The 142,416-nt window shown below is 47.2% G+C and overlaps 5 protein-coding genes across 9 annotated transcripts in view; 3 read left to right on the forward strand and 2 right to left on the reverse strand.

The window, feature by feature from the left end:
• Positions 1-5,440: 5,440 nt before the first annotated feature.
• On the reverse strand, positions 5,441-86,551 carry AP2B1 (adaptor related protein complex 2 subunit beta 1). The gene is made up of 22 exons (XM_082493038.1): positions 86,517-86,551; positions 82,322-82,379; positions 80,092-80,197; positions 78,683-78,818; positions 76,647-76,892; positions 63,554-63,744; positions 61,139-61,360; positions 60,122-60,242; positions 57,834-57,929; positions 52,999-53,114; positions 51,716-51,881; positions 51,102-51,200; positions 47,784-48,043; positions 43,236-43,428; positions 33,065-33,106; positions 31,032-31,178; positions 29,592-29,737; positions 26,963-27,092; positions 18,228-18,312; positions 17,404-17,490; positions 8,870-9,024; positions 5,441-7,786 (listed from the first exon to the last, which is right to left on the reverse strand). Exons 2-22 carry the CDS (start codon positions 82,356-82,358, stop codon positions 7,712-7,714), a joined length of 2,856 nt encoding a protein of 951 aa, XP_082349164.1. The 5' UTR covers positions 82,359-82,379; positions 86,517-86,551; the 3' UTR covers positions 5,441-7,711.
• Positions 86,552-86,863: 312 nt separating this feature from the next.
• On the forward strand, positions 86,864-88,951 carry PEX12 (peroxisomal biogenesis factor 12; the record flags this gene model as incomplete). The annotated part of the gene is made up of 3 exons (XM_082493079.1): positions 86,864-86,989; positions 87,331-87,875; positions 88,552-88,951. 3 exons carry the CDS (start codon positions 86,864-86,866, stop codon positions 88,949-88,951), a joined length of 1,071 nt encoding a protein of 356 aa, XP_082349205.1.
• Positions 88,952-94,530: 5,579 nt separating this feature from the next.
• Positions 94,531-107,463, reverse strand: UNC45B (unc-45 myosin chaperone B). 3 transcript variants are annotated; one of them, XM_082493005.1, is made up of 20 exons: positions 107,142-107,463; positions 106,837-107,006; positions 106,031-106,067; positions 105,520-105,695; positions 104,583-104,672; positions 103,916-104,083; positions 102,601-102,769; positions 102,141-102,311; positions 101,149-101,320; positions 100,496-100,796; positions 99,989-100,083; positions 99,185-99,326; positions 98,595-98,735; positions 98,275-98,402; positions 97,761-97,827; positions 97,274-97,387; positions 97,050-97,165; positions 96,528-96,645; positions 96,258-96,413; positions 94,531-95,353 (listed from the first exon to the last, which is right to left on the reverse strand). In XM_082493005.1, the coding sequence occupies exons 2-20, from the start codon at positions 106,996-106,998 to the stop codon at positions 95,087-95,089; spliced, it is 2,790 nt and encodes a 929-aa protein (XP_082349131.1). In that variant the 5' UTR covers positions 106,999-107,006; positions 107,142-107,463; the 3' UTR covers positions 94,531-95,086. The 3 variants fall into 3 exon arrangements, with proteins under 3 accessions (XP_082349131.1, XP_082349132.1, XP_082349133.1); XM_082493006.1 differs by having other exon boundaries at positions 95,211-95,468; XM_082493007.1 differs by having other exon boundaries at positions 95,211-95,509.
• Positions 107,464-109,578: 2,115 nt separating this feature from the next.
• On the forward strand, positions 109,579-118,035 carry RAD51D (RAD51 paralog D; the record flags this gene model as incomplete). Of its 3 annotated transcripts, XR_014269836.1 has the most annotated exons (11): positions 109,579-110,039; positions 111,085-111,146; positions 111,301-111,419; positions 112,191-112,272; positions 112,382-112,516; positions 112,935-113,030; positions 113,218-113,308; positions 114,169-114,239; positions 115,421-115,588; positions 116,261-116,395; positions 117,871-118,035. XR_014269836.1 is itself a non-coding variant. In XM_082492870.1 (10 exons), the coding sequence occupies exons 1-10, from the start codon at positions 109,958-109,960 to the stop codon at positions 116,342-116,344; spliced, it is 990 nt and encodes a 329-aa protein (XP_082348996.1). In that variant the 5' UTR covers positions 109,579-109,957. The 3 variants fall into 3 exon arrangements, 2 of the variants coding, with proteins under 2 accessions (XP_082348996.1, XP_082348995.1); XM_082492870.1 differs by lacking the exon at positions 117,871-118,035 and having other exon boundaries at positions 116,261-117,846; XM_082492869.1 differs by lacking the exons at positions 116,261-116,395; positions 117,871-118,035 and having other exon boundaries at positions 115,421-115,684.
• Positions 118,036-124,090: 6,055 nt separating this feature from the next.
• RFFL (ring finger and FYVE like domain containing E3 ubiquitin protein ligase) overlaps positions 124,091-142,416 on the forward strand; it is a 26,174-nt gene continuing 7,848 nt past the window's right edge. Inside the window, exons 1-2 of the mRNA XM_082493080.1 lie at positions 124,091-124,151; positions 141,049-141,239. Coding sequence (XP_082349206.1) covers positions 141,054-141,239 — 186 coding nt within the window. The 5' untranslated portion in view covers positions 124,091-124,151; positions 141,049-141,053. The remainder of the gene's footprint in view (positions 124,152-141,048; positions 141,240-142,416) is intronic.

The raw sequence follows: 142,416 nt of genomic DNA on the forward strand, positions 1-142,416 counted from the left end.
ATAGCACCCGCGGGGACTGTCACTGGCTGCTCCATCCCAGTGCTGCCCCAAGCCGAGGAATCCATCTTCCCTCCGCTTGGACAGCCAGAATTGCCTTTTCCTGGGGCGAGGTGGAGCAGGGGGGGGGATTGCTCTGTGCCTGAGAGCGACAGCTTTAATGTTTAATTTCAGGCTTTGAGCGGCTTGGCAATTAACTTGATGGAGGCTAATTTCCGAGCCAGCTGATGGGGTGAGCCCACAAGCCGCTGGCACGCGTGGTGAGGCCAGAGGGGCCCTGGGGCAGGGCAACGCGTGCAGGGGGGATACAGGGTGATAAACCCCACACGAGGATGCGGGAGCTGAGTCCGAGGACCCCAAACATCCCCTGGCACAGGGTTCCCGACTGGGAGCTGTGATGGAGACAGCAAGGGTGGTGGGCTGGGTCCCACCTCTGCTTGCTCCCGCTCCTAGGAAGCGGCTTGTGCTTTGTCCCAAAGCGCGGATGCTTTTACCAGTTTGTGATGCTCTGGTCCGTTTTCCCTGAAAGTCATCCCCGAAGCACAGGGCAGCCTTCCTGAGCTGGCAGAAAGCGGCAGGTTCAAACCACCCTGTCCTGCCTGTTTTGGCAGGGGTTATTTGCCCCGAGGAGAGCTCAGCCATGGAGGTCCCTGCTGCTGGGTGATGGGAAGGCTGCGTCTCCCACGGTCTCCCACACTGGCCCATGGCTCACAGCATCCTCACCATCCCCATCCTCCTCACACCAGGGCTGGGGGCCTTCAGCAGGGCCCTATCCAGCCCCGAGCGGGCAGCAGGGCTGGTTTGTGCCCAGGGCTAGGGGACATGGCACACTGTGCCGCTGGGACTGTCCCTTGGGGTGCTGACTGCCTTTGGGGACCCACTCGCCCCAGCCCCAGCAGCGGGACCATATCCATATGCTACATATAGGGAAATGGGGGAACTGGAGGACCCCCCACCCCCCGTCCTGCCGGGGCCTTTCTCCGCCAGCAGCAAGCACTGTCATCGCAAGTCCTGGGGGTCACTCTGCTGCAGGGACAACCCCGTCCCCGCAAACCCTTCCTCCTCGCGGAAGCAACCCCAGCTCGTTTGTGGGGCCGGAGGGTGATGGAGCCACACAGCCGGAGCCCCAGAGCCCACAGGGCTGCCCTGAACAGCGGAGCAGGCTGAGCCCTGCCGTGTCACCCCAAAAAGCCCCGTCCCCCTCCGTGCTGGCACACAGGGACCATGCATGGGGGAAGCCGGCTCACGGGCCCCGGAAAGCAGGCTGACACCCTGAAGCATCAGAGGCCAACCTGGCGGCTCCCGGCCCCACCAGCACCTCACGCCAGCGTGCCACCGTGGGAAACTGAGGCGCGGAGTGGGGACGCAGCCAGGGTGGCCCCACGGTGGGGTGACAGAGTGGGGACCAGCCTCGGGGGGAAGGGGGGGGGAGCTCAGCACAAGGCCGAGCTCAGGGCCGGGCGGAGGCTCGCAGGCTGCTCCCGGGAATGATGTCCCGGTCCCCGGTGCGACCTTGGCCACCCCGCGACACCGGGGGCAGCCGGAGGAGCGAGCCCCGAGCCCCGACCCCCCGCGGCAGCATCCCACATCCCGCACCCCACACCCCGCCCCGACCCTCCTGGGGGGATGCTCTCCCCGCAGCATCCCCCGGCACCGGCCCGCGGTGGGGGGGGGTCCTGGGGCTGGGGGAGGTTCGGGGGTGCCGGGGGTGGGGGGAACACACTCACCCCCCCCATGCTAGCGGGGCGAAGGTGGGAACGGGGAGCACCGGAGCTTAACTTTCACTAGGGACCCCCCCCAGCCCCGCTGCCCCGGTCCCCCCACCCCGGCCCTGCCCAGCGGCAACTTTGCCCCCCCCCCTCGTCCGTCCGTCCGTCCCCCCACCCCCGGTTCCCCGCCGGGGTACCCCTACCTTGCAACGGCGGCCCGGGCCGGCGGCGCCCCGGCGGGCGGCGGAGCCATGCGGCGAGCCCGGTGCGGGGCGGGCGGCCCCGCTGCAGAGCCCCGGTCCGGCCCGGCCCGGCCCCCGCCCGGCGCGGCGCTACCGAGGGGTCGGAGCGGCGGCGGCGGGGGGGGGAGGGAGCGGCCGGCGCTGGGTCGCCAAGCCCGGCTGGGGTACGGGGAGGGGGGGACAGGCGGTGGCCGGGGATGGAGGCAGGCAGGCAGCGCTCAGGCAGGGCGGCAGGCAGCGCCCCGGGGAGGAGGGGGGGAATGGAGGCAGTGCCCGGGGAGGGATGCGGGGAATGCCCAGGCGGGGAGGCAGGCAGTGCCTGGGAGGGGAGGGGGGGGGGGGGGGGGGAAGGCAGGGAATGCTCAGGCGGGGATGCAGGCAGTGGTGCCCGGGAATGATGCAGGCAGTGCCCGGGGAGGGAAGGAGGCTCTGCCCGGGCGGGGAGGCAATGGGATGCCCGGGGAGGGATGCAGGCAGTACCCGGGGAGGGATGCAAGCAGCGCCTTGGGAAAGGAGGTAGGGAATGCCCAGACCGAGTCGCAGGCAGCCAGGAGGGACGCCAGCTTTTCCCGGGGTTTTGGGGAGGTGCTGATGGGAAAAGACCCTCCCTGCAGTGTGCTGGGTGCAACACCGTCACCCCTTCCTTCCCCGGCGCCCAGCAGGATCTGTGCCCTCATGCCCACCCTGTGGGAGCCCCCTGGGGCCAGACCCCTTTGGGGGAGGAGGGTAGGACCCCCGCCAGGGAGCCTTTCCCTCCTCCGACACTGCTGTTGCTGTGCTCTTGGGCACATCCCTTGGCCTCCGTGCTGGGTGAGGCTGTGGTCCCGCTGGCAAGGTTGGAGGTTCCTCTGTGCCTACTGTCACCGGGGGGTGCTCTCAGTTTGGGGTGGTGCCAGGCCCTACCAAGGGAGAGACGTTTCTGTTGCAGCACCTGCATTTTTGGGACACCCAATACCGAGCGTTTACCTGCGTGCTGGACAGCAAGGAAGATGCTGGTCGCACCTCCAGGGACCGTGGTCCAGGCTCCTGGGACACACTGCTGATGGACTCCCTGTGCCTCTCTGCTCCTCAAAACAACCCCGAGCTCCACTCCAGCTCACCGTGACACCAGCGAGCACCGAGGTGTCCCCGTGGGGCTGGCAGTGATCATACAGGCTTTGCTGACCCCAAACACTTGGCCACAGCATGGCTGGGCTCCCCACAGCCTCGGCACCTTTTGCTGGGAAAAGCATCATCTCCAGGGGCTCCTCTCTAGGGTGAGAAGTGGGTACAAGTGGAAACACATTGCTGTATCCTTCCAGGAGGAAAAGGGGATGGTAGACAAGCCCCAAGCCTCGGGGGGGGGGGGGGGGGGGGGGGGCGGACAAGGGCAGCTGGCAAAATGCTGCACCAAGGCTGGGGCTGAGATCGGTGCCAGGCGAAGGGAGTCAGAGCCCCTTTTCCCTGTCTCACATCACACCCAGGCTTTCAGAGATTTGGGGCTTATTTTCCAGCAGAGCTGCATGACGCTCACAGCTAGGGAAATATTTAGGTGCCCCTGGGGGTTATTGCCAGCCCTAGATGCTGCTCATCCTCCAGAGCCCCCCCACCTCCCCTTCCCCGCAGCGCCATAAACCAGCCCCGAGCCCTGAAATATTTCTGGGAGAGGGCAGGGATCGCGGCTGCACATGAACTCGCCTGCACAATTCAGGCTCCAGCCTCGGCGCTATTTTTAGCAGTTCCCTCCGAGATGCTCTTCACTTGCAGTTTTATTTGTGAAATTTAATATACGGGGGGGGGGGGGGGGAGGGGAAGAGGAGCGGGGCTGGATCCTGGCACGTCCCCACTGGCTGGGAGGTTTATCCCAGCCTCAGCGACAGGCGACTGACACAAACCTAAAATCATCCATCAAAGAGCTCCCGTGTCCTGGCACGCAGGCAGCAGCAGGGGACAGACAGAGCTGATGCCTCGGGGGGCTGCGGGCAGCCCCCGCCTCCGCCACAGCCTCCAAAGCCCTTAGGTGAGTCCCTGCCTCTCCCCATGCTGCCATCGTGGGCTCAGGGACCCTCTGTCACCCCTTAGGACAGACACTGACATGGAGCAGGATGTGTGCGAGGCCGGCAGGAGCAGCACGGATTTTGGGGACCCAGCCCCATCTCCAGCCAGAGCAGCAAGGAGCAACCCGGGAGGTCCCTGTGCACAGCGTGAGCCTCGGGAAGGGGGAAGGCTGTGGGGACCACCCACCCCCGTGGCAGCTGCCAACCCCGGGAGCATCACCTGCAGCCCCTGAGCTCCCAGCACCGGAGGCTAACGATGCTAATGAAACAAACCCAGTTTGCAAAGTACAGCATGGCCCAGGGCTGGCGTGTCCCCGTTTATGGGGCACCAGTGTGCCTGCAAATCCAGAGCAGCAGGAAAGACCAATTTCTCCCCAGGGAGCCCCCAGCAGAACAGTGAGGGAGGGAGAAACCGTCCCCTTTGCCACTGGATGTGACAGGGACAGCAGCTGACATGGCAGAGCCCTGAGCATCTTGCAGCAGCTTTTGCTCCTGGTGTTCAAGCCCCCCAAGTTCAGCCCCAGCACCACCGCAGGAGCAGACCCACAGCAGGGAAGAACCAAACCGAACCAAACCATCCCATCCCCAGCTGGCCACGCAGCCCACCCCAGGGATGCATGAAGGGACACGGCAGCACGATCAGTGACCCCAAACCAGCCTGTCACTGTTGCTACCACACACATACACCAGCGTCTAACCCAAAACCACCCCTGTACAGTGCACCACAGGCCGATTCGGTACCTGCCACCTCAGGTCCTCGGAGGGTGCCGCCACGCCAAGGCTGGGCAGGGGCGAGGGAAGGAGTTGCTCTGCGGGAGCGCAGCACTCCCCATACCCGCTTCTTGGGTTGGTGCATTTCTGGCCACTTCGAGGGCAGAGTCTGGGGCTGCCTGAGCTTGGCTCTGGCCTGGTACAGAGGTTTTGCAGCCCAACGCACCCTGCCTGAGATGGGACCAGTGATGGTAAAACTCTCTGGAAGATCCCAGCGCTGGCCCAGAGCAATCCAACTGTGTCACTGACTCACACAATTTTATCATTTCCTTGCAGGGAAAAGCAGGTCACGTTTCACAAAGCTCACCTGGGGCCCAGAAAGGGCTAAATGGGTACATCCATCTTCCTCCTGCTACTCACCAGAGGCTGTTGGTGCCAGGGTGCCAGCGCCCCCTGCGAGCCAGAGCCCTTTTCCCATTGCCCTGCGAGATGAGAACAGAGCAGCAGCTGGAGGCAGAGGACAGAGGATGCTTGCCACCTCCTCACGGTGCAAGCCACTATTTTGGGGGGTCTCCACTGTAGAAAAGTAGCTGGTGAAAAGAGAAGGACAAATGGCTCCCGGTGAGCAAACCACCTCCATCCCACCAAATCCAGCCTTGAGCCTTGCCTGCTCTGGCAGACAGGGCCAAAGCAGGGGAATGGGATGCTCTCCTCAACCCCACAGAGCCACACCACACAGCCAGAGCATCATGGAAATGAGTTTATTGACACGGACGGCAGGTAAAGCCTGAAGAGCAACACAACTACGCGGCGAACACTCGAACGAGCGGCGCGGCAGGAGAGGAGGGCAAAACACCACCGACTGAGCCCAGGCTCTGTCCCGCAGCGCAGAGACACCCTCGCACCCAAAGAGCTGGGAAGAAATGTGGTAAGAGAAGGGGGTGCTCAGCATCCCCTCCCTGCATCAAAGCCACACCGGCTGTTTAGTGGAGGAGGCTTAACTGTTCCTGACCCTCTACCATCTCCTCCCTACCCCCACACAGCATCATGCTCAGTGCCACTGGTGCTTCCTTAATTGCTCTGTTAATGATTTTTGCAGTGCCCCCACAGCGCTAGGAGCAAATCACCTCCCAGCACATGCGGGCAGGGCTCAAGGGCTGGATGGCTCCAGCTCTGCCCCATTTTTTCCCCCCAGCCAGAGCACAGGGGTTCCTACCCAGGGACACCACCTTCCTCGGGGTCCTGCAGCTCCTGTGCCCTGCCAGAGTCTCTTCCAGGGCACTGTGACCTTTTCCCAGCACTGGCTTCTGGGTTGCAGACAGTGCCAAAGCCCTGATGAACCATCTCCCACCGTAAAACATTTATTGACTTTAAATGTGGCATCTAAAAAGACAACATGGGGATTGCTAAGCATAAGAGCTTCGCTTGCTGGGGAGGAGATGGCGTCAAAGCATGCTTGCGAGGGTGAAGCCGTTCTGGTTAGTGGCTTGGTTTAAGCAGGACAAGCTATGGATGGAGCAAGGACATGCAAGAGGCTTTGCTTTCACTGCTGTTGCCGCAGCACTTAGTGGTTGCAATGTGGCAAGTCCACAGCCACGGACTGGAAAGGGAAGCAGACCTGTCCCTAAGGACAGGTTGGAAAAGAGGGGCCAGGGCATGGGGCTGCTCGGGACAAGGGGGTGAGGGCAGGAACACGACTGGCACTTGTTACCGTGTGCCTCTGGGCACACAGAGCCAAGCCGCAAATGGAAGAAACGCTTCCACAATCTGCTCAACTCCAGCCCAGCCGGGACCTGAAGCCCTCAGGCAGGCAGGGCACAGACACCACCAAGCCCAAACCATCTCCCATCACACCACAGCCTGGGTTTTGGGGGACAGCGCGGGAACATGGAGAGCTGCTCCACTCCCCGTGGCACCCCAGGACACTGCCAGCAGCAGCCCCTCTCCGCAGGGGCACGGCTGGTGCCTGCAGCCCCGGTAGGGAAGCAGCACTGCCACATTTGGATTTACCACGGGGAGCCTCGGGGATTGCTGGGGTTAGTGCAGCGCTGGGTGAAGGTGGCACAGCTCAGGGGATGGCTGAGAAGGCAGTTTGGCCATAGCAGGCACAGAAAGTAGAAGAAGAGGGGCTGTGGATGGGTGAGGATGCAGAGACCGTACCTGGAGCTCTGGCAAAAGCCTTTCGCTCCAAGAGCAGGCTCGTTTCCTTCATTTCATTCACCACTGTCCTGTTATCAATCTGGGTCTGCAGCTCCTCCCCACACAGAAGCAGCCTCACTTCTCAAATCAGCAGCTAATGAGCCAGGGAGATGGCTGGAGTGAAAACACACCATCAAAAGCAGCGCTGAGTCTGCCAGCACAAGTGTAATAAAAAACACCCCTCTTTAGGGCTCCATCCGCCTCCACGGACCGAACTGATGGCTCTGTTCCTAGTTCCCCGAGGCTGCGCTCACCCTGCTAGAGCCCGACGTCCCTGCAGGGCTCCCAATACTTCCTTGGAATCGCCTTCCCTTTAAGCCAATTACAATAGAAAAACTCAAAAAAAAGTATAAAAATATAAAATAAAGTGCAGTGTTATGTTTTCGACACTTTTGCCTTGTTTTAATGAGCCGACGTGTGGTTTTTGCGTGTTTTTTTTTTTTTTCCAATGAGCCGTATTTTACAAAATCGTAACTACACCTAAAGCCATTTAGAAAACACTGAACATTGGCACAAAATGGAGAAGCCCACGAGAACGGACAACGAGTGAGGGGCGAGGGGGGACGTGGGAGTAGTCAAAGCAGTGGTTACAAACTCCATGGACGCTAAAAATATCAAAGGGGTTTGTTCCCTATCATCATTAGCACGTGGATACTAATTGCTACCTTGTTTAATCAGTGCCTTTGACTGAAATCCTACACATGAACACAGCTGCTTCCAGTTAAGAGTGCTTTTCCCCGTGCCAGTGGTGAAGGAGTATCTGGGGACCCCTTTCTCCCCCCTCCTTCCGCAGGGTGAGGCACAGGCTGAGCTCCTGTTAGTTTTTCAAGATGGCATCGTAGGCCTGGTAGATGTACTGGGACACTTCAGGAGCTCGGCATTTCAGGGAGAGCTGCAGAGAGGAGAGGAGAGGTTAGCGGTGCTGCAAAGGAAGGCAGGAGCTTTCTGCCATCTCCACGAAGGCAACTGAAAATATCTGTCCTACAGCGTGGGTTGGACAGATCACGGATGTCGCTGATGACAGTCACCCAGAATATTTCTCCTGGGTACTGCTTTCTTTGTCACCAACATGGAACTGCCTTTTCAGAGCTTGCTGCAAGGAGGAGGAGAAGAAAGCAATCTCCCACCATGGGGTTCCCCCATTCCTTAACAAACGTAGGTGCCTCTGCAGGCACTAAGGAAGGGGACACTGCCCCAAACCCCGAGACAAGGGACTTGCTTGCCCTCGTGTGGTAAACCACAGCACTAAGCCTGGGGGCTTCTAATGATTTGCTGCTCAGTCCTGACGGACACAAACTTGGCTGTTACCCCTTTCTAAAGCAAGGGTCAGACTGGGGCCAGGCTTGCAGCATCGATCCTTGTGCAAACATTTTAAATCACCTTCCAACGCTCACTTTCACCCCACAGGTCCCCAGACCACAGATTTCTCTTGAAACTCCTGGAACAGCTTCCAACAGGAGAGAAATCCTCCAATATCGGGATGCTCAGACACACAGGTCCTCAGAAGGGAAACAAAGGCAAAGGGAATAGCTATACGGGTGCACGATGCAGGACGCACCTTCCCACCAACCACAGGCTGATGCCAGCACAAGGCCAAAGAGGCTCTGACATCCAGACAGCCAGTCTCCGCTGCAGGAACGCAGCGGGGCATAAATTTGTCCTTGTTTATGAGAGGGGGAAGGGCATTCTGGCAGTGCTTTCTCACTAATGTCTCTTGGCTTTATCTCTGGGTAACCTTGGCAAGTAACTGCTCATTGCTGAGCGGGCATTATCCCAGCTCACTGGTGACAGAGCACTCTAATTCTTTTGTTTCTCACTTTTTTCCAGTTCAGTGGGCGTTCCTAACCCCTCAGATTAACAGGATCTCCCCCAAATCAAGCACATTAGGCAAAGCATGGAGAAATGGCTCCACAGGCAAGGGGAGTTAGAAGGATCCCAGCCCACGCCATGTGCCCTCTGCAGTCCGACGCCTCACCGTGTAGTTCGGGTTCCCCGGCTGAATGCGAAGCTCCGCCAAGATCCAGATACCGTTGGTGAGTTTCAGAGACTGGTAGAGCATGTCCTGGCCCTCCACGTTCCTCTTGGCAATGGTGTAGACATTGTTGTTCTGCAGTTTGCTGGAGACGGTGTCTTCAGAGAGAAGGAAGAAAAACACATCTGTTAATTCAGATTCATCATCTGCAGAGACGGGAGAGCCCAGAGGAGCATTCTCAAATTGCAAACGCACATGGAAATGCTGACTTCTGTCCCAGAGCTTTCCCTGGGGACAGAAGCAGACATGACACAAGGAGAAAAAAAAAATAATTCCAATTTGCTTCCATGGACCCACCTCATTCTTTTCAGGCTCTGATCCCTTGTGAAGCATTCGCCCACCTTGCAGGGCTTTCACTTACTGCTCACTGCTCTGGGTCACTCAGGGCTTACTGCCTTTATTAAGGTGAGAGTCTGCAGCTCAGAGGGTAAGAGGATTCTGCTCTATCTACAACTCCCAACAAGCCCCAGGCAGGCTAACCTGGAGGCAGCCAAAACTCAAAAGATGACAGCAAAGAACAAAGATCCCTGCCTGAGGCTCACTCAGGCCCTGGTTCTGAAGTCCCGTCCCAATCACGACAACTCCCTCCTGCTTCGTCCCCCTCTCATGAACAGACACTTCTGGACACACCAGTGTCCTACAAGGTAGCAAAAATACTTCTCTCTTTTTTTTTTCCTTAAGCAATCACTTGAAAGGGTAAAAGCCCACACACATCTGTCTGTAGACATCATAGGGCTGTGATACAGATTTAACACACTGTATGACCTCAGCACTCACAGAAGATGTGTGGTTTCACCTGGAGACCTGTACAGATGTAACTGTGACACTTCTTATTTCTAAGGGACCTTTCAAAGAAACAAGAACAGAGGGAAATATGCAGAACACACAGACCCAAACCAGCGGCCTTTGGATGCCAAGGGGTTTCTCAGCACAGCGCAGAGCTGGGCAAACCTCAGTCTTCAGATGGCAGTAAAAGGGATACATTCACACTGTGAGTGGAAGGCTCAGGAAGGAGGTCTCCACACCTCATAAGCATCACTGGCAAATTCCCATTCCTGGTGCCCAACAGGAGAAATTTAACTCCTTCAAGCTCCCTGCTGGGACAGGGTGGAACACCCCCATCTATGCTGGGCCATTATCAGCAGGTTGGGCACTTTCGACAGAAAGCAAGGGAGAGAAGTGGCCGCATACCAATTTGCGCTGAAAGCCAAGAGACTGGGAACATGAGATCCATTTCAAGGAGCGTGAGGAGCAGGACAGCAGCAGGGAAGCAGCACAAAGTGACAGTGCAGCTCTAATCCATCCCTGCACCTCCAAACACCGAGATCTGCCGGCATCAGTGTGAATGGATGCAAGTCTGTGCTGGTGCACGGAGGGACCAGAGAGGGGACAGCAGAGTCTTTTCATGCACCAGGGAATGGTAGAAGCAGGAAGCAAAGAGCCCCACAAATCCACACAGTGATGCGGAGACCTGGATCCGCTGCCTCTCCCCGGGGCAGTGTTGATAACCAGAGCTGCGGAGCAGCTCCGCGGGCAGCCCAGAGCCTTCGCCTGAGGCTGGGCTGAACCCCTTCGCTCCCCAGGCTTCACAGCGGCTGCGTGCAGGTTGAGGAGGGTTCAGGCATCCAGCTACCCAGGCACACTGCGATTTAGGTTTCCTCTCTTCCCCAGTTACTATGGAAACTGGCAGATATAAGTAACTAATGAGATCCTTTGCTTAAAAACCCTCTGTCTGCTCCTCCCACCTCTATTCCTCCTCTATACAACAAACTCATCCAGATGAGGGAGAGGGGCAATGCAGAGCAGTCCCCTGCTCGCAGGGAGCGCAGCTGGCAAAAACTCGCACTGGGGAGACATCACCCACTAGTGATGAAGCCCAAACTCCTGTCTCCAATGCCCCTCCAGCCAGCGAGAGCAGCCTCTGGGGCTTCACGAAGGCACGGTGTTCAACACAAGTGCCAGCTCAGAGAGCGCATCCTTGTTTGCAAGTGACATTGGTATTAAATGTGATTTTGTTTGTCCAATTTTAACAGGCTGGTTAAACCTCACCAGTCTGAAGCCCCTCTGGACATGTATCCTGGAAGTGGAATTGCTGGCAAGGGTTCAAGACTTGCTCCAGCAAGTCTTTACTCCTGCGGGGAGCAGTCTCACCCCTCCGCCAGGGGATGCTGTCAGAGCAAAGGCATTCCCCCAGGGAGGGTCGGAAGCAAGGCTGCAAGCGGGAAGCTGTAATTTTGGCAGCTGCTGCCCCATCACGTGGTGTGACGGCAGAGGAGGGGAGCGCTCCTGCCGCCTGGGGAGCTGCGCTCCGGGACACAGCGGGCGAGATGGAGCCGCACAGCAGCTGCTCTTACGCCAAAGCCTTCAACCGTGGGATGGCACCTCTTGCAACTTAAACAGCCGCTGCCTCTGCTGGGGGGCAGATTTCCACGCAGGGATGTGCTCATAGCAGGGTACAAGGAGGGAAACTGAGACAGAGCAAACTCCTAGGAAAACCCGTTTTCCACCTCCCTGACCTCAGTTACCCCCTGAGGAGCAAAAAAAGCCCTGCAAAACATACTCTGTCTCAGCCAGACCCCTGGAGATTGCAAGCGGGCTGGAGTGCTGATGCTCGGCGTGCCCAACTCCTCCTGCCTCCTCCCTCTGCACGATTTGGGGACTGGTGAGAGCCTACCCCCTCTCCCCCCAAGTGGCAGCTCCTGTCCCTCTTGTGCTCCCAAGGGTCAGGATTTTTGGATTTTGGAGATCGGGCAGAGTTGCTAAGCAACAGTGCCAGACTGAAGGCAGGACTGCTAATGCCATGTGACAGCACAGCCTTTTTAAAAAAAAATAAATTAAAAAAGGCAGGTATTTGCTGGGAGCAGAGAGCTGAGCCCAGCTCTGAACAGGGCTGCTGGTTTCCCAGCAAGAGCGCAGCACCCACCGGAGCCCTGGTTAGTGCCTGGCACGGGCAGGAGGAGGGCTCTAAGCCACACTGCCTGGGGACCCACCTCCCTGCACACACGGGTTCTGGTGACACCGCAAACCAGAGCCACAAAGTCGTTCTGCAAGATGGCACAGCCTACATCTGACCTCGCTAAGCAACTTTCCACAGGGCTGCTTCTTTTGGCTCAGTGCTTATTCTCAAAACCCTCTTGAAGCACAACCTAAGGATACAGAAAGATTTCCCCATCACCAACACCAGGGAAGCCTTCAACATCAGTCCATCTTTCAGGGGTATTTTGTTTGTTTCCCTGTCTTTCTTTTTAAAAAAAAAAAAAGAAAAAAAAAAGAATTCTTTATTCTACCTCAGTCCAACAACTAAATAGCACACGTGGAAAGACCAGCATGCAGTGTAGAACAGCTGGACAAGGTCTCCTCCCTTGCACCGAAGTAATTAAATTCTTTTCAACATCACTTTCCCTCTAGGTAAAGCAAAGGACATGCTTAAATCTTCTGCCCACACAGGTTACGAATTTCACTTCCAAACTCAAACAGACGAGACGAACCAATTGGCAACAACAGGAGTTTTCACAAAGGACACGCACAACTTGGAATTAACACCAACAACATACCTTTTTTGAACTCGCACCTTCGTGGCATTTTGCAACGAGCACTGGATATCAGTAAAAAAGTAAAATTGAATCCCCACGTTTTGTGCTGCGGTAGCTGAAAACATCCCCAAACCGTTTCTAGTAACGCCTGAATGGTTCTGAGCATCCAGCCAAGAACTGCATTCAAATACCAAACGCATCTGCAGACTTGGATCCAGTGGGGAGGCACTTTAGTCAATATTATGACAGTACATTCATTTCCAAGATATGTAATATCCACAGGTTCTATAATTTATTAAATGACCAGGATACTAGATTTGCACATACAGAAAAAAAAAAAAAGCAAACCATACCAGGGAAGTTTGCATATGACTGTGTCCCAGGTTGTTCCAGCAAGGAAAACCAATTTCTCTTTGTTTTAACATTAGCAAATTACTTGGGGGGGGGGGGAGGGCACGGCACAAAACAAAGTGGCCACTGCATACCAATAAAGCCATATTCAACTCCAAATGCTAAAGCTGTTGTTTCACACCAAATTGTGGACCAGCAATAAGCAAGCAAAACCAAAGTTCCTAGAATTGCTGAACAGCACAGCAGCTAATTGCCTCCTGTTTAATGGCATTCAATCTCCATGTGCAAGTCAGCTTGTCCTCTTTCACTCTGTGGGTTTGGGTAAGCAGAATTTAAAAAAAGAAAAACATTTAGCTAATCTGATTTGCATATCTTAGCTTAATGTAGCGGTCCTTTAAAATTTAATCAAACTTCACACATTGAAAAAACAGTGTAAACAAGGCAAACTGAGCTTTAGCGCATGCTCAGTTGCAGGGGAAACCTCAGTTGGTATAGTTGTACCAGCAGCACCCAGATTATTTGAGCTATAAGAGTCTGTGAATCTATCTTCACGCATTAGATCCTTATATTTTCATTAAAAAGCCCCAAATCAATTAATTTAGCACTGGATTCATATGAGATGAGAATGCCGGGGTACAACCATGACCTTGTGTTTTCATTACAGGTTGTATTTCCGAATATGGTTTTCTCTATAGCACTATCATAACCTCTTCTTAAGAGCCAGATGCATGAAACAGAGCTCTAACGAATTCAAGATGCACAGTGCATCATAAGTACACCTCGGCTCCACGATACAAGTCCAGACAGACTCACTCCTCCACGGCCATACGGCTCCAGCCCTAAAGAACAACAGCCTCAGCTCTCACCGCTGGGAACCTGAGCCCTAAATCCCTCTTCCAGAATTAAGCACTCACCTCTTTGAGTCACTGGAACTGTGGGAATACCTTCAAGGGTCCAGGACTTTATTTTTTTGTTGTTTTGGAAACAAAGACCCTGGAGACAGGGATCAGAGTAGCAAGCTCTACGGTTTAAGGGCACCTGCTCCTCAGCCCGCAGCCTGGCACCTTATCCCAGGCTTCAGCTTGCGGTGCCGTGGGCTACCTGCAGCAGCCAAGATTTTCTGGCTGTTCGATGCCCTGTTACGGAGTGAGCTGCCAGGGCCGGGAGCTTGTGTTGCCAACCCTGGTGCAAACCATCAAAGCTCCAGTCAATCCTATTTGGCTCGCCTGGTGGGCACAGGATGGATCTTTTCCCCACAAAGGCCCAGGAGCAGACTCACACAGAAGCATCTCCACTGACGGACTGTGTTTATTCTCCTTTTTGTTTAAGGGAACAAAAGAAATAACCTGGGGAAAAGTCTGCCGTTTACACAGGAGGTGCTGTAAGGCGACTGTTGCACAGTAACAGCCAGCCAGCCCTGGATGGACAAGGAATGCACAAGCCGCTTTCTTGACAGATAAAATCCCAGCCCTCTAAAAACCCCCCTTCCAAGCCCATTTCACTTTGATTTAAAGAGAAAAAATTTCAAATTTCAGTTTTTCCATTGAAGAAAATCAGCACCCCCTGTTTAGCTGCTCAGTAGGGCCTCCTACATGTCCGCACATAACTTCAGCCCCACTTCTCATGCTGCGCAGAAACAGCCCAGATCCGAGCGGTGAGGAAAGCAAAGGCTCTTTACAAGCTAGCAGAAGAAACGCCAGGCACCGAGGGCACAGGGACCACGCTTCTGATCAACCCTCTGCCCAGCAGCAGCCGTTCGGCACGCTCTGCTCCATCTGTCCGACGCCTGCTGCAGCCGCACAGCTCTGTTGAAGTGGCTGGTGGTGCTGCGATTAGGGCACACCAACTGGGAGCCAGAGGTATATTTTTAGCTCACAGCTAAATCCGCATCGCTGGGCTGGAATCGGTTAGACCGAAGCATGAATGGTGTGATGCGTCCCCGAGCCTCAACGACAACTCGCCACCAAGTGGGTGGGCTCACGCTAGGCATGAATTACTTATCCGAGTGGATGCGGGAGGAGGGATAACGATTCGCACGGCGGCTGCACACCTCTGCGGAGCTGGCGGCACTTAGAAGCTTTTCATCTGTGCCCAAGGGCTGCAAAACCCCAGCGCCTCCTAAGTTTTAGTTAGGAGCCATTGAAATCCGCAGACTTTGTTCCGCACAGCTCTGCCACGGCAGCCGTTGCGTACCTTATTTTATGCCGTGATACGAGAGCTGCACGCAGTGATATTACAATGGTGAACAACAGAACCAGCGACAGCCCAGGCCGAGAGCTTTATTCTGCTTAGGCATCTCCTCCAAGAGAGTCTTTTGAATATGAAACAGTCTTTCCTCCACAAGGATCAAGTTCCTAAAGATTTTATACCCAGAGCTGCTATTCTTGAAAGAAAGGAGGTGGTTTAAAATGAGGCTATTTTCACTGGATTTAAATGATCAAGACTGTGAATCTTGAAAGACTATCGTCCTACTGCGGCACGCGGCCAGACATGCACCCTGGCTCTGGTTATAAACTAGCAGCAAGATGGATTCAGCTGTCATCAGAGCTCATTCAGTTTATTTCGCCTCTGCCCTGGCATGCACCACCAGCCTCTTGCCACGCTACGAGAAGCCTCCATCCCCGAGGATGCTGGAAGCCCAGCACTCCGTGGAGTCTGGGGCTTGGCTGGTCCTTGTAAAGACAGGTTTGATACTCTTAGGATGGTGTGTACGAGAGGAGGTTACTGCTCAGATGAAATCAAGGTGAGCAGCAGACTGAGTCAGGGTTAAATTGGTAGTTAAAATACAAGGGACTAAGACAAGCACACAAGATTTCCCTAGTTTTCCCTCCTGCAAGCTATTGACCTGCTCTGTGCTGAAGCCCAGGTGGTCAAGGAAGGAAACGGCCGGTACACTCACAAGAGGGAGGAGGTGTCAGCAGCGGAAATACAAAAACAGAAGCTTCTGCGGATGGAAGCATTTGAAATCTGTTTATGAGACATGACCCACTTTCTCCCGTACATAAGCCAAAGAGGCTGGCAGATCTGCACACCCCCGAGCAACTCAAGTGACGGATCGTGCTTGGGAGAGGCACTGTGTCCAGCGCTCTTGCTAAAGCACCAAGAGAAGCCTCTTCTTGTCTGAGCCCTGGCAATGGCTGCAGATACCACTGCAAAGAAACCACCCAGCATTCCCGTGCTCTCCCTGCGAGCTAGTAATGTGTTCTCCACCAAATATCACCGATTCAGGCAGGCCTGGGCAAGCAGTCTGGTCTTGAGTCGGCAAACCCTCCCTGAACAGGGAGCTTTATCCATCACTCCACATTTCCTTACGTTTTCTTCTGGAGGGAGTAGGGGGCACGGGCCAGTCTGCAGGATGACCAGTGCTCATGTTCCCAGCCACGCACACCTCCTCTCTCCCTCCCAACTGCACCCTCCGCTAGCCAGCGCCAAACACGAGAAGCTACCAACATTTCTGGGTAGAGATGCAAAGAGCTCTGGACAGCGCGGTCAGGGCATGGCTGGGGCAGAAGGCATCACCGGCAGCAGCGCCGCAGTGCAGGCGGAGAGGCAATGCCAGGCTGGGTCAGAGCAGAGGGAGGACTGGGGGAGGCGCAGAGGTTGTTCTCATTTGAAACCCCACAGTGAAATCAAGTCATAAGGTCCAACAGCTGCTATTCCCCTCCTTGTGAGCTCCATCTTTTATATTCCAAAATAGTAATAATTATGAGCACAAAGAGACCCGTGGTTTCTGTCTGCAATTGAAGCAAGAGGGTGTTCATTGTGTAAGAGCAGACATGAGAGAATAAAAAGGTTACAGGGTTTGTAATCAATAGGGACGCTTTTTTCCTCTATGAAACATAGCAGCTTTTGGTAGAATCACTTGGCTCCCATCCAGAACCTCTCAAACAGGAGCAAGGCTGCTACGCTGGCCTCATTCCGCTTTTTTTTTTTTTTTTTTTTTTTTTTACAGTCCCTCATCCTTCAGCAGTAGTAAGGTCACATGTACAAGTAGTTGCCTCTGTGAGCATCCTAGACGGCTAAACACTGAGCCGAACAGGACAGAGTATGATCAAAGCGAATCAATATAGCAGCTAACAACAGCAGACCAAAACTCTTCTCACATGGCCTGTCCTCCATAGATGTCAAAACATTTTATCGTGGTTTGTAGGGTTACTCTTTCACAATGGAAAGAAGAAAGATGCTGAAAGGCGAAGTGACGGGCCTGGGATTATGCAGTAGGTTAAAGTCAGGGCTAAAACACCTTGCCTGCCACACACAGTAGCAGAACAGGATGGCTGAACAGCCCCAACACCTTACTCAGCTCTATTCAGAAGAGCAGCTTTGCAGAGAAACAAAGTATAAAAGAGAAAGAAGAACGCAAAGTCAACAATGAAAGGAGAAAACAGATAGGTAACATCTAAAACCTGCAATTTTAGATGTGCTTTTATGGGGACCCAGCTAAAGTTTTTACTGAAACAAGCCCTAGGATCCAAGCCTGTCCTGTTCATGAGTGCAATACCCATCTATCTGTTAGCTATAGACAATGTTATTAATAAGGCGATGTCTAGTGCATCAAAAGTGCCCTCAGCATGGTAGAATTAAGCTACTCACCGGCATTCAGGTGACAGTCTTTAATCTGGAACTGAAGCTCATTTTCATTTGGAATATCCTTCCATGTGGCAAGGAAGACCTGGCGCTCTAGAAACAAGACAGACAATCAGCACTCCTGGATCCTCAGAGGACCAAAGCATTAATTAATTTGCCACAGAATGATACAAGGTAGAGACACAAAAGATCTTTTGGTCACATTTTGCTCTGCTGTGTTCAGATCCAGGATTTGCGCCTATAACAACTTCAGTCTCACTGTAAAAGGAGCAAAGCTTTGATGGATTTTAGAACTTCCAAACCAGAGACTGCCTTTACCATATGAGGTGTTTACAAACCAAAAACAGGTGGGATTTGACAAGAAGGAAGGAGATCCACACATTTAAGATTACGCTAGCAAAAGTGGCTTTTCAAGCAGCTTCCCAGGCAATTCAAGCAATAATTTAATAAAGGTGACCCGGAATACATGAATTACAGTAAAAGTGTTATGGGGGCAAATCCTAGACCCGTTTGAGTGAACCAAACCCTCCAAAAAAAAAAAAAAACCAACCCAAACCCACCCACAAACCCCAAAAATCAGCTTCACAGAAAACAGATACACCCCTTGCCTGGCAGAGAGAATCAGAGACTTGGGTACTGGTAACTACTGGAGTTGCAGGACAACAGGAACAGGCTACCAAACCGCTGCAGATCAATTCAGGCTGCTGAGATGCACTGGCATGAAGATCGTGGCCAAGCCCATGTGAATCTCTTGGGACAACTGCACCCAGCTGGGCGCTGCCAGCACGGCCTGGCTGAGGGAGGCTGACCACACAACTAGAAGCACTCACCCATTTTGCCATCCTCTACGAAAAGCACGTTGAGAGGAATTAGGCAGCTGAAGTAAAAGACATCAATGTTGTTTTTCACAGCCACCTGTTATAGAAGAAACAGGAGGGTTAAAGCACCTCTGTCAGCTGGAAGTCCAAAGGGATCCCAAGACTGCATGGTCTCACCGCCTGCCCACGCACCCTGGAGCACTCTCTCTGAACAGAAGCCAGCTCTGGACGTGACATCACCTGGAGAGGTGTTACTGAGCTTCTGGGTAGTTTCAGACAAGGATCAGTCCCACCCCTCTGCGCTCACTCCATTTTCACTAAAAGCTGCTCAATCTTCTCCTATGAGCATTTCGCCACTCTGCTTCACAGGCGATTGCACTGACGGGGTCACAGCCAGTGTCCTTGCTCCCGTTCAGCCTCTCCCTCACTTCATCCACCTCCGAGGTACGTTCATATCTCTTGGCTGCACACAGCTACTATCATGTCTGTCACATTGCACGTGAGCTTCTCCCCCCCACCTCTTTGCCATCTCTCTTGTAGTTCCCCAGCTCCAACCCTCTGTGTATTCTTTATTTTCACCCCCAGCTGTCAGGCGTGTCCAAACATGCAGACTCCTTGATTAGCTGTATCTCAGCCCGGACACTTTCTAGAAAGCCTGAAGCTGGTCCACCACCTGCACCTTCCTTACAGCATCTCCCGTCTCCTGCCTTTGCCTTTATGAGAGCCATATAGCGAACATGTGCCAGGTGCCGATTCCTGGAAGAAGAAAGCCCTGCTACAGAGCACTCAGGGCAGGTAAAAAAACAGATCACTTGACAGAAGACTTAATTCTCAGTGTCATTAAACTCCGCCAGCCAGGGAGATGCACTGGATTGCCTTTTATCACACGTGCTTGCCACATTACCCACTAATCTCCGCTAACACAGAGCGATCTCACTTTCAGTTTTCCCCAGGCTGAGAGCTGACGGTACAGCAGGAGCAAACTGGAGGTCTGAGAAAGTGCACTGTCATAATATAGCACAGAAAAAGGTAGCTCTGGGCTTTATTTCTATGCTTCTCACGCTCTCCTCACATCATCCCGCATAGCGATAGCCTGTCATGGGAGTACAGTTCAGCAGACACCTGCCATTGCTTGCAAGGAAGGAAACTTAGCCTGTAAGCGAGACCTCAAATTGAGGTCGTGCGGGGACCCCTGAATTTCAGGAGTCATTTGAGCTCCTACTTTGAAAAATCCCAGGAGTTCTCCAATTTGTCACCCAGCTGAAACACAAACCAGACCATGCTAAATGCTGAGCCAAAGAAATTAATTTGCTGCTACAAAGATTTATGCCAAGGCAAACTCCATTCACATTAATAATTACATACATTAGCGTGCTGCTGAGAAAATCTATTGTCCCATAGTGGCAGGTTTAGAATGACACCCCCAAATGTCAGTAAAAACAGCTGCAGATAGACAAGGGAGGGGAATAAACCGCATAATTCAAACACAAGTCAGCTGATTAGACACGCACGCAAGCCAGAGGACAAGTGGTAGGAGATCAAGCTTCCAAATGAACTCTTCTAGCAATTGGGCAGGTCTCAGAAGCGCAAGCAGCAGCAGAAAGGTAGATGTGACAGCCTGTGGGGTTTCTACTTTCAGCCATCACTAAAGGTAGCAGCTTATATTTAATTCCCACTGTACAAACCAGCTTAAGAAGGGATTAGTTTAAAGCCCGCTAAAACCATGTAAATGACTGTGCAACCTAGGGGGGGGAAAAAAAAAAAAAAAAAAAAAAAAAAGAGGAAATGGTCTTCTGTAATGGGGAACTGACACATATTTCGACTGCTGGAGTTGGAGTGTCTGGTGTTTGAGCTAGAGGCCCCGAAGCCAGAGGAGCAAAAGCAAAAGGTGGATGGACCTAAGTGATTCACCTCTGCAAAATGTGACTGAACAGACTGGATGGGTAGTCAAAAACGCACCTCCGAGTCTGGGAGGGGAGAGCTGGGGAAGGGACAGCAGTGTAGCCAGTCCAGATGCTATGCTTGGATATAAGTCATGGAGAGCAAGTAGAGAAAAAAATTTAGGCTAAATGTCTGGGAAAACTTGACAGTGAGAATTATTAAGCAGCACAAAATTCTCCTGAGGAAGAGAGAAGGTCCAGGGCTTGGAGTATTCAAAATCAGCCTTGACACCACTCTCAATAAGAGGAACTGTAGCAAAACAACAAAGCATAGCAGGAACTACACTGCATGACCCAAGATCTTTTCCAACTCTGATTTAACGATTAATTGCCTTGCCTTAGAACAATAGAGATCACTTAGCTTTTGTAGCTAATTGTTGTTGCCATACAACAGTAGTTTCTTACAAGAGGGGCTGGAAAGCAGTGCCTTCTCTCCAGTCACGGTTCTAGAGGCACACTCCAAATTAATATGCTAACCCTGTCCCTGCAGTTATAAGAATGCTATAAAAAGGTATCTGCTGACCTGCTTCTCAACTCAGCAGAAACATACTGAGTAAGCTGCTTTGGCTATACTCTGGAGAGCTACCCAATTAAGATGCTCTGAAGTGCAATTTCTTCCCAGCAAAGAAAAGCAAGCCACACACCAGCCTCCCTCCCAAACTGCATCATTGGGTTCAGTAATGTCATCACGTATCACCTTGCAAGGACCTGTAATGATGCAGAAACCAGATGTTACAAATACCTTTTTCAGACAGGAAAGGAAAAAGCTACAGTGTCCTTAAACCTATAGCACTGGGACAAGGCTGGTAAGCTTTTCAAGACTTGCTTCCATCGTTCCAACACCACATACTTCCCCCAGCCATCCAGGCATGCACTGTTAGGTGCTGCAGTCTCCAAGATCTGGCCCATGAAAAGGCACTTGCAGATACCCAGATGGGGAAACTTGCACCAAGAGGAGGCTAAGAGGCCCTACCAGTTGGTAACAGCTTCCCAAGGTCACGCTTCAACCTTTGCACTGCCACATCAGGAGCATCCAATGCCATCTGACAGCCCACAAAAGCAAATGCAGGCAGAAAGCAGATCCACAACAGCGCCTGAGACAAACTGAGCAGCTAACAACAGCCACTTCCCAAAAAAGTCCAGCGCTCCTTCAGTGGGAACATAGACCTGAGACAATCAGTGACATCTAAAGTGATACCAGCAGCTGTGAGGCCTCTTCAGGTTTAACATGCTTGAAAGGAACCTCCACTTGCATTCAATAAATCCTCCGGTCCAGACTAACTTTGCCTGTGACTTCACAGCTTTAACCTGCTGACCGGGACATGAACTATTAAATCTTTAACAAGACCTTCAGCTTCAGACATTTGAGAGTTGAAACAGAAGCATTTTAAATAAAAATGGCTTTCCACCTGGATCTTTTTGAAAGGAGGAAAAAAAAATATTATTACTACCTTGTGAATTCAGTCAAGCAGACTACAAAGCTTCTGAGGGATAAAAGTCAAAAGGTGCCAGATTTTCATGTGATGCTTCGCTGCTGAAAAGGTGAGAGCCCACTAAAAACTGGAACAGGGTTCCCAATCACTTACGTCTTGTTCATGATCTGACTAGAGGAAGCAGCGCCTCTAGAAATAACCCCTAAAACATATTTGCTCACCTCACAGCGTGAGCACCCTTCTGATGTCCTTTCTTGCAGCGCAACCCCCTGATAGCCAACGCATGGTATTTTGGGGAAGAGGTACCTCATAAGAACAATGCTAAGTTATTTACTTCAACAGTGTAGGGTTCTGATGCTTTAAATCCCAGACTTGAGCATAAGAACCGACTTTCAAAGTCAAGTCTGAAAGCAACACAGATGCTTTCCATCAGCAGCAAGTACACAACATACCCACTTGGAATCCCATTAGCACCTACACTAAATTAAGGATTTGCTTCAAGTTGGGTTTTGCTTTAGAGCCCGGTAACAGCCAAACCGTTAAGGCGAGAACAACTCTCCTCTGCAGAGTCTTTTTTACCTCTGCCAGCACAAGGTCATGGTTTATTCTGTGACAGTCTGCTGCTCTGGCTGTCAGATGCCCCCAGGGAGTGCTAGCTACTTCACTTCATTTTGTTTGACAGGTAGGGTTCCGGGGATCCTGCAGGCTCTCGACAGCCGCTGCCAGCCGCATGCTCTACCTGCAGCGGCACAAGTCCGCAGCCGGGGCAGCGGAGTTGTGTGCAGAGAGCGAGGCCGGGTGCTGCGCCCCGGCTGCGGCTGTCAGCTCCAGGCACGCCGCTTGACGTCAACGGTCAGGGAACAGCCAGTTACTGGGAGGGTTACGCTCTCGTGTGCGCCTGGCTGCACTTGGAGGTTCAAAATGTACATTTTTATCAAATGTACCGTACCATGTGGCAGACTTGCCCTTCGTAGGCAAGCCAGCAGCCTTCCACAGCTGAGCTAGGAACCGGCTGCAGATGCAAAGCTGTGATCCGAGTCCTTAATTCGGGGAGCTCCCAGGAGGGTTCTCTGCTGGAAAAAGATTCTCACTAGCAGAGGCTGTTAAAAAATAACCTAGGCAACAAACCCAAGAAAGTACCTTCCACATCCAGCCACCCAAGGCTGTTCTGTGGTGGTTGGTCCAGTAATTTTGACACCGCTCCCACACAGGCAGATATTGTGCCGTTTATCGAGCAGTCTCTGAGCAGGGAACATCTGCTGGCTGGACTTGCTGCTCACACCAATTCTCAGCCCTGTTTTTATGGAGGGTTGAATGTGTGAAATCTGTTTCCAAGTACGGAGAGTTCTGCATTTGTGACCCGAGATACATTAACACTTCTGATGAATGAGAGCTCCAGCGGTTCTGCATTGCAAGCGAGACACTGAAGAGCAGAGGAGCACGGGTGATGAGTTACAGCAGACCTGAGCGTGGAAGGACAAATACGATCCAGTGCATTAGCAAGACCGATCTTTTCTCAATGAAGAAGCTGCACTTTCATCTGCCTTTATAGAAATGTTCTGCCAAACTCATTGCAAGAAATAAGTGTTCTGCACCTCACACTGCTCAGCAGCAAGGCAGAGGTCTGTGCTCCCAAGCATCACTTTTCAGGAAGAAATACAGCTGGCAGATCCTTCCCTTTCAATACTCGCCAGGTCCTTTTATGGGCAATTTTTGAAAACTGAAGCTCTGCTTCTTTCAGTTGCACGCTCAGTATCTGCAACAAACAGCCCTGGCAGCTGACAGCAGGTAACGCTGGAGAATGCAAGACATTGATTGTCAATTTTGAATGTGGGTCCCCAGAGAATGGCAATGTCCCAGGTTCAGGCAGAGTCGCTGCTGCTCTGGGAGTCCCTGCAGCTTGTTTTCGGCTGTATCATCTCCTGTGAGTGGTTACCATCTCACAGGAGAGATGGCCATATTCGTGACATGACAGGCTAGGCCTGAGCTCCGAAACTCTAGCAGCAGGCTGGCTCCGCTTCACCCTTTTCCAGGCTTAGGGGAGCAATTCACATGTACCCCAATGAACAAATCAGATACTCTGATTTCACAGCCCTTGAAAGGCCGTTTATTAGGAACAGTGGTTGTCTTTAGCATAGAAAGGCTTTCATCCCAGGCATTCTCTTATTCCAAATTTGACTTGAAGCCAAAGAAGTATCTGGAAAGAAGATTCCTCATCAATGCAAATCCCTATTTTGGAACCTGTTCTCCTCTTTGAGAGCTCGAGGTCTCATACACACAGTGGCACAGATACCCCATCAGCCCCATGTCTTCCACCAGGTACAAGGCCGACAGCCTACACGCCATCAGAGGGGTCTCACTGCTTTGACTGTGAAAAGGCAACTACAGGACCCAAACAAGCCTGTAGAACTCCTAGCGCCATCTCCCTGGCTGGCAAACGAGCCACGGCTATCAAATACTTGTGAAGCCCAACACAGCCTCTCACACACCTTTAGGCGAGAGCTTGTTATCGCTTACGAGCGCTGTGCTCTGGCAGAGGCAGCTCTGGGCAGGGGGACCGCAGCACCCACAAGTGCCAGGAAGCCTCCGAAACGCTGACACAGCACTGCAAGAGTATCCCCCAGCAGAAGTCAGCAGCACACAAATCACTAAGTTAGATTCTCTTCCGCAACAGGCATATCCCAAAGCCATTCTGACAGCAGCTTTTTAATCTGCAAGAAGTCAAAAAGATGAAGCAGAGAGCGGAGATGGAGTCTGTTCAGCTCTGCAGTTCTGTGTCCGGTCTAACTTTGCCTTGCTTGACTGGGCGTTGAATCCGATTCACCAGGTCAGATTATCAGTCAAATTATCATCACTGCTTTGGGATGGGAGGGAGAAGCCTGCCATTCATTATCACGAGATGCAGGGCGACTGGCAAACAGAAGATTTTTCAGTTGGGAACCATAGTTATATTTTATCTGGGTAAGCCTCTGAAAATATTTCAGTCTTCCTCATCTTCTTGTAAAAATGGCTTTTTTTGTTAACTTGTTCCATATTTTAGTTTCTTTCCATGATTACAAATGTTAAGATTAAACCAGCTGTACTGGGTGAAAGATTAGAAACGGTAATAAAAATAACCTGAACAAGACTTGAATTCATTACTTCCGAAATAGTTGCCTAAGGAACGCACAACTAGTCTTTGAAGTTTCTAATTAACATGACAAAAAGTTGAAAGCTATCAGTTTGGTTACTTCAGGACTTATTTTTCTTGTTACTAAAACAAAAAACCCCCACCAGAACAGGAGATGAACATAAGGTCCTCGGGTTCAAACAAGCTCTGCATCTACTTCAAAGTTCCCCAGCTCAGAAAAAAAACACATTAAGCAAATTCGATTTGATGAGTGTTTTGGTTCTTCAATGAATACAGTAACATTTGTATTCTCTACTCCTATATTATTCTATAAATTGTTCCCTAAGTAGGTCACCAAACCGATTTCTGAATGTTTCAAGACAGATAATCTCTCATGAACTCACCAAACAAAACCAGAGCCTCGGCTGTCAGGGCAATGACAGATCTCCATCAAACCCACTGCTGTCAAAAAAGTAAGGGGAGTGCTCTTTTTAACTTGGCATCTGCTATCATGATTCAACTCTTTGCAGAGAAATATACTATTACTCCATATGGCAGCTTCCCCAATTGTAAAAGGGCAGCCAACTTCTATGGCAATGAGAGCGCTAGCAAATTAGCAACTAAGTCTGGCACTAATGAATGCTCCGCTGTCTCAATATAAGGTAGCTGAAGGTTTCCTCGCATGTTGTCTCTTTGCTTTGTTCTATCAGAAGATGCTACAAGAAACAAACCGTGTTCTGATTCCTTCAGAGATTTAATAACCCAAATACTTCACTTCCTTCCTGATCAAAGGAAGCAGCAACTTGAGAACGCCTCATTGAGAGAGTCCCCGGCATTATGGAGGCAGATCAGGACCATCACCTCCTAGAGACTTCCACGTTTGCTTTGGAGCAGGAGGTAGGTTTTACCACAGCTGACCCAAATGCGATGCTGCAACCACATCCTCGTGACCTGGCCGCAGAGGGAATCCAGCTTTTCCACAGGCTGGAAGGGCCCTCCGGGGAAGACAAGCACATGTAATTCATTCACTGTCCGCATGCTCCCCCAGTCGAATGACTGAGCTCAGAGCCGGAGTGTAGGACTGCTCGTTTGAGCGCCAAAGAAGCTATTTCAAGCTGTTTGCCCAAAGACTCATCAATAAGTCATAAGCCCCAGAATGGAAGTCAAAAGAAGGGAAAAAACAGTTGCTCAGGCAGAATAAATAGTAACTTCCATTGCATTCTCCTAATCTAAAAAGAGAATGAGCTGCTTCAAAATATTCCCCTCCATGGGCTGCTATGCTACAGGAATCCAACCTAGTTCCACCTCCTGGAGACTTGAGGCAAGTGAGATGTGCTACAGTGCAAGCTAACCGCACTTTTGGGATACTGGGAAAGTCACCCTGGAGGACCCAGCTACACAGAGCAAAGGCAGGAGTGACTCGCTGAGCTCCACTCCGCAGAGGGGCTGCACATGGCAGCAGTGGGGAAGAGCCTCTGCCTGGGGAGAAGTGTCTGCCTGATGAGTACTGCAAGACCAATGTCCCCACGGCACGCCAGGAACGATGGAGACAGTCTCTGGTCCAAACCAGAGGGGACCATCTCCCTGGATCTGTCATGCCTTTATCAGATTGGCAGCCCAATCTGATTAAAAGGTCTCTTCTAGGGAATGCCGTCCCTGACACGCACCGATGGCCTCATTAATGAAACATTATCTGCTTACGTCACTTCTCCTCTGCCTTTCCTGGAACACATCTTGTTTGCCTTGGATTAAGCTATCTGGGGCAGGGATGTGCCAATGCCTTTGTAAAGCACCTGGAAGTTAAGAGCACTAGAGAAATATTAATCACTCGGCAGTTGCCATCTTTCCTGCAATTCCTTTAATTGCCTCAATTCTGGCTGACAGCTCTCGCTGCCTGCTCCGCCACAGACACGCACTTTCTCTGTTCAGACCAGCTTCAGTTCATAAGCCCAACCAAACCTCTCGCCCAGTTTACAGAAGTGTTTCTGGAGCAGACAGACCTTAGACTACACAGATGCAAGCAGTGGGTTTGAGGTGTTTGAAAAGGCAAACACAAAATTCAAGAAGTGTCTGCTTCAGTCCTCCTGGAAGAGACTAGAAAAAGGAATAGGAAGAAGTTTCGGCCAGACTCACCGCCCACATCCACGAGGTCTGCCTGCTAACCCTATCCGCATGGTATCTTGTTACTAGAGTCTTCCTACATTGCGTTGAGCCAAACAAACTGGGCTGATCTCCCCCCCCTGCCCCAAACAAGACAATCCTTACCTGGAGGTTGTTCAGAGGCTCCATTTTCATGACTGGTCCCAGAGTGTTGAGGGGCAGGGAGACATCAATACTTTGGTTTGGCATCAGAGGCGTGTGAATAGCCAGTGGGGTACTTGGGATGACCCCAAAGCTGGGCAAGAGAAAGACAGAGGTGATCAGAGCAGCACTGCATCGCCCAACACCTATTGCCTTTTTGCCAAGCACGAGCTGGCACATATTCCCATTGCTCCTGACGTGCCCCTGCTGTTACTCCAGGGAAGGAACACAGCTCAAAACAGCAGACACTCAAAGTAGGACAAGGCACAGGAAACTCAATCAGGTTGGTCTCCCTGACAACATGCACCATCCTACCCAGGGGACCAGCATCTGGGAACTCTTCCATTACCCGCACAGCGCTGGTCTACGTGCTGAGCAGCAGTCTGCCCAGCAAGGAGCGGTACCTGAACTCAGACTCGGGTCCCTCGGCTCTCTCTTACAGAGCTGCAAAGTACTGTAAGTAGAGTATATCACACCCTGCATGGCTGTTGTATCACTGAGAGCTACGGAAGAAGGAACTGGAGCCAACACAGAACAAAGATAGCCAAGGAGGAGTATGCGGTTTGTAAGAGAGCATGGTAGAACAAATGAATCAATGCAGCCAGCTGTCTGGTCCCGAATGACAGCATCTGGCTCTGTTGCTTGGTTTGAGACTCCTTCATCTGAGGACATATACCACCATAGCAAAGCGAATGTTTACTTACTCCTTCAGTCCAAGAGGCTTTTAATTCCACAGGCACCTCTACTTAGTGTGGAGAAGAGGAAAAGCACCTAACATTTAACCTAACACTTCTCTGCTATGTATCGGCTTCTTTTCGAAAGCAGATGGAAGCACAGATGCATAACATAGCTTTGGTGTCCACTTGTGGCCACATTTCTCTTTAGCAGCATTCACGTTAGCTCAGAGGTGAGCATTTACAGGAACAAAGATGTATGTACAGTTGTGTATTTTTATTTTATGCACTAAAGAACTGATACTGTCTCTGCACAGAGTCAGCCACACGTGTATTGGGTATATCACTTTTTCACAAAACAGTAGATGCCCCGTTCATTGTTGTCCCTAGTTTTCATCTCTAGGGAGCTGAAATAAGAATATTCTCAGCAAGGGCCTAGCCATGTGATTTGCCTTCTGCAGCCATTTCACCTTGGGGAACATGTGCCCTAGTGTTTTCCCTTAGACTCGGAGAGAAAAGAAAGTTGCATTTTTCTACTAAGTGGCTGTGATATTACAGCACACTAGAGCTCTAGCTTTCCTTTTTTTTTTTTTAATGCTTTATCCCAAGACTACAGTGAATGCGATTAGTATCAGCAGGAGAGGGGGAAAAGCAATAGAAGCTTCCCAGTCACAAACCTAAAGAGGCAGCCCACTGCAGCTTTCCAATGCACCAGACACACTGGAAAGCACAGGTGACATGAGAACAGTATTTGCAGAAGAGGAAATAGTAGTAGACTGTATATGGTGCGTGTGCTGATACGCTGCAAAAGGAGAAACTGCTGTTTTACTGTACAGTATTTAAACTTCTTACATCCTTGAGAAGTACCACGTAGGTGTGGCTAGAACACAGCTCGAAATATGGGGGGGGGGGGGGAAATCACAAGCAAAACGGCTTTTTTGAGGCCAATTTGCATGAAACATTTACATATAGCAGCTTAGCAAAACTCTCCAGAAAATATAGCAGTCCAGGGAGAACGTTTACTAAGACTTACTTAGCATAATGCCTTTTGTAAGTAAATATTATTCGTCCCAAGAAATCCCAAATTTGCAAGGCTAACAGTGATATTAAAGAGATGGTTTCAGTGGATCTTTAGTGGAGTACCTTTTTCGAGTGAAGGGATATTAAGAAACACGAGGAACATTTCAGTCACAAGATATTCTTTGCAGTCTTGATAAGAACTAGCCTGGTCCTTGCTCAAGATAACAAACAGCAAACCACACGATAAGCTCTCTGACTGGGAAGGGTACTTGTGGGAAGACACTGGGGCTGTACTGCCATGTCATGTCTGCTGGCTGAGATGGGTTTCTGAGAACAATCTGTATGCTCTAAACATTCAAGTGGCTGCTCCTTCTGACAAAATTGTTCTGCTGCCAATTACAGGGAAAACATGTGCCACAGGCACTTGCCTTGCAACTTCTTCATTGGCAAATAGCTTTATTAATGAGACCCATACTTCCAGACAGTCTGAGGTAGAGGCATTACGGATTGATACTTGTGCAGCTGAAATGCTTGCCTTTTTACACTCCTGCTTTCCTCAAGGCACTTACTGGCTATAACACCACTAACCTGTCTAGCAACTCATGAGGCTGCTTTAAAACTCTGCAGAGATTAAACGGGGCAGATGCCGTTTCAGAGCTGGGAAAACAACAGGACTGTCTGCTCCCCGTTTCCTTACGGATTTATCAGTCTGTATTTTCAGCCCTTTCACACAACTGTGGTGCAATGGAGAGTTCAGGCTGTATCATGCAGCTGTTTCCATGACTGCATTACGTACCTACATAAAAGTCCTCCCTATATCTAGCAGTGTAGACACAGACTCCTTTCATAGGAGCACACAATCTTTTTAACGTAGTGGACAGTGTGTATTGATTTCTTACCTGTTCTTATTGAACTGAATGGCAAAGTCGGTCATGTGCTGCAACGCCTTATTGGTAAAGTTCATCTCCATGTAGATGTGTCCCTGCCTGTGACTGAACGTGCCCGAGATCTCCAATCCTTTAGCCTTCACTGCAGGCAACCAAACCTTAAGCACAAAGAGATGTCATTCAGCGTGAGAAGTCTGGTCCGAAGATAACAAACAAGCACAGTTTTCCAAACAACAGAAGCCTTGAGTTCCGAAATCCAGCTACGTTGGCACATTAATCCCACAAATGCTAAAGAAACACTAAAGGGAAGATACAACACAGGGTGTTGAAAGGATCAAGCTTACCAATGAGAAACAAGCTTGCTGCTCCTAATCCGTGTTCACAGCACTCACATAAGAACTCAAATATACTATAACATTAGTGTGCACAAGAAACAGTGAAAGCTTGTGTCCATCACACTAATGCGAGACTTACCAAGTCTGCTGATGCACAGGCTTCTCCAAGGATCTGTTGGGCTATTAGAGGCAGGACAATACTGAAGTTTGAACCAAATAAAATCACAAGGCCGATGCTATTAGCTGTTTGGCTTCTGGATTCCCAAATCATCTTTGTGGGAAAAACCCAGACTCAAGTTTGAGTGGTGCAAAATGGAGTACTTAGCTCAAAATTACCGGGTTCTTTCGTACTTAGTTTATATATGGTGTAACACCTGCAAGCAGCTAAGGACCAAAAGCTTTGGGTATGTTCTGCAGTACCTTGAGATCCTAGATTTCATAGGATGACTTTAGTTTATTCATCTATTGACTATTTAACAAGACTGCTAATTTTTTGTTTATTCCTTTTCAGGCATGAAAGGCTAATCCTGAGGTCCCTGTGGCTGCTCCACAGCCTGTTACCTGAACCACGGTCTGCATCCCCCGAACCCTTCAGACTAAGCAAGCTTCAGTCAGTGCATCTGCGTTCTCTGTCAGCAGCAGAGCATTTATCCGCATTACACTGCGGCACGCTCATCCCAAGCACGTGATTTTATCTTCACTGTCACATTGGATTCCTCCAAATAGACAAATCTTTTACAAAAGTTGTAGCAAGTTGTATCCTGCCCTCAGTTTCCTGGAGAAACTTGCTAAGAAGTAGGTCTCCAGGAAAGCTGCTCTGACAAAATTGAAACTCTCATATCTTATATAAGCTATTTTTTAGAGTAATATTGTTACAGGCAAAATGAGGGAACTGCTAAAAAAAACCCAGAAGTCTGTAACTAACAACTAACATGGTCTCCGACACACTGTTATTCTGCCTGGGAAAAACCCAGGGCACCCCTAATGGGACCGAGTTGAACTAAGGTGCCTCAATAGCACCAGAGACCCACAATAAAAGGGACAAGTGAGCAATCTCAGACTTCTCGTAGCCTAAGGTAAGGCAATATACTGAGGACGATTCCTTTTCCTTACGTACAGACTTCGGAGCCACATATCCTCCAGGAGCCATGCCTATACCAGATGAGAGCTCGAAGAGATCATTGAGTCCACTGCTCACCACTGCTGGGGTGGGTGAAGGGGCAAAGGTGGCTGGCACAGAAGAAGGAATGTAGGTCTGCCCCACCTGGAGGGGTTAGAAAGAACAGGCACCCATTAACATCACATATGAAGAACACTACTTATTAAATAAAGCATGAACTCAGGCAATATCCTAAATATTTTAAAGCCATTTGCAGCTTCCCCGCTGAATTATCAATAGTGCTAAATAATGCATTTGAATTCCAAAGCTCTTGGCAACTAATCCCTATCCTCGGCTGTCACCTCAACCATGCAATGGCTTTGACATCATTTTTTATAGCTCCAGTTATCTATTCCCACTGCAGAGGAATCTTTCTTCTCCACTTCTCCTTCTCATAAAGACAACATGCTTTGTGGATCTACACTACATAAACCCAGGGAAAAAAAATTGCTTCAAATCTTCCCCCAACTACAACAGTCTTCAGGAATCTGCAAGATTTTGCATATCCAGAGATAGCAAGGGAGTCATGACCGTATTGCATACTCCCACCCAAAGCCAGAGCTCGTCATTCTCAGCACTATGGTCCAAAAAAGTTCATTACCTGATGCAGAACTACTTGTCTCTGCCTGTCAGAAAACCACCTTTCTGCAAAAAGGGTGATCCTTCCCTCTCAGGACTTAAAATGAGGGCACCAAACCCAGAATATTAACTTTTAGGTGCCCAGCTCCAGGTGGGACAGTCACACTCAAGTTAGGCTCCCAAATTCTCCTCTTCCCTGTGAGCAGGAATAATTACGTGCTTGAGAATAGGATTCACAGGCAGAACGACTAAGGCAGGCAATAGCAAATACTGAGGACTGCTCTGGGTCTGAAGTCTCAGTGCTGTTCTGTGTTCAGGAAACACCTGAGATGTGGTGCTTCAACCAACACTTTGGACAGGGAGGACCGGTGGTTTTATAGAACCGTTCGGTGGGTTTATGGTGGCCCAGGAAGGCAGAGACCTGGCTTTGTAGGTACGATGTCTACAGAGTAAGTGTCTCCCGCATCCTGGTGTGTGCTGCCTGGGGGCTACAGGTACACTGTCCCACCGGCTCTCCTCTGCCCGTATGCTGAAGCTAGAAAGGAATGCAAGATTCACAGGGAAAGAAGGAGAAAGAATGACTGCAGCCATAACAAGGGTCTCTGAAAAGCCCTCGCTCCAGAACTGAGTACGCTTTCCTCACTGAATTACTGGCTACACAGTCCTGGGAAGAGGGACTGGAGCTTTCTCCAGGAGACTGTTTTTGGCTGTGGGTTGGAGGCACACTCCCTCCTGCCCAGCACATCTCCAAGTCATCTTGCATCCTTTCCCCATGCTTTCCTGGAAGAAGCCGGTATGCATTTGAAGCCAAGGGTGCTTTGGAAGCAGCCTGCAAGTCTCCCAAGCACTCTAGGCACTAGGACACTCACAAAGCACAGGCACAGAGAAGGCGGCCGGTGGCAGGCAGAGTTCAGCACTGACCACACGTAGCAGGAAAGCTCAGATCACCTGACCCTGATATCCAGGAAAAAAATCTTACGTGGTGTTTTTTGGGAGGAGAAAAGCACTGAGTGCAGACAAGCCTGTGGTGGTGCTGGGTTAGGGTTACAACAGAACAGGCTTTGCAAGTAGAGGAGTAAGCAAGCATCCTCGGCCTTTCAGCTGCCCAAGCAGTTGCACAAGGACTGGGGTACTGCCAATGTTAACACTGGTGCTCAGACTAAAAGCTCGGAGAAAGAAGAGCTAAGCAGATAGAGTCAACAGCTCTGGCCCCGGCTGCTCTTAGGAAAGCCCGGGCAACAGCCGGACTCAAAGCAAAGGTCGGGACCTGTGTGTGTCGGTTGCGGTTGTCCATTTTCAAACATCTTCTGGGATTTAAGCGTCTTCCAGCACATAATGGGTGAGGTTGTATTTAAAAACCCTGAGCTTTGAGCAGCTTTTGAAATTGGGGAAAAAAATGGAATGGCACTTACTGCCGGGCTTCCTCCAATGCCCCCGCCAAGGTCACTGCCAAGCTGAAAGAGAGAAGGAGAGAGAGGAGAGAAAGACCGAGTTCATTTAAGCCAAGTGTCAGATGGCCAGAGTGGAGCTCAGCTGACCGCACTGCTGCGAGCCCGTCTCACTCGCTTGCCGCATACAGGACAGATAGAAACGCAATGATGGGAAAGCACAGGGAACAGAGGGGCTTTTTTTTTTTTTTTTTGCGGTTGGGTGAGCAGAGCTATTTGGAGAGATACCCCACACACCTACTGTGCACCGGAGCGTTTTGCAGGTTAATAAGAACAAAAACCCATCCCCCTGTTATCTGCACCACAAACTCCGCACGATTCTTCATGTTTCATGCATCAGTGCTTTCCCTTCAACCCACCACGCTGGCTGCCAGCAGTCCTGAGCAGCTCCACAAAACCCAGTGGGGTAACTGTGAAATGGAATAAAAATAAAACTGACAGGAAGCTCACTTCCTGAAAGCTTTGGTTTTCTAGGGAACAGCTATGAACTACAGGAAAACACAATGCATCTTGGCTACGTTCCTCTGACATGCCGCTCTTTTCAATAACAAGGAAGAAAGAGAACGGGATGCGTGCCGGCTCAGATAGGTGGACTTTGTCTTCCTTTTGAAGATGCCCCCCTCCCTTGGACAGGAAAAAAACAGCTTCATGATCTAATGGGCCACTCAAATAGTAAAGAGACCTTACGGTGCACTAAGGTATTTCAGTAAGGATCCCTGCCAAGCTACACAGCTACAGTTTGAAGCGACTGAAATAGCCACTGCGTACCACCTGCACAACCTCCATAAACACTGAAGCCCTTCTGCCAAACCATCCCACCTTAGAACCTGTCCTACCATGAACTCCCTTTACAAAGCATCCAGACCACTTTCTCAGCAATAAAGCTCATTTTTTAAAACATCCACACCATTCTACACGCTTGAGAGAATTCAGTGATCAGGACAGACTCCAAAGCTGGCTACAAGCGCTGTTTGCGAGTACAACATCATTCATGTGAATATTTATAAAGCACTCAACAGATGACTGATAGCCAGGAGGAAACAAGCACAGTTCTGCTGCAGTTATTCACTACAAAGACATCTCCAGGCTTATCTGTGTCCTAGGCTTTGTTCAGAAGACCATGGTAGTTTTTTTGCCTAGTGCAGGCGGGTTTTTTTGGTCACATTCAGACAAGGATCATGCCCCGACAACGTGCACGGAGGGTGAGGCAAGTGCAGGGGTGAGGTAGGAGTCAGCCCTATGGGGCAAAGGTTGGACTGGCAGACCAGAACAACACAGCTCATCTCATAGATAGCTTTACTCTTCCGTTTGATTAGGGTTTGGGGAGTTTGTTTGCTTTAAAAAAAAAAAAAAAAAAAAAAAAAGCATATGACCAACTGGATCAACAAAGGCTCTAGGTATGTTGCTCAGATACAAACTGATGTGCTAAGATATTGAAAAAAAAAAAAAAATGCACTTTATAGCTAAAGCGCAGAAGCTCCCAGGAGAACACGTGCTTAGAGCCAAAAGAGGCTGCAACCATTTCCCTCTGCACGAAAGACTTGGAAATACAACTTTGTTCTGGTCCCCGCTAGCCTGCTCCCTGGGAGATCTCATGGAAAATGTATTTTACTCTGGTCAAGAGATACCATGAAACTTCATACTTCTCTCCCTCAGAGCACAGATAAAAAGGATAACATGCCTTGAGAACAGCGGCGCAGTTGCAAGGCAGTGACTTACTAGATAACTAGCCACCAAAAAGCCCTCTAAAATGTGACAAATTCCTGTGCTGTTCTGGATCCCCCCTCTATCCCCTGGCATCCCTCCTTCCCCATGTTCCCACAGGAGCCGCCTGATGCAATATTCACTACCATAAGTAGATGTTAGAGAAGTACAAATCACACACAATTTGCCTTTTGTTAAGAAGCCTTAAGAGCTTTTTTCCTGCGTGAGACTCAGTTTATCCCTACTTGAGGTCATAGCAAAAACTTATAGGACATCCCTGATCTTCTCCAACAGCCACTTCTTCATACAGCAACCCATCCTCTTGCTGCCCACAGCAGTGCACGGCACACGTCCATGTTTTCCTTAGCTTACTTAAGAGATAAAAGGTAAAAGTAAGTGATTCCAAAGACAAAAGAAGGACCAGTCACAGACCAAAGGAAGCCAGCCAGAGGATGCAAATCCAATTAATATTGAGCTTATAAAATAGTGCTTATTACATTATCAGGTCTCCCCCACTGAAACAGCTTGGCAGAGCAGAGTTTTGTTCTCCAGACTGCTCTTTAAGCCAAGCCATGTTTTAGATAAACCTATCAGATCATTTACATCTTGTTACTGGCTGACTGAGGAGTAATAAATGCAACTATTACACCTCATCCCTATTCAGAGTCTCACACGCAGATGAACTTCACACTTTATACTGACAGGCAGTGAAGTCCAGAGGAAAAGAAAAAAGGTAAAGAATCCAGTTCGTTTCCAGATATTATTGTATGCACTGAGCATTTCTGGTACTATTGTCTGAAGCAGAAGAAAGACTGGTTTATCAAGCAGCAAACATTTTACATAGGGTATTATGGAAATGACTGAATAATTCTGCATAATCAAGCCAGATGTTAACTATTCTACCATTTCCTACTACACCCATCATAAGAAGCTGCAGGCTAGGAACCCAACCTCGAAGAAACCCATACAACGGTATCTGCATGCACTCACTGTGAAGGATGAAGGGACTGACACATTGGGGTTCCTCAAGCTATCCAAGTCTTCCATTTTCCCTAACTGTCAGGCCTTGGGGGAAAAGTAGAATTTGGATTTATTGCTTGTCTTGAGTCGAGATTCCAGCTCTCACCCCCTATAAGGCAGAGAAAAATACTCACTGGCTCAAAGAATTTACCATTAGCCTCCTTACATTTCTATATTTCACCCAACATCTCTGCTTTAGGGTAGAAGAGGTGTCTTTCCAAGGCCAGGAAGCTCTGACTGGCTCCTCCTGAAGTGCCGCTTTACTCAGCACCCGCCACTCTCTTGGCTCCTACGCTTGGGACCAAGCACTGCAGATGTGTGCTACAAAGCCGCAGAGCGAGCTCCGAGCAGCCGGCAGCTTCACGGGGTCCCTACAGGCACATCTGGCTCTACCTAGACAGGGAAAACAGAAGTGACAACATATCTACTTCAACAGAAATTAAAGGGGGGGAAAGTCAATAAAGTTCCATATCAGATCTGGGGTGCGCTACCCATTGCAGCAGCACAGAAGTCCCTTTCTCCCTTTTCCTTGCCTGTCACCCTCCCATAGCACCAATGCCTTCCCCAATCAGAAACTGCAGTTCTGGTTTACACAATCCTCCTGCAAGATGCCCAGCACATAACTGTATCCCAAACTCAAAGTGACGGAAGAGACGGTAACAGCGACGTGTGTGAGTAAGAGGGAAGGAAGAAGACAGAGGGAACAGGAACCAATTACCCACGGAGTGTCCTCTCCCATCTGGAGTGACAGGCAGAGTGCAGAAGGAAAGAAGCAGATATTAGTCAGGCGTGAAGCGCTGCTGAACCAATTCCCCAGGGCTGGAAGCTCTAGTTAACCGTTTCCATTCATCTCGCGGGCAGGCAGGCCCTCCTGTTGGAAGGCCAACGTGAACCTGCCTTACATGAGAGCAGGACCACGTTAACACAGCCGCCAGCCCTACCCGCACTGAAAAGCTTGTGATGAAAGTGGGGTGGAGGAGGGCTGCCACGTGATGGCCATGGGGAACTTGCAGCACTGCAAAGCCCTGATCCGGAGCCCAAAGTTGGCAGGCTTGCCTCTTGCTGAAGAGCACAAAGCCTCTGTCCAGATGAAGAGCTGCTGGCTTCAGGAGATAAGCAGGGCATGAGCAGGGAGCCTTCGGCCAACAAACACTAAGTTCTTCAAACAGGAATTCTCTTTATTTGCTCCAAACCCATCCTGCCATAACAGCACTCAAGCAGCCTCATGGGTTTAAAGAAGAGGCTGAGCTTGACCCCAGGATCAACAAAACCAGTACCAGCACCTCTTCCCAAACCGCATCGGCGCCTTTACTTTGTATTAGTTGGCTTGGATGGCGTTGCAGCTGCTCTGCAGTTGAAGAGCCCTGTAATTCCAGCTCCCTGCAAGCAGTTACGCTGACTTATGAAGTGCAGCAGTGCTGAAGTTACTGCATTAGGAGGCTTTATTTGCATCTTAACAGCAGCCTTGTAATGAAGTGACTCTGCTGAAGCGTTCACGTGATCCAGAGGGGTTACAAACACTTCTGCAACATGACGTGAGGCATTTGGAGCTCCAAAAAATAACTGGGAGGGTGGGGCCAGGGACAGGAGCCGCAACGACCACTGCGCAGCAACCGCTTTGCCTTGTGCCCGCAGCACAGCGACGGCGTTCAGAGCAGCTATGCATTTAATGAAGCCCTAATTCAAGGGTTAACAGGAGGCAATTGCTGCCTCCTCCTTCCCTCACACCCCAGACCAAGAGTTAAGCACCACAGCTCAAGGATCGAGCTGAGAGCACGCACTCCGTAACACGGCAGCAAGGAACACAAGGCATTTACTGAACAAGAATCCGGTGATGGGGCCGACTGAAATGCTGACAGCACAGTTGCCAGCAGCCCACTTGATTTGGGCTAATCCTGTTAGAGTCATCTTAACTGCAGGACAGACCATGCATGGTCTGCACCTTCTCACCTCCTGCAGACATCTCGTTGCAGATTCCGCTGTGGCTCACACAAAGGCATTTTCAGTACTTTGTCTGCTGCCTATTTTATGTGTCTGTTTTCACGCTGCCAAGCCAGGCTTGCAGAGCAGAAGGGCTATGGTAGAAACCAAGGACAGCAGTATCAAAGGTGGTGGTGGACAGGTCACACTGCCAATACCACAGCCAGCAGTTTCAGTAGCACCTATTACTACTATTGCTTTGCCGTGCTGAATGATTTCCATCAGCAAACTAAGTACTAACTGTTTTCATTTTCTAAAGTGTAAAAAAAGCAGCTCTACAAAGCTCTAGCAGTCCTATTACTGTTACAGCAACAGCAGCCTTAAACCAGACAGGAACGAGCAACCCACCAGAAGAGCTCTTTTCCCATATCAGCACTGCTCCAGCAATGGACACATGCTCTTTGTCAGGAATCCTAACAGATGTCCTTTGTAGCTGAAAACCAGAACAGCCGAGATGAAAGGAGATGCTCAGCTCCTTGTCGGAGGCTGCAGGAGCACCCTGGGGGAGCATCACATCCCCTGCATAAATGGATTTTGGGGCTGACCCAGCTTAGCTCTCATGCCGTAGTTCCAGGAGAAGGTAAATGAAGTAGCCTCTATCAGGCAGGCACTCTGGACTGCGGAGCAGGCGTTTCTTCCCAGGCTGCCAAACCTACAGGCGTCCCATAGCCCAGGACATCCTGTGGGAGAGGGTGATCCAGTGCTCAGCTCCCAGCCCTCCGTCACACATCGGAGCAAGCGCAGTGGTGGGACACACGCAGAAGAGACCCCTGGGGTCAGACCCCCCCTACATCCAACCTGATTACAGAGAGGGGCACAGCTCTACCTGGAACAGCCTGAACCAGTCCAGGTATTACGGAAAATTGTGGATATCCAGTGTTTATCAAACAGCTTTACAATCCATGACATAAATCAGTCTGACCAGCTGCCAGCCTTGAATCAATAATATTCTTGTAGATGAGCGACTAGAGTATTAAATAAAATCCTTACATAACAGACAATCCAAGCCTGTCCATTCCTACAGATTTACAGCTCTGCCTCCGGGTTTAAAGCCAGCCCCCTTGGCTGCCGGCCACAGGGCCCCGCTCCTGCAAAACGCAGGGGCTCACAGAGAGCCGCACGATGCGCCGGGCAGCACGGAGCTCTCGTGCCTGACGCATTTTTGGAGCAAATGAATACACAAAAAGGTTTAAAGGCAAAATGAGCCTGGCTCATTACAGCACGGATAGACATCCTACAAAGCGCTGCATCAACAGTAAACCAGGAGCTGGAGGGCTGCCTATAATCTGCGTGAAGTTTAGCCACTTAGAACTGGCTTTAAGGGGATAAAGCATCAAACGCCAGCTCTCAGCACGCACACCTCTGCCTCCGGCAATCTGCTGTCCAAGCAAGTTTTGCTTCTTCCATATTAGTGACTGCTATCGTTACTTTACATTGTGGAGCCGGAGATCTCAAAGAGCTCTGTAACAGTGGGATTGGTCACCATTTTACAGACAAGAAAGCGTAACGGAGAAGATCTGCCCAGGGTGGCAAACGGGCACAACCCGGAGCAGTCTCAGTACCGGCTCTGTTCACTAAAGAACAGCCCTCCGTAAGTCATATAGCGAGTCTGCTGTGGTTGTAAGCAAAGCAAAGCATGTCTTGTTCTTGTACTAAAGCCACCCCCCCCCCTTTTTTTTTTAATTGTTAACACATGCTCAGCATCTGTGCACAGACAATATGCATGTTACATTTAATACCAATTATGGGACTCACTATGGAGATAAGAGTTATTCACTAAAGAAATTAACCTATCAAGCAGCTGGAGTCGCACTGATCATAAGAATAAATATCTAGCAACGCTGGGGAAAATTCAAGCAAGCAATACTAATTTGGTGTTTATCCAGTTTTACACCATGCAGTCTCTATTTAAATGCCTGGAAGGAAAAACCCCCCAGTTTAAGAAACAGAAATGCAGAATGACATTCGCCATGGAAGTTAATGCTTGTGTTGATCTTTCTGCATTAGTCCTGTTGGGACTTTCACTGCAAGAGCATCCCTCTGAAGACAGACACCCCCTCCAAAGAAAAGGAGGCATTATCAAATACATAAGAGCTGCAACAGGTATCCAAGGGGATCAACACACAACACTGAGTGGATGTGACAAACCAGCTGAGATCCTGCCAGCAGCCTCTTCCAGACCTTCAGCTGCCTTTGAGACACTCGCAGTACTGACGCAATCTCACCATCACAGCAACAGACCACGGTTTCATGCATCAACTCAAGCACATCCCAAGCCATTTCCTTCCACTGTAACAGAGAGGCTTATTTAGGCTTTTTTACATATCAAACAGTTGCTTGGAAAATGGAAGTGGGGTTTAGGGTTGTTCTACTCCAATAGTACAGCAACTTACATCCCTGTTCAGGCTGAGAGATAATGCCAGAAGCATGATGCAGAGAATATGCCACATTCAAGTATCTCATGTTCCCTTGTCTCCTCTCAGGTCAACTGAGATCCAAATGAGATCTGCTAGTGATGAGCAGCAAACAGGGATAGACAGCAGAGGTGGTACGAACTCCATCACTGGGAGCCTTAAAAATAATTACACTAAACAAATTCCTGCTGGGAAAGCATATATGCAATCCTTCCTTAGATCAGACCCCAGCCACGCTTGGCTCCAGCGCCCTTATTTAGACTCCTAAGGCAATAGGAGGGATGGGAAAAAAAGACCAAAGCAGCACACACAAAGAGGAAGACAGCTGCCTCGGCATTCACAACCCACAGGGTTGCTTTCTGGTAGCAGAAGGGTCCAAAGTGAAGTACATTCTGTTTGGTTTGAGGGGGAGAGAGGGACTGCTCACATCACTCCGTGCTTCACGGAAGGGTATGGGAGCCTCCATCTTCCCAACAAAGCAGGGAAAGAAAATGTATTAAAAAAGAATTTAGCAGTAACCGAGAAACTTCAGAACAGAATGACTTAGGCAGCAATATAACAGAAATAAACAATATAACAGTGTGTGGATAAGGTATCTGCAGGAGAAAGAGGAAGGGACTGCTACCCCAACAGCCAGGACACCTACTGATGCACCGATAGGCAGAATACTCATAAGGGCAGAGGAAGAAGATTTTATTTCCATCTCCAACCCCAATAACTGGCTGCACGAGCAGCCCAAGTGACTCTTGGCTGGTTTTGAATCCTGGTGCATTCAGGCTGTAATTCAGCCCTTCTTCACAGGGGCACCTTGGGACACAGCTCGCCCCCTCACCACATACAGAAGTCAGGCATGTACGTACCTGCAAATTGGAACAGTGTTTTTGGCACTGCACAAATGTGGCGTAATGGTAGCCTAAGATCCAAACACCAACCCCTTTGGCTAGCCATGCACCCAAGAGACACTGCCTAGCAATTTAGCTAATACCAGGTTAGTGTTAACTCAGCTTGATACTTGTTAAACACATGCCCACAACAATAAACAAAGACAGAGACCACATTCACTCACACACTAATTAGGCTTATTAGGGAAGGAAAAGCCAAAGAAATACAGAGATTTGCCAGGAATACATCCACTTATACATGTGAGGGACCAGGAGAAGACAGGACATTTGATGCAACAGCACTTCAACAAAAAGCATTCCAGAGGGGAAAAAAAAAAATCACCACCATTCATATATTTTTTTAGTGCTCTTCCCATGGAGTAACTCAGCTGAGACAGTGCTGGCCCACGCAGCCCGAGGGACAGCTACTCCCCATCCAGACATGATCACTTTGTTGGATCACACTCCACAGCCCCATGAATTTACTCAAGGCTTGAGAAAAATACTAAGTACCATATCAACCAACAGCTCTACTGCCAAAGCAGGTCACTAAATTAAGCCCATTAATGCCAACTGCAAGACAACTCTTTTCCCAAACCCAAGTTTTAGTCCTCCTACTGTGTCCATTTATTTGTCTCTGACACTAATGAGAAACAAAGGGTTACTGTAAGTGGCCTGGAAAACAGTATAGACACAGGAATTTAACTCCTGACCATTTTGAGCCGCCACAAATAGCACCATGTTCTGCAATGCCTTAACACAATTAAAAATCCCAGTTTCTTAGTGGCACGTCTTGCAATGCAGGACAAAGGCTGCAAAGGTCACTGCTCTGGGCTCACCGTCTGCTTTCCCAGCAACTCCAGTTTAAACTGCTTCCCAGTCACCTATCTTCCCAGCATGAAAGCAGTCTCCCTACTAAATAAACAAACTGCTGTTTAGATGGCACAGAGACTAAAGCACATCTGACCTCCATGAATGCCAACGCCATTAAGGGTTAGATCGTTTCCAATTCATTAGCTCACGCGGCGCTGGAGCTGGAAAGGTGTTTAGTGTCTGCTTTAATAAGATTATGACAGCTTAAAAAAAAATATCTTTGACAAATAAGGATTTGTTGCATTGGGGTTCATCCAGCTGCCTCCTACCTCTATTATTCAGAGCTTGACTCAGAACTGAAAGCGCACCTAAACCAGGCACACAGCAACCCGACCTGCCTGGCTACAAGCCAAACCTCAAACCAAAGCAAGACAAATCCACTGTACATCTGAAAGACACCCAACTACGTTCTCTGGGGTAGTCTTACTCAGGTTACATGGTGCAAATATACCTAGACTGCTTCTTATCCCCATGCGTAAGTCACCAGGGTGTTAGGTGATCTCTGTGCTGTGCTCCACCCCATGGGAACATCTCCCAGGCTGACGATTACATTCACCACTTCTCAATGCCTGGATGCCACCAGCGCAAGACCACAGCACCAAGCTCCTCTCCACTGCTGCGGTCTCCTTGCTCAGCGACTCTCATGCCCAGCTCACACCCCACAGCAGATGCCACGTGTGATTACTCATACTCCAGAGCCTGACCCCATTAGTACTAGAACACCTCCTCGTGGGCAACTGTGGCAGGGGGTGGACCACGCACGGTACTTCCCTCTTGACCTAACTGCAATTAAAATGTCACCCAGATTAAACCGTGACACGCTCTGGAGAATATACAAATGGGATGACACGGGGCTACGGCCTGCAGCCCTGAGAGTGTTGCACCGAAATTCAATAGGTTGGGAATCAGGTGGAACAAACACCTTCTTGAAAGGGAGCCAGAATCAATTACAGAGCAGTGAGACACTTTACATCCTTAAAACAACTTTTTGGTTTTCTTCTACAGACAGAAAAAGCATGGAACAAATATATCCGCTGACCATGGGGATTCTACAGCATGCAGCAACATTCGTTTTATAGCAGGAAAAACCTGCTGAAAGTTGGTACAATAGCAGTGGTTAAATCCTCTTGGAGTTTCAGGACTCAGCACTAGGAGCTCAGTGATCCGAGCATTCATTACAAGCACAAATGATCAAGGCTTTGCAGAGATATGCACAGCTCCAATTATTTCACAGCAGCTGAAGCTAAAGAGGATGCCACTTACCAAGCTGTCCAGCCCTCCTCCCAGGAGGTCCACAGCACCCATCTGCATGGAGGACACTTGGGGAACATTCACCGGTGGTCCCAGGTCCAGGTTGAGAAGGTCACCCAGAAGGTCGCCCTGCGATGGAATGACCTGCGGCTGCTCCAGGTTTGTAGTGGCTGTTGTACCCACGGGGCTATCGCCTGCATCAGTGCTATGGGTGGGAAGAACAAGAAACAGAAGAGAGAAACATCAGTTGCCTTCAGTCTCCAGCTTTAGATTCCCAACATGGGGAAACACAGCAAGAGGTGGCTCAAGAGCAGAAGCCAGTTAAAAGCTTATCCCAGGAGCTGATCTGACCACTGCCACGAACGAGGCAGTATGTTATGGCAAGTGGTTCTTCAACACATGCTTTGAGCACAAGGACTTTCCATGCATTGTACGTGGTTTTCAGTTCAGAAAAGGGAATCTTCAAGCTGTGAAATCTGCCCACCTTGAGAATCACAGACCCTCCAAAACAGTGAGCCACAAGTACTACATGGACTACAGCACTGAAAATAATTATTTCCCAGGTCAGAAGAAGCCTATAGAGATGATTTCCAACCCACTGGGCCTGGAGAACTACATGTAAACATGGGGGGGGGGAAATAAAAAAATCCAGATTTCCTCAGAGACCTAACACTGATAAAACCCTTGAGCCCTTACTCTAACCACTGCAAACTCAACCATTCCCCACAGATATGGATTAACCACCTTCTACTCACAAGCACCAAACTCCACAACTCTTTTCTAATTAAAGACCTCAATCTAAAATTGATTCCTCCCTTCTATCAATAATTTCCTTTACTCTGAGTTAGCAAGCATGCTAATTACTAGTCTAGAAGTGCTTATTATACAGCTTCCAAAATTTCTCATCAGATGGAGTCTGGCTACCTTTTATATTTACTTGCCACTGAATTCTACAATAAGGAGATATCAAAAAAAAGACTGACTGTAGCTCCTGGAGATCTCATTACAATGTATTTATTCTTTAAATCCAGAAACACTATTATTTTAGATAACTTAAAATCTATTTTGTATCCTGTTGCCAGCAGGGACTGACAAAATTCTTTCCAGCTCATATTACTGCAGATGCAGCCAACAGGTAATTGCACATAAATGCCATGGTAATTAGCGTCTTGACGAGGTGTGCAACACTGGGGCTCTTTTGTAAAGACTGCAGCTCCTGGTTTTGAGTAGTCACCATTCTCTTCCTTATCCTTATTCAGTTACTGAGGGGAAAGCTTTAACAAGAGAGTATAAGCTGCTCCCAACTTCAGCGCCAAGAAGAAAATAAGTAGCATAAGGACTGCAGAATGAATTAGTTACCAGGCAGCGACAGAAAGGGTTGAAAGCTTCTTAGCATTAAAAGCTTTAGACCCCTAATAGTACTAATATTAGTTGTCCTTTCTGCTTCTGCCTTCAGCAGGGAGACTTCTGAGTATGCTGAACAGCTAACTAAAACATTTTTGAAGAGCAAGTGGTTACCGTGATCCACTCCCGCCCCCAACCTGAGAAGGGGGAAGAACAGCACGTATGAGCAGAGGCACGTTACAAGCCGGTAGTGCACACACTTGGTTCATTCCCATCATATAATCCCTTTAACACTACACCTCTTCAACACTTACTCATCCTTCTTCTGATGGAGATAAAGCAATCTTTCAAGGTCTTGTGTAACTGCAGTTGCCCCAAAGCCCAAGAAGAAATTAGGAAAGGACAAAGCTAAGTCAGTTTGTATTAAAAAACAAAAAAACCCAAGCCTTCCAGTTCTCATAGAGAATGGGCCTCTTTAAAAGAGATTGGTATAAGCAACTTTGCATTTTCCTTGAAGGAAAAAAGTAAATAAAGAATATGTGGGTTATAAAGGGCAAAAGATATGACACAAGCTTTCTCCCTTACAGTCTTGGGCAGCGGCTAGCAGCTGGGTTTGCCAATGTGAGCTGGAGATGTGATCCTCCTATGAGTTCCACCTCCAGCAGTTTCCAGATGTTGGGTGTCACAAGGGACACTGCAGCCCACTGCGTGGGAATGGGGGAGTCCTGCCAGAGTCTCCTCCTCTCCCAGGAGACCTGGAAACATCTTCCCAAATTTCCCAGCTGCATTATAGCTGAACAGGGGTGGTGGGAGCCACCACATGAGGCAACACTGCCAAGCAATAAGGAAATTTCTCCCCCACCTTTAGGATTCATCTGCAACTCTATGACACTTGGGCTCACTGAAGAGGCAGGAACATCTCACCATCTGTGAGCTGTTCAACGGGTCTCCTCATCAGCTGAGAGCCAAAAGTAACCTGTCCCACACTGCTTTGAACGAAAAATTAAGTGAATCAAAATGCAATGTAGTGTATTCTGCCAACCATAACTAACTCCTCCTAGGGTTTATACCCAGAAAAGCACCACTCAACTAGCGACTTCTGCCCATCTACTCAAGACAACACTATCCTGGCTTGCCTTAAGCCACATTCATTGTGGCCATCTCCATACTTCCACCTCTATCTCACTGTACCATCTGAAGGAAAATCGCATTCTTTGGCAGGTTGGTCAGCCACCAGAATGGTCCTCGCCAGAATACAGAAGTAATGAAGATGACTTCAAATAGCTAGGTGAGGAGGTTATCTTTCACTGGACATGCTTAACTTGCCTTGCCCTGACAGATTTTCATGTAATTTTTCACTGGCAAACCAATTTCTTAGTAATTGGTAAAATCACACTGGATGCACAAATTCAGGCTCCCCGCAGCCATGCTCCTGCGGAGCTGCTCACTATAATTCTCATGGCTGGAAGCGGCAATTTGGTATTGCGTGACATGGTACAGGGAGGCCTTGGCATCAGCCTGTGAGGTTTTACTGTCCTTTCGCTAACGGAAAAGCGGAAAATCACAATAACGGGACCTCTTTATAAGGTGAGCTCACATCAGAGAAGCCTGGTGTGCCATTAAGTAACACCGCTCATTTTTTTTAATTTACCAAGTGGGCCAGAGCATTGCACCAGTACGCAGTGCGCTCTGCTGCGCACCCTTCAGACCTTCCCCCAGCTCTGCCTTTCCTCAACTTGCCACTGCTGATCGAGGCCTGAAGGTTTTATGTTGAAGTAACAGGTAATAGTAAACACCACCAGATGAACGTACAATAGTCAAAAAAGATTTGAGGACAGCAGAGCGTTAGCTATGAGAGTCAAGCTACGCACGCAGTATATGCAAGACGACGGTAAAGAAGACAACTCCATGCAAAAGCTGAATTCCTTGAGCTGACTAAAACCCCTTAAAATGTTAGCTTCTGTAGTGACCCAAGACAACAGCATACAGGAAGGCTGGTAACGTCAGAGACCAAAGCTACCCCCACCCCAGCTCATTTTGCTATTGAGGGAAATTTTTGGCTAGGAGAAATAGCTGCAGAAAGCTGCCACTGCTTCTCTTGTCCGAGTGGTAGACTTGTGCTTGCTGGTCTCGGGTCAATGCAGCCAGGCTTAATTTCATAGGCAGGGAGAAAACAACTCGGCTTCCCAGAGCTAGTCACTACAGAAATAGCTTTAGTTGCTAAGAATAGCAGAGAAGCGGTGTCAGAAAATAGAAAAGGAGCAGCATCGCACACTGATTTATCAGTGCAACAGCAAAAAATAGCACTCCAAATGTCACTTTGGGAATATTATTAAGAGGTAAGCCTGGATACTCTGCCTCCTGCTGTAAAGCACACTTACATTTGTAATTAATACCTAGTGCAAATAGCATTGCTTACCTGAATGAGGCACCATGGGAATGGGCTCAACAGCAACACTGCTGCAGCTCAGGACCGCTGTACCGCCTGCTCTTGCGGATCTAACCCACTTCCAGGACTGTGATCACAGGGAAGCGCCACACAAGAAGCCAAAGCGTTTCGCCCCCTCCTCTACCCCAAAGGTTAGACAGAACCGTATCAGCCTAGCCATCATCTTTTAAACTTAAACAGTTTTCAGTGATAGGGCTTCAATGGCATTTCCACTCCCCGTGCTTTATAGGCACCAAGTGAGAAAAGCAGTTTTACCAGTTCTTCCCCATTTCATATTCCAACAGCACGGGATCCCTGCACTTGCCTCTTCCAGGAAACTGGTGGTATTCTACACAAATGAGGCTCGTAAAGCTGCGCTGTTGCTGAAGCAAAAGCTTTTGCAAAATCAAAGAATTGTATCCTTCTGTAAATCGCTTGTTTTTACCACAGTCATCCCAGGAAGTACGCCCTTGCACCCAAAGCTTCTGCCTTTTTATTCAAACTCTCCTGTCAAGAGGGTTTATAGCCAGTGTCTTTCCAAAAAAGATCATAGCTTCTCCTCACACAAGAACTTTGATACTTCATCTGTCTTCTGACCCAGGAACTCAGAAACTACATACCCAGGATTAAATCCTACAATGAAATGGCTCCTTGAATGACCTGCAAGCCCCTACACAATCGATGAAAAACCACTAGGAGTGTTATGAAAGGTCCTTACATCTTTTGGACTGTTTGCTAGAAAGAAACAACCAATTCTGCCCATTATCACCACGGCTGCCTCAGCTTACCTTCCATGGTGAATTGGCAAGTGTTTGCGGTGGATCCCATGGCTCCCCTCCACAAAAGCATTGGGTGGTTTGTGGTAGACAGAAGCCAGAGATCCGATATGGCAGATCAACTCATCCAGTAGAGTCGGTTCAATCAGATCCGTCTCTTCAGAAATAAGTGGCTTTTCTGAGAGGACCACTTCTTTGGCAGTCACTGGATCCGTGGAAAGAAGGCGCCAGTAGATGTAGCCACGATCCCGCAGGTCTGGGTTGTCAGAATCCTGAGAGAAAGCAATACATCCTGACATCAGTCATAGGTTTGAAGGGGACTAACACCTGTCATCGCTTAATTTTTCTAGCAGTGGTTCTGCTGGATTAAAAACCCCAACCATCTAGTAGCGACAGTCACCAATTTCAGAATGATGTTATAAACTGTTTGTTGTGATGAGCATCTCAAAATTAAAAATGAGAACCGAAGTACTAATGCCTGGCTTCCTGCCCAGCTGGTCAGGGAGCAAAAAGCTCAGGATTTACATACCACAATTGCTGCATCCCACAGAATGATCAACTGCTTTCCAAACTCTCCTGCCACTTAATAGAACAGTAACTATCAGGAGAACTCCAAGGGAGTGCAGGAAGGGGAGTCGAAAAGACTGTTGTAAGAGTAGAAATGCAATACTGCGTATTGTAATAGAATGATCCAGGATTCCTGGATATACATGAGGTACCCAAGGGCACTACCGGACAAAAAGACCCTGCAGAGCTCCAGGATGGATCTTAATAAGCTGTATTCTTCATACCAAAAGAGATCTTATTTATCCTGCCTTTTAGTTATCTAATGAAGTATGGAAAGATGCTAATGATGACAGTTAGGATACTTCATCAGTTCTCCAGCTGTCAGTAATACCCTTGTTTTACTGCGGATAGTTCTGCCTCTGCATGAAGTGCTAATTATTTCTCTCCTGTTTGAACAGCTCTGCGCAGAGCAGCAAAGTGAGCAGTGATAGTTTGCAGCTAATGTTCTAGGGATAGGGAGGTGGTGTGGTTTGATGTTGTGGTGCAACATGTTGGGCTAGATGATCTCTAGAGGTCCCTTCCAACTCTGAAACTCCGTGATTCCATGAACTGTTCATGGAAACAAGATCTGGGACTTCTAATCCCCACATCAGCAGAATAACAAGGTAAATGTTTCTGAGGTCTTTTTCCCCCCCTGTAGAATTCTGGCAACATATCGTACACCTCATTAGCCTTCCTCCCTGGCATTTCTTTTCCTCTTCTGTGATCTCATTCATGCTGCTGCTGACCTGCTATAACCTGCCTCTCTGCCCTCTGTCCCACGACATTCTCAGGCACACAGCAAAACCTCTATTTGTAATAAGACTGGGCATGTTAAGCTCATTTTGCTCGTAAGGACCTAGACATGATGTCTGGGTCAACTGAGAGATTTCTCTGCAGTGCGGTTTTTCAGTTTGATGGTGGAGTTGTGCATTCTTTACACCCTTCGCTCTTAACAATTCCTACAAGAACCTCCACGTCCTGCCTGCAGCAGGCAGTTCAAGATCAGGCAGAGCTTCTGCAAGGGCAGACATGAAAGACCACACACTCCTACCTACTTGCAGGCACATAGATTCAAGACTGACTGTTTCTTCCCACAGCCACATAAACAGACTTGAAACTTTAGTAAGTCTACTGGAACAAGAGGCTCAGATCTTCCCTTTCTACATTTCTCCCAATTCTGTGCTCTCCAGGGTCTGCATGCACACCTGCAGCGCATACCAATGAACCCATGCTAGCCCAGTTACCCACCATGCCAGACAGACAACAGCAAAGGAGATGCAGAGGCTCTGTGCCATCCCTTAGGTTACAGGCTTGCCAGGGACCTTGATCACTGCTACACATCTGTGCCCCTCCCATCCCCAGCTGCTTCATTACTATTTTTACCAGCGTTGGCTGGATTAACCTGCCTCCTGCTACAATCACACCTGCAGTTTGCTGTGCAGACATACCCTAAAAGACACTCAAAGTGCAACAATACCCAAGCTGGGGAAAGAAACACACATGTAATTACTCTCCCACTCAAGTGAAAAACAGTAACTCTACCTAGAAATCAGACCATGAAGTATAAGGCTTTTTAGTGTTTTACAGCCAGTTATCCTACATTGACTTATTATTCACATAAAATACAAGAAGCCAGTCTGAATCAACATTTGTGACAAACAGAAAAAACAGACGCCTATTATATTCCTAGGGTGCCATTAAGTGTTTTGTGACTCAGCATTGTGGGTTTTAACACTTAGTACCTTTCTTCTGTTGGCTTAGACAAATGATACAGCTTGCCTTTGGCCCACTCCTCTGTAAAGAAGAGCTGAGCGCTTGCCTAACAGCAGGTTTTGAAGCAAGAAAAGCAAGCCATAGATTCCTTGCCACTGCCCAATGCAACACCCGCAAAGGGATGAATAAAAGTTTTAAGTACTAATAAGTCCACAGCCGTGACTTCTTGCCGCAAAGAGAACCAAAAGAGGCCAGCTGGTGACTGACTTCAGGTTTTCTGCTCAGGAACAACAGCCGCCCATTCAGAACAGCTGGGAGACTATTTTCATCACTTGACACAGCGGGTCTGGAAGAGAGCTGCACTTTTTGGACTACTCCATCACACAGATGACCCAGTCATTACAGCCAGGGACGTAGGAGTATCGGCTGCGGTCTTACCCGCTCCTGCCACCAGGACATCTCCATTCTGCTCTCCAGAACTACAGCACTTCTGTCTGCCAGCTCAAGCCCAGACCCGCCTGCAGTGATCTGAGCTCATAACTCAGCAGCTCATGCATAATGAATCCAGGATCTTAACCCACTGTTACAGCCTCCAGCAAAGCTGCAACATTGGTTGACAGCATCCAAATACAAAGGAAAAAAACCCCAAACCTCCGTTGTTTCTTTTTCATAACATCACTTAAGCTTTGCTGTTCACAGAACAAAGTCTTTGCCAGACCCTTTCCCTTTGCCATAGCTCCAGATGTTTTAACTGCAAGCCACCTTCAAGGTGAAAGCATTTTGGTTTCTTCATAACTCTACCCTGTTCTTAACATTTTATTTGGTGGGGGAACAGGGAAGGAATTGGGATGAACCAAGAGCGAAGGAGGAGAGAGCAGATACGAAATGGCACGGTAACAGGTACAGAGCAGCTCTTAAACGGAGTCAAATCCCTTCTCTTTGGGAGAGAGGGGAACATGCTTGAATCCCATCTGCTGCCCAGCTGACTGGCCTGGCAGATGGGAGACACCACAGGGCAGGTCAGCACAGTGTCAGCAGGACTCTGGTTCACTGGGTGTCTTGGCTTACCTGCGTGGCCAAGCTGAGGACCTGCTGAACCAGCTCCTGTGTCTCAGAAGGCTTTTTTAAGAACAGCTTCACTATAGCAGTCAGTAGGGTGAGCTGCACCTAAGAGAAGGGACACAGTAGAGATTAGAAAACCCATCCATGCTTTAGCAATGTCTCCCAAGTCTGAGCATCCTTTACTGATACGAAACTCGAGTCCTATACTTTATACCAGCATTACACTATTCTTTGCCAGTGAATCCCAGTACAATGAGACTCAGATTCTTGCCTGCTCCAAAACACTTTCGCAGACAAGTCCCTGATCAGCACGCTGAGATTTATGTCATACATTTATGCATCTCATCACTATTATTCTGTATGATCTGGTCTCTCGTAGGGCTACTCCCCAAGAAGTATGCAATGTCTAGAAACCCCTCCTGTTCTGTCTTATCCTTCAAGAAGAGAAGTTTGGGAGAGACAGACAACAGAGCAAGTCTACAGACTTCCAAGAGTTTTATTTTAGCCAAATATTGAAGTTTTCATTGGGAGGTAATTTTCTGACCACTGCAATATTTACCATCCATCCCATACATACACTGCATGAAACACTACAGACAAGATACATAACACAATTTTACCTGAGTACTTTCATCATGGAAGCCCTCCAAAAAGCTCTCCAACAGTTCATCTGCATTGTCAATTCTTTCTGCATATTCGCCCACTATCCAGATCATGGCAGCTCTGGCATCTGGTTCATCCAGGGAATCTAGGTTCTCACACAGAGTGGCAATGATGCTTTCATACCTGATTTGTCAGAGTACAGGTGGATTACTGGGGCGAATTCAACTTGTGTTACTCCATCTCTGCCCACATCATTCTGCAGAGAATCCTGTACTGAATTACAGTGTCTTGTATTTCTACACAACAAGCAGCATTTTCACTCAACTACAGAAGATATTCCTAGGCTTTTTCTTTTTCCAAGCTGAGCACTAACATCTCACAGGGTCCTCAAGAGCTTTGCTGTTTCGTTCATCAGCAAGACAGCCCAGATGTGGAACTCAAGACAAAGCTACCTCCCCTCTGTTTTGCTAAAGGGAACATTTGATCCAACAGTTCAAACCATGAGTCTGTATCAGATTCTGCAGCCTCGCTGCAATCTTCAGACTGGTAACTCTAAACTGGATATTACACTTCCCCAAAGGCTTTGCTGTAAAACAGACAATACCCTACACTAATTATTTAGCTTCCCCTATTCCCATACGTGGGTATCCCTGTCATAAGTAAGCAATCTATCTTGTAACTGGCAGCAGAAATTGCCAGAAAGGCCTGCAGATGTCCCATATTACTTTTTAGATGATCATGAAGTCTCTGCTGAAAGACTCTGCTGCTGTTCTGTAGCTGAAGAGACAAAACCTTATTGCAGAAACAGCTTAAAAGAAGCCGAGTACTGCCCAAGCTGGAGAGAATGTTTGACAGAGAAAGCCAGCGGTGTTTTGTTCAGCACAATCCAACTGGGATCTCAGCCCATGAGAGCTATGAATTTCATGGCCTTGTATGTAAGCCTTCTAGAGGAGAGTAGCAAAACCAGAAGCCTGATGCAGTAAACTTGGTCCAATTTTCCTTCTAGCATTCTCTGTAAGAGCTTTACTAATTTTGATTATGCCTTTTACTCAGCATCAATATGGAGCGGTGGGGAAGAAAAAGCTTTCAATTCAAACTAATAATGTGTCAGGCTGATACCTCATCTAGAGCCAACATCTAAATCCTACTGTACTAGGAGCTAGAATCAGAACAGACAACGCTTTTCAGAAAAATGGCCACCTTTGCTTCAGAGCCCTGGTAAAGCTACGTTAAGTTTTACATTGCTCTGTTCTGATGCCAGGAGACAAGGGCTTCCAAAAGACATATTACTTTCACGTACTTGTTGGGGTATTTGCGGAAGATGTCCCTGATGACAACAATGGCCTCCTGAACCACATAGTTGACCTTGGTCTGGATAAGGTCTAGCAGCGTGCTCACACAGCGCTCCGCAGATTGCTGGAGAGAAGAACAGAACAGTACAATTAAAACAAGGTGAAGAAACACTCTTTCCCAGCCCACAGCCCATGCTGAGGAATGAGGTATGCCTTTGGGAAAAGGCCCAGAGGGGGAAAACATAAGGACGACAGCTACAAACTCAATATGCGTGTCCAGAAAAAACCTACAGGTTGGTAAGTGCTTGCGCACTACAGTGGAAATACCAGCTGACTCCAGCTCCTGCAACACGTAATGGCTGAAGCAATCACGCCAGCAGACAGCTGGATCACCACAAGAGACATTAAGAACACCGCCAGCATTACTACTTATATCACCCTCTGGCTGGCTAGCAGTTGAAACAGGCCACCAAATGAGCTCTCGTGGACTTGTCCAAGCTGTGGCAATCAGGGCTGGGAGAGTTTTGACAGGGACTCCTGAAAGGTGCCTGGGAAAGCCAGAAGGCAGGAGAAAACCATGCTGTCAACCACACTGCAAGAGCGGCAGCAAAAAGCAGCTCACACCAGCAACAGGTTCAATATTTTTGGGGTGAGGTCACTAGCAACATGTGAAGGTTTCCATAAATTGAAGTCCAGCTGTTGCCAATGCAGCTTTCACATTAATTAGTTCAAGATTCCCAGCCACAGGCACTGTAAGATAACAAACTGGACACTGGCACAGGCCAGGAGCCAGAACTGGAGCTAGAGGCAAACAATTCAGGGAGGTCTATTCCCAAGTAGCAGAGCTAGGCAGGACATCACAGGAGCAACCAACTCCGGCACCGGAGAGTCTCAAATAAGGACAGCGACTTGGCTATTAGCAGAGCACATATGAAGCCTCATTACACAGCTGGTGATTAATGTGAGAAGCAGACTGCTCACGACACTGCCTAGGCAGTCACCATCAGAACATTCATAAAGCGTTCAGGATTGAGACAAACATCGTAGGGCACAAACAATAGCAACGTAGGTGGATTTCTCGATTCAAGTGAGCTAATAGTCCCCTTCACTTTCAGAGCACTAGAAGGCTGGGCAGGAGGAGGAGGAGGAACGAAGTGGCATTTAAGGCACAGTACTCAGTTTTTTGAGAATGGGCAAAAATCTCAAGGACAAACCTCAAAACCTGCAGAGCTGAATTTGAGACCAGCAGAGACTAAAACCTCTTGATGATTTCTTGTCCTTGTGACTCTAGCTGTGGCATCTTACAAACGCAGCCTACAAGCACAAACAGTGGCAATGCCACCATGGGGATCAGCCAAGAGAGGAGACGCTATAAAGCAGCGTTTGCTCTGTCCTTGCAAACTGGCACTCAAGGCCATAAGACTCTTCCCTGAAATTCACACCAAACAAAAAAGTCCAATACAACTGATAGAGAAAGGAGAGGTATCATATAAAATTATATGATTGGTACAATTTTTTTTTAATGATACCTCTCCTCCCTTAGCATGGCTTTGCAGGTACTATGCCATGATAGAGGCAGTGAAATGGCAACCTGACAATGTCCTGCTCCGATCTCTTCTTCTCTTCAAGAAGAGGTTTGAGGCCTGTGACCTGGACAACTCTTCTGGTTCATGGAGAATGACCGCGGACCTGGTTCAACACAGATGGATATTGCTCACAGTGGGAACCCCACTCAAAGTCCTTGCAAGCTAGATGCTTCAGAGCTTGCAATTTCGTCTCTCACCAGTTTCTCAACACCTTTCACTAGACGTTTGAACAAGTGGCCTTAAGGGACACTTGGGGTAAATCTGTCCTAAGCCAACTCTACAGAACCTACAGCATCAGTCACTGTTTGCAACACGCAGTTCAGCCCTATCAGGGCCTACAACTAGCAAAGCTTTAAGAGCTGCAGAATTCAAGGAAAAAGCAAATTAAGGTTTATTTTTCTTTCGACACTTCAAAGGATGATTTTTCCAGGAAGAGTACAACATCCACTTCGAAATAAGCAGTATTGATTTTTAGCCCAAGAGTCCCTTGGAAAGTGAGCAGTCATGTGGGCACATGCACAGTACAGCAGTCCTTCTAAAAAAGTTTCCCTCTAACAAAATAAATCTCAGCTCACCCCATCCCTCGTAAACACATTGCTATTTGAAGGTGGACATCCCTGGGGATTGCAGTGCTTTGCAAACTGATGAAAGAGTGCCCCGACCAGAAATGCTCTCAAGTTGGAGTGAGGAAGGACAACCAACCAACTTCAAACTTGCTTTGTTTTTCTGTTGAAACCAAATGAAAGCCTGCAAGATTACCGAAGTAGTACATACCATGCTCACAGCCATAAGCCTCAATGATTTCTAAGAACCCCGCTGCTGGCAGAACCTCCTGGAACTGAGACAGATCACCCTCTAATATGACTCCTTCTGCTTCTCCTTTGCTCCAGAGGAATCACTATTCTTACTGCATCCACTTCATTTCCTTTTCCCGCAGGAGTGGTACTTTATTTCCTTATAATCAAAAGCATCAGATGACTTCGTCTAGTGCTGCCAATGGAGCAAACCAACGCACAACCCACTCACCTCATGCTACCCAGTCTAGCTACACCACACAGTTTGCTTTGGAGGTACCCAAGCAAACTCTGAGCCTGGGTAGTCCATCCATGCAAAATGACATCCTGACATCCCCCAAACCGCTATGACTGGCAAAACCTGGGCAAAATCCGGGCAAAATCCATCAGCCTTGCAATTCAGCATGGGTACTGCTTACGTTTCCAAAGCGAGCGCTACCTCTGCTGTTGGCACCGTGCGCTGCTGTGCAGCACAGGTAATGCCACACTTGCTCTACGGCGCATGTCACAGCAGGCAAATTTATGTACTGTCTTACTCTTCTAGGAGAGACCTTTAGACAAAAGTAGGATCCCTGAAGGCAGAGCTGAGGTTTCCTGTGAATACTCATTCATCAACAGCTCCTGCCGGCTGTGCTCTATGTCAAAAAGCAGATTTCTAAGCCTTGGAAACTTGGACACTGATGGCTGTAAGAACGTTCTTCCATTAGTCATAACTCACAGTGCAAACAGCCTCTAAGTAAGCACAGATGCACTGGGGACAGGGATTAACCTACAGATGAGGACACTGTAATGAGTTGTTCTATATTTGCCCTCTTTAAATGTGGCTCGTCAGAGGAGTAAACAGACCTTATCTGTAGCAGCAGCATCTTCATAGGAGCATTGCTAAAAAAATCAAGGTTAACACTACTTACTGAGACACACACAATTACAATTAGAGGGTCACTTCAAATTTGCCGGGACATTATTATTAGTCCTTTGCACATCGAGTGTGACTGTCATGGCGTCAGGGAAGGGAAGAAAGAGTATAGGGGATGAGGGCAGGAAACGATAAAAACTTCTAAAACCATCCTGATACTGCAGGAATACACCACCTTTCATGTGAAACTGGGACAGACACGTGGCCGAGTCCTAGTGAGAAAGTCCCTACTGAGAACTAAAGCAAGCTCCCGCTCCCCAGCACAAGCACTGCTACAAAAAGGGCCGCCACCACCTTCTTTGTACTTCTCAGTAGCCCTCTTCCACGCTCAAGAGCATTTTGTACTGTCAGTGCTGCGGCTCCATCCAGACAGCCTCCTGCCTGCACTGACATGGACGGAGCACTACGGTATTTTGCACTGCAGCCATGAAACAGAGGCAGCGATCACCCGCTCTGTTGGGCCCTGCATAAAAGAAAGTCCGTGGCAGTGATAAGCCTCTGAGAGCCGAAGGAAGAGAAGGCTGCATGGGCGGTCAGTTCTCTCAGACGGACAGAAGTTGGTGTCCTCTTTACACAGACTTACAATAGTTTAGCTGCAACAAGAGAAACCTGTGCACAGACACTAGGCTCAGCCAGGCATGATTAGGTTTTTATTTAAATCTGCTGTCAGGAAATGCTCATGGGAACACACTTTAGCAAATGCTAAATGAGCTCAGCTGAAATTAGACCACTTATGTGACATTTTGCACTCAGTTATCAGTTTACTGAAAAGTACCAACACCACAGCATAAGTCTTCTCTCTCTTCACAGGCTTTCTGAGCTCCTGTCAAGCATACCAGGTTCATTTACAGGGAAATTAACAGGGACAACACTAAAAAAAATAATATTCTATTACGAGCATTTTGGTGGCTGTTCAACCGGCAGAGGACATTTCAGACTGCTGTTTTGGATAACTGCAGAGGTTCTTGGGAACTTATTTGCATAAGTATCTGGGCTAAAAAGAGCACACTCCAAATGAAGCCACAAGCTATACAGAGCTTTAACACTAGATAAGCAGATAGGGTCGCTCTATGTTTGTGCAAATTGCACTTAAGTGGCCCAGATCTCTCTAATTCTATGCTGGTGTTCTATTCAGCTGAAATGGGGACACAAAATATTTCACAACACTGAGTTCCTCTGCACAATCTCTTCTCCTTCCCCCTTCAAAAGGTCAGGCCACAGCTATTAAAGGAGATCCTCATGGATAAGTTGTCATTGTTCCAATGAAACCAGTGCAGTAAGATATTCCACCAAGGATGATTTAGCTGCCTTGCTCTGCCTGCAAGCTGAGGTCTGAGAGGAGCACGTCACCCTCCTGTGATGTACTCAACTGGAGCTCACAAGTTCTACTGTTCAGTTGGGGCTTGCCCATGAGCATCACATATCCAGGTCACTTGATTGCTAACACAGGAGCAATGAAAATTTGTGTAATGTGGGAATGAGATGGTGAAGCCCATCATTGTTTCTGAAGACAGAGAGCCCCAGAAAACCTCGTTCCAAATACTTGCCTCAACTTTGATGGCACAGCGCCCAATTGCTCGGACAGCCTTGCGCACAAAGTCAACGTCCACCTCAGTAGCGTATTCCTTGAGCTCTGCCAGGACCTGCGGAGAAAGTGCACCAACGTGAGTCCCCGGGGTCACAGAGAGAACATCCCACTCTGACAAGCGATGCTGCCTGAATACCAGAACATGAGCAGGATGTATTCTTTCACTGCTAGCCACATGCTTTCACAGCTAACATAGTCAAACTCTGCAATCAGTCTTTATCTCTGAAACCCACCGGCTTGGATTAGGCAGCAAGACTTGGTTTCGGCTGGCCAAAGCCAAAAGATGGATTGGTCTAGCTGATTTTCAAATCACCCTGAACAAAACCTGGGAACAAAATCAGCCCTGACAAACTTAAATATTGCAATTCCTTCTTACACCGAAAACAGAGTGAAATAGGGGTCACATCCACACACCCAGATTTTATGTATGGTTTATTGTACTTATTGTTCTACATTCACTGTATGCAAAGCTCTCAGCAACAACTATTTTTTATCTCTCGTTTTCTGTGCTGAGATGAACCTCTGGATCCCTAGCTGATCCAAAAGGAGGATGAAGAGGAGTCCTGAGGACACCCTAGAACACCTATACAGAGATTAATAACAGTGTGAAGATATTACCCCTCTTAAGAATAAGGTTTTGTCAGTTTTTTTGCTAATGGAAACTGAACAAAGGCTTAAACCAGGACCTGTTGGGATGTTACAGACCACTAACTAAAAAGCCACTTTGTCTTAAACAAATTGCTTAGCTTAGAAAAAAATTATTTTAAAAAAAAGAGGCTACGCATTTATATTCCCTCAAAATCTCATTTGTTTCAGTTTCTCATGTCAAACATGACATCAGGGATTTCATCGTGATGTCACAAATAGATTGCAAGGGAGAGGTGAACAGCATAAAGCCAGACAGTTGTTTGAAAAATCTCTAGTCGATACCAATTGCTCAGAACAATGACAAGATAAAGAGGCCTTGAAGGGCCAGACTGCAGACAAATAAATCTGCAAGGAGTAGACAGGACATCTGTGTTTTGAAGTTTTATTATTTCCTTGGATGATCTATGCTGCACAGCACTTAGAGCACCCTGGTTTAGTAGCTTATGCTTTTCAAATGCTGCCCGAGTCCACGTGCCTCGGATTAACCAGTCTGCCGCCTTGGTCTACAACGGGCTTGGAGATGAAGAGTCTCGACAAGCCGCACAGAGAGGATGTGGGTAGAAGGCTGCTCTCCTTGGGTCTCATTTCAGGGCATATTTTTGATGAAACCTGGGTTGTTTTTAGGAATGCCTCTTTAGAACCAGGAAGAGATTCATTCATTAGTCTGCAGACCCCAGTTCCAGACTTTGCCCTCCAGACACCACTGCCTTTCATCCAAACAACCTGCACTATCTGAACATTATGCATTAAAATTGGTATGGAGTCTACCAAGAGCAAACAAAATTCTGAATACGTTCTCACGGAAACTGATTTTTAAAATGTTTTCCATGTCCCCAGTCCAAAAGGGGCATGAATTACTTTGCTCTGTTCCAAAAAACCATCAGAAGAGAGAGCTGCTTAGAAGCTGCTCAAAAACATCACATTAAATGAAATTGGTTGGTGACAATTAGGGTAGGACAATAATAGCACTAACCAGAGGCATTAATCATTCTGCATTAGTGTTAGGTCTTGTGGCCAGGGTGGCACTCAAGAACACTTCCTTTAAAAAGGGAATTTGGATTAAAACTACATCAAATTCAAGGAGAATCTACACTGTAAAGCAGTTGCAATTCAGTTTAGTTTTAGCAATTTCCACTCTGGAAGCAAGTTAAGCAAAATAAAGGTTATTTTAGCTCTGAGGAGTGCCTGTGCAAGGGTTTAACAATTTAACTAGTACACTTGAAATTCACACTTCAGTAAACGTTGGCCTTTCTGAATGCCTCCATTAGAGGCACACCTCTCACTTGAAATAAGTCTCTCATTCCAACCTCAGCACTAGCAATGACTCATTTGACAGGAGATATCCACTCTCCTCCTGGAATTGTAATCTGTAAAATAAGATCTACCTAATGGTCACGATGTAAGACACACCATTCTATTAACATTTAAATTATGGAGGAAACTCCAACATCTCCCATTAAGTAGCTGCAAAGAGCACTATACCAGGGACAGTCCTGCCTAAAAGCCAGGACAACACTAACAGTAGTTGCATGCATCCTCATGCAAGGACCATGAGAGGGTTTTCCATCCCCAGAACACATCAGAAGTTCTTCAGCTGACCTGGGCAATGTTTGCTTGAGAAGCTAGGCGGATCATGATGTCCAATTTCTCCAGTTTGACATAGATGGGGTCATTGTACTTCACAAAGAACACCTTGATTTCCTGCTTCAGGATTTCAGGCCTGGAGGGAACATAACGTTGCTTCACTCGAGACAGGTAAAAACAATAAGCTCTATCCTAACAAAAGGTATCTTTAGCTCAGAGATCTACCCAAACATTCCCTGAGAAACAGAATGGTGTCACTTTGTGTCCAGGACATGCAAACAAACATACGAGAAGAACAATTAGAAGAAAGTTAGAAAGCTGGAGAAAAAAAATAATATTGTTTAGCTACAAAATGCAGAATTCAAGTCTCTCTAACTATACCTACATCTCTGCTTCCTCCATTTGAACTGCTGAGCCAACCACTGCAGTCAGTTGAGGAAGAATGAATAACATCCTTATCTCAATGCAAAACCCACCCACAAACTCATTTTCTGCTTTCACTTGCAAGACACCAGTGCACAGTAACTCTGCCCCGAATACAACCACAAAGCGCTATCCAACCTATGCTACCTTTCCAGCAAGGAACAGCAGTATTTAAACTTGCATGTGGGAGTAAACTGGCAAAAAAAACCCCCAACTTGCTGTACATCAATATGTCACCAGCCTGGTTCTTCTGTGCTGAAGAGAATAGCAGAGGCACATTGAGTTTCTACAGGTCACTATGAACTGCAGAGTTACAGCCTCTTTCCTATTTGCAATCTGATTTATAGTCTAATAAGAGGCAGTTCTTACTGGTCTTAAGAAGGTGGTGAAGAGAGAGGCAGGTAAAGAAACACTGTATGATACCGGTATCACAGGGATGCTGTAAAGAAAATGAAATCAGGCTACCAGAGTCATGAGACTGCTTACTCCATCCCTCGAGGGATCTGACCCTGGATTAAATGAAGTGCTGTACATGTGGAAATATCTGAAGGTCTGAGATAACCAGATGCCCTTCTTCAACCAAGGAATAAACACCCCTTGAGGCTTTACCTTTTCTGCACAATCAAGTTGATGTTCCTCAGGGCAACATACTGAACTTCTGGCTCTCCAGACAGCAGGGTCACCAGCGGTGGGGCAAGTTTCTTCAGCAGCATGTTGTAATAGTCAGAGTCCTTGGGAAGAAGTTCCAGGAACTTCATCAAGACCTTCACTGCTGACAGCACCACAGCCGAGTTGGCATGAGACAGCCGAGGGGTCACCCGTTCACAAATGCTGGGGACAGGGGAATAAGAAAGTGTTCACATGTATCTCAGAACATTTCAGATCTTATCTGAATTTATGAGATTGTACATGGCTGAAGACAGCTTCTCAGGCACTACTTTGCTTTGGTTTTGTTCGCAAAGAACAGGCAAAGACCTGCTTTCCTGAACACAGCAGGAAGCAAACAAGAATGACTTCTCTCACAGCTTCAACATTCTCTCCTGCCACAGTTAGCTCAGGAACTCTTCCAGCTCTCAGCATTACAGCCCCAACGCATGTGCGGTTATTAGTGCTTTCTGCCTTTGCCTGGTGGTATTCTCTATTTCTGTGATCTTGTCTGTCACTTACAAACACAACTTTAACAAAACAGCTATCAGAAAAACAATTCAGCCCCCATATAATCATTCAAAGGTTATACTCGCTTCTGGCTTGATTGGGGGGTTTGCTGCCATTTCAACCATTTGTTTCTGCAAAAAAAGGTTTGCGTTACTCTGAAGACATAGGGAAAGAGTGACCTAAATACCCTGCCAAGTCTCAGCTTCACCACTTGCCTCAGTGGATCCTATAATCAACAGCATCCTAAACAACCCATCCCAAGCAGAAAGGAAGTTTGGGTTCATATGGTCTTTCTTACAGCATCTGTCAAGTTTCTTCCCACCCCCTCCTGCACATTGCTAACCCAGAACAATCTTATTCCCATCTGTGCCTCTGGAAGTTTCTTTCCCTGAAAGATTTGCTTTCAGCCACCCTGGAAGGGAAGCAGCACGGCTAAGCGAAGAGCAGAGGAGTCTAAGGCAGAGTTGGGGACAGCCCCCAGCTGCCGCTGCCCAAGGTCACCTGGCCTGCCAAAGCTGCTTCATCTCTCCGTGCCTCCGTTTCTCCATGCACAGGGGAAACAACACCAACCTTGCTGTAAAGGAGAACACTACATAAACCTAGGTGCTGTCATTCTCCTATCTGAAATAAGGCAAAGCTCCGAGAGTCAAACTCCACGCAAAGGAGTAGGAGTAGTTACTGCCCATCCAATTTTACACACCACTTCAGAGGAAGTATGGATGAGGAACTGGGACATATTCACAGTTGTTCAAACTAGCGGTCCCCTTCTGGCAAAGCTAGGGTAATACTGGCCTGACACCCCAGAGATCTCGGCGGGTTTCTAGCACTCATTAATAGCTGTTTCTGGCACAGAAACACAACACAAGGGGGAAGGAGGTGGTGGTGGGGGAAAATAAAAAAAATAAAAAATACACTACTGGCAGGCTTTTTTAAAAAAGTGGATTACCTGTTGTGTCTCAAAAAAAAAAAAAAAAAAACAACACACACAACACAATGAAGAAACCCCTCAAGTTTGAAAAGGCCTGCCCAGGATTTTGCATGTCGGCCTGTGGCCCTTCCTCCCCCTCCACCCCCCACACCATCTACATGAAATACATCAAGTCTGAGAATCCCCTGTTCCAAGCAATTTTCCTTGCTGGTTCCTTGTTCTCTTGGGTACAGAATCTGACTTTTTGTGATTCTGGACACAGATGAGGAGGAGGCTTGAAGCGCATGAATTAACACCCCACCACCTAAACCCTCGGCTCTTTGTATTTAGCTTTAGTCATTGCAGCTAAAGGTAAAAGCACAAGGGTGAATTTGGAGTGATAAGAAAAATCATTTCTTACCTTTATTTTCAGTTCTATCATATCATAGCCTAAGTTTTAGTTGGAAAAAATATTCCAGTCTCAAACCTGCAGTACTTTAGAAGCCCCCAAACCTATAAGGGGTTCTTGCTTCTCAAAGTAGCAAAACCAGATTTGAAAGCTCTGCTTCAAAACAGAAAATCCTCCAAAGGATGTCTCCAGATGGGTCAACCATTGTTACAGATTTGGCCTTGGGCTGATCCCTTCTCAGTAGTGCCAGTTCCCATAAGAATGGAAAGAAGTTAAAAAAAAAAAAAAAAAAAAAAAAGCTAACGATAAACAGAGAAAGTGGGAGAGTTCTGCAAAGGGAAGGGGCAGGTTTCCAGCATCAGCCCAAACTACCTAAAGTTGCCTCTCTTTCAAATCTCTTTCACTTCAAGTCTTATTTATGCTGTTACACACCTGAACACATACCCCTGATATTAGAAGCCCTTTTCAGAGTTGCAACACTGTCAGAAGCCTGCAAGTGCTCTGCTACCAAATAACCTTAAATGGCCCGTGCGAAGAGCAGGAACAAGCATACCTCTGAGCTTCACGATCATCCTTGGGGTTGTAGTTGGACAGACAGTCCAGGATGAAGATCTGGCCCCACTCCGTGCACTCATTTAAAGCCGTCAGCAGCTTGTTAATGTTCTGAGGGTTCAAATCCAGCAGGTTGCTGTTGGGATGCGATTCACTGATTTCTGACAAGGCAGCCACAGCGTTCGCTACCACCTGGGAGAAGACACAAGGAGATGCATTCTTTGCTAGCATGCCATCAGTGGCTTGGCAGGGATTAACTTGGGCTTAGCATGGGTTACACATGGGAAACAAATGCCAAGATCCTGGTGTGCGCCATCAGCTGCCCAGCAGCAGCCACTCTGTCAGTCATCTGAGCCTTCAGGGACCCAGTACAACCTCACAACCAACTTGGAGAGCCCAAAGCTTGACAGTAACCTTGCTCTTTACCAAAATCTGAAGAGTCTCTTGGGGAAGAAGCAAAATAGCAGCAGCACAGCAGGAGGAGGCTGCTGACACACACAGGAAACATGAAAAGCCAGCATGGGCACAAACAGCATTGAAAGTGTTTTTGTTGAAGATAAACAAAAGTTAAAGTCACCTCTCGACAGAATAGGGACCTGGGACCAGGATCTCACAAGAGACTTTACTCTGGAGGGAGCTTGAGGTGGCATCAGAGCGTCCACACGGCACAAGAACATCTCACCTTCCTTCAGGCTCCAGGCTTCCACCCTGGCTTGCTTCAAGTAGGCATCATCTCCCCCCACTTCCAGGAGATGCTCAACTGATTCAGTCAAAGTCTCAAAACCTCAAATTGCCCTACTCATTCAGGAATGGATACCTCTTGCCTAATTTCCCCCTGGCAGTTCCATGACACATTGCTTAACAAGATCTGAGAAATGAGAAGAACAGTCTCCTTGGTAAGAGGAGGTATCAGGTGCCAGGCAGCCTTCAGCCCCATAGCAAGTCTGTCAGGTTGCCCAGTTTGAAAGCAAACACACAGCTTCCCTAAAATGGACAGTGCCTACTAAATTTTTAATAACACATATTTCAGTTCCAAACTGAATTTGGAATCCATAGCATCCATTTGTCTGCTTTGTGGAGTCCCCTTAAAGAGAGCACTCCAGCACAACTCATCATTGAAAACATTCTTGCTGCATTTAAGACTATATAAGGTCTTCTCTTTTCTAAGGATGGATGAAAGGGAGCAGAGAGGAGGTCCATCCAGGCTCCAGCCTGACAAGAGCGAGAAGTGGGAATGCGACACAAATTTCTAATCCTTAGTTCCATACTCAAGTTCAACAGTTCTAACAGATGCCATGTGAAGATTTTTAAAATAGAAGAGTTGCAGAATATATAGACAAAAATAGAAAATTTGCAGACAAGACAAAGTCTTATTTTTCTCGCTAACTAGAAAAAGGATTTAAGCCTGAGTTTGACACACAAAACTGATATACCCTATGACAAGGCATTTTCAGGATATTTTACAATGTACATCATGTCCAGCCCAACTCACAATTCATACCCAACAAAATGAAGATTTATAGCATTATTTTCTATGGGATTAAGGCAAAGAAACATCTTATCTAAAATCATCTGATTCTTTGGATGACTAAAGATGCTTTTGATGCAGTACACTGAAAACAAGAACAGCATGACCAGAAAATTCTCTGCATTGTTCCCATCACTGCTTGTCATTAAACCAATATATTCCAAAGTCATTGCACAAGCGATGTTGATTGTTTTGCATTTCACACCTAGAGGTCAGAGATAGGATTTTGATCCAAGATTTTATGAATTTCATTAGCTGAATGAGCCTTCTGTCACCAAAATCATTAACAATCAGAACTGCTGTCTTCTTGTACTGTTTTAATGAGTATCTTATTAAGATATGCTGCTTATTCTTCCCGTTATTTAATTTGCCTAATTCCTGAACGGTTAATGTGACACAGCATAAAACTGAAGTAAAATACAGTTTTAATTTCATCATATTTTGGAAGTTTACAAATGAAGACAAATCATAAGCAACTGGAAAGTTCAAAACCATTATGAAAAAAGGACTTTCAAAAAGAAATTTGAAGTAATAAAAAAAAGTGAGAGTCAAAGCATCGCAGAAGGGTCCCTGTCAGTTGTACTAAGGAATTGGGCTGAGCTTTGGCAAATGCACTCCCACTGCCAGGCGCTACCTTCGTTGCATTAATTGGGCCATGAGGATATCCTAAACCTTGGGGCAAGTACAAGTCAATGCAGCTGTGCTTAAGTTTCTTTCCTTGCAGAATAAGTGAAGTCTATCACTTTAAGTTTGCCACAGGCAAAGGATGCACAGAAATGGTGTTACCATGGGCTGCCTCGTACATAGTAGCTCCAACCCAGAGACATGGCTGTGAACGAGGTCTTCCTTTCAGGATCTTTCCGTGCTCTTTTCAGGAACTAGCATGGCAGCATAAATGCAAGTGTCCACATCAAAGCTGAGGATGGGACAATACATGGCAACCCAACAGATGTCAGATTTCCATTGAAAACATCCATAAGGAAGAGTGTCAGATGGCAAGATGCACTTAGGAGTATGGGCTGTGGTCTCCTTGGGTGTTACAAAAAATGGACTGGAAGGGGCTCCAAAACGTTTGGTGGCAGCTCAGTTCTGCCAGATGGGCTGGGATGGACAATCTCATCGCCCACATTTACAGCTAGCCCCCACCTGCTACCTTAGCAGTGCTGCGGTCAGCTTGGTGACAAGATGATAAATGAAGCAAAAAGGGATAAGGGAAGGGATGGGGAGTATCTTCAAACTTTAAGCAACATTTATTAAAAAAAAAAAAGTAATTGCTGGCGATTTGCACTGAACATATTGATATGTTACAGTATGCCAACAAAAATAATTAGCATCTTCAAGGCTTTTTACACAGCCGCAGCACAGTTGAAATGAAAACAGATTTCAGGAACCAGTCCAACATAAACACGTACGCACGCTCACCTCTCTCCATTGGCACTGCCATTGGCTTCATTATGAGACAGGAACATCAAGCAATACAAGCCCGCACTGCATGGTTTCATTCTAGCACACAACGACTCCTGCTTTGCTGACAGCTCTCACTAAGTAATGGCTCAGGCAACAGGTAAACAAAGATTGAAGCTCTGTCCACAGTTTGGGACACTGATAGTTATCATTCAGGCAGGGAAAAAAGGTCCATTGAGAACCAGTCAACACCAATTCATACATTACATCACCTGGTAGCCTAGTATATACTTTGGCAGTCACATGAGTGTCACTGGAAATATTTAGAAAGATGTTTCGGCCAAAGAAAATCTACAAGCTCAAAGCTGAACCTTAAGTCTTCAAGCCGGTTGATACTTCTTCCTTAACAGAGGAACACAAGATAGTGAAGTCCAACTACACTGAACAGCAAGTACAAGGTACAAAGTGATAAAATAAGTTACACAACAGGTTAGGGTTTTTTTACCTTGAAAATAAATAGCAATGAAGATTACTTTTAATATTTCCCTAAGGAAGTACAAGCTAAAGCTTTACAAGTGGTATAGGACAAAGTCCTCCATGGAACCAAAGAAGATTCACAGCCAATGCCATATCTTGGCTGAGGAAAAAAAAGCCACAAGCTTCTTCAGCAAAAAAAAAAAAAAATAAAATATTCTCTGCTTTTCAAAAGATGCAACAAGTTCATTTTGACGAGAAACCAACCAGGAATTGGAGAACTTATCTCACAGATTGGAAGGAGACTAAAAGGTCAATAAACTAACATCTAGTATAGTCTTTAGTTCTCAAAAATAATGAAAGAAACTGAGATCAACCCACTAGATAAAGATATGTGAGCCCAGAGCATTAATGAACAGGAAAAGCTTTTAAAACCTTAAACGTGTAAGTTAACTCCATGGCAAAATGCCCCACTTGACTCACAATTAAGAATACTGTCTTTAAGCTAACAGCTACCAACCAATGAGAATCAGTCTTAAAAAAAAAAAACCTAGAAAGTACAAATGCAGAGCAGATTGAAGATTTAATAATAATAGGCCCCTGGCTTGCTGATTTAAATCAGTTCACCCTGGGTACACTTCAATATTATTCAAATGCAGTCACAGCATCAGCCCGTTAGAGCACAGTTGAGCCGAATGACAATAAACCTGCTTTTTGGCTGGAATTTCCCAACAAATTTAGACTCTCGGAGAAGTGTCACTGGGATGAGGATAACTAAATCTCACAGGCTTTTATTAAAAAAAAAAAATAAAATAAACCCTGCACTTAAAACTACATTAGAGATTTAACAAGAACCCAACATTTTTAAACCCACCTACAGACAAACCCCCTCTGCAGCCAGAGAGACCAGATCCGACCTCGCGGAGAGCTGCAGAGGTAGGAACGCTGATTTGCTAGTTATTCCTTCTGGCAGCTCAAACCTTTAGCTCCGAGCAAATGGTATAAAATACATTAACAAGGAGGAAAGGGGGTGGGTGAAAAACCCGAGTGTCTGCCTATCAACCCACACGGAAAAGCTTTGCAGGGGGTGGGGGGACAGGAGGGAAGCTAGGCAGATCTAGAACGCCAAACAATCAAAGCAATCAGATTATTCTGCTAGCATCCCAGGCTAATTGGAAATTAAACCAAGTGTGTAATGGAGTTAATGAAATACAACATTCTGCCGCTTAAAACAGGAACCTCTGGCTCACCATCCCATTAAAATGAGGAGAAAATTAAGAAAAAGAAGAAAAATTAAGCAGCTCTGAAAGGATGCTGAGGAAAGGCAGCCTTCCCCACGTAGCTGGAGGCTCCTACCCTCAAGAGAGCCAGGCACCACGTGATGTTTTCGAGAACGGAGAGGTGCTGACATTTTTGAAGAGCACGCTGAGCTTGCATGATACGTCCATGTCATTAAGCACAAACTCCCAAATGGGATATCAGGGGCATCCGCATGGATGCATGTCACAGGGCCACTCGTTTTCATGGCCACAGATGCTGCTGTGTGCCTGAAAGGTCCCTAACAAGTAACCAACAGGGACATGCTCTCTCTCTGGAGTACATGACCCCCGCTTCTGTTCATGTTAATGATATCTTTCACCTAGAAGCGCCCCTTTACTTTGCTTCCCTAGAAATGGTCTATGAGCTATTAAAATGGCCCAAGCAGGCAAATTAGAGAGCCTTTGTGAACCTCTCACACCATTAATGCATGTTACGTGTATGGCTTGAAACAAAAACTCTGGGAGACTAACACATCTCCAGTCTATGTATAGTCTTGGAAAGTAACAGCTCACCTGTTCTGCCTTAACTGTGACAGATTTCCAGGGCTCTGGGTAAGACATTCATCTTCCACTAATTCCATTGCAGGAGGTTGTATTTTAGCACCTAAAAGTCTGGAACCGCACTGCTGGACACGTGATCAGTTCCTGACCACGACCTGAAAATTGCTTGGGTGGTGAAGAACTCCCGCTTGCTTTTTGCAAGTAGGATGAATTTTTCTGGAGGTGGTAATGAAAGGGAAGTCAAAGTGTTATGCTTCACATGGCATGCTTGCCCTAACTGGTTTTTGCACTTCCGTGCACCTACTATGCACTGCAAAAAAACACCACTTTGACAAAAATACCACTCCTGCTCCAATGTCCTTGCAAAATCAGAACGTGTTAGTTGTAAGATAGGAAATCATACTTCCCCCAACGGGTGCACCTCTCACGGTAGGTGGGCAAGAAGCTGTTCAGGGATGGCTCCAAACACAAAGGGCTTCTCCTTGGTACAGCGGAGCCCCCAGTGCAGGAAACCAGGGGTCTGCAACCCTCTACGCTTCTTCCAGAAAGCCCCATGGTCTGATCCCAGCCTGGATCAGGTACCGATCACACACCAGGAAGGGGTTTTTTTTTGTTTTGTTTGGTTGGTGGTGGTTTTTTTTGTTTGTTTGTTTGTTTTTTTGTTTTGTTTTTTTTTTTCCCCTAGGACCCTTTGCAATTTTCCTTGCAGAGGTTCTCACTGGCACCATCCAGTGGCAAACGGCTGTCTCTGATCCAAGCAGCTATTTTGAAGAAAGGCATCAGCGAAGCAGCAACAAAAACTTGGATGTAGCCCTAGAAAGGGGGGTGCAGAGTTACAAAACATCGCAGCCACAGCGTTTTGTGACAAATGGTGCTTGTTAATAGCTAGAAGTGTCTGTTCCGACTGAAAATGTAACATCTAGACACATGTCAACAAAATTCCCCAGCACCCTGATTGATATTAGAGATCCTGGAATGATCTATTCGGCAAGACTAACACTTCGGAAATTAGACACATGCTGGTAGTGGTAATTAGAAGGAGACGGCTCTCTGATGGATGAATTTGTCAATTAAGCTTTATAAATGAGGGGTCTGGGAGTACAGACTCTGCGGAGCCATAGAAATTCATGCATTATCATAGAAACTCATTGCATCTCTCTGCTACAATACTAGTATTCAAAAAGGCCGGGGAAAGCACGGCTTCTGTGGAAGGTGCTCAAGACCAGTGTCCCTCATCCACAAGACCAGCAAACAAACAAAAAACAAAACAAAACAAAAAAATCAGGTCCTGTTTACAAGCTTGAAATTCCCTCAGACCTGTTTAGGATGACAACCTGGAGAAAAAACAGCTACTCAGTAAGTCAGAGGCCAGCCTTCCCCTGGAGAAGCAGTTGCAGGAGCTCAGCCCAAAGCCTAAAACGGGTTTCCGCAGGCAGAGCGAGCGGGGTCGGAGTGGCTAACCGGGAGCCATGCCATCGATTACAGACAGCAGCTCTCCCTTCTCCCCCAGTTTAAATCTTTGCAGTCGGACTGCTGCGACACAGACACACAGGCTGACTTCTGAACTCCCCTGGCAAGCTCCCAATTTGCTACTTTTAAGCATCCCACCACATACTTTAACATTAACATAGCCACTGTTTTACACAGGCTCCTCCACAACGTCTACCTATTTCATTCCCAGCTTGCTACTGCTTGCTGTCTGCTTACTTTGCAAAAAGTGCTGCTCTCCCTCCTGGGCAGCCTCATGTAAACAGCAGGAACACTATAAAAAGGCTCAAAGTGAAGCCCCCACTCTTCATTGACCCAATGGTCTCATTCACTGTAACATATCCAACACTGAGTAAACAAATTCCACCTACTGATGGATACAGATGCCATCAGGTGTCTCCCAGAAGGAAATATTACCTCCACCTGCAGCACAAACATTAAAAAACCCAAACCACACACAGGACCAACACAGACGTGGTTGGGGGACTTCAAGACAGTCTTCATTCTGCAACACCTAGGTTGAAAAGAAGATCATTTTATGGCTGGTGAGGCAGCTAGGGTACCTTGGAGGCAGCCCCGGGCTGACGACATGCTGTAGAGGCACAGCCCACAGCTCCCAGCAATATTCAGCTCCATACCAGGATATGAATTTTCAAGTCCTTCCCAACCTTCGTGAGCAGGAATCATGAACACATCCAGGAGCGGAGGTTCACTCCTTGTACTATACAAAACATCAGCTGCAGAGGGGAAAAAACACAGATGTGAGAAGTCCAATTTTCCCCATAATAAGTGCTTTCCTGTGCCCACGAAGAAGGTGGTGTTCTACTCCCTGTTGTACAAGAGAAGTCCCAAGTCTCAGACTGCTTCCCACAAAGTCCTTTGGGGACTCAGAGGACCACCAAGAGTTTCTCAGCAAGGGGCTCATTTCTCAGCTTTATCACACAAGCAGAGAGGGATAAAATTCCTGCAAAGTACGCAGCAGAGGACAGCCCAGGAGGTAAAAGCTGCTTCTGTTTCCAAACAGGCTCATACCTTAGGGCACTGTCTCAGAAAAACACACTACTTGCCAGGTAGTAGGAAAAAGAACAACATGGGGACCTTCTTCCTCCATAAGGTCATCCAGGAAGCCTAAACATACACCCTGAAGTTCTGGCTGGCAGAGGAGGAACCTACATGGCTTGCAGTCCTGCTTGCAGCAAGGAGAGACAAGCACTGTGACCCGTATCAACAGATTTTTAGCCTAGTCTGTGAACTAAAGGAACTCAATACTGGCTAGAGGGAATTCTGATTAGATCAAGATGGTCACATCTAGTTGTCAGATCTCAATAGATTCCCTTCTTAGTGCAGGTTAATAAATGCTAAAGGCAAAAAAAAAAAACCACCCAGGCACAACAAGAGAGTTACATTATATTCCACGCACTTGGTATATTTACTAATCAGCTTCTTATGTGATCTCAGTTTACTCTGTATTGATTCACAACAGTGTTTCTCCCAATAAACTATGATGTGTAGATGGTGTAAAGCGTAACGTATGATTATACAGCACATAAGTGCTATGTCTATACAGCCCACAAACCCACAGGAACAGAACAGCCACACCTGGGAAAGCTCTGATCCAGCATACCACAGTGATCACTCAGAGTATAAGGAAGAAGTGATGCTACAAGAAGGAATTAAAAACCTAACAGCACCTGAAAAAGAACTGCAGAAGGTGACAGCATCCTAATTTAAGCCACGTGGATAAAAGGTAGACTGACAAGAAAACTGTTCCATGGGTTAAAAGTTACCCTAGAAGGTCAAGGATTGAAAATATTTGGAAAGAGAAAGGTTGTTCCATTCAAATACTGAAAGACCAGTAAGGCTTAAGATGGATTTCCTCTTATGTTTTTCGTTAATATTTACATTCCTGAAGAAAACCAAATGCAGTGACAAACGTCAGGAGGGAACTAGTTACAAAATAAGGTGTCTAACCCCCAACGACTTTGGTTCTGCTTTAAACTGCTGCCATCTCGTGGTCTTGCTCTGCATCACCAGGGCTCAGCACTTGCAACAGTCCAACGATAAGCAATCTGTCATTAGGTCTGATTCACAAATTACAGAACAAAACAGTATCAGGAGAAATAAAAAAAAGTTTGTCCAAGACTTCAGACACTATTACCCACTGCTTCTGCTGGGTGTGAACTGTGTTCTGCAGCAATCTGCCATCCTGTGTACGAGCAGGAGTACACAAAAATCCTGGGTTGTCATACCGAAACTGTATTTTGTTAGAAATTAGTATTATGGGAGGACACGCTTTCTGAGTTGCACTATACCAAAATTACCAGCAAGAAAGGCCCTCAGGACTGAACAAGTCTATCAGCACACTGACAGCCCCAAAGCAGCCAGGCTGCAGGTTTATATTCATCTAGACCTGGTTCTGCGGAGCTTTTGACAAGGAGATGCAGAGCAAAAAAGGAGAAGTGCTTGGCTTAAGACAGCTCTGGGAAGAAATGAACATTCTCTCTATGGAGTGAAACCCTTTGGCGGGATCCCAAGTGACAAAGGGCAGCCACAAGCACTTTAGGTCCATCTGTAAAATGAGATTAAAGACTTCATCTACAATCAAACTTCTGCAGTGTAACCACCCAGTAACTGAACCGTGCCCTTGTATGCGTTATGGGCACATTGCCTGCACGAGGTAAGATATCTCGGATAACTCAGCTGAAATGCCGTAAGCCACCGATCCATCTGGCAACTTGCTATGTATATCCATATCAATACATATGCAATTAGAAGCTTTAATTAATTCATCCAGGAGAAACTGCAAAGCTACCAGAGATTTTTCAGAAAAAGCTAGTGAACTGCCAGACTCGGGTGTCAGTCCTTTAATCACAACCACAGCCAGCTCACCCGGAATGGTGCAGTCCTGCGCCTCTTCAAAAGATCACTGTGTTACTGTATTTGAATGAAGGCCAGACCCTGACAACAAAAAGCCCGGATAAAGGGGGAAAGCACCTGAGCTGTGCACCTACAGCACCTCAACAGGACTTCAAAGCAACGCCCTGAACATCCCCAGTCTCTGCTCACACTATCCTATGATAATAAACTATTAGTCCAAAAATATATGAAAAAAGTTTCTGACAAGGTCACCTCCATCTTAGTCATCTTTATGATGAGGGTGATTTGAGCTGATAGAAACACACACAATTACAAGGCAATTAGCAAGCCACAGATGGAGTTATTAACTCTACCCAGCTAGAATGGTTAGTTCTCCCTCATGTGCTAGAGGCAGCCAATTACAAAACCACAATCAAACCCCTTCTTGAAGACTCTTTTTCAACAGGAGGGTTTTTTTAGCTCCTGCTCAAAATCCTCATTTCTCAAAAGAGAGAACAAGTGTGGATTTCCAATCTAAAAAATTCTGCTTCATTAAGTGTCTAATGCTGCCTATTTCCACAAGTCATCAAAAGAGGAGAAACATTTATGATAATATAAATATGAATGAGTTTAGATAACAGGTTGCCACGATTGAGAGGCATCATTTACAGAGGAATAGGCCATAAGGATAGATCCATCTGTACCACTCTTTTCAGTAATCTTTCTTTTGATACCAGATACTCATACATAGATTTTACTTAAAAAGACCTTCCAGGCAGGGCTGCATTCCACCCAATCATGGAGAAATACTTCAATAAATATCAGCTTGCACACAAATATAACTTATCTGGCAAACACAACTCCTGGTCATCAGGACCCCCACTGGAATTTCACATGGAGAAAGCAGCAATGAGCCGGACAGTCTAACTAGGAAGATGAACCTTAATTAAGGGTGGATAGCTCTGGGACTTTTGAGGGAACAACTGTACCACAAAGGCATGAATTTCAAAGGGGACCAAAGCAATAAACTTAACTAGAAGGATTGTCTGTATTTACTAAAAATTGTAACTGGATTAAATATCGTATTAAGTCAGCAGCTATAAGAGCCCCAAATCTGATAATCTCTCCCCATGCACCCTTAAAAAGCAAGAATATAACATCTACAGTTAAAACCTGGGAAAGGGTACACAACACCAGCCACACGATCCTCTCAAAGTCTGCAGACCTGAAAACACACCATAGAATATAGAATTGCTGAGGTTGGAAGGGACCTTTAAGATCATCAAGTCCACCCATTAACCTACCCTGACAAAAACCACTTCTACACCATGTCCCCGAGTACCACATCTACCCTTTTTTTAAAAACCTCCAGGGATGGTGAATCCACCCCCTCCCTGGGCAGCCTGTTCCAGTGTTTAATAACCCTTTCAGTGAAAAAGTGTTTCCTAACATTCAATCTAAACCTCCCCTGACATAACTTAAACCCATTTCCTCTTGTCCTATCACTTGTCACCAGGGAGAAGAGGTCAGCCCCCACCTCTCTACAACCTCCTGTCAGGTAGTTGTAGAGGGTGATAAGGTCTCCCCTCAGCCTCCTCTTCTCCAGGCTAAACAACCCCAGTTCCCTCAGTCCTTCCTCACAAGATTTGTCCTCCAAATAGGCCTCTCCTCTTCATCACTACCACTCTTCCAAATTGCATTCTCCTGCTGTGACTCCTCAGCTTCAGGAAGAGCGGGTGAGTACTACGTGAGGCAGGTACTATGACCCCGCACGATTTCAGTAGTTGTAGAGCCGCAATCAGTTGCGGCAGCTGCAAAGGTTTTGCTGTCCCAGCCCATCCTCATTACCACCAAGGAGCTCATTAGTAGTACTGATGTTTTATTAGGAATCCCTATGCCAGTTTTGGTGGTTTATTTAGCAAATGGAGCATACACTGCCCACTGGTATTTCTCCTCTTCTCTCCATTCATTTAAGTCAGTATTAAGTTAATGTGCTTTTGAAATAGATATTGGTGCTCTCATAACAGCCAATGATTCATTTACCAAAACAGTTAGTTCCATAGAGATCAATGAGCAGAAAGGGCAAGCAAAAACCTTATTAATTTCTCCTGAAGTACCACATTTTTGCAGCCTGAGCTCCTCAACTCATATCCACGTGGCTGTAATCAGCAGCAGAAAATGAAAGAGTTGGAACCAAGGCTAGGAGAAAAGTAGGTTAAACCCCTTTCCACAGCAGACTCCACTGCTGCCTGGGAGCTAGTGAATGCCAGGGGCCAGCATTTAAGCAGAACTAAAGCAGCCCAATCAAGAACTTTCAGAGGCTGCAAGGCACAACCTCAACATTAAATTAAAAAAAGCAGGTGTTCCCCTATATGACTCAAAATTGCCTAGACTGAGACAGCGTCTTCAAGTAGTCATCACTATTCATGCAGAAACCTGACATAAAAAAAAAATTAGGGAGGCATACAAAAAGAAGAGCTTGTAAAAGAGCCAGATATCAGAGGCAACAGGCACCTGTATCTTCTGATAGGCACCACTGCTCACAGACTTGTGCCTGTGAAAGTCAGACACCTTTAGTTTTACTGTCTCTAGAAAGCTGAAACAAAAACAATCAGCAGCCTCCACTCTCCTACTAAAGGCAACAGTACCTTACCACCTGCACTTGACTTACCCAAACCTGCACAAAGACCGTTATAACAGGACAGGTTTGATTCATGCACCATAGAAAGAGTTGTTAGACCTGTCCTAATAATGTGAAATTATGTCTTTAAGCAGTTAAGTCAGATCTGTGCTCCAGAATAGCTAAAAATGTAGCAGTCACGTGCTTAAACTCTGAGTTAAACAGAGCTGCAAAAGTTTTCTTCCCTGATAGGAGTTACAACGATACCGGTATGCTCACTGGATTCTGGCAGATCACAGGAAAAAATATTGAAAGGATTATGCAGTGGGGCACTTCAATCCACTGTGCACCATCTTTTAGTTACAAAATAATACTGGACGATGCCTGGCATGGAAATGGATTCTTCATCAACCCTGACGAAATACTGATTTAGTAGGTAATTTACTCCTGTGAAATTCTTGGTCTTGATCTCCACCTCTGCTCTGACGACTCATTTGCCTTTATTAAAAACATAAGCATTGATTTTCTCCACTCATTACAGGCCAGTGGATCTATCTGCATTAGCGAATGAATTCATCCAACCTCTTACTCCAAGAGGAGCCAAAGCCTGCAGGAAAGCAACAGCTACAAGCTGTCACCAAGGTAGCAGCATCAAGTACTTCTTGCTCTTCTGACTCATCTGATGAGGAAGTTAAACTTTTGCTGCAGCATTCAAGACAAGCAAAACAGGCAAAAGCCTAAACAGATCAAAGAATAGAAGGCATTTCCTATTTTCTGAGGCAGCAAGTGTTTTCTAACCAATGCATTTATCACAGTGCATCAGTTGCAGTTAAGAAGCCCTCACATTTCTGATTATCCGCCCATTACAAACTCAAGCAACACACTGGAAGGACCGATACATTACCATGGGATTGGAGTCTGCAATCAGGTCACGCAGAGAATCCAGAAATCCTTGGTCCTCCACCATCTGGGCATTGATGTCATGGAGCTTCGCCACACAGACAGCTGCGGTCTTCCGTACATAAGGGTCTTCATCCTTCAGACACTTGCGAAGAGGCTCACACAGATACTCTGTGATCTTGTCCACCCTGATGCATCCCATTGTACGGACGGCCAGAGCACGGATGAGAGGGTTTGGGTCTTCACAGTCCTGCAAGGGGACAGAACATGCAGTAAACAAATCCGCATCACTAGCCACTGATACCTTCAGGCTGTTCTTACTTCAAAGAAAAAGCAGACTCTGATTACATGCTTAAAAAAAAAAAAAGGGAATTATTTCAGAATTATTTCAGATCAGGGATAAAAGGTGGAACTTACTGGTTCACAGAAACATTCCACACCATCTCAAGATGTTTTCAGACCACGACAGCTTGTAAAATAGTAAAACCATGAGCTCGGCATGCCTTGGTTCTCCCCAGGAAAAGCTTCTTTCAACCTGATCTAGCAGCCAAACCCAAAGTACAGCTAAGCTAGAGAGGCAGCTCTCACCACCCAAAAGCTAGCCACAGGCAACTTTCAGACAGAATAAAATACTGGTTTCCAGCCTTACTGGTTTAAAGGAGAAAAAAATATAATGGGAAAAGTCAACAATTAAACACAATGCAAATGTCATCAAGGTCTATTTCTCTCAGGCCATCAGTTCTAGACACAAGTGTCCCTTAAGTTTGCAACATACGAAGCAATAGGCAAAGGCTACTCTAGAGGCACTTTTGTGATGAGAAAAAAAAAAAAACAAACAGAAGGAAATCTAATACTTTATACTTCAAGCCTACATAGTTTTCCATGCATCCAATCCATCTACATCTGAGCAACACTCCTCCAAAATCAGGCTGTAAAAGTATGGATGCAGGATGACCCACAAAAGCATAAGGTACATTTACCTTTCACTGTTTACATTTCCTACAGCTGAAAAAACACCTGATTGCATCACTTTTAACACATACAAGAGCAGTGACATCTCTTACCAGTGCAGTCAGCACCTTGAACTGTGAACTGCGTGTGAAGTGCTGAGCTAGTGCAGACTAGTGTCAACACTTTCTCTTTACTAACACTTGTCCCTCAACTTGCTAAAAGGGACATTAGACATTTCCTTGCACGAAAAAGCATGAAGCTGGAAAATACCATGTTTGTTTGTTAGTCCATTCTAACCGAATTACATTTTAAAGATATGACAAACAATATTCTCTCCAGAGAGGAAGGTAGGGACATCTTCTCTGGCCAGAAGAGCAGACCTGCTCTCAGCCTAGGTCTTCTCACCTCTTTCAGCCTCAGGCACCACAACACAAACTTAAACCATGATCAGATTCCCCAGTGTCTCAGATTTTATAATACTCTGAGAATCTCAAACTTTTTCTAAGCACCGGGTTTTAACTTACATAACGTGGGACTGAAATAACGTTTCCTAGATAAGGAGCGGCAACTCGACAACAGAATTAAAGGCAATACAATGATCAGGCTGTTATTTTTCCAGTGAACGATCTTTCAGTTTCACCAGAGGTAAAGGTTTTCCACACAGAGCACAGCCGAAACATTCAAACAAGAATTAGATATCCATATGACATAGATACTACAAAGGCTGGAAGACAAACAGTATAAAATCTTTTATCCAATACCAGAAGTTGGTCTTTAATGATTAGTTAAATGGTAGAAGCAGCTTCTCCTGGAGCAGGCTCTCTCATAACCACTTACAGGGCTGCTTAAGTCATCTCCTCTGCAATAACTAGCAGCAGCAAGAGAGAGGACCCAGACCCGTTGGATTCAGCATGCCAACTCCTTATTTTCTGCTCCTCTATAAGCACCCCCAGCCTAGAGACCCAAGTACAAAAGTAGAGATAAATAACAGCTCAGAAAGGCTAACAAAAGAGACAAAAAAAGACAAAAGAGACGTAGTGACAGCTACCGCGCTGAGCCATTTGCTGATCAGCCGTGGGAGCAAGTTACCTTCACAAAGCTGTTGACAGCCATAATGGCCATATCTGGCTGACTTTTGGCGTAGTTCATCAGGTACAGGTAGACCAGCTTCTTCAACTCCAAGTTGTCGGTCTGCATGCAGTTCACAACATCAGGAAAGAGCGAGCTGGACAGACAACAGTAAGGAAGAACAGAGAAAAAGGTGTGAGATTACAGGATATACAAAGGGATAGTAACAATATCAAGGAAGCCAGAAAAACTGGAGTTCCACTCTAGCCACCCTGCTGTCTAATGAGAGGTCAGCTTCCCTCCCAAAACAGTTTACAATGGCTTTTATAATAGCTTTATCATTTAAACACTTCTAGTGCTTTCACACTGGTCGTTCTAGAACAGATGAAAGCTAATGCAATTTCCTAAAAGTGTTTTCCTTTAGGAAATTGCATTAGCTTTCATCTGTTCTAGAACAGAATTGGGGAGTTTGCCAAATGAGAAAACTCTACCATGCCAAGCCTGGAAATGAACCCACAAGAAAAAAAAGCTGCTTAAAAATGTTTTGGTAACGCCGGAAATTTACAAAGAACCTGCCAAATTTCAGCCTAGTAAACTCTAGAGTGATTAGGAGCTCTAGACAAGCTGAGTTTCACTCAAATATCAAGTGCCAATCTGTAAAGAGCACAGGATATCTGTAGCTCTCAGGTGTGCTGTAGAGATCTAAAGGCAAAGGGGAAGTTCTGTTGGCTAAAAAGATTATTTTTTCTTCCTTCCAGTTTATTTGTTCCTTCGTTCTCCAATGAAGTCATGATGCTAAATTTGTAACCCTATATTAACTTCCGTGGCAACAGACCACACTGCCATGAATTCAGGACTACTGCAACTTTACAGTAGATTCCAGCAACAGGAGAAGCTGGAATGGGGAAAGCATTCACTCAAGCAAGTTTTTCTGGTTGCCCCAAAGACAGAAAAAAGTATTGGGGGCCATGTTGCAGAAGGTAAATGCCTGTGCCCTTTAGTCACTATGAGGCAAAGGTTAAATTTAAAAATCACTCGTTATAAAATGTATCTTAAATTTATGCTGTGACAAGTAAGGTTCAGAAAAACACTTGGAATTACCTTTCTAACACTAAAACCCAGGCTAGCAAGCAGTAGGAAAAGATCATTTAAAGTGACATAGAAAATGGTTAAATTCTGGATGGATTTTTAAATAAAAAGGGCTAATATGCACTTAGCTAAACCCACACAACAGTTGTTTCTTTTGCTTTCAGTAACAAGAATGACCTTGAGAAACCTATTGACTCAGGCACAGCATAGGCAAGGACACAGCCAGCCTCACTACCCAGCCGAGATGACAAACTCGGAGCTGTTCCATGGAGATGTGTGCCACTGCAACCGAATACCAGGAGAACCAGGGCTGCTACAGTTGAAAAGAAAGTTGCTTTTACCTGACATCCTTCCCCACGGTCATTGCTGCAATAACCTTCTTTACAGCTTCTTTCCTCTTCTCCTTCTTTTCATTATTGAGTTCAGCCTTCAGTTCAAAAATCTCTCCTGGCAGAAGACAAAACAGATTGAGCCTCTTGGGAGAAGAAAAGGGTCAGGCTTTAGGGATAGCTCAGAAGTGACTTTTTACTTTCCCAGCCTGTTGTTCCCATAAAACTGGTACAGCAGCACATGGAAACTGTCAGACCTTATGGAGAACACTGTTCACCGAGAAGCAAAGCTGTGACACTCAGAGAATGATATGAGGTATACCTCACCAACAAAAAAGCAGTTAACAAGAACCACGCTGCATGTTGCGGCTCTCCCACTTCTAGAACATTAAATCACATCACTGTAACGTCTGTTTCTCAGAAGCAACTATTATATAACCAGGACGAAAAGATGCCAGATTAGTGCCGGCAAGAAAAAAAAACAAAAACAACTAACTTCACTAGGAATTTTGCCCAGACTTTTTAAACTTTTGCTCATCATCGCCTGCTTCCTGCAAACACAGTGAGAAAACAGCAGACTGCAGTGTAGCCTAAATGCCGTGATACACAGTGGCAGAAGCAGAAAAGCATAAATTTAGTCCAGTGGAATAAATTCCTTCTGAGCTAGAAAGACAGAGCTACTACTAATAAAAGCAGCAAGTAACACAGCTCGTCTGGATTCTGAGGCTGCCGAAGCAGCCTTTTCCATGACACTAATTCTTCCAGATATTACTGCACAGGAAGTCATTTCAGACTGGATCACAAAAGCGGCAGAGCAAGTTTGCAAAATAAAGCAACGGGTGCAAAAGACAGCTTATCAGGGCTGTTCCAGACAGAGCAAGTGGTGTGAGAAGGATAATGCTCCCAACTGGCAGACAGCTTTCCCCAGGAAGGACAACGAGCAGTATTCCCACTGGAAGCCACAGGCTGAGGACGAGTTACAAATATCAAAACATCTCTGAGAAAATATATTCTAGCCCCTAACCTTCTATTCTTACACATGAATACCACTTTGTCAGATCAGCAGCACTAATTACTGAAGAGCCTGGCACAAAAAGACTAACAGATACTTAAAAAAAAAAAAAAAAAAAAAAGAGAAGTTACTGTTCTGAAGAATGCAGTGCAGTGACCACGCGTCATACCTCCTGCCTGTGAAAGAGATGCTCGCATTACTCACACCGAGATGGTGCTCCAGAGCAGAGCTGAGCCGGGGGCAGCAGCAGCAGCATACTCACTACAGCTCCAACTGCGCAGGCTGGCCTCTCACAGCCATCCCAGAAAAATCTAACTGATGCCTTAAGACTGAACTTACAGATAGAGTTGTTCCTTAGAAAGCTGTGAACTGCATTTGCGTAATGTATGAGCTCATTCTGAAGCTTAATGGCACATAAACAGATCAACACTGTAGTTTTTTCACTGGCAAGCACTCATCAGAAACATTCAGCCATTCTGAAAAAGAGAGGTTAATGCAAACCATTTTCTACATCTACTGGAGAAAGATGAGCAACATCAGGCTTAAATTGCAGCCAGCAAGAGTTGGGATAAATGCTGTTTTGTTTAAGAACAGGTTAGAAAAAAAAAATCTGCCTGGGACAGTTTCAGCAGAACAAGTCCCTCCACTGAAACAGGTGAATGGGTAAAACATCCCCAAAGATCCTTTCCCATCTTCCCATTTCTAATGAAAGAGGTTTGTCCTGAGGTGAGGTGACCCTCACACCTACAGTAAAGCCAAGGGAAAGTCAAACAGAGCGCTGCAGCTGTGGAAGAAATGGAAATAGGAAATCCCATTATCTTTGCAACAGCTTGATGTAGAGATACACACTTATACCTTAAATATTAAGTGTCTCTCAATCAACTTAATCCCGTGATGCTCAACAAACAATCATCCTCAGTCTTGAACTTGTTAGTCCATAACTAAAACTTTGCCTCTGACCAGATCTGCGCTCAAGTCCCAGTGTTTTGTTCTCTGGTCCTTGAAAAAGCAGCAATTTGGGTCATTTTGCACCTCACAAAACTGTATAAAACATCAGTTTTGTCTTTTGTCACCATGTGACCTAGTTTGGAAATTTCTCCCTGGATGATTAAGGTGAGAAACAGGGACAGAGCAAACCAAAAAGCACAAGTTCTTCTGCACGCAGTTAAAAAAGCTGTGTAAAAATAGCTGCCCACCACCTCCAATCCACTGCAACAGCTTAACACTAACCTTTTTTATTGGTTGTGAAGTATTTGGAGTCCGTCATGGTTCCAGTTCCTTAAAACACCTGAGAAGAATAATAAAAAAAAGAACAAGCAGTCAAACAGCATTCGGAGCTGACAACACCCAGTTTGCAAGCCAGGAACTCAGAGGAAGGACGGTTGGTGAGAGCACAACGTAAGGGAAGAAGCAAACGCTCTACATCCACAGGCACAAGTTTCACAATCTTCATTCTGCACCTGCTACTGATATTACTTGGCAAACCCAGGGATTTAAAGGGCTCAGATGAACAATGTTAGTGAAAACACAACAGCCTGAGGCAGACAGGCTGGGAAAGCCGCGGTGCTCAGCCCAGCTTTTTAAACTCTGGGTCATGGAAGGGAAGAGGCGATTTTTAACTCCTTATAATCAGCAGATCTTGACACGTTCTGCAGCTGTCTTTTCCCTGGGTATACAATTTCGTTTTCCAAAAAAAGCACTGCACATTTAATATCTCGACTGGAAGCAAGAAGTCCATGTTTCAGACAAAGGCAACTCAACTCCCCCTAACGATATTTTCCTGTGTTGCATCTTGATGGAAGGAACAATTAACCCTACTTGCAATACCCACCTCGAGGCCCTTTTATTTCTTTTGTTCCCAGGAGATGCAAAGCAGTTTTTTGAAAAAAAGAACCATTACTTTTCAGTTCCCTCAAGCTTGAAATGGAAATCTTTCTCTGCCAAGACCTGACATCCCACCTCTGACACACATACAAGCTTATTATTTCAGTGTTACACTGCATTTTTATGGACAGAACCAAAAAAAGCTGCTGGGTCAGCAAGTGCTTAGCAGAACCGAGAGAACGGTCTCACCAGCACTCTTCTTGCTTTGCAGAACCAAATTATTAATATCTTAGAATATAGGGGGATTGCCCAAACATATGTGGATATCCATCATTTTATTCTTACAATTGCCAGCTCTAGGACAAACGTGATTCAAATATTTTTCCAGTGCTGGCTGAAAAACAAGCATGAGAGTTGGCACTTTTACTGCTTTCGAAAAAAGAGTCTGCATCAGCACTAAGAACCTTTGACCCTCAAACCATCCCCCAAAAGGGGGTTTCCTACCTCTTTCCTGCTTTTTCTGTTTTTTTTTTTTTTTTTTTCCACCCAGTTCCCCTTCTCTTGTGCATACTTCCATGACCTCAAATGCTACCAGCAAAGCAGTAAGCCATCTGTTCCCTAAACTCTGCCTGTCTTGCCTCTAAACCTCGCAGGTTTTGCTGGCTCAGCAACAAAAGGACGAACTCAGCTTTGAAGTCCAAGACACTGCCCAGCAGTGCAACCAGCTTGCTGTTTCTTCCCACTTTCCTTCCTCATCCCTTAACCAACCCCAACACCACTACCATTCCTTTCCCCCACACTATCCACCTTGATCAATTTAATACCTCAACAGTTAAATTCCCCGTCAGCAGCAGCTGAGGGGTAAACACCACAATTTCTACCACCTTCAACATACTCTACAGCATGGCAATGCAGAGCAGCTGTAATCTTGTCCAACCGCCAAGCAATCAGATGAGAAACAACCTGTTGCTTTGCCCAGTTCCCCAGAGCTCCTGCCTGCCCTGTGCCTGCATGGTTACCATCTCATCCCAAATAGGCAGTATGGGTTTGGTTTGATTTCTATTCCCTTTCTGCTCCTGCCAGGCTGGAGAGCAAACTATGCCCGAGGACAGCTCTGGAAGCTCCTTCCTCCTGCAGGAGAGGTTTGCCCTCCTTCCAAAACAGGGGCTGGGTTGGGAAAGCCACATGAGCCACAACATTACAATCTTTCCAGCAACAGAAATCACAGCATCACAAAAGAAAAAGCTGTTGTGGGTCTTGTTTTATAATTAAAAGCAGAGCCCATGTTCAGCTGCAATGTTATTGCTGACACCGTCCTTCAGATTTCAGCCCAGCTTAAAAGATGATTTAAATGTTTTCCTCTGCGAGAGTACTTGGCACGATGCCATGCAAAAGGCATTGAACATAGCCTTGCTGTTCTTTGTTTGCATTATATGTGGATTTGTCACCATGGGTCATACCTCCCAGCTGAGCTAGTCCGATATTGTTTTAGCAGTGGCCAGAACAGCAGATTATAGAGAAAATCCAGGAGGAAAAACAAAAATAAGAAAACCAAAAAAAACCCTACCCCACACCATACACATCATCCCAGTTGCATAAAGCTATACAGAGGAAGAAACCTTGCTGAATTTCAGAGGTGATCTTTAACCCCCAAAGCAGGACATTTCACCATTTTTCTAACTTCAGATCACATACTTGGAAACATGAAGAATCCCAGAAACACTCAGACAAGGCTAAGCACAGCATATGTCTTTACAATGTTTTGACAGAGGTAGATATGATCTGACTTAGGTCAAAAAGCAAACTACCATATTCCAAGTCCAACACCGGAGAAAGCTCTTGTTTTCATTAGCACACAGATTTTTGCTTTGTGTATGTCAGAGCTTGCTTTGCACATTGTTTAGAGACAGCTTGCTCGCAGTACTGGGTATTATCTCATCCACTAAACAAATTCAGCATGGTTTACAGCAAGTCCCAGATGAAGGCCAAAAACAAAATAGCCCAGATATACAAATAGCAATGTTTTAAATAACTCAAGAAAATGCCAGCTTCTTGCACATATATCTAAATTGAAGAGAGCCAAGATAAATTACATCATAAGCATCCTTGTGTTTTAGAATATCTACATGAGATTGCTTCCTCCTTACTATCGTTCTGCATCCAGCACTTACTAAGGTGGAAACAGGTAAGAGGTGTTCAAGCTGACAGCAAAAGGCTCCCGTTCCAACCCCAGCAAACAAGGAGAGATGAAATAGGTGAATTTCTCCAGAAGCTCTGGCAATGCTTAATGCTATCAGCATTGGTTTGACATTTAAATGTAGACTGAACCAAAAAAATGATTGAATAAAAAGACTAAGGAACCATCATAGCCAGAAAGGTAAGCCTCCTCAACCCAAAACCACACAGAAAACTGCACCCTGCATCTGACCAACACCTGCTTTGCCCCACACATGACTCCAACAACAGTCTGCTCCGCTCCCCACCACCGATTTCACACAGGTGTAACCAGGAAGGTGGCAAGTTTAAGGCCTCAGTATTGACCCAAGCTTGCTAGCACTGAAAGAATGCAGCGTTGAACCCTTAAACCTCTAAAGCGATCCACAGTTTAACCTGGCTCTACACTCCAGCTGGTGCCACCACCTCTTATCTGCACTCATTTCACCTGCAAAGCCTCTGGAGTAGCGGCACCATAGCCCAAGCATGGTTCAGGACCACCAGAAAACTAAACAGAGCAACCAAACACGGATGGCAAAGGGAAAGCAGCACCTCAGCTTCAGAAACCCGCAGCCCTAACAGCATGTGCTAGGGGCAGGTAATTCATTTCCATCTCCAGGAGCAAACACACCTTTGGTGCTCCCCACTTCATTCTCAAATGCCCTGCGGTTCCTATCACCTCTTCAGACCCCTCAGTCCCAGCTTTGCCGCCAGCCCCCCACCCCTGCCTCCAGCCCCAGCAGGACTGGCAGCCTCTCCACCACCCGCAGCACCCACCCAGCTTCTTCCCAACCATCCCCGGCCCTCCCAAACCACCTGCCCACCAACCCTCCCCCCTCAGCAGCATCCCCCAGTAGCCTCCAGTTGCAGGAGCATCCCTCACCAATCCCAGCTCCCCTCCCCAGTCCCTTCCCCAGCCCTCATCCCTGCCCAGTCCCACCAGTATCCCAGTAGCTCACTCCACTCATTCCCATCCCAACCCACCCCCCATCTCACCCACCTCCAGCCTCTGCCCTCCCACCAGGACCCAGCGCTCACCCGCACCCCTTCCCACTCCCACCCCTCGCCCCTCCAGTACCTCTGCACCCACCTCCCCAGTCCACCCAGTAACTCTCCACCCCCTCCCAGAACCTCACCAGTGCATCTCGTTCCCTCACAGTGCCCCATCAGCCCCTCCCAGCGCACAGCCAACGACCTTCCTCACCCTATTCCGGCCCTCCCCCCCTCCCAGTTCCCCACCAGTGTCCCCCTCCCCCCAAGTACCACCCCAGCCCCTCCCAGTTCCCCACCAGTGCCCCCCACCCCCTCCCAGTACCACCCCAGCCACTCCCAGTTCCCCACCAGTGCCCCTCCCCACGCCATCCCAGTCCCCCCTCACAGTCCCCACCAGTGCCGGCCCTCCCCCACAGTAACCGCTCTCGCGGGCCCCCCCGAGCCCCGCGGCGGCCTTCTCCGACCCCACTCACGGCGGCGGGATGGACACACCGCTGTGGGGGCGGCGGCGGAACCGGAAGCGGAGCGGCGGGCCCGGGAGGACTCGCGAGGAGCGAGAATAAACCCTCCCCCGCCTAGAGCGGCCGCGCCCCTGCCACCATAGAGGGGCGCCGGGAGGAGACAGAGCGCCGCACTTCCGGGAGGCGGTGCTCCCCTGTGCAGGGGGGGTGCCTGGCGGGAGCGGGGGCCGGGGCGGGGCGGGAGCTCCCCCTGGCGGCGGGGCGGAGCGCAGCCGGCGCCATGGCGGAGGTCGGCGCCCACCTCACGGCCGCCTCGGCCGGCGACGACCGTCCCTCCATCTTCGAGGCGGTGGCCCAGGACAGCCTGATGGCCGCCCTGAAGCCCGCCCTGCAGCACCTAGTCAAGGTAAGGGCGGGGCGGGCCTGGGGCGAGGGGAGGAGAGGAAGGGGCAGCGGTGGCCTCCTCCCTGCAGGGCACCGCGCTGTGGGGAGCGGGACGCTGAGGTGAAGAGTGTCTTGAGGGTGAATATTCTGTGGTGAAACTGCTGCAGAGAGGGACCCCGGAGAGGCTGCACAGCTCTGTGCTGAGCCGTTCATCAGGGTTTACCTCTGGCCATGCTCACAAGCTAGCACAGCAGTTTTGACCCACCCAGCTCGCTTTATGAACTGGGTGCGTAATTTATAGCTACTGTAATTTAGTATATTGCTCCGCTTTCAGTTCCTTCTGTTTTGTGTCCCTCTCAATAGGTGCTCGCTGAGTCTAATCCGGGCCGATACGGCTTCCTCTGGCACTGGTTCGATGAGATCTATGTCCTTCTGGATCTGCTGCTCCAGCAGCACTATCTGGCCAGGTGCAGCGCCTCCTTTTCTGAAAACTTCTATAGCTTAAAGAGGATACCCACAGGAGAGCGCAGACAGCAACCTCTGGCCACTGCTGGCCTGCCAAAGAGGCAGCACTGGAAGTCTCTCCTCTTGCTGGTTCTTGTTCCTTACCTGAAAGGAAAGCTAGAGAAACTGGTGTCCAGCCTGAGGGAAGAGGATGAGTACTCCATCCACCCTCCATCGTCGTCCTGGAAGCGCTTTTACAGAGCCTTTCTAGCTGCCTACCCCTTTGTAAACATGACCTGGGAGGGCTGGTTTCTTATCCAGCAACTGTGCTATATCCTCGGGAAAGCTCAGCATCATTCACCCATGCTGCGGCTGGCTGGCGTTCGCTTGGTCAGACTGACTGCAGAGGATGTCCAGGCCCTGGAGAAGAAATTGGCTGGAGCCACCTCAAGTCAATCACACAGGTATGTCAGAACATGGCTTAGCAGCTGCTTTCTAGAGGGTTCTGTGGGTGTGTTAATTTGGAGGTGATGCTACAAGTAAAACTGGCTTGTTCTCCAGAAGTGCTTCAAGATGAAGTTTACCTCTGGCAAAATGTACTCCAAAAGGGTATACAGTCAGTGTAAATAAGGAAACAAGTAGAAGGGATTAGCTTCACAAGATTTTGTGATAATAAAATTGCAATGTTGGGAGGAAGGGTTGGCACTCCAGCCTTTATCCTGTTCAGTTTTCACTTGCACTTTTCTGACAAGGGGAGTAGACTGCAACAATATTGCTAAAAGGACTGGAACTTAGATCTTTGATTTTTCTGAGCAGCAGCTAGTCATGACCACACTTAACGTCCTGCAAAATGATGATCCATGAGTGGAACGCTCTGTGGTCCAGGTCCCCTCAATTCAAAACTCTTCCAATTTAGTGTTCTGAACAAAACAGAACTTGAAGCTTTCATAAAATAGACAGAATCTGCAAGAAACATACTAGCAGATGCCTCATTACAAACATGGGATACATTGACCAACTTCCTTAGCATTAAGAAGCTGTATAAAGCAGTGACTTACTCCCCAAGTCCTTTTTACCTTGGTTTGCAGATGGAAAAATGTGCAGTAGTAACGATTTCTCTGTATCTTCTCTCTTTTACAGCATTAAAACAAAAGTGCAGTCAGCAGTGAGGAAGGCATTGAGTGGCATTGCCTTCTCCCTGACCACTGGGCTGTCCATCAGTGTGTTCTTCCTCCAGTTCTTGGACTGGTGGTACTCCTCAGAAAACCAAGAGACAATCAAATCTCTGACAGCGCTCCCAACTCCTCCACCCCCTGTGCACCTTGACCACGGGGCCGGCACAACTCTCTTACCCAAACTGAAGACCGTGTGCCCTCTGTGCCGCAAAATTCGCGTCAATGCCACAGCGCTGTCCACCTCCGGCTTTGTGTTTTGCTACCGCTGTGTGTACAACTACGTGAAGACTCACCAGCGCTGCCCGATCACAGGCTATGCCACAGAGCTGCAGCACCTTGTCAAACTGTATTCTCCTGAGAGCTGAAAGGCCTGCCCCATGCTTTCAGAGATACCTCTTTGAGGCTGGCAGCTGTGTAGCAGTGAGCCTAAATTCACCCCCTACGTTCCATAGAAGACTTTCGACCACTGCAACTCATCAGTGAGCTCTAAAGCTCCTTTGAACTTGGTGGTACACGAGAGTTTTGCTGCCTTTGTGAATTCTGGTAAGGCTTTTGCCTTTGTTTATTAGGTATTCAAACATCCTGTGACAGTTTCAGAGCGATTGGACAGCCACAATCTGACAGCCAGCACAGAAATGCTTTCCAAGACCAACCAAAAGGAAAGAAACATTGATTTGTAGGGGAAGAATGCAAATGTGAGGATCAAAGAGTATCACTGGTAAAAGTCCTGCTCGAGAGTATGAACTAGCAAATTAAAGAGGTAGGGAAAATTCTCTAGGCGAGTTATTCCTCCCCTAGCAACTTCCCAGGTGCTCATGCTGCCTGGGGCGAGCTCTGGCACTAGTGCTTGTCAAAGAGGTAGATGCAGACTTAGACCTCTCCCTCTGATCATGCTATTCCTAAGAGTCTCCCTGTGTTTTCAAGCTACTCACCTTTGAATTGAGAACATCACACCCCTAATTCCCATCAGCAGTTCTAAATTGAGACTTTTGACTCTTCAAAGGAACAAGAGGTGATGTGTACCAGCAAGGGTACAAGAGGGAGATTACATTTTCTGCACGAGGGAGAAAAATGACAAACCAGATTAAAGCAGTAACTGTGCCAAATGATGAGAGTTCTTTTTTGTTAAATAAGTCGTTGAATCTGTTATTATCTGCTTTTATAAAGCAAAATTCTTTCTTAATTGAGAACCTAACTTATTTCTTCTCTGAGGATTGGAACAAACAAAGTTTGCTCCTCTAGGGGCTCTGTTTACATAAAGGAGACTGGACTAAAGTTGCTTTTGTCTTTGCAGATGATGAAAATGGATCCAAGATTAGTATTTTGTAGACAGGGAATCTTTACTGTCTGTTGAAGTATTACATTACAGTTATTCCAGTCCCGACTGTGTAGCACATTCATATTGTAACAAATCATCCTTTCATAGAACAGAGAAGAAACAAAAAAGTGTGATGTTTGTGCTGGCCCTTCTTTGGCACCTGATTTTTCAGGGTGCAAGGTTTTTTCCTGACTCGGCTCTAGGGAGCAGCAGTTAGCTACTCCACAGATCATGGTTACTTTGCTTATAGAATCAAAAAGCAAAGTTTGCTGCACAAAGTACAAGGTCTTTCCAGATTGAGAGATATGTTTAACATTTAATCCACCGAACATCTCATTTCCCCCCCACTTTAGCTCTGCTTCAGAAGATAAAAATCTCCAATATCCTCCCTCACCTGTAAGCAAGATAGCAAGGTTATTGAATAATGTGGAAAAATACAGTAATTTGCATCCTCCCAATGATGCTCTGGAGAAACACCTACTGTAACAAATGAGATTTGTCCCCAGTGCTTGTCTTATTATCTCTATACAACTTCCAGACCCTCCTACCTGTGCCACTATGGAACAATAATAAAAACTGTCTCATTTCTCCTTTTTCCAGTAGTTATGGGATCCATAAAGACACCTCTCTTCCTTTAGAAAGCCAAAAGAGCCCACACATCTTACTGGAAAAGAAATCACATCAAGCTGTGAGATTTTCTGAGATTTCAAATCACTTTTAACATAGCTGGCTTTGGGCTGGATATTAATTCACATCGCTTGCTACATCAGTTTTGCTTCATACACAGAGATCATCATCTCTGTGAAAAACCAATATCCCAGACGTGTCACTGCTGCTGCACTGTCTTACAATAACCTGTCCGATTAGACAGACATGGGCCTGATTGTCCCATTGACTCTATGCAACCACTCATTTAAATAAAGGCTAAAGGATTCAACTGACAATTTCAGGATAAGTTTGTTTTTCTCTGATTCCTCCTATGCTTTCCAAGTGACTTGTCTGCTGCTCAGTGAGAAGCTGGGCAGATCTGGGACAGAAGATTGACCGATGCCGACTCGCCCACCAGCACTGCAGATCTCTTGGACAAGTTCCACACCTTCCTCCCCTCTGATCCAGAAGGATTCACTAACTGCTGAACAGCACAACCAAGTTGCCTGTGCGCAGGCTGCTCTGCGGCTTCTCTGCCTCCTTCTCCCGGGGTTAATCTCTCTTCCTCTCTCCAAAACAGCCACCAGATGCCTGACTGTCAGGCCCTGGCTGCCTTCCACTCCACCTCTCCCCACACCACCCTGTCCCTGCCAAACTCAGATTTGGCCAACTCCACGGCAGCTCTAAGACCTGCACTGAACCTCCCACATCTAAGCTCCACAGTTCTGAACAGCTGTAATTACTCTTTTGAATGTTACATTGCTCTTTAATGCCTAGCTGGCTAACGGGCACTAAGCCCACAATGGTGACAGGCTCAGCAGCTTACCTGGCAGATTTTGTTAGTGTTCTGCAGATGGCTGCAGGATACCAACTTGGATTTGACTGCTTCTTCTAACCCTCCTGTCCTTAGTAGCCACATAAATACCCATTTATCAGGTTTGTTGCTCTAAAACCAATTCACGTTATAGAAATATTCCTGTTTGTCTGCTTTTTGCCTGTAATAGTGTTATTAAAGCCATGATGGTCTAAAGATAGACAAGAAAAGATTTTTCAAGGAACACCAACTTTATTAAGCCAACCTTTGGACTTACATGACTGTAGGGGAGTCACAAATTAGTATGTATCATATATACATTCAGGATGCTTTGTTCTGTTACTTAAAACAATTACATCAACATTAACAGCAGCACTGGAGTTGCCCAATACATTACAGTCAGAACTTAACTTTGCAAGTCTTTTAAAAAATGTTTAGCGAACCTAAGCCACATTCACAACTCATCTAGACGCTCTTAAAAAATAGTGCATTAGCAACCGAGTTGCTTTCACGACTTCTTTAACAGAAACTACATGGCTTCTCCTGTTAAGAGAAAACCACCATAACTATATTCCTAGGTACATATTCCCCATAGAAACTTCCTTCTCCACAGGAAGAGAGAAATGAATGTAAAGGTGTCACCAAGACCTGGAAGAGAATAAAAACTAGATTAGAGAACAGCTCCATATCTTTTCCTTTACGTGCTTGATTAGCCCAGCCTTCCCTCCCACCCCACCCCCGCAAAAGGGCTGCGCTTCATCCAGATCAGAGTATCAGAGCCAGGCCCAACACCACAACTAGCTTCCAAAAATACTCCTGCCTCCGTGCTGGCAACCACTAGATGAGAATGCAGCAGAACCAACTGCTGATGAGGTGTCTACAGGACAGACAGCTCAGATTCCATTTTACAGAGCCTGCATTGCATTTACAAACAAAGATACATTGGCAAAGTACCTGGAGTTTCATATGCCGTGTCGCACGTAGGAGAAAAAACAAGAAAGTACTAAACCCAGCATTGCAGCAAGATACACAAATCCAAACAAGTATTTGCACTACTCACTTTTCAAATCAAGGTTAGTTTTTCTGCTGCTAAAAAAAAAAAAAAGCTAAAAATTCTTAATACTTTTTCAATATTTTTTAGGGTGCATCAAAAAGAAACCAAGCTGTTTACTCCAGATGAGCTTAGCCTAAATAAGCTCAGAGAGAAGATTACATGATCATGCCCTGGTCAGAGCAAAGACACAAAGTCTCAGCAATACCAGTTCAGAGTGTACTTCGCTCATCATTGCTCTGGGCAAAATTATCTCCATTCAGGAAGGAGCTTGCTCCCAGTTCAGGAACTAGATTAGAAAAGGTTGAGGGTTGTTTTCTGGAGGAAAAAACAAACAAACACGCACCTCCACACCCCCAAGAAACACAAATTAACGTGGGTTCTGGGATAATTCTTTTCAGGATCACATGGCTTTTTACAGGACAGTTTGCAGTAAGTTAACACTGACCCAGGGGAGATAAGACAGGGGTGGCTGTTACAAGCCTGAAGAAGTGAGACCCTGGTTGCTGTTTCTACCTTCCCGTACCCACCTCTGTCACACAGCAGCACGGAGGAGGTGGTACTTTGCACCATCAATGCACAGCTTGTGTGTTCAGCTGTGTGCATGTTAAAGCCGTGTTGGTAGAGTAATACAGGCAAAAGCCTTCCATGTCCTCTTCCCAAACACCATTAAGTAAGCCAGCAAAACCCCTCTTTTTCCCCTGACACACCTACAGACACACTCCCACCCCACAAAACAGAAGAGACTCCAAATAGGCATTAAAGCATTGGTTGATCTGCAAGCACATAACAGATGAAAGGAGTTGGTTTTAAGTTTAACACTGATCCCTGAATTAAGGGTTTGTTTTTTTTCTCCTTATCATCTCCTACTGTTATAGGTGAAGCAACATTTAGCAGGGGAGCAAGGGAAGCGAGAAGGGTGACATGTCCGACAGAACCAAGCTGGAGCTAGGGAAGACAGGTCGCAAGTTGGGATTCCAAGGTCAAGCAGAGCCAGTACCAGGCAAAAACAAGAGAAAAAAGCTGTCATACCTATAAACATTGCTGAGGTCAGTGGCTCTCCAAGAGTCCAGAGGCCTATTTTGATCTAACCTTTCCCTCATGCCACCCATTTGCACCCTATTTCCCATCTCCTTCCCTGCATTCCCCCCACAGACAGCTGTTCAGCCCGCAGCTCCTGCACCCCTACCCATCCCACCAGCCCCCAGTTCCCTACCCCAGTCCCGCTCAGACCCCTGCATCCCCCAGACAACCTCACCCCCAGATATTCCACCCCGGCCCGCTCATCACCCCCACACCCCTTCAGCCCCAATGTCCGACATCGGTCGGGTTCACACCCCCCCCCCCTCAGCGAGTCCCTCCAGCCCCTCTGGCCCCGTCCCCCCACATCCCGAGCCCCCAGCTGCCCTACCCTGGTCGCACCAGCCCCTCCTCTGTCCCCAGGCCCCTCAGAGCCCGAGATGAAGCCTCTCTGCCCCTGCACGCCGCCGCCATATTGCCCCTCAGCCGCCCTCAGCCCGCCGTTCACGCAGGCCCAGCCACGCCTAGGCGGAGCTGCCCGCCTTTGTCCCACCCCTCCGCTGACCAACACCCAATGGCAGCGCACGGCGCTGCCGGCGAGGCCGGATGGGAGCCAATAGAAAGGCGTGTTAAGGGAGCTCGGGGCGGTGCGAGCGCTTCCCGCCCCGAGGAGGCCTGAGGGGGCGGAGGGCCCGGCGGGTCCGGTCGACGGCGTGGCGCGGCGCTTCCGTTTCCTCAGGGACACGGGTTGCCGAGCCGAGGCAGAAGTAAACATTCATATAATAAAGTTTAATGAGGTGACCAATGCGTTTCATTCTGCTTCTTCCCTAAATGAGATATTTTCAACATTCCCTGTCAAACCAAACGCTGGGCCCTGGTGTGAACCTCAGCTTAAGTCACCAGTGTCACCTCCTCATACAGCCTTTCATGGTGGCTTTGGACATGCATTTCAGCAGCACTGGAGAATTTGCAAGCAGTGAGAATCCAGGCTGTGCTACCCATTACTCCAGCTTGCTGGGTGTGATGCAAGTAGGAGTTGCCTTAGATTCTCCATTTGCTTAATAAAAGCAGAACAGGAATTCCACATGGGATGAAGTAGTGAGTTTATTAAGAGCTCATCCACCAGCCTCACACTTTGGCATACTTCAGGCTGTTTAAAAATACCATAGATCAACAACAACAACAACAACAAAAAGCACACTGCTAAAACCCAACCTTTTTTTCTGACTACAGGATAGAAGGCGTTTAACCCTCCCTGTCCCACCATTGGTAGGAATCCCAGAAGTACCAGGAGCTGGAGATGGTTGCAGAACAGATTTCAGCCTGGCTTCCAACTGCCCCCCAGCACATTTCCAACACAACCGACTCTCTTACAGCTGGGCCTCAAAGCTTTCATCATTATCAGCTGAATGGGAGCAAAGACAGGATTTATACCATATGGGAATTACTGAGATGGACACTTCCCATATTTCCCAAGCAAACGTCCCCTTTTTCCTTATACAGTTTCTGATCCTCCAAAGTTGTCCCCAAAATATTCCGTGCCTTGACAGTGACACTAGGTTTTCCTCATGGCTCTCACTTTTCCACATTTCTCAGTAGCTTTCCCCCCCCACGCACACATTCAGCCTTTTTTGGTGCTTTCCATTTCCTCATGCCCGAGAGAGAGGTTTGATCAGCCCATAATCCATGCACCTTGTGAGGCAATCACGTGCCACATTAAGGATGTGCTGCTTCTTGGGGTCATCTTCTTGCTTGCCGATGTACGTCAAGATCTCTAGGAGCTCTGTCTCCACCAGCTTCTTCGCTAGCTCTTTGTCAGCACTGATTAAGTTGAAAGCGATGACCAGTCCTCGATGCTGTACTTCCATGTTATCATGCAAGCAGAGCCTCTGGAGGATTTCAAGCCACTGGGTGGTCTTCAAGGGAGAGAGAGATCCATCAGTATTCATCTGAAGAACGTCTCAGCCAAAAATGTGAGTTTGGCAAAGGCGTTTCTCAGCAGAAGGAAGTGCGGGGACTCACCTCTTCATGCTCATGTCAGGGATGGTTATTTGATTCTTTAACTAAGGAAACTTGACTCCAAATTTTTGAACACAATTTTCGTTAAACTAAAGTGAGCAGTTTTTGTGGCACTTGCACCACATGAAATACATTTCATGATTAGGCTGCTGCATAATATCTGTGCAAAGAATCTGATCAGAGTATTGACACAGCTGAGATAACCAGAAGCAGACCACCCCCTGATTTTCCCAAGCCCCTCCTTTTGCTCAATTAATCATTTTTATTCTAACAAGCCCCAGTGTCCAACATCAGCGTGTGCACAACACAACAGGGGTCGTGAATTCCCAACCACAGCCCTTCACAGACATTCAGCTATGCAGAGTCTGAGTTCTCAGCACCTGCAGATCCGTGCAGGGAACAGAGATGTTTTGGGATCTGTAAAGCTCAATAGGTTATCTATCAAGCTGTTCTCATTTCTGACTGAAACAAGGTTTGGATATCAGGTTATTTAGCACAAGCTTTAAGGGCCTATAGAATAATATTCTGCATTCCTAACCTTGCATGTCACCCTGCACTTAGCCTGTGGAATGGCTATATAGAAACGCTTCAGCTCTGAGATGAATCCTGGTGTAAGGCAGGCTGGTTTACTTTGTGCAGGGATGAACCAGGACCACACACACGCAGGTCTCAGCTTCACCACTAAGTTCCTCAATATCAGACTGGTTGACTACACCTTCCTTTTGAGTGGCATTTTCACGACAGAGCCAGGCGCTGTCAAGGGTATGTCTACACCACCAATAATCAGACTTATGGTCTTACCACTTCTGTCATCTTGGAGCAGAGTTTCTTTTGTGCTGCTGTAAGCATGGCCAGGGCTCCTGCCGCTGCAACCTGGACTTTCTCATCATCCTCACCACACAGCAACACCACCAACTTCAGCCTGTCATTTCCATCAGCCACAAACCGCTCTTGAACCTAAAAAAAAACCCCAACCCCATGATATCCAGGGATAACACATTTAGGAATGCCTCATCACAGGGGCTCATGAACTGGTGCACACAGTCAAGGCTGAGATGCCCAGTGCATTACCTCCTTGTTGACCACCAGGTTGCACATGCACTCTGTGGCTGCCTGGCGAAGTTGGTCGTGATTCTCAAACATATAGTTTTCAATATCTGGCAGGGCCCTCTCTTTGACTATCTTCATCCTGTGTCGAAGATCAGTAAAATAAAATACATCATGGGACAAGCAATAACCAACTTATAAAATATTAACTGCAGACAGGGAAGGCCTTGAAACAAATTGGTGTCCGCAGCACTGGAGCTCATGACATGTGGTTCATTCCTGTCCTGGTTTGAGGTAAAACAGGACAAATTTTTTTCAGTAACTATCTAATGCAGATTAGGTTCACATCTTTCCTCTTTCTAAAGGAAAATGCACCACTCTCCTCTTCCTGGCTGTTTTATTGATCTTTTAGTTCTGAGACCTTTGTAGCTCTGCCAAAGGTGGCTCAAACTGACCAGTCTTCATAGTCCTACAAGAAAAGTGTTGAACTGAAATTCACATTCACTCCTGGGGAAGAAAGAAGGTCAAAAAAGCAGTTAAACTCACCTAAGTTTATCACTTCTTCCTGAAAAGTTAGTGAGACCTAACAGAGCCTCATAATTCTGAAGGCCATCTCTCTCGGTGTTCAGGAGGCTGACGAGGGGCCTCACCACCTCGTACACCTAAGAAGAGAAGGCACATCACTGCTTTTCCAGCTCTTAGATCTTGGCAATTTTCATTTGATAAAGGAATTATCAAGTTTTATTTTTATTATTTTTCTCTAAGCTTACCCTCTCCCCTGGGAATGCCATATCTGGATTGGAAATAGCAGCGATTTTCGCCAGAGCGTGAGAAGCCTTTATCTTGCCAATTTCCGTGCCTTCCACAGCCAGAGGTATCAGGGCCTAGTGACACACAGGAAAGCAATCAATGCCTCTGAGATTTACAGGACAGCCTTAATATACTAAAATAACTTAAAAATATCCTAAAGATGCATCTGTTGAAGAAATGGGTCTGGACTGTAGCCCACCATGATGTCGTGCTTTTGTTCTTAAATAGGCACCGCACCAGAGCTTGTATCTCACACATGGTTGTTTCAAGCAGATTGCTTCATTGGAGGCTTGCAGAGAGAGGGCTGGATCGTCAGACAGGTTGGCCCCAGGGGCTACCAAGACAGCTCATGCTCTTCTGCCACATTCCCTCACAGTAGACACATCACAGGTTCCCAACAGACATTAACTGCACATCACGTTGGGCTGCAAACATAAAAGTAGTCACCTTTCCACCTCCTTGAGCGATGATGGTCCCGCGGTCCTTGGGGTCTTCACACAAGGCAAGGAACACCCTGCAGAAGCACAGCATCACTGAGTGAAACAGCCACGCGGGAAGGCAATAACCCACGGCCCTCATGGAAGGGGGCTAAGGCTTGGCAGGGGTGCCAGATCCACCAGGGAAATTTCAGATGTTTAACCCAGTGCCCACAGCACTCTAGGAGGAAGCAACAAATGGCACAGTAAGAAGTTTCCAGGCCTGTAAGATGAACTCTATGCCAGCCAAAATCCAGTACAGAAGACTAGAAATTCAAAACGCATCCTAGCAAGGCAGCCCTGTAAGCCAGCTTCAAGGTCAGAACATGGATTAATAAAAGCTTTGAGTTTAAATCTTTTCTCCACCCCCCTTTCATCTCGCCCCCATAGGTGAAATGCACCACCCCAGGAAGCAAGGAGCCTGCCCAGGCGCCCATCTCAGTGGCACACGGGCTGGCCAGCACTCCCAGCTCCCACGACAGCACCTGGCGATGAGCTCCTTGCTCTGGTCCGTCAGTATGGCACTGTCCGCCTTCACCATGCAGGCCAAGGCAGAGACGACACCGGCTTTAAGCAACCGTTTCACCCGCTTCACCACAAAATCCTTCTTGTCCTGTGGGGGACATTGGAAAGGGATTAGCCTCTCAGCAGCTGCCACCTTGCTGACTACAGCTGAGCCTGGCTGGAGAGCAAAGCCATTTCAGTCTTGGAGACAGAAAACCTGAGGTCTCTGACAATGGAAACACCAAGTAAAGTCTTCAGATCTGAGCATCTCCTCCCAGCTCCCCAGCTGTAGACAACCTACCTTTGGATGCTCCTCAGGCACGTGCTGCTTGGAGAATTTTGCCAGTTGCACCAGCTCCGGGACCAGCTCCTTGGTATCGTAGCTGTTGGTACAGTTCACCAGCGCAGAAGCCACAGAATACAAGATAGTCTTGTCACTTGTCTGCACAGAAAAATAAAAGTTTATGTGAGGGTGAGGAGAACGCAGCAAGGAAACAGGTCCCTTAGGACTGCCATCGTGGTAGTTTGCACTAGTTGAGGACTTCTTAGGCTTATCCCCAGTTTTATAGCCCAGGGCAGGGAAACCCAAAAGTTTTTATGGTCAAACAGGCTGTTTGACATCATTGGATGCTATCAACACCTTGATGCCTTTGGTTTTCATGCAGTTGCTGGCAGGAAAGGTAAGAGCAACCTTCCTTAGCCTTGGGCTAAGAGTAGGATAACAACAACCTTGAGGTGTCTCCATGGCACAGGCAAAACTGAAATTTTGCTGAACTAGAGCTGAGAGGTTGGGGTCATAGCTCCTCCTGCCTGGGAAGACAGTGTTGGGCTGGAGAGCTGGGAGAACTTGATACTACCAAAGGAATGAGGGAACAAGGTAAGGAGATAGACCTTGGCTAATTCAAACATAGCTTGCAGGGCTGGCTCATCTTCAACAAAGTCATCTTTCACATCTGCATCGAGGGTTAGATATGCCAGCCCTTCCACAGCCCATTTCCTGGTGCGGGCATCAATGCTGGTGTTGCACAACCATCTGGAAGAGAGAAAAACATCCATGTTTCTATCTTGGGAGCCAGGACTATTTTCTCTGGGAGAAGAGAGTAAAAACAGATCTCGAGATGGTTTCAGGCTTCAACATGTACTCAGGTTCTGCTGCAGCTCCTAAAGGCTGCGGATACTTCCCTTAAGACGTGACCTTGCTCCCATGGCTCAGCTTGAGGGATCTAATTGCTGCAGGGAAAGACAGACTGGACAGACACTGCTTTGCCTTCATCATCACATGAAACACACGATGCCCTGCTATCCAGCGCCAGCAGCAACAATCACCTATTCAAGCGCCTCCTAACTTCATCCCACCTCCTTAGTTAGTTCACCTTGTAAATTTACCTTCAAAGGTACTTGTGCATATTCTAAACAGCACTTGACTGGGCTGTAACATTCTGGCAAAGAGGGAGGCACCATGTCTGGCGTCTCACGTGGGAAGCGAGGGAAGGAGAATGTTTATCTGGATATTGAGGCAGGAGGAACATATGGTTGCTTCAGGCATAGAAGAGCTCTGGGTCCCAGTGCAATGGCTCTGAGGACACTGTCAGCAGCAGTAAATGAAGACAGTGTGTGGGCAGGATCTCTTGGGAAAAGAACATATTGTACCTTGAAAAGTACAGAACAACAGAAGAAAAAAGTAACATCACTCACTTTCGGCACTGCCTGGCTAACTTCTCAGTGGACCCCTCAGCAAACTGCCGCAGTCCATAATCTGTACCTCCTGCTGAGCCCAGCTTGCAGAGACCCTGAGGAGGATGAAGAGGATACACCAGGGAGAAATGTTCATTAATCTTCTAGTATTGCTGCCCCAGAACAGCCTAATCCCATATCTAGAGTTTGAAGTCAGGTCTAACAAAGAGGAAGCATCCTAATACCCAGTAGATCGTTCAGCTTGTAGCATAGCAAAGTGAGGTTTTGTGCTCTTATTGGATGTCTTTAATGGAAGATTAACGAGATTTTGCCTTCAAAGTTACCAATAATCCATGTGCTGTCCTGTGGTCTGCCATATCCCCCTTCCTTGTAGGGGGAAAGACCATAGACCATTCCCCAGATGAGGTGAGTGAACCCAACATGTTCCCAGGACCTCCCCCCTCTCCCAAGTCTGGGGTTAAGGTGGTGAGCACGGCAGGCGATAGAAGCAGGGACTGCCATCCTTACCACCAGGGCTCGGATCTTGATCTTTTCATTCTTGGTCTTCTTGTAGATCTCCTTCAGGAGCGTCACCCCATTGGAGATGATGAAGGTGGCCCGGCTCAACTTGGTGGAAGCATGGATGAGGGCTTCCACAGCCACCAGCTGGTCAATCTCCCTCTCGGATCCACACAGGGCAACCATCATCTCCATGACTCCCTTCATGCTCAGCAGTTTGTTGCCCAAGTCAAAGGGCCCTTGCAGAACTCCAGACACCATCTGGATGGCGTGGAGTGTCTTATCCATGTCCTGTGGGTCAACTTTGCTCCTGCATGGGATAGAGGGAGTCAGCATGTGGAACAGTAGTTGCTTATTTATTCCCTTGGGCAGGGAATGTCCTCTCTCAGATCAGGAACTGAGCTCCACTGCTGAAATATCCAGGTGTCTGGGACACAGCTGAGCCCAAATTTCTGCAAAGGCTGTGATCCAGCAGGTAGGAGTACAGCGGGAGGATCTGAGGATCTCAGCTGAAGGATCCAGCAGGATCTCAAGCAAATTATTATCTCCCAGGGCCTCAATCTGGCATCTAAGTAGATTGCAAGTGCCTCATCTCATCCTTAAGACCTCCTGCTCCTGTGCCTCTGTACTGGCTCAGCCACAGTAAGACAGCCCCCACTCACTTGATGTACTCCTCGCAGATCACCCGGTAGTTGTCACGCTCCGGGTCACAGCGCAGGTCATCGTAGAGTTTATTTAGGAGGACGGAGGCAGTCAGCTGGGTGTTCTCTGTCAGCGGCAGGCAGTCAGGCATCTCAGGAATCTGGCCCACCACTTTCAGTATCTTTTTTAAGCCTGGAAACAATGGAGTGATATGGCTGATAGAGGGGAGAGGGTCTATACAAAATTCAATATGCTATTTTTTGGTTTCTTGCAATGAAATAGCCAGCTTGGACAGTTTGCAATTGCTTTGCAGCCTAATCACATGAGGCTTGGACAAAAAAGGGTACTCCGATATTTACTGGGGAGGAGCTTCTGGTGGTGAGATTACAGTTTTGCAGCATCAGGCTTTTATCAAGTGCTCAGAGCGAGATAAGCAAAACTCCGCATTTGGTCCCTGGCTGGATCAGTTATTTTTGTCAGGAGGCATTAAACCTACTGACCTCCAAGGCTGAAGGCTTCAACTGAGGAAAAGTCAGTGACTTTCAAGTGATTCTGAATGTCTTAACCCTCCTTTTGCTAAAGTGTTATTTAATAACTTCCACCAAACTGGAATTGGTGTAAAAACACACCCCTCACAAATTCCTCAGCCCCTTCCAGTTTTAGAAATTACCAGTTTAAGGATCCAGCAAGCTCATCTCATCCTGCTTATGTTAGACAATTTATCCAAGCCAAATCCTCCCAACATTAGCAAATACATTGGAATAAACTAATCAGAGAAGTTAAGCCAGTCCTTTAGAAATCATAAAAATTCTTGCTGTCACACACAGTTTTTTTCCTCTTAATCCTAAAACTGTTTTCTGCTAATAAGTCTAACTTTGCTCCTGGATTGCACGCAGAAAAAAAGCCAGAGAGGATTCATTTGATAGAGAGGATCAGTTCTAGAGGTGTTCAGGCAAGAATACACAGCTCCATATCTCCCAAACCAGAACAGGGACAGAGGGCAAGGCCTCACCATTGTCGATGACAAAGATGGTCCTGCTGTTGTCATGGTCTTTCAGGTCCTTCCTCGGTATGTTCTTGTTGAGGAGGTTGAGAGCTCGGTCTCGTCCCTGCCCAGATACTTTCTTACTGACCAGCATATCCAGCAAACGCATCGTGATCATCCTCAAGTCTTTCTTAGTATCTACACAGAAGCAAGAGAGTAGCAGCCAGTTACAAGAAATTATCTTCGAGAGCAGGTGAACCCAGTGAAAACCATTCAAAGCCATCATGTGGCTGGAACATAAGTATTTAACTCAACACCACAAGGATAAGAGCTATGTGCAGGTTGTCATCCTGGACAGCTGAAGGGTAAGGTCCCCACTTCACCAAAGAACAAGGAATAAGATGGAGATCCCAGGAGCAGAGCCCTCCCTGCTTGCCCCGCTTCTCCTCCAGCAAGACTGAAGGACCACCAGGTCACACACCCTTACCTAGCACTACAGCCTCCTCCTTCCCGTGATGTTCCTCCGTCCCCTGGTCCAGCAAGCAATCCGTGATGGTCTGCAGGAGGTTGCAGACAGCCAGGGATATTTCTTCGTTGTCTACTGACATCCACATACAAATGTTGTCAATGCCCAGGTAATGGAGAATTGCGGTGGCCTAGCCCCAGACAGGAGAGAGCAGAGCAGCTGTTAGCGAAGGGTATGACCCTTTCCTTCCAGCATGATTTAGAAAGCTCAGCCTCAGCTTGTGCAAAGAAAGTATTTACCTGGGTGAATCCCACATCAGTACAGGGCAGAGTTTTACTTTTCATCCTTATTTTCATTTATAATAAGAAAACTCTAAATTTTAGGAGCTGCCAGTGATGCAACAGACAATTTCCAACGAGGATGCTGAGATGAGCATGGCTGGGTTTGGAGATGCCCTCACGCATGGCTGTTAACAAAGAGCCTTTTTGGTGCACAAACCCAATCCTGGCTGTGAGCAACGTCAGTGTCATCACACAGCTTGTCCCTGTGCATGGTGGCACACCAGTAATTCAGGGGAGGCACCTTCAGAGACACACTGACCTAGTGGGCTTTGCTGAACGGCCTTTTTGCATATGACAACAGTTAATGCTTCAGAAAAAGAAAATAGGTCTCCACTCCACTGGATTTTCATCCAGTAGATTTTATTTTTGTTGTGTTGTAGTTCCCCCCCCAATCCTTTGCACCGTTACACTGACACGCATATTCATTTTGCACATGTCCATCTCCTGCTTCCAACCACATAACACAGACAGGGCTTCTTAGGAGCCATTTTACACTATATAACAACTGTCTTGGTGTAGAGTAAGATATTAGCCGACTTAGAGACCCCTGGGCCTTGGGACCCTTCCCAGGAACCTTAACCTTCCTGGTCCTTTCCTGCTTTCCTTCACCTAAGCCTTAGATAAAAGAGTTATTTGTTGCTTTCCTGAGACCTGCAACGAAGGCCATGGCTTTGACCCAGCCATGCTCACCACAGCTTAAGTGGGAACAACTTATCCTAAGTTTTACTTCACCAACACACCTGAAGGTACTACAGGGACACATACAGCTTTGGTTGCGGAGACAAGAAGCACAGTAGCAGGGGTAGTTTCAATAGTCTGTGTTAACCCCACCTGCTTATTTGTTTTGTTTGATTTTTTTTCTCCAGAATTAAAAATTTTATTTGTAGGATTTAATTTTTTCCCCACTGCTCACAAACATCATGAACTATTGCAGTTTTCCACTCCCCCAGGTGCAAGGCAATAGCAGTGAAGGTCTCGAACATCCCATTTCTTACCCGAGCCTTATGTCCCGTACACATGCCCGAAAGCGTCCTCACGGCTGCCAGGATCAGCTCAGCGTTTTTGGTTTCTATCAGCTGCAGCAGCAAGCTGACGCCATTGTTCTGGAAAATCCTCTCGGCACCTGCTTCTTCCCGCCCCAGGACTATGAGGTTGTTTGCAGCCTGGGTGGGAGACAGAGGAATTGGGAGTCAGCAGCACGGCCCTGCCAGCAGCCTCCAAAACACCTCTGTGCAGCTCTGGGGTGTCCCGGTGGGAGCTGTGGGGTGGCCATCTCCTGACAGATGCAGTGGACCAGCTCTGACCCCACCAGGCAGTTTCTCCAGGTCCCTCTGGGGATTGGCTTCACTCTGCCCAAGAAAAGTGGGTCACCGCTTGGAGGGAAATATGGGGAAGGCGGCAGAAATGGGCCTGAGCAGAAGTCCAGTCTGATCACAGCTTTGGGATTTTGGGAGGTTGGTCCACCTTCCCACAGCACAAGGGTGATCCCTCTTTGAGGCATTTCCCCTCTCGGTTGTCTCTGAGTGCAGCTCATCTCCCAGCTCCTTACCTCATCCTCCATCCAGGGGAGGTAGGGAAGGGAACACAGCCTTCTGCTCCTCAGGGTGGCCTCTGACATTAAACAGCAGCAATTTGTCCTGTCAAGTCCAGGACAGTTCTCACCTTTTCTCGCTTGTCTTTCTCACTGTTCTCATCCAGCAGGATTTCAAACATCTTCTGCACCCTCGAGTCCGTGGAGAACTGAATGCGCAGCTGTACCAACAGAGTGCATGGAGCATCAGAAGGAGAAAATTGAGGGGCAATTTTCCTTTATCACTTCACGGACACCACAGACCCTCAAACCACAGACAGTACAAGCTGAATAACAAAATAGGTGTCGCTTCTCAGAGAGCATCAATTACCCATCTCAGACTCATTGGCATGGGCAGAGCCAGCCCTAAGCCATCGCCCGAGACCTCACAGTACCTTGTGATGCAGGGACTTCTTCACAGCACCCACATAAAGGTAACTAAGTAAATGTGGTGACTGCCAGACCCAGTCCAAAGCTGGTCCAGTTTCTTGACAGGACCTTACCAAGACATTCAGTACCAGGCCAGCCTCAGGAGTGTGCTGCCATGATTTTAATTTAACCATTCAATCTGAGCCTCAAATCTACATGCATTAAGTACAAACTTCCAGTTAATGGAGCCTATTTATCCCCCTACAGTGTTATGAGTTTCCAGTATGACCAAAAATCTACCAGCGTAACCCAGAGCAAGGACTTTTTACAAGGGCATGTAGTGATAGGACAAGGGGGAATGGCTTCAAACTGGAAGAGGGGAGATTTAAATTAGACATTAGGAAGAAATTCTTCACTGTGAGGATGGTGAGGCACTGGTGCAGGTTGCCCCGAGAAGCTGTGGCTGCCCCATCCCTGGAGGTGTTCAAGGACAGGTTGGACGGGGCTTGGAGCAACCTGGTCTGTTGGGAGGTGTCCCTGCCCAGGGCAGGGGTTTGGAACGAGATGATCTTCAAGGTCCCTTCCAACCCGAACCATTCTATGATTCTATGACTTCCCACACCTGGCCTGTGAACCTGGGACTGCTCTCCCGGCATTTACCTTCTCCTGGATGTTGGCCCCCAGTCGCCTCAGGGTCTCCTGGAAGTTTTTGTTGCGGGGTTCGATGGTGGCACATTTCTGAGCATCTTTGAACGCTTGGTCCAATTTCCCCAGTTTTTCCAGAGCTTGGCTGCGCCGGTACAAGGCTTTGATGTCCGAAGCATTGATGTCAATAGCTGGGAAAGTGACCCAAAACACCAGGCATCAGTTCGCTTCTTGGAAAACCTCTGTGTAAACTATGATTTGCTTTACAGTGACTACAGCTCCCTGAGATGTAGTTGTTAACCTTGTGAGCAAACTGGTACCCAATCAGCATCAATTGCACTGATGCACCACATCGGCGCATCTTCTTTTGTACGTCCTCCATTAATTCCCTTGTGGCCTCAGCACTTGGGTGTTAGTGGACATCAAGGAATAAGACCACAGTGCCCCAAAAGCAGGTGTGAGAGCAGGCTGGAGCCAACATACCCAGCAACACAGCACTCCGTTCTCAAAACAGTCCCCTCCTTACCTCTAGATGCATCCGAAGCTGCTTTGGCATATTCCTCCTGTTAAACCAGAAGGGAGAGATTTGTTAGCGGTGGAATAGCTACTGCACACTGTGACCTCTCTGTTCTCACTAACAGGACACCCCAGTGAAACCAGCAGCAGCCTGCAGAAGGAGAGATGGGGGCTGAGGTAGCTTTTCATCACTGACAGGGGAGAGAGGAAAAGGTCTAACATAAGTGAGATAATATACAATGCAGCAACAGAGCGCGGGCAGCGATGGGTGAGGGGACACTCACAACAGCCTATCTGCATTTTGTTCTGGGTCAGTGTCACTTCACCTGGATTAGTGAAAATTCAGGAACGTGTAAGCAACCTGCTAAAATCCCACAGCAGGTCCTTACAAGCTGACTGCAGGGAGCTGAGACAATTTTGGTACAGATACTAGTAACTTTTTGTTTTGCTAAATATCTAATGTCTGCTTTTCTCACGCTGGGACAGCCAGCAAGAGCAATGTCTCTGCACCCCAACCCGTGGCTCACAGAGCTCTCCCATAAGCATGGGGCAGGCTGGCAGCCAAAAGCTTTTGCTTCAAAGTGATCAAGTGGGACCATCTCTGAGCTGAACTAGCATGCTCAGCCCCATCAGGATTGATGCAGGGAGCTTTACAGCTCCAAGATGAGCCCAGAACAAATCATTTCAGACCAGTTTACAAACACCCCATTCAATAAATGGACAAACCACACAGCCTGCAGCTGGCGAGCGCCCTCGGCTGCTTCCCTGCTCTTCTCCCCTTGAGCAGTGCCCAGGCAAGCCAGGAGCTTTTCTCACCTTTTTGAGGAAACACGCTGCCCTGTTCCTGTACAGCACTGCCTGCAGCGCCTTGTCCTTGTTGAGCTTTATGGCTTGAGTGTAGCTTTGCACAGCTTTCTCGTACTCGCTGGCCTGAAAATATTTATTGCCCTCCTCTTTCAGCTGGATGGGATCCTCCATCTGAAGAGCTTTAAGGAAAAACATCGATTTGTGTCCCATTTTCTGCTGCCTGTGTCACTGGGGTCACCAGCCTACTCCACCAAGCTGAGCTTCACCATGCGACTGATGCATAACTAACACACACACTAATAAAAGCAGCTTACCAGGCTGAAGAGTTTGGAAAAGGAAGACCTAAATTGCTCCTCAAGGCTGTGGTTTCTCAGAAGCTTTTCCCACGGCTGTAGATCCTTAGGAGTCGATTCATAAAAGAAAGAAAAACAACAACAAAAAAGGAAGAATTAAAGAAGTTCGCCAGCTCCACAGAGGGTCTGTATGGCTCAGGGAAAAGCTCGCCTCCCGCTCCAAGTTTGGGCAGGACCTGGCAGCTCCTGCTGCCTGTCAGCGTCACCTGTCACTGCAGCCTGTCCCCCTCCTCGTCCCCCCCCTGTGCTATATAGTGCCTGGGGAGGGCTGTGAGCCAGGGCCCCCGGCAGCCAGCCTGGTTCGGGGAGGGGGGCAGCTGCGTGTGAGCGAGGAGCACCTCTCTGCAGTGAGGGGGGATCCTCTCCCACCTGCAGGGACAAATCCCAGCTTCCCTCCACCTGCAGAGCTGCACAGGGGGTGGGCAGCAGGAACAGGGGGTTTCATGCCAAAAAAGCCCATGGCTGGGATGGCCACCCCCCCTCGCAGTGCTCAGACCCTTTTCCTTTCTATTTAGGGAAGCATGAGACAGCTGAGCCTCGGGGACAAGCGGCCCCATGCCAGCAGCTGCAGCAGCACCCAGCACCTTCCAGAACACCCTGGGATGGAAAGCGACACACACCATCCTCACAGGGCCTTTGGGAGCCCACCCTGCTGGAAATCCCACTCGTGTCCATTGCTGCCGCATCCCCTCATTTGGCAGCCCAGCGGCACAGACTAACACAGACATCTGTAGGAGCATACTGGCCCACTGCTGTGATGAGTGTCTCCAGTCTCAAGTTGAGTGACAGCAGTAGACAGAACAGCACCGAGCTCCAGAAGAGCTGGGTCTTTCAAATCCTCCCGTTTCCCAGGGGTCACAGTCAATCGGGAATTCTGCTTTGCAACTTATCTCCCGCCAAAATGCGGGCCTTGCCTTCCCCAGTGTACCTACGAGCATCCCAGCTAAAAAGCAAATGGGGAAACCAGCCGTAGGGATGGGGAAATGACCGAGGGGAGCATGGGTTGACCAGTATTGGCTCAGTTGCTCCAATCGGGCTCATGCCGTGGAACTGAGCTATAGCAGACAAGACAGGCCAATGAGCCCAGCCAAACCCAGCCCTGGGATCCCACCTTACTTCATGGCTCCAAGCCACCTTCTAATCCAAGACCTGGCAGAGAGTTGGCAAGGGCCGTGGTGAAATTACCCTCCAGAAGATCCCAGGGTGAGCTCCAGCATCTCTAGAGCAACAGCAGGGTTGCAGCGGTAGCTACACTCAGCACCCAGAGCTTGAGCTTTTCTCCAACATAGAATTAGGGACCTTTTCCTTGGGGTAAAGCTGCATGCAATCCCTTCCAGAGCTGCCCCCAAAACCCCTGATGCAAGCTTAGCGCAGTTAAAGTGTTTGCATAAAGCTCAGAGTCACCCCTGAAATAACTTTAGAAATTATAGTTAAAGGTTTTTTTCCTATTCACATCAGCTGCTCTCCCAGGAAACACTCAGACCCCACCAGCTTCACAGGGGACCATGGGCCGGCCCAGCCCCACCAGCAGCACAGAGCCCAGGCCTGAACACAACCTGCACTTTTAGAAGTGCAACAAACCCTACTCAGAAACACGCAGAGCTCCGTGAGAAAAGACTGGAATAGCCTCATCACTATCTCCCATTTCTTCAGTCTGCCTCAATTTTTAACCTACCCTGCCTGAGTCTCCCCAGCAGCAGCATCTGCCCCCCAAAGCAGCCAGCCCAGCCTCTGTGTCTGTTATTTATAGAGCCTGGGAGCTGCGGCATTGCTGGCGCCTGTGCTGATGGTCATTTAAAGACAGCTGGTGGTTGGGGGAGTTGCTATAGATAAGCAGGATCCCTTATCTATTCTGTTTCCTTCCTCTTCTACCAATTTCTGTTTTCTTATCTGTTGTGCTCCCTTCGCTCCAGTTTTGCCGCAGCTCCTGAGCCAGCTCTCGTCCTCCCAGGTGCTCCCCCAGTGTCCCTGCTGGTATGGGGCTGCGCTGCGAGCTGAAACCCCCAGTTTGCTGTGGGCGCTTCCCGGACCACCCTTGGGTGCCAGCAGCTGGGGAGGGCATCCCTTGCTGGGGCCAGCGAGAAGGGGGGGAGGCTCCGGAGGTGTTGGGGGGTGGTGGTGCAGGCAGGGACTGGCAGCGCTTCCCAGCAGGCAGGACACGCAGACCCCTTTGCTCGCAGGGTCTCTGGGGGACGAGACAGGTCCCCTCGCCGGGGACCGCGGTGGCACCGGGGTTTCGGTGCGGGGCTGGAGCCGCGCCGCGCCGCCGCTAGGCGGGGACGGGGGGCGAATACGAGCCCTGGACCGGCTCTTCCGCTGCCTGCAGGAAGCAGGAAAAGGAGCCGGCAGGGGACAGGCAGGGGGACAGGGAAAGGGTGCTGGGGCAGCCCGGCTTCGGGTGCCGGGGGGAGCGGGGGGTGCAGCCGGGGCGCGGAGGGAGCGCGGTGGGGATGGGGATGGGGTGGGAAACTCCCGTGGGGCTTTCCCTGCTCCCACCAAGGGCTCTGCTAAAGGTAGCCGGGATGGGGATGCGCTCGCCTGCTGTGCCCCCCCCCCTCCCCGACTGGCTGCAGGATTTGGGGCTGTTTGGCCCTAAAGGGAGACTAAACACCCGCCGTAACCGCCCATCCCAGAGCCGGCCTGGGTAGCGTCTCCCCGGCCTGGGCTGCTCCGGGGGCAGGAACGGTCCAGTGTCAAATCCGCTATCCCATCTTCTCTGCAGGGCTCCTCGCTTCTTCCCAGCCCCATGGTGCTCCGTCCTGGGGGTGGCCAGGGACATGGTGGTCCTGCGGGCTGGGCTCTGCCCTGGTCTCACCCAAGAGATGATTCAGCTTCTTGGAGTGAACGGCATCAGGACGGGTAATGGGGCAGCAGCGGGGTCTTGGGTTGGGGGATGTCACCCCTGCGTGTTTGGGGTGGCACTGTGCTCTCCTCCTGTATGGGACCCATCTGCCAGCCTGGGTGGTCCGGGCTGTGGGGCAGCCCCTGGAAAATGTCTCCTGCCTTTGTGGTTTTATCCCTCCTGTGTGTGCCCCGCTGGGTGTCTTCTGAGTCCCCCTGGGTGAATATGATGAGTCAGGATTTCTCCATTGGAGCAGGACGTGGTGGTAGAGGTCTCTGTAGAGGCTCTTTGAGGGACGATCAATTATGGGTTTTTTGAAGGTATTTCAGGAGTGTTTGTGTGTTTTTTCCCTCTGAAGAATGCCCAGGCTCCTGGCACACTGCACCCAGGGCAAGGCCTGCCCTTAGGGGGGAAGGGGAAGACTTCAGGTGGATTCTTTACTTGCTCTGAGAAACTGGATTAGAGCTGAGAATAGCACAATTTTATTCTTGTTCAATGGAGTCTGTGACATCCTGTGGGTGCTGGATCCATGGATGATGTAATACTTGTTTTTCCTATAAGAACTGGTTAAAAAAAAAAAATGGTAAAAAGCAATAACATACACATCTATCTGAAAAAATCTTGGAGTAGCTCCTGGGAGCAGAGATGGGCCCACTAGTTATTCTAATTTCTGTGGCTTTAGCCCTTCCTGGCATGCCCAGGGCTGGCGCTTTGGGTCAGTCACTGACCCTTTGAGACTGTGGTACACTGGTGGAAGGGGACTCTCTTGGGTGGCCCCAGCTATCAAATGGCGCTGGGCAGCTCTTGAGGAAAACAGGGAGAATTTTTAGCAGCTTGTCTCCCTGATTTGTTTTGCAGTGGGTGGCAGGGCCATCTCAAAGGAAAATACTGCAGTCGTCCATTTTGTGGGACATCCTGCTCCTCCGCTTGAAGTGTTGGCAGAGGGCACAGACGTTTTGCCTGTTGGTGCAGGCAGGTTTTGGCTAAGCCGGTCATCTCTTTGGTGTTCGTGGTCTGTCCAGGTTTGGCTTCCAACTTTCTTGTCCCTCATATTATTTGCAGTGGTGGACTTTGTGTCATCAGACCTGGAGGATGTTGCCCAGAAGTGTTCCCTGTCTTACAAGGTAAAGGGTGACTCCTAAGTCCTGGTATGTTAACTGGGGAGCTCAGAGCTGTTCAGCTCACACCTCAGATGGGTTTGTCTGGGGGGACCTTCTGCAGCAGACGATGGCCCTGGACTTCCTCAGTCCCGTTTCCAGACATCTCTCTGCCCACCAGGCGCTGGTTGCGGTGAGACGTGTGCTCCTGGCCCAGTTCTCTGCCTTCCCCACCAACGGAGCAGACCTCTATGAGGAGCTCAAGAGCTCCACAGCCATCCTGCCCACTGGGAGCCCAAGGTGGGTACAGTGGGTACATCGCCTGGCGAGCTAGCAGATCTGCCCAGGGCTGGGCTTGCTGCAAAAGGCCGTGGTTGCCCAGCGCAGGCTTTGAATTTCAATGTGGTGATGCCCTGAGCAGGCTCAGTGGTGTCCAAACCATCCTCAGCAGCTGTTTTAAAAACTTCCAGCCACAGCCTGGCTCTGCCTTTTGTGAGCAAGAGATGGTTATTCTTCATGTCCTGTGGCTGCAAAGCCAGCTGGTCTGTGTCCCTGGAGGGAATGACATTGCTGCTGTCATTGCAAGAGCTTGCGCACCTTTTGGGAGCTGGTTGTGTGTCTCACTTCTACACTAGATAACACACTGCCTTCAGCCTTTCCCTTGAGGGCTCCAAAGAGGAGGGTTGGGGATCTGGGAGGTCTGCTGAGAGACAATGGTCCAAACTGTCTAGATCAGGCATGGAAATGAGTTACTCTATTGCACGTCCTTACTTCTTTTCCCCATACCCTCACTGGGTTGTCACAGTGACTATGCAGAGAAACCCTGGGTATTCAAACTGTGTTCCCAGAACCACAGCTCTTCTCCAGCTCAGGACCGTCCTCTGGTATCCCCCACATTGCGGATCTGCTGTTGCCCACTGTGTGGAGAGAGACAGGGATGGGAGAGAAGGAGGAGACCCTGAAGGACTTCTCTGCATTTGGGAAGGGGACTCTAGGGACTGCTGCTTCCCAGCGGCCTTGCCATTCTGGCTGAAGATGTGTTGATAATCCCACCTTGTGTTCCACCTGTAGCCTGGACCAGTTGCTGGACTCCGGGCTGTACACGGGGGAAGTGACAGAGCTCATGGGAGTGCCGGGCAGTGGGAAGACACAGGTGAGTGGGACAGAGGAGAAGAGAGGACAGGTAGGGTGAAGATGCCTTCAGGCATGTGAAGCAGAGGGACATGGGGGGTCTGGCTGATGCCCGGTCCTTCCCTCTCCAGGTGTGTCTGGGCATTGCAGCCAGCGTGTCTCTCAGCCTCAAGCAGCACGTCTTGTTTCTCGACTCCACGGGGGGGTTCACCGCCTCCCGTCTCTACCAAATGCTTCGAGCCCAGGCAGAGGCCGAGGAAGAACAGGCAAGTTCTGCTGGAGCTGGTCCCACTGCTGCTCCTCCACTCATGCTAAAACTGCCTTGGCTCTTGCCTGCAGACAACCCCCAGAGATGTATTTTCTGTCCAGCTCTGCCTTTGTCCCCATGGGGGTTTCTGGGTCCAAACTCTTCCTCCCATGGCCGGGTGGGTAGTGTGCTCAGGAACACGGTTTTTTTCTTGGGGAGAAGGGGAGGGCTTGCTCCCTGAGCTCAGTCTGCATTGCTTCTTCCATCAGTGCAATGGGAACAACAGTGTTCTTGGGATGGAGGCAAATATGGAAGAAATAAGGGTCCCTCTCTCTGTGGCATGGTATAAACGCAAAGAGCTGGTAACAGCTGGGCAGGAGGAATATGGTGGGTCCTGGAGGGGATGAGGCTGTTGTTGATGCCACTTTGTGCTACAGCTGGAGGCTCTGCAGCGGATCCAGGTGGTCCGTGTGTTCAACATCTACGAAATGCTGAGCGCCTTGCAGGACCTGCGGGATCGCCTCTCCCAGCAGGTAGGAGCGAGCCTCCGGGCCCCTTTCCCTTCCCCAGAGCTGCAAGGAAGGCAGCGAGGCTTGTTGTGCCTGATGAGTGACACCATATCACCCCGTCCTGGGCACATTTGAGCCTCTGTGCAGCTCATGGTCTTCAAAACTGCTGGATTTGTTACTCCACGTTGCACACAGTGCCCCCTTCTTTCAGGTCATGAGCTCCATGGGACCTCTCAAGATTGTGGTGATCGACTCTGTCTCGGCTGTGATTTACCCGCTGCTGGGCGGCAAGCAGTCAGAGGGTGAGCTGCGTCGTTAAGAGGTGCAATGAGGTTGCAAACCTCTCTGCTTGTCCTGAAGAGCATCTTCCTCCCACATACGCTGTGCCTGGACCTGGGGCAGGACAGATGTGGGTGCAACTGCTCCCCGCTTTTCCTTTGCAACTGGATAAAGCAGGAGTCTGTTTGCAGTGTTATCGGCAAAAATTCAAGCTGGCTGTGGCTGTGCAAGCTCATGCCGGTGGTCTGAAACCCATCCAGGGGAGAGAGAAGGCACTGCACAGTTTGCTCACAGAGTAAAACCTCTGCTAACAGTGTCACTGGTGGTTGCTGGCACAGTTTGCAAAGCTCCCCTGAGGCTCTTTCTGCCAGAAAAGACCATAAATCAAGAGTGAGGGGCTTTCTGCTGGCTGAGATGCCAAGGAGGCCCCCTCAGACACCTTCCAGAGGGACTTGCACACCTGGGTGGCAGCCAGTGCTGTCACAGGAGGTCCCCTCACAGCCACGGGCTGTAGGAAATGAAGGTGTGAGCAGGAGAGAGGGGACCTGTACGCGCTAAATGAACTTGGATGGCTTTGTCTGGAGCTCCTAGTGCTTTTGTAGGGTTTTTTTTTTTGGCCTCAGGACTTCTAAGGTGGGAAAGGAGGTTTTGGGACAACTTAGGGATTGGTCTGTCCATGCCACATCCATTCGGCTGGGGTGCCCTGGAGTGTGCAGGTGCAATGGGAACATTGGGGTGCTGGTAATGGAAATGGGTTGAAGGTGCTCATGAACACCAGCACTGGCACTAAATCTAGTGTTCATGCAGATCTAGATACCACCTGCCTCTGACATGCTTTTTGGGGGCTGATCCGCAAACACTCAAGTGCTTTATCCTCCTCTAGGTTTGGCCATCATGATGCAGCTGGCCAGGGAGCTGAAGACACTGGCCAGGGAGTTCAGCCTCGCTGTTGTGGTGAGTGTTGCTGTGCCTTGTCCTTCGTGTGCTGGCGTGTGCCATGGTGAGCAGCCCCGGAGAGCCTTTGGATCCCTTATGAGGGGGGACCCTGCTCCCAGCGGAGCAGAAGCGAGAGACCTCTGCTCCCTGCCGTAGCTCTGCTTCTCTGCAGCCCATGGTTGTCTTGTTCCAGAAAATGTGTGGCAAGAACAGGGCTGATCAGCTCCCTGCTTTTATTGCTGTCCCCAGCCAACACGGCATTCACTCGATTGAGCAAGGTAGAGTTAAGTACAAACAGATTGAAATGTTGTTTGTTTTTATTTTTGATATAACACCATTCATTTAAGGGGCTGGCCGGCCTACTGAGTAACCTCTTGGTTGGTTTACGTTGGAGTAACTGCAGGGCACTGCATCCTCCAAAAGGAGCTGGGGACTGGAAGGGGCTCTGTTCCAGTCTTCCCCAGCTCTTGGCCAAGCAATTGCATTTGCTTCAACACGCCCAGACAGGTTGCCTTGACCACAATTAATGTGTTTGAATTGGGAAGGCCATTGCACAAAATGGTGGTCTGCTGAACCTGGCACTGGGAGGTGTTGAGACGGTCCTGCCCTTTCGTCTGATTAGTGACACAAGGGCATGTAGTGATAGGATGAGGGGGAATGGCTTCAAACTGGAAGAGGGGAGATTTAGATCAGATATTAGGAAGAAATTCTTTCCTGTGCGGGCGGTGAGCCCCTGGCGCAGGTTGCCCCAAGAAGCTGTGGCTGCCCCATCCCTGGAGGTGTTCAAGGCCAGGTTGGATGGGGCTTGGAGCAACCTGGGCTGGTAGGAGGTGTCACTGCCCATGGCAGGGGTTTGGAACGAGATGATCTTCAAGGTCCCTTCCAACTAAAACTATTCTATAAAGTGACATGGATGGGGTGCCTGGAAGGATGCTTGGAGGCTCCAAGTTAAATTTTGCAGGTGGCTTCAGCACCAGGAGTCACTGCAGCTTGAAGATACGAGTGAGCTCCTACCTGAGTACATGTCTGGGACAGTTCCGTGGGCTGTGTTTAGAGGGGATGGCATGGGTGTGCCAGGAAGGAGAAGAAAAAAACTCAGAAGTGTCAGGTTGGCCACTATCTCCTGGTGATCTCCGGTGTTTTGTTACACCGAGTGGCACTGCTTTTCCCGGGCACTGATAAGCCTGTTTGTGCTGCAGGTGACTAACCAGGTGACAAGGGACAGCAGCACTGGTGCACTGAAGCCAGCCCTCGGCCGGTCCTGGAGTTTCGTGCCCAGCACCCGGGTGCTGCTGGAGACCAAAGAAGCCACCTGGGAGAAAGCCACCACACAACGCATCGCTTCCTTAGGAAAGTCACCCCGGCAGGTGAGGCTCCCTGGAGCAGTCCTTCTTGGGATGGAGAAGAAGCCATGTGACATGGACTTGGCTTCAGAGCAGAGGAAGGCTCCTTCTTGGGGGTAGGGCAGGATCAGGCCTCGCTGGGTGACCCATGGCAATGGGAGAGGAGTGAATGCAGCCTGGCTGTGTGCTGTGGAAGAGATGAGCATCTGTTCCCAACAGCCTGGTCTTGTATTTACTGTCATGTTAAATGAGTGGCGCCACTTTCCAGTCCAGGTCACTGTGTTCCTCCTGCTTGTCTCACTTTCCTCGTTGTGAGTGTCCCGCAGGGCTGGCTCCAACACCTGCAGAGATGACTTTGGCTTGAGCCCTGCCTACATACGAGGCAGCCCTGCCTGATCCAAATGGGTTTGGCTGTGGTGATGTGCTGGGCAGCAAAACACAACCTGGGTGTGCTAAATAATAGTGTCTGGGGATAGCTCAGAGGAAGATGTTCTTTCTTTACTAGATTGCATTCTCTATTTGAATCTCTATGTTCAGCAGACCCAGTTAAAATGAGGGCACCAGCAGAAAGAAGAAACCCTCAAGGGGTTGTAATTGGGGATTTTGGGCTCTGGGGCAGGTGATGGACCAGCGTACAGGCTTCCCTGTGGAGTCCCAGCAGCATGACGTTAAGCTTTGCTCTTTTTCTCCTTGCAGCCGACGGGGATACAGGTGGAGCTGGACATTGCATATGGTGATGTGCAGGAGCCAAGCCCAGCGACACCCCCACAGGGCCTCTGATGCAGGCAGAATAGCAAACGTTGAGGTCCAAGAGAGCTGCAAAAAAAGCAGGCAAGCACACTGGAAGTTTTACAGATTGCCTCTGAGTCCCGCAGCCCCAGGAAGGACCAACGTGAAGAAGCTCTTGTTCTTCTGCACTGAGGAGAAAATGAGTGTGGGGTTCCCCAGAGATCTCCTTGGCTCAGCAGATGCTGCCTGTGGTGGCTGGGTTGTGTGAGCAGCATGACAACCAGGTCTTCTCCTCTGCTGCAGGCTTGTCTTCAACCGGCAGAGCCGGCCCTGTCCTAAGGTGTTGGCTTGGGACCAGGTGGCACGTCCTGGCACAAACCCATGACTCCTCGTGGTGGATTTGTTCCCCCATAACTTGCTGCCCTCTGTTCTGGAGCTCTGATCGTCCTTGGGCAGCCCACAGTGGTCTTAAGTTAGAAATAACAAAAAAGATGTTGCACACTGCTGTGTTTCTTGAGAGCTGGAATTCAATTAATGGCTACTGCTGTTAACCTAATTAAAATGTTGAGGTTTAGTCCCTGGCAGGACTGGGGTGGGATGTTGGGCTGTTGATGAGCTGGGACATAATCGGATGCTTGATCTGACCTTCTCCCCAGAGTAATATCAGGCCCTGTAGGGAACTGCTGGTATTTTGGGGGCACTGCTATGCTGTATAAAGAACTGTTGTTAACTGATGGAGGCTATAATCTGAATCAGCTGCACTGGAGGAGTCCTGACTGCCACCAGCTGGCCCTGTCTGATGCTCAAGAACCTACTCAATTATATGTGTTTAAATAGTTTAAAATAATCTCTCCTTGCTCCAGTGCTTTCCAGCTGCTCTCCCTTGCTCTGTGCAACCTCCGGGGGGCTTGTGCAGTGCTGGGATGTAGCGTGGCCTCTCCTCTTGATCTCAGGTATCTTAGACACCCTCAACCCCTGCTTAATAAGAAACCTCCTTGGCAGATGAGCTGAGTTATGGGTTGTACCTCCAAGGCTGCTGGTATAGATTGTGGGGCCTGGGACTCATCAGGGCATGCTCATTAAAGTAATAACATATCAGTACAGTTCCTCGAGCCTTCTAAGGCTGGTCAAAGAGGAGTCTGATTTAGCCAGAACTTGGGTGCTGATTTCTCCAGAGTAGATGTAACCCCATACAGCCCTTTATTCCTGAGCAAGGCTGGTGTAGAAAGGGGGCAGCTAAAAGGGGTATGTGAACACAACACAATTTTGGTTTCTCAAGAGGCAGTGCCAGGTCTCAGCACAGATTTTTATTTTGCACGTCATCTGTCAGAGCTGTGCTTCCTGCGAAACCAAGCTCTCGGTGCTCCCAGGGCTGTGATTTATGGGGCAGGTCCCATCATCTCCATCATGGCCACCCAGCCTCTGCAGCCTTGGGGCTGTGGGAAAGGCTGTGCCCCCAGCAGGCCCTGCCCGAGGAGGGGAACGTGCCAAAGTGATGTGAGCTGTACCATTAAACAGTTTTCAGTACAAATAAGTGTCTTTTAAAGTGTATTTATTTGCATTTATGGACTTTCCAGGCCTGGGAAGAGGAGGTTTGGCCCCGGGGATTGCAGCCCGGCTGGCTGGAGTGAGGAGGAGGAGGATGGTTTCCCTGTCTGCTGGAGCCCTGTGCTGATGTGGCTGGTCCTTACAAGCAGAAAATTTAGCTTGTATGTCTCTTGAAGCTGTGAATAAATAGCTGGTACACACAAATTTCAACTGAAACTGTGTGCTACTATTTTATCTCTCTGCCTGAGGTTCTGCAGAGGAAGCAAAGCTCTTGCGGGGGAGCGGAGCAGGGGAAATAGAAACCTCTTTTAGTTATATTTGAACCAAGGGGGCTTTCTTGCTGGCTTCTTCCCCTGACTAGTGGGAGGACGAGAAGGGGAACAGCCCCCTTTGAACACTGCATCAGACTCAGCATGAGACCAGCCATGTGCCCAGCGAGCGTCTTCGCCGTGGCCCCTGGGAGATGACAGCAGAGACTCTGCTCTGGCTCTTAGTCACTGGGGAGCAGTCATGGGACGGTGATTCAATGGTGATGGTGCTGGTCGGTCAGGAAGAGACCGGGGAACGGCAGTGATGTGTGGGCTGTACTCCAAAGCTAAACATCCTGGGCTTTCGGGCATAGCCATGACCTGGGGGGATTTTTTTTCTCTTTGGAAATCAGCTAATTGCAGCTGTGGGAGTTTTATGCCCTCTTGGGAAACAGCCAGGGAGGACTGTGTGATACGGGGCACGGCTGAGCTTCGGGTGGCAGCTCCTCAGATCCAGGGTTTGCCGACGAGGTAGGCAGTGTGTGTGCGAGGTGATGGGCACAGGACAAGGGGAGTGATCGTCTCCCTGTACGCGGCACTGGTGAGGCCTCACCTTGGGTGCTGCGTTCAGTTTTGGGCCCCTCGTGACAAGAAAGACACTGAGGGTGTCCAGAGAAGGGCAGCGGAGCTGGTGAGGGCTCTGGAGCACACGTCTGATGAGGAGCGGCTGAGGGCACTGGGGGTGTTCAGCCTGGGGAAAAGGAGGCTGAGGGGAGACCTTATCGCTCTCCGCAGCTCCCTGAAAGGAGGGGGTAACGAGAGGGGTTTGGGCTCTGCTCCCAATAACAGGCGATAGGACAAGAGAAAATGGCTTCAAGTTGCGCCAGGGGAGGTTTAGGATGGATATTAGGAAAAAATTCTTCACAGAAAGGGTCGTCAAACATTGGGACAGACTGCCCAGGGCAGTGGTTGAGTTGCCATTCCTGGAGGTATTTAAAAGATGGGTAGATGTAGTGCTGAAGGACATGGTTTAGTGGTGGTTTTGGCAGTGTTAGGTTGATGGTTGGACTCGAGGATCTGAAAGGTCTTTTCCAACTGAGACGATTCTGTGAGTCTATGGCGGCGTTGTCCTGACGTTGCGGCTGTGCTGCCGCGGGGGAGGAGTTGCTGTGGGTGCCGGTTGCTGCTCGGTGTGGGGACAGCCAGAAGGGTTCAGGCTGTGGGAACCTATTACCTGATCTGGAAAAACTTGCTGCCTTACTCGAGCTGATTTGCCCTAAATTTGCATAGTAAAATTAGGCTGAAAAGACTTTCTGACCTAAATATCCTAATCCAGCCGTTCTCCTCCACGCTGAGGCGGGCACTGCTGCAGCCCCGTGAGACGGGGCCTGCCTGTGCCAGCGTGCACGGGGATTGTCCCTCTCCCGGCTCCTTCCCCTTGCCTACATCTGCCGGAAAACCACAGGGAAAGCCCGGAGTGGGGTGATAAAAGCGGGGATGATAAAACCCGTCCCAGGGCAGACAGGGCACCCCTCACTCCGAGCAGTGGGGGTGCCTTTTGGCACTGAAGGCCCTTGATATGTATAAAATACATATATGTGTGTGCATATATGTGTGTAAATGTGTCTGTGTATATCTGGCTCGGTGTGTGTATATATATGGGTGTACCTGTATGTATGCTCCCCGTGCACACAGCAGGAACCCCTCCCAACGCGGCCCCCCCCCGGTGCCGGGCCGGGGTCTCGAACCCGCGTTCCTCAGAGCCGCCGCGCCCCGCGGGCGGCGCTGCCCTCTCGGCCCTCCTGAGGGCGCCAGAGAAGCCGCCGCGCCGCCAGGGGCGCGTCGCCTGCCGCTCTCTCAGCCCGCTGCTCTATGGCTGCCGCTCTGGCCGCCCTCTCTGTGGCTGGCGGCCGCTGCCGCGGTGGGCAGTTGCCATAGCGCCGCCGCCGCCGCGCCGAGCGGAGGGCTGGGGCTGACCCGCCGCCCGGCCCGGCCCCGCCGCCCTCTCCGGGACGGGGCTGCCGAAGGAGGCAGGTGAGGGGGTTGGGGGGCTGCCTGTGTTTGGGGGGGTGGGACCGTGGTGGGGTCTGCCAGGTTGGGGGGGGGGGTGGTGAGGCCATCAGGGGGCTGGCAGCGTTTGGGGGGCCTGTAGGACTGTGAGGGGGCTGGCGCGGTTTGGGGGGGCCTGTAGGATCATGAGGGGGCTGAGAGGGTTTGGGAGGTCTGTGGGGCAGTGAGGGGGCTGGCAGGGTTTGGGGGCTCTGTGGGGCAGTGAGGGGGCTGGCGTGGTTTGGGGGCTCTGTGGGGCAGTGAGGGGGCTGGCAGGGTTTGAGGGCTCTGTGGGGCAGTGAGGGGGCTGGCAGGGTTTGGGGGCTCTGTGGGGCAGTGAGGGGGCTGGCAGGGTTTGGGGGGTCTGTGGGGCAGTGAGGGCGCTGGCAGGGTTTGGGGGCTCTGTGGGGCAGTGAGGGGGCTGGCAGGGTTTGGGGGTCTGTGGGGCAGTGAGGGGGCTGGCAAGGTTTGGGGAGTTATGAGGCAGTAGGGGTGCTGCCAGAGTAGGGAGGATGCATGGCGTGAAGGGGGGGTGGTAAATGTGGGGACCGTGAAGCAGTGGAGTGGCCACTGAGGTTTGTTGAGGGGTTGCGGGGTGGGGGAATGGCTGTGGGCTGGGGGTGTTGTGAAGTGCGTAGGGACACGGGGCCAGAGGGGGCTTGGAGTGCTTGGGGAGGCACAGGGCAGGGAGAACGGGGCTGCTCAGACTGGGGCTGGCAGGGGGACAGGGAGATGCTGGAAGGGGGCTGTGAGCACCGGGATTTGAGTTTTGGGGAGATGGGGTGAAGGGACTCCTTCATGGGGAGCGCTTGTAGGGTTTCTTAACAGGGTAGGTGGAACTCAGGGACAGCCTCTTTTCTTGTGTTTAGAAAGCGGTTTTCAGGAACTTCTTTCCTTTTCTGACTTATGGTCCCAGTAGGTTGTTATGCTCGAAATGCTGTGAGAACTGAAGAATTCTGGATAAGTGCCAGCCTTCAGTACAGCTCTTAGCTTAAATTGTTGTCTCTTTGCATGTCTAAGGTACTCGTTTGCTTGGTAAGGTGGCAGTGTACCTGGGGTGATGCTTCCTTGATGGCAAGGACCCAAGTTATTTTCTTAATGAGGCACTCTGCCCCGGTTCTGCTCAAAATCAGGGGTGTATGGCAAAGTAAAAGCTATGAAAGTCCTTCCTTTGCCACAGAAGGTAAAAGGAGTTCAGAAAATAAAAGTACTCAAATGTTCTTCAGAACAGTTTGTTCCTGTAAACTGGGCAAGGTGTTTCCTGTGGAGAAAGTGTTGACGTATCATCAAATAGGTTTCTGACCAGTGTTTCAGTGTGCGATTGCAGGTTAATAAATGTAAACTCTCTGCACTGAGAACGTGCACGCAGTCCAGTCTGAGCCTTTAGAGATCAGGGACTTGGCAAAACAGCGAAGGACAAATGCTCTTAATGTTATGACCGTATGATAAATAAGCTGTTGAACTTGATAGCTTCACGTGGTTTCAAACACTGCAAGGATGGCCGGGCTTACTTAGATACTGCAGAGGTAAGTATAATATTAAAGCGTAGATAGGAATGTTTTAGTTTTATGGTTCTTTGATGAAGATATGTTCAGGGTAATGTTTAATTTGCTGAGATGCAAAACGGTTTTGGTTTTGTGTTTTGTTTGAGCTCACTTCCTCTTCTCTGACATGGAATTTATCTTCCGTGGGCAGCACAAGAGGTCTCGGACATTGTTTTTGGAGAACTGTTTCATGGCAGTGTAGGAACCTGTGACAGTTTTCTGTTCTTTCTAACCTGACTATGGAATTGTCAAAGAACTTACTGGATTTACAAAATGCTTTTTTAGTTCTCCATTTCATTAGGATGGGGAATGACAGGTGTGTTTATAAGTTGGCATTTTTTGTGTGTTCACATTGTAGTGGGTTGTATTTCAAAACTTTGAAGCTCATATTGTAAGATAAATGATCATTATGGCAGATACATGATTAGATGAAACAAACAAACAAAGAGTATTTATCCTTTGTGATCGTTTCCACCAATACCTTGTTTTTCTAAAGCCGAGAAGTGGAACACAAAGCTGCGAGCTTTAAATGTTGTTTCTTACAGATTCCAGATCCTTGCATTTACCTACTACCACCCATCAAATACTGTCGTTTCCTTTACATGTTTTGTGTTCACAGTGGTGGGGAGGGGGATCTTGTATTCATACTTTGTAAATGTAATTGCTTTTGATTGGGTCTAGTGAAACAAAGCAATTTACTTAGGCTATCGTCATATTTTCCATTATGGGCAATTCTCTCTGCTTGCCTGAATCTCGGTGCAGAGAGTTGCGCGGCTGCAGCATTCTGTGGTTTGCATGTTCCCTCGGCTGGTAGCTATTGAGCTTCTAATTAAAAGCTGATTGCCTTGACATTGGTGTTCATGGGTTAAAGCTTAATTGCTCAAGTTTTTGCTGAATTGGATTAGTTTTAAAGCCATCATTTAAATATTGTGTTTAATTGTAGGGTAGAAAAAGTAGGCTGACTTTCAGTGAGGCTTAGTCTTTCTCGTGGGCAGGTACATGTGATTGGGCTCTTGGGAGTCAACTTAAAACAAGAGTCGTATGCAATACTCTGCAATGAGAGTACAAAGCAATGATATATATGAATTATATTTTGGGGTTGGTGGTCACTAGTCCGGTTTATGACTGAAATCTATCTTCTTTTCTCCAGGCCTTCAGTTTTCTCTTTGTTATTGCCTTCAGTATGGTTTTGTCTTGGTTTTTTGTTTGTTTGTTTTAAAGTTGTGTAATTTTGACTTGTTGTGTGACTTTGTACCAAGGTTTGTTGTTTATAACAACTTAGATTGTAAACTCTTCAATCAGGCTAGAGTGCGATTTGAGTTGAATCTCCAGTGCTATATATAGAAGGGTTATTAAACTTGCGCTTTAGACTTTGAACCAGCTTTTGTGTGGTTGAAGGGTGTAAGCAGATTTTTGTGCAGTCATCTGCTGCGGTGGTGTTCTGTCTGTGTGCCTATCTCTGACTCGCCTGGACCTGCCTTGGAGGCAGGCTATAGAGTTAGACAGGCTGTGGGTCGGACCCAGTACTGCGGCTTTGTGTCCTCACATCCAGCCAGGTAATATGCTAGTGCGTGTTGGTTTCACTGTAATACACGTAGGAAAAATTGTGCTTAGTTAGGTTTAGGCTACCTTCCCATCCCTTATAGAAAGAGTGCATTTTCATATGTACATAGGGTATCTCGCAGTGTCTCTTTCTCTTTGACCAGTCCTGAGAATTACAGAGCCTGATCCAAAGATAAGAAATTAGAAAGTACCTTGAACCAAGTACGTGGTGCTTAATAAAACACTTGACAGAAGGATAATGTGAGATGCAGATAATTGTGTGCACATGACCCTTTTTTGGACACATCTGTGTGTGAACTGCTGCTGACCAGGGAAAGAGGACCTATTGGTACTTACTTGGTAGTAAAAACCGAGGGAAATCAGTACTTCTCTATAGTGTGAGCTCTGACTATGGCTTTAAATTACCTGAATATTGCTAGCAGTCTGGTGTGGGCTAAATACTCCAGTATTGATTAACTTCTCGGGGAAGTGTTATGGTCCATGCTATGGTAAGGTCTGTGCCGCTGCGATGGCACTGCTATTTACCTGCCTGCGCCTTCTGCTCTGCGCTTAAATGCATTCACGTGGTGCAAATGTTTCTCCACTCCTCCCCTGATCACCCGCTTCCATTGCGAAACCCCAGCCAGCCTCCTGCTCCCCAAAGTAGTTCCAGTCATTAGTTTTGATAGTACCTATCTATATCTCCCCGTATCAAGCTTGTTTTCCTCCTCTTCCCAGGGAGGGTCATTACAAGAAGCCAGAAATTAGTACTTTGAACCTGCACTAACTGCATTCAGGGAGCACAGAAAACTTTGCAGGGATGAATCAGTGTAATCTGTGTTTCACAGGTGGGGAGGATCGCATCACTGCTGAATTGATGTCAGAAACAGAACTCATCTGCATGCCAAGTCTTCTAACCACCTGATGGTATGTCCTTCCAAAGTCGATTATTCAGTCTTCAAAGAACATTGCAAGGTTGAAAATTTGCCATTTTCTTTAAGAAACAGAGTATCACAGATCAAGAATTCAAATTTTGTATTAGTTTCTTCCTTCTTTCTCAGTTGGTTTCCTCAGAACTGAGCGATGGCTTATTCTAACCTTTGAAAGCCCTTTTTGGCTTTTTTAATTTATGTTCCCATAAGGGACTTTCTTTAAAAAGAATTGTTGCTTTCTGCGACACTGTTTATTCTTCTCGGTGTCTGTAAAATCAACTAATTCTTCACATTAATTGCTCTTGAGGTTTTCTCTTTACTACAAAATATTAATTAGGCTTCTTTCTCTAATGCCCTCTGGCTTCTGTGCCAAATAGCCTTGGAATAGGAATTTCCACATTGTATTTCAATATAGACTAACAATTTAACATCAGGGGGTTTTTTATGCTGCCACCTTTTCATTTATATTCAGAAGGTTGTACGATATGTCTATAAGAATATATTTAAGCAGCATATGCTTTGAATCTTTTAGTCTAGCCTCTAGACTGATGTTAAGTGAGATTTTAAACAGACAAATATTAACTACCCTCTTTTGGGAGTAGCTCGTTGTGTAGTAACCCTTACTGCAGAAGGATAGTTCCTCTGGGCATTGTATATTCTATATATACACATGCATAATTTCAAATTGCATGGTCAGAAGCGGTATCATTGAATGCCACTTGCTGTGTGTGTGAGCTTATATTGGTTTGGCTTGCTCCCCAAATGAGTCAGAAACCATAATAATATTGCATCCCCTGGAAGTCCAGACTGAAACTGATGTGATGCTACTTTTTGTTGATGTCAAAATACCTTGCTCCGAAAGTGATTGCTACTGGCATTGGTGAATGACTTCCACGTTTCATTCACCCAGCTACTTTGAGTTGTTAGAATCGCTCTGATGAATCATTTCTCCAGTGTTGTGATTGAGGACATACTCCATAAGGTTGCATCATGCATCGATACGTTTTCTTTCATGAACGTGTTGGTGCTTCTTAGGACTTTGCCTGTGCCACAGGAAACCTGCTGAGCAGTGGCGTTCCCGGGAAGGGAGGGTCGGTGAGCAGCAAGTTAATACTCTGCTGTGTGACGGTGTTAGAATAATCACAGCTGGGCTGGAACCACCACTGCTACTGCTGCTCTGTTGCAGTGAGGAAACCCTTCTCTATAGGATTGCCTTGGAATTTGTTTTATATGTATCTTACAATGGAGCTTTTATTCATCTGGTGGAATAGGTTTCTTTATTGATCCTTGGATTTAATAAGTTGGAAGACAAACAGGCCCACGGTTTCCTGAATGGGTTTTAAAAATGACACATTAATCGTTAAAAGAAGGGAAAGGCTTCTCTGTTTAGATTAACTAAATAACTTACTGAATCCTTGAACCTCTTCCTATATATGCCCTGTATTCTGGGCTAGCAGCAGAGACTGATAAAATGTCAAGCTTGATAGATTGTTGGAGCTGTTTTTTGGTAGTTAAACAATAATGAAACTGTTACACGCTGCAGGGAAACACTGCTCTCTGTGTGTGGACTTCGTCCTGGAGAAAGTTTCAATTGTTCCAAAGAAGGGCGATTTCTAAAATGCAGCTTCTGTGGCCGGTCACACAGCTGTCTAAATTACTGTCTGTCTTGAGGCCATTACACAAGCATTGCAAAATAGTTTGGAAACAGTTTATTTTTCAGATTCCAAATAAAGTCTAGATTTCAAAGTCCCTTTTGAATGTATTATCAAAAAAAGTAGAAATTGAAGCTGGTGTTTATATAGAGACTGATTTATGCTCTCGGAGCTCAGAATGCAGGTTTCTTCCAGTCAGAGGCTGATATTTGCATAATTCATACCTTATGTTTCTCGGATTGAGAGGCTTATCACTTGTTGGGTGTGATCATGTATTTCCTTGTCAGCTTCGTCACATCTAGTCTGTCGTTATGCATCTTTTTGTGCAAAGGGCTTTTGGGTAAGAGGAGTAAGATCTCATCTCTTACGCAGAAGAGAAGTGAGAGGGAGTTGGTGCAGGTATTTAATGAAAATAAAGGCAAAAACCTTAGCCTTCTTTTTGACAAACTTCTTGTTCTTTTTATTCCTGTTGTTAGTTATACTCCTTGTTACTTTCTTCTCTGACTTGAAGACAGATCACAGACAGATTTTGTAATGGAAATAACTAAATCAAGAACGTCATTCTGAGTGAAGTAAGAAGTTCCTGAAAATAATTGAAATATGTTGTTTAGCTGGCTGCTGGAGCTTCAGAAGCGAATTGCAATGCCTACAAAATGTGCATAGAGAATGCAGTTGGAATTCAAAGCAGCAGTAAATGACTGCTTGTGTATAGCAAAGTAACGTACTTAGAAACAAACTACTTGCAGCATTTCTTTTTATCTGCCAACGTCTGCCTTTGGAGACATGTTAAATCTGCAAATAGCTTTATCTGATAGTCATGAGAGGCACTGATACCATCTCTGAACTCTTCTGTGGGTGAAAACCTATTTAAAAATTTTCAAAACGTTTCCATTTTGTAGGTAATAAATAGCATGTTTAATACAGTTTTACCATTTTATTTCACCTTTTGTTGCGTTAAATGCCGTTTGTGTCACGTTTTCAAACAATGCGTTCAGCTGCATATAATGAAGCCTTTTCATACAACAGAATGTAGGCCAAACCCAAGCCGAAGTCATGAAAGGCTTTACTTTGTCTAAGTGAAGTAAGATGATCGTTCTTGGAATGAGTCCTGTCTCTTCGTCAGTGTTTTCCAAGTGGTGTTCTGCTCAAAACCTAAGTAACTTGGTAAGATATCGTTATGGAGGCCTAAGCTTGTTTTTTTTACTTCTGCATGTGACTCTCAATAATACAAGCTCAGGCTTTTATTGCTCTGCCTGGAATAAGAGATGCAAGCTTGAAATTAAATCTGTAATATGTGGTAGTATTTCCTAAGAATTCCCCTAATAAAAACAAATGTGAAGGAAAGGATATAAACTATTACTGTCTGCTGCGTACTTGACTGATCAGCTTTAATCCTTGATTATGGAGGAAACAGTCTAGAAATATTTCTCAAACCTTCTGAACTTTTAAATAAAAAGGCATTTTTACAACTTCCACAAAAGATTGGAAATCTAAAATCCTATGTGTTTTTCTAAACAGCAATTTGATAGTGTGCTGCCTCCTTCAGATGTTATTCTTGTCTCAAGTACTAAGAATGTCTGTCTTTTTTTTGGTTGGTTTTGTTGTGTTTTTTTTTTTTTTTTTAAACAAGGCCACATTAGTCAGCGACACTTTTTTTTTTTAAGTTAAAATGCCCCATTAAGTAAAGCCAAACTTTTCGAGCAATATTTTGTTCTGTATGTTACCATAACTCTTTACCAGTTCACAGTGAATATTAAAACAAGCCAACCAACCCCAACACAAAAGACCAAAAAACTAACTGGATTTGCATTGTCTTTTGCACTTGTGTGAAACATAGTTGGCCTCAAAACCGTCTTGTCTTGTCCTTTTTTGTTATATTTAGGTGTTTTGTTGTAGTGTTAAATTGTTAGGATGCTCTGCAAAAGTGGAAGGAGGTTGTTCACTATAAGCATTTCTTCCCAGCAGTGCCTTACTTCTGTGAGCCGTGAGAGTTCTCTGAAAGTATTTGACTCCATTGTGAATATAGTACTGCTTTGAAGAAATGAAATATTAACTTGATTCCCCTCCCTGATGAGGTATTACCTCTATTTTATGTATAGAAAACTAAAGCATGGAGAAAGTAGCCCAGATGCACAGAGCGTCCGTAACAGAGCTAGAAACTGAAACCAAAAATCCTCTGCCCCAATTGTCCCATAGTAATTCATCCCATTACTAATCTGAAGGTAATTACTCAATGGAATTTGTTGAGCTTCAGGTCTTTTTTAAAAATTGGCATAAGTGGTATGTGATTTTGTGCGTGTAATCAAAATTGGGCAGTTTCTGCTGAACTATTGAACTGAGAAAAGTAGAACTCAAAATGGAAGAAATATTATGATGATGTTACCAAGTTACTGGTGGAAAAGATTGTGTGGCAGGGAGCTGCTTAGCAGCAGAAGTCATGTCTGCTTGTGCTGAAATGCCAGATAAGTTAATTTTTGTTTGGGATCTGAGAACAGAAGTGAAGATGTTTTGAGGTTTTATTTAAAAAATAAGTGGGTTTTGTTGTTAAAGGGCTGTGTGAAAGTACAAGACAGCACAGTATCTGTTCCCAACTTCCATGATACTTGGTATCTGTTTTTTTTTCTTAATGCTCCAATGCCAGGATTTAGTCTAATATGAACATCTTGTCTGTCATTTTATGAAGCAAACAAACCCAGAGTGGAAAAAAGTGTTCCTCCCACTTAGAGAAGCAAAATCAAAATGTGATGATGCCTGTGTACCGCAAGGGTTGAGACAAAAGCCCCAACAGACCCAAGGCAAATTAAAAAACCAAAATTAAATATTGGTTTATAAAAGCCAGTGATTTCTGGAGCACTGACTCATGATGTCTGAACGCTTGGGCTTGCCAAATGCCGTGAACTGAAATGTGACCCTAGTCTGCTTGTCGGCTTGGGCCATATATGGGATATTTCCTCTTCATGACAAAGGTAGGGAATCCAGAAGATGCAGGTCCTTAAAGGCCGTTTGAAGCTTTCATTACCTAGTATCTTCTCAGTCTTTTTTTAAAAGGTATTTTATACAGGTATGATCCAACAATGATTTCGTGTTCAGCAATCCTGACTTTCTGCTTTGATTGACATAAATTGCAGAGGTTTTAGGTGAGCTGTGCCTTCGAACAATGCCCTGTTCTGCCTCTATTGGCAGTTCACATAGGTGCTTAAAATGCTTCATGTAGAATTTTAATGTTCTGCCATAATATATGTATAGAGATGTGACAATAAAGGGAACTTACCTTTTTTGGGGGGTCATGGCTTTAGTTCCAAGAGACAAATGTTTACTTGTATGGTTTGTACTGATAATGTAGGTAAGCTCCTGCGTGAGCCCTTGCAGAATCTGCTAGGGACATTGCTCTTCAACTCAGTAGCCAAAAATATGGGATGAGATGGCTGTTGGGTTTGTTCATGTTTCAGTTTGAATAAAGCCCAGGTTTCAGTTTGCATTGTTTTGGGGTTACTAGTCCTTAATGTTCTGCTGAGATTGAGGCTGGAAGAAGAGGAGGCATGGTGGTTGAGCAAGGGCAGTGGTAAAGGAACCAGTTTAGAGTCTTTCAGCCCTGGAAACAAGTACTGTATAGATGGTTGGAAACAGACTTTTTCACAAACATCTGTCCCATGAATGTTGTAAATAGTTCATCCTAGTCCTGCTGACAGATGCTGGATGGAAAGGCTTGAACTTTCCCTCGGTTTTCAGGCTCTTATCCAGGGCTGCATGTAAGCAATTTTTTTAATTTCAAACCCTTCAGTGCTAAATGGAGATTGGCACAAAAATGAGAGTTAATATTTATGGAAATGCTTTAAGAGTGCAACTTCAAAGTCTCTCTCAAACTTTCACCTGTACTAACTTTTTTCAGATGAGGGTGGGGTGTTTTTCCTCATCCACAGATGAGGTGACTAAGCCGTAAATAAACTGACTTTTTCATTCCAATATCTTTCGCTGTCTCAGTAACAAAACTAGTATTCAGGTTTGTTGCTTTTTGGTGCTGTATTCAATATCCTGGACCTTTCTTTAACTGCTGACAAACTCGTGTATTTCTGCAGTCTGGGAGAACAGAGCTTTCCATCGCGTTTCAGATGTGACGTATGTGCTGGTCTTTGTATGTGTCTACTGAGGGAGATGATACGCAGTTGCATTTTATTCTATTTCAGCACCTAGTTTGGATTTGAATTCAGATTAATTTGGAACAGGCATAGCTATGAAATGAGTCTGCAGTGTTTGTACTTGTTGTGATGTGCCTCAATTATATACATTCAGATCTTTTTCAGTCTAGCCAAATAAAAATGATCTTTTTTTTCAGGCTACAGTTAAATAGGTTAGAGGTTGCCTACCAGTCTGCACAGAGCGTGCAATTTTCCTGCATGTGCAGTTTTCCACGTGTATGAGTTCCATGGGGTTTAGGTTGATTTTCTACTAACAGCTCCTGAAATAAGGGTGTGGGGGAAGAGCAGGCTTTTTGTGTGAGGAATTTTGAGGCTCTCTTTTGATTTCTTGGGCTGGTGGGAGAAAAAAAAAAAAGATTTAGAAGTTTACTGTTCAAAAATAAACCTGAAGCTTGGCATGAAGAGTAATTTCTGGGATTTCCCACTGGTGGTGTTGCTTATCAGCAAACACTCTCGATTCTGGGTGTCTGAGAGACAGCGATAGCATGGAGCTTTTAGAGCATTAGTGCCAACTGCAATCCCAATTTCAGACAAACTTAATGTAATCCTGACTGCTGGTATGGCGCCACCTCCAACCCAAGCTCAGCTGTTGGATGAATAACACTGCAAGACTTAAGACTGTACTTATAACTGTCTCTATTTTGGGAACAGCTGCTTTAGAGTACTTTGTCTCCTTGAATCCTTGTACACCAGGTGGGATAGGGAGTTTCTGTGTACATCGCTGCAATTTGTGGTGAGATGTCTCCTGTTTTCTGCACCCCTCCCCTGCCTCTGTATGTTGGGCGTAAGGGTTTTTTCTAAGTTTGAGGAGCTGTGTCTGGGATAATGCCTCTCTTTCTCCTCCGTTCAACTGCCCCCATATGCTTGTGCTTCATTCCAAAGATGAACTGTTGATGAATATGTAATTTATCCAGTTGGAGAGAAACCTCCTGTCACAATGAAACAAGATGTGCGGCTGTCATCATAGGCCTCTTGGGCCAAGGATTTCAGTGGAAATAGCTTGATCTCTTTTTATCTGAAGTGGGAACTCTAGTGATATGATGAAAATACAAATTGACATCCTTTCTGCTGCACTTTTTGTTCCAGCTCCCTGCATTCCCCCCATTTAGGAAGAGTCTTGTTAAAGCCATCCAACAGTGGTTACCTTCTTGCATGGTGAAAGCTGAGGCAATTCAAAGCTGTTCCCATAATGTCCCTGGTTAAACTGTGGAACTGCTCCTGCTTGCTTGTAATATCTGAATGCTGAAGTCATTTAGTTCATGGCAGTTTTTTTGCAGCACAGCAGAAACTTAGTTTGAGCAACTTTCTATTCTGGGCAATGTAAAATTTGCAAAGAGAGTGAGGTATTTGTAGCATTATGAGGAGGAAGACTCCCTGAAAAGCTTATGTTGTGCCTTTGGAGACTGTTTGTGGCTTTTAGGTGGGCACAGATCCAGCTAACCTCCCCCAGCTGTTGCTGCATGGTCTAGGTGGGTTTTGAGATGAAGTCTGTAGAGTATGGAAGGACAACCTCCCTTGAACAGAGCTGGTTAAGCAGGCTACACAGTTATTTAAATTTTCAGGTTTTCATTTAGCCATTGATTGCTACGTATTGCAATTACAATTTTAGCAGCTACCCACTGCTTGAAAAAAACAGCTGGCTGAAACTAAATCCGAGAAGACTTGCGATGATGTGAATGAACAGAGGAAAAAATTCACAGTGCAAGCCAGCATTGACCTTTTTCTCCGTAATGAAAAGGACTGATTGAAATGGTACGTGATAGTCCAGGATTCCTGGACTGTGCATTGCTGAAGTTTTAACAGAGAGCTTCTACTTTCACTGCCACTTTTGTGTGTGGGACAAAGGAGAGAGACACACGGACACCGATGCAGGATGTTAGGAGGGTGGGAATGGTAATAAACCGGAGTACTCTGGAATCTTACTTCTCCAGAATTTTCTTTCTTCTCTTTGATTTGGTTCATGCTGCATATTGCAGCTGACTTAATTTTGTCTTGCTGATGAATACCATACTAGCGTGAAAGTGCACTGGATTTTTTGAATTGTTTTTCAGCATAGCAGGAGAGTGGAGGGGAGATAGTCTATCTAGGGTCACAACGCACGGCTTGGAAAGAGGTATGGGACTAAGGAATTAATATAGACTGAGTAAGATAAATAATTTTCCCAAACTAGTCACATAATTTCATTAATCACTTTTTTTGTTTTGTGTTAACGTGCTGGAAGAATGTCAGTGACTTGCAAAGGAAAAGGCTGTTGCTGAATTTCCATCTTGGCAGATGTCTAGAGACCTAATTACAGTTAATAGCAAGAAGAAAGTTTTATCTAAATATTTTTCAATGTATAAAGTGCAATTTTGGGTCAAAATAAACAGTTTATATTGAAATAACACACACACCAGGTACCCAGTTCCTTTTAAAACAAAACAGGATTTCCAAGCTTCTCACGTTAAAATTGGGAAAAATAATTTGGTTTTACTTGTGCTACAGAGGAGAGAGAAAGCGAGTGGGTGAGCTTGCAATTCAGGTGCAAGCCTGGGAGTCGAGACTGTTTCTGTTTCTGCCTCTGGACTTGGCTTCCTGTGCAATGCTGTATAAATCACACAGCCTTATAAAACCATTTCCTCAATTTTAAAATGAAAATTGCAGCTCTCTATTTTTGAAGAGGTGCTTGAAGCTTAGACTCTTTGTGCTTGTAACAGTACTGGGGGGATATGATGATAGGCAAAGGCGCTTTCACTGAAGAGCTACCTGGAAATTTAACAAACAGAACATCAGCAAGTGTTGCTGAGAGTAAATTTGCAAATTACTTGTAATGTAGCATGCTGATAAACACTGATAAAACTGAAGAATGTTCTTAGAATACGCACTGTATTTTTTTTCATGTATTTGAGAAGGTTAATTTTAATTTTCTTCCCCTTTAAGCAAATTTTCTACAGGGTTACTTTGCAAATTATTTACTCCAATGTAAACCAGATTATAGCAGTATAAAAGGATCTTTGTCTGCACGATGGTTTCCTCTGTACCATATAACTAGGAAGTTACTTTGGTACTTCTCTCGAAATCAGCAATAATTGAAGGCGATAGCATTTCATTGAAGTCGTGTGTGGCTGTCTCTGCTGAACTGCAGTGGCCCCGTTCCAGCTTTTTCCTGCGCTGCTTTGCACCCTGCCCCAACGGGGAACGCTGTTTACTTTCTGCTCTGTGGTAAATGAATGTCACTTCCGTGATTAAAATGCTGGTGCGCAACCAAATTCTCTTCCTTTGGGCTTGCGCACTCAGAGGGGCAGCGGACCTAGTAAGGGTGCACGCTATTGAATCCAGTTGTGTGCCACGCTCCTTGATCTGGCTCCTGGCTGGACGCATTGGGATGTGTTGTGTCTCCTGCCTTCTGCGACGCCTGACGCCTGCACGTAGAGGCTTTTGCAGGCACCTCCGAGGTGGAGAAGCACAGATGCTGTGTCCTGCTGTATTGAAGAGGATCTGAAGATGGATCACCAGAAGGCACAAGCTGAACTACCAGACAGGTCCTGTCCACGTCCGATGGGGAAGGTATAGACAGCGTATGGTCATGGGCTGCCAGTATAAGCCTGCTCTGTCCATCGGGCAGTCCATCAGTGGCCGTGAGTATGCAGATGCTGTTCAAGTGCAGCTGCTAGCCCCGATGTGCCTTGTGACAGCGTAGAAACTTTTGGATGTACAGAAGCCTGACCGTGACACCATAGAAACCAACCTGGACACTGGGTTTTGACAATGCTTGGTGCAGACTGACCTGAATACTGTGTCCTCTGCTTTCGTAACTGGCCGGTTCTCACCTGAAAAATTTTAGACTGACATCAAAGTTGCTGATCAGACTGGTGAGCAATCATATATTTGTCTTTGCAAAGATTATTGGTATTGCATACTTAGATGATTAGGGATGTGAAATGTCTACAGACATTTTGAAGGCACAGCACAAAGTGGAAAAACGTCTCCTCCCTCCAAACAAAATTTCAGTCTCTCTTCCCCCTGAACACTCATATTTCTAGCTGTGATACAGTGCTGATATTTATTTACTTATTTTTTCAAGATGTGCATGCTGTCATCTTGCGCGCATGTGAACTAGTACCTTTTTCTCATAAACACATCTTTTTCTATCCCTAGGTAAAAATCTTATCTGTTCAATCCAGTTGCTGTATATAGCAAATTAGATTTACACGCTTTGTGACCAGCCAGGGCTGGTCCCCACTCTTCATTTTCTCATGCTTTCTACTGGTTAAGACACCAACTTCTGCAAATGTCATCTTCAGACTGGCAACCTGCCTCCTTCCCTTGTGCCTCCTGCAAAGGGCTAATTTGCTGACTTTTCCACCTGTCCCAACATATGGTTGCTCCCATTTATCATAATTCAGGTCTGTGTGACTGTGACACAGGCTGATTAAAAATAATACTTCATGCATAAATGTCATTTGAGCAGATTATTCAGTAGCTCTGTTACCAAGTAAATACTAATTTTTGACCAAGCAAGCTGTGATTTCAGCTTGTATGTGGTAGGTTATTGGTGAAATTAATTTTAGCAAGGCATTTCTTATCAGTGTGGGTTTACTGAAAAAAAAAAAAAAGTAAATTTTAACAATGAGCAAGTGTACAATGCTATTAATGAGGAACCAAGATGGTTAACTCACTAAATACTTAAATCATTGCAAAACAGCATTCATGAAAGCGGGATCTGATAAATTTTGCAGGGGATACAGCATGGAATAATAATGCAAAAATAATAATTTGAAATGTACTTTAGCAAGACATTAATATTTTAAAGCCACGCTGCCCTGTTCTGGCTTTCTGAATAGATTTCAAAGATCTTCAATCTACAAGACACAGCAGAACCTACTGCTTTTGTGAACAGCATTAATCCCAGTCTTGGTGTGTTGCCTTGAAAGTTGTGTCTTACCAATTAATGTGGTTTTGCTGTTGTGGAAGCCACACAATGGGTAACGGGTTGGCATTGTTGTTTGGACCTTAGTGGATTCTGCAGTTTGGCAGTTACCCGGTGTTTGGCAAAGAATGAGAGGAAGGTGGAGAGAGGAGACTGAGGCATTCTGTGTTAATCTCCTGGAAACTGCTGAGAAACAGGAGAAGACAGTTTGGGATCATAGGGGTGTTCTGAAAGGTGGTAAGCAGGTAGTCAAGGAGGATGGCCTCTTGATGAAGGAGATGGAAAGAGGAGCTTGATGGTTCAGGGAGCTAATAGAAAAGAATCTCATTGTGGTGAACAGCCTTCTTCTAAATTAGGAGGTGTGAGGGCAGGTGATAGAGCTAATGAGCAAACTTTATTGTAGGAAAGCATGCCCTAGCAAAGCTGCCATTTGTCTTGCGCCTCCCTCCTTTTTTAGCACCCTTCTCCATTTGCAGTAGCCTCAAGGGTCATCAGCCCTGGTGCTCCAGTGGTTGAAGGCCTCTCAGGAGGAGGAGGAGTAGTTGTTGCTGTGGCTTCTCCTCATGTGGGAGCAAAATCAGCTGCCTGTGGGAGCTCGGTTCCTTTTGATCCCTTAACTCAAGTGCCTCGTTGGTGCTACTGCATTCCAGCCCCAAATTCCTGAGCAGTCATCAAGAAGCCAGACACAGTCATCAAGAGCTTTATTATACAGAGCTGAAAGCTCAATGATTCTGAGGTGTTCCTTTTGCTAGTTCTAGTTTCTTATTGTTTGCGTTCTTAGGAAAATAAAGGGAAATTTTATATTCAAACGTAACCCACCATTTTTCTATACGGCCAAAGCCTACCCTCTGATAGAAATCCACAAAGCATGTGTAATAAATCCTGTACGTAGACAGTGATCTCTGATACTCCAGCCAGCAAGTTTATGGCATTAATACTGCATATATAGTGAGAACCTTAGTTCGAACACATTTTTTTGATGAAGATGGAAAGTGTAAAAATCCAGGCTTGCATTATAAATACTATCTTCAGCAGTGTTTGGGAGGAAAACTTTGACATCACTGGTATTTCCTCCGGAATTAAATCATGCTTGCAAATTTATACAAAACTCATGGTGATGTATAGAACATGTTAATGAACAGGTGGTGAAATGCATTTCACTCTTCTGTTTAAAATCAGTGAAGAGAGTCACAGCATTCACAGCTTCATACTGAAAGAAGAAAAAAAAACAACTGGCCATCAGAGCGTGGTAGTGTGCTAGCACTGCTCTGCCCACAGACCATGGCGAACAACTCCATCCCTCGTCCAATATTTATCGGATTTCTTCTGGCTTTTCCTTAAAGAAACTCAAGAAAGAAGATAAAACTCCCCCTTCCCAAGAACAAGCCCAGCATGATGATTGCCATGTGGGTGGATAGAGTGTTTAATCTTGGCATCTCCACCTTTGGTGAAGCTCCTTCTCCCTTTGCTCTTGCAGATGCTTCAAGCACAACATGTGGTTGGGATTTAGGGCAGGTACTTTTTGGCTGCCAGAAATCATCTCTTGAGCACCTGCCATATAGATTTCAGTTTCCCAAAACCATGCTGAGCTGTGTAGTTAAAAGTTATTTTCTGTGGCTCCCATTGGTCGATAAGAGCATCGTATCCAAGAATAATGAAGACTGCTGCTATCAGTAATGCCTGTAATGTTAGTCATACCAGTAAGTCAACATCTTTTATTCAAGAAGTTGCTTGAGAATTCCTGAAATCTACAGCGTTGTTAACTTCTCCAAACCTGCATGTTAATACGAGTCAGGTTACTGTAAGTGTTTGCCAAGCCCTGCAGCACAACAAAGTAGCTCTTTCTGCTGGTAAATTTTGTGGCTGGGCATTTATTTGTGTTTTCAGTGTAATCGGGGAGCTTCTTGCACGTAAAACAGCCGTTCATCTGCAAAGGATTGACAGGCTGTACACAGGGCACTGCTTCCTAGCTGTGTTGCTCAAACTCTGTCACATCTGTACCAACAAACTCTCCGTCAAAGCATTGCCTACGGGGGAATTACCAGTTTCTGGATGGTGCTGGCTGCATTTTTCTGAATGAGTAATAAAATAAAGAAGGGGATAATTAGGCTGTAGCAAACATTGTGGAGATAACTAGGAAATCGCCATCCTGAAATTTCACTGTGAAATTCTGCTTGCCACTACCAGTCCTCTCCCACTAGCAGTGCTTTTTTCCACAGGTCTAAAACTGATGCTGTACAGAACAAAGGAAAAATCCCTCTCGAAGCAGCTGCTGAATCTTACCTGCTTTTCTTGTCTTTTTAGTGCAGCTCTAAGGCAGATACAGAGACATTTTAGCATCTTAAGCCTCAGTCATATCTGCTTGGTAGTATAGCTGCCAGTTAGCAAAGCTTTGCCACGTAGCATCCATGGCACATTTCAGCCTGTCAACAGCGTAATTATTGCTTTTCAGCCATTGTGATCTCCTGGGAATTTGGAAATGGTAGCAGAAATCTACGAAATTAGTTGGGGCAGTGTTGACTGAGATGCAGAGTGTGATGGACACTACGGGCAGAGGTGGAAACATTTGTGAGGTCCTTTTCTTGCACTTGGAGCAGTGTAAGCCACAGCTGGAGCAGGCTGTGGCATTGCCTGGGTGCTGTCCCCGACCTGTATGCCGTGTTGAGAGACGACGGTTGCTGGCTGGCAGGTACCTCTCGCTGTGCCTGGGGGAGAATCTGGCTTTGCGTAAGAGCTGAGGGTGGCAAAAAAGCAGCGTGGGATGCCTGCTCCCAGTTCGAAGTGCCTGCTCGGCAGGAAGCCTCCAGCCTCCCAAAATGCTGATGGAGAAGTGAGAGCTGTGTCTGTTTCTGTGTGGCTACCAACCATCAGCATAAAGTGGTTTTCAGTGAGGCATCTTTGTCCATGTAAATGCTGCATGTAGACAAGCCCTAACTTAAACTTACACCTATACATAAAGGTCCTTAAGTAATTAAAACCTGACGTACACTGGTACAGGCTGAAGAAGTGTGCCTGTGTTGCAGGAATGGCTGTTGTGTTTCCATGTGCTCCCTTCTCTTAAAGATGGGATGTATCTTTGGAAAAACATTAGAGATCAGAGGACAGTCCTGGTTATTAGTTGTTGTTTATGGACGTTTCCCTTCCATGCTTTTGTAAATGAGCAGGATGAAGGTTCTTCTAAAGCAACATCTGAGCCTTTTGTCAATCGTTTCATTTCCTGGCAATTACACAAAACTACAACTCCAGCTGAATGCTGAGTTCTGTCTTGGTTTATCCTGGATTGTGCACTCCCTTGTGTTTTTCTTCCCAGTGTTTGACATGTTGCAATGTTCCAGGGTGAATTAGAGGGCTGTCTTTTTTAGGAAAACAAAGTTTTGGGGGCAGGCGGTAGCATTTGTGTATTCTGTTACCGTGGGTGGCCCTCAGTTCGCAGGGGTCCTTGAAACAGGAAGAGAACTGACTGTGGACGCAGTTTTCCACTGCTGTGGAGACTGAATACGTGTTTCACTGTGCAGCTTTCATGGTGTTTAGATTTGCAATTCCTAGGAACAAATTAAACCTCCAAACAGCATAGTTTAAAGTAGAAATTTTTGCAATAGAAAGGATGTGTTCACTTCTGAGTGGAACCAATACCTTGAAAATTAATGTGCAGAAAGAAAAAGAGTAATTATTTCTTTCATGTATGATATCTAAAGTATATGTTTTGATTGCAGTGCAGGGGTAATACAAATGCATGATACATTATTCCTGTTCATGGAATGCTTCTCTCCATGTATTTATTAAGTGATAATGATTCCTGCTTATGCAGGATGATATGGGGGCATGTGAAACTAATAGTCAGGCTAAGACACCGCAGTTGTGCCATTCATGTTTTCAGGCTTCAGATCCCTGTGTGCCAGTAAGAACTGCTACTGGTTTTCATTGATTGTTGTTTATGTTTATAAATAATAACTGTGTTTAAGCTTATTGTCTTCTGACACCAGGTTTTGTACGCAGGGATGTAACACAAATCAACGTTCTTGGTGGCCTAAGGGATCTCGTTCGCTGTGTGTCGACTATCCCGAATATTTTCTGTGCAGAGCACATATGTTCCTGCCAAGGTAGTTTGCTGTCGGAAGCTGCTGGGGGAGCACAGCTTTTTATGTCTGAGAATAGCTCCAAGTGATGTGGTAGGAGGATGGTCAAGGCACCTCCAAAATTTTATGTCAGCGTTGGTGAGAGGATTGTAGGGCATGGAGAACATACTGATGCCGCTTCAGTATTGTGATTTTGCTAGGACAAGGCATAATGGTTTCAAACTGGAAGAGGGTAGATTTAGATTAGATATTAGGAAGAAAACCTGGGCTGGTGGGAGGCATCCCTGCCCATGGCAGGGGTTTGGAACTCAATGATCTTAAAGCTTCCTTCCAACCTAAACTGTTCTATGATTTTCAGTGTTTGATAGAATCAGCATTTGATGTCTTTGATATCACAGATATCTGTAATAATAGTCTTGCACCCTGTTTTTTTCTGCCGTAGCTTTGGTCACCCCTGTCCTTCCAGCAGCCAGCTGTTGCTCCTTTTTGTCTGTTGCTATGCTGTTATTAGAGATGTAGTTTCCAGTCTAAATGCAATTTACACTATAGCATTGTGCACATCAGTTACACTAAGAATTGTTTATCGTGTCATTGAATCTGTAGATTTTTCACTTACACATTAAAATCTGCTGAGCCTGCAGGGTAGAGCTTGTCGGTAAGCTCACCATTGTGGATTTTGAAAGGCATATGTCCACTGCAGTGACAGCAGGAACTTTGACGAGCCAAATTCAGCTAGATTTTGAAAGCATTAAAGATGCCACTAAAGCTACAGATACTGGAACTGCACCAAACTGCAAAAGCTTCCCGATTCAAGTACATCAACCCAAAAGACTTAACATAGCTTAAAACAAAACAAAACCCAACAGAGCAGTACATTAGTATATTATACCAAATACCCTTTAGGACTCATACCAGCCCCCTTACCTTGGGAATCTGAAGTTTTACAGTGGCAGTGCTTATTGAGGCAAAAGCAATGAACTGGCTGTGTAGCTGAGAGATGTTTTGTTTCCAGAAGTTTACAAAAACGAGCAGTTGCTGAACGCTATCAGTGGTGGACCTGATTTTTAAGACCTGAAAGAAACATAGCCCAGGAACTACAGTGTGAGTGCAAAAATGCAGAGGAGGCAATTTGTATTCTGTTTACCAGTAAGCGATGACACATGGTGTATGCTCTAGAAACTGAATGCCCAGATGAATTCTGATTTCTTTGTAAACTCCCAAAAGCAAGTTTCTAGCAGTGTGTTTCTGGAATACTGCTGCATGGGTGGTCTTAGAAGACTCCAAAACTGTTGCATTTTGCACTGGACTGTTAGGATTTTAGGTAAGTGTATATGTATCATTATTTGGCTTGCAAAAAAAATAAACAAGTTATTATGTGTCTCAGATGCAATTGTTTTCCCAAGTAAGTTACCAGAAGCTAGTATTTGATTATTTTTTTTAATGTTACTGACATTTACTTGCTGTGGGATGATTTAGTCTTGTAATGCTGCAAATTCAGTTGAGAACTGACATATGCTAAATCAGTGGCTCCACTGTGCTTTTGTTTTATCTTTTTAGATTTGTAGCTGTAAATCAGTAAAGAGATTTAGAATAAAATTGAAGAATAGCCATCGATGATCTTGCTGCTGATTTTATTTAAATGACACGAGACATACTTTGACCTTCTGTTTGCTTTTTCTGGTGCACACAAAAAAAAAGTGTATTACAGTTTACGTGGAATAGAGACAGCCTGTTACAGCCAGCTTGATTGTAGAGTCTCATACAGGCAACCGGAACATAAATTTTATCTTCTCTTTGCCGTAATCTATTAACTCTAAGAAATTCCAGCAATAACTATCCTGAACTTTATTTGTTATTTGTCACAAAAGGCATACTATGCTGGACTGGGTGTGTGGTTTTTGCAAGTGCTTTTAAGTTAGAAGACAGAGCAAAACTTAAAAACACACTGTCAAAACTGAATTGCTGGCGGGAAATTTAAATATGCATTTTATGCTTTATTCTCACTTTAGCTGACAGATTGTTTCCCATGTCATTTCTAATGTCTCTTTTCCACTTCCAGTTACTATGTGGGCAAGCTGCTGTAATTGGTTTTGTCTGGATGGCTCACCTGAAGAGATGCAGCCGCAGCCGCAGCCGGGAGCCGGAGCCCAAGCCTATTCCAACCCCGGGTACAGCTCCTTCCCATCTCCCACTGCCGCCGAACAGAGTTGCAAAGCCTGTGGGGTGCACTTTGACAACTCCTCCAGGAAGGTGAGTTGCAAACACCTTCTCTTGCGCTGCTGACTTAGGGCAGCATTCAGTTTGACTGCAGTATGCCATGTGACTTCCAGTTAATTACAAAAAGCCAATTTGAAGAGAAATGGGTACACGTTAGAGGCCTCTGATTTGAGGATATACCATATGGGAAAAGACAGCTTTTCTTTGCTTCTGTGTCCTTAGTCATTCTTTCGCAATTAGCAGATGTAGTTAAAGATGACTGGAAATGTGGTCGTTAACCTTCAGGAGACTTGGCTTTCCCAGGCGCTGAAAGAAGAAAGCCAAACTACTTATAATCATTTAAAGGAGCACCAGCTTGAACATGAGTTTTTAAATTTGTTATTTAAAAACATTAATGTCCTTTAAAAGAAAAAAAAAAAGTTGTGGCAAGAAGTTTAGTGCTCAGTAGCACTGCAGGTATGTGAAAACATACTGACTGATTGGAGCTAGGTAAAGCTCTGGTGTGCAAATTGTAGAGGATCTACTGAAGCAATTTAAGATGTTTCTGCCCCCAGCAGACTTCCCTGTTTTTCTGCTGGATTTGGCTGTCAGTGTAACTGGGGCAGCAGAGTACAATGCATGCTTGTGTCTCAGCTGCTCCCATTCAGTGCAGACTATGAAAATGAGTTTGAGGTTTATATTCCGCATTGTGAAAGGGGGCTCCGAAACTTTCCTTCCACCTTACTCCTGCCATCGCAACTACTGAGCAGTAATCCTGGGACTGACTTGAGCTACATGGCTCCAGGTGGCAAAGCTTAAACAGCTGCAGAAGGTCTGCTAGAGCTTGTCCAGCAGTGCTTGGTCTCCAGAAGAGAGCTGAATACATAACTTATAAACCACTGACATGTTTGTAAGCCATGTTAATTCTTTAATTCTTGATATGAACCAAGAAGCATATGAAATCTCACATTGCTGCAACGAGAGCATGGAAAACTCTGCATTCTCTCCCAGGAGAGGCAGTACCTTTGAACTCTAGTGTCCAGTTAATGTTTATGCTGAAACACAATGGATAAAAATTAATTCCTTCCACATTGGTGACCGTAAGGAAAACCTAGATTACTTTAAAAAAAAAAACAAAACCAACAGACAAATAAAGAAAATCCCAAACAGCAGAATGAGGGTATCTTAGGTACTTGATCTTTTCTCATAGTTGTATTTTAATTTTCATATA

The sequence above is a fragment of the Vanellus vanellus genome (assembly GCF_965231255.1).
Source record: "Vanellus vanellus genome assembly, chromosome: 19".
NCBI classification, from domain to species: Eukaryota; Metazoa; Chordata; class Aves; order Charadriiformes; family Charadriidae; genus Vanellus; species Vanellus vanellus.

Coding starts and splice junctions, on each gene's coding strand:
- AP2B1 (XM_082493038.1), bottom strand. CDS start 82,358: ATGACGGACTCCAAATACTTCACAACCAATAAAAAAG. Junction 53,115..57,833: donor GCTGTGCCATCAAAGTTGAG/GCAAGTATTTGG, acceptor TCTTCTCTCCAG/CAATCTGCGGAGCGCTGTGT. Junction 48,044..51,101: donor TCCTCAGCTTGGCCACGCAG/GTAAGCCAAGAC, acceptor GCTTTCTCTCAG/GATTCTGACAACCCAGACCT.
- UNC45B (XM_082493005.1), bottom strand. CDS start 106,998: ATGGAGGATCCCATCCAGCTGAAAGAGGAGGGCAATAAATATTTTCAG. Junction 106,068..106,836: donor CAGCGTGTTTCCTCAAAAAG/GTGAGAAAAGCT, acceptor CTGGTTTAACAG/GAGGAATATGCCAAAGCAGC. Junction 102,312..102,600: donor GGAGGAGGCTGTAGTGCTAG/GTAAGGGTGTGT, acceptor GCTTCTGTGTAG/ATACTAAGAAAGACTTGAGG.